The sequence below is a fragment of the Pteropus medius genome, unplaced genomic scaffold, assembly GCF_902729225.1.
Source record: "Pteropus medius unplaced genomic scaffold, Ma_sr-lr_union100, whole genome shotgun sequence".
In the NCBI taxonomy this organism is placed as follows: domain Eukaryota; kingdom Metazoa; phylum Chordata; class Mammalia; order Chiroptera; family Pteropodidae; genus Pteropus; species Pteropus medius.
Genome location: NW_024343732.1, coordinates 985,618 through 1,097,373, shown reverse-complemented (window position 1 = coordinate 1,097,373; position 111,756 = coordinate 985,618). Strand labels below are relative to the sequence as shown.

The 111,756-nt window shown below is 47.0% G+C and overlaps 3 protein-coding genes across 4 annotated transcripts in view; all 3 read right to left on the bottom strand.

Moving 5' to 3' along the window:
• Positions 1-2,701: 2,701 nt before the first annotated feature.
• On the bottom strand, positions 2,702-39,728 carry SIN3B (SIN3 transcription regulator family member B). Its single transcript, XM_039867738.1, has 19 exons — positions 39,592-39,728; positions 39,240-39,346; positions 38,131-38,284; positions 31,796-31,996; positions 27,368-27,511; positions 21,012-21,134; positions 19,748-19,837; positions 19,160-19,278; positions 17,163-17,370; positions 16,259-16,375; positions 14,864-15,102; positions 13,965-14,148; positions 11,326-11,944; positions 10,627-10,796; positions 7,626-7,799; positions 7,175-7,267; positions 5,597-5,691; positions 4,724-4,928; positions 2,702-4,574 (listed from the first exon to the last, which is right to left on the bottom strand). The coding sequence occupies exons 1-19, from the start codon at positions 39,691-39,693 to the stop codon at positions 4,344-4,346; spliced, it is 3,375 nt and encodes a 1,124-aa protein (XP_039723672.1). The 5' UTR covers positions 39,694-39,728; the 3' UTR covers positions 2,702-4,343.
• A 7,244-nt stretch (positions 39,729-46,972) lies between these two features.
• Positions 46,973-85,498, bottom strand: NWD1 (NACHT and WD repeat domain containing 1). Its single transcript, XM_039867631.1, has 16 exons — positions 85,261-85,498; positions 82,095-83,367; positions 76,842-77,045; positions 75,655-75,814; positions 74,201-74,318; positions 72,980-73,138; positions 68,962-69,159; positions 67,229-67,351; positions 61,282-61,490; positions 59,954-60,226; positions 57,314-57,404; positions 54,211-54,365; positions 52,659-52,935; positions 50,592-51,142; positions 48,751-48,856; positions 46,973-47,274 (listed from the first exon to the last, which is right to left on the bottom strand). Exons 2-16 carry the CDS (start codon positions 83,243-83,245, stop codon positions 46,973-46,975), a joined length of 4,077 nt encoding a protein of 1,358 aa, XP_039723565.1. The 5' UTR covers positions 83,246-83,367; positions 85,261-85,498.
• A 25,354-nt stretch (positions 85,499-110,852) lies between these two features.
• TMEM38A (transmembrane protein 38A) overlaps positions 110,853-111,756 on the bottom strand; it is a 14,583-nt gene continuing 13,679 nt past the window's right edge. For both annotated transcript variants that reach the window (XM_039867736.1, XM_039867735.1), the window contains one exon: positions 110,853-111,756. This exon is cut by the window's right edge and continues 652 nt beyond it. The gene's annotated coding sequence lies outside the window, so the exon portion shown is untranslated.

Below are 111,756 nucleotides of genomic sequence, written 5' to 3'. Positions count from 1 at the left end.
ATTTATGTCAGACACACGTGCAGGAAGGTGTCCATACAGGGATGTCCCCAGCAACACAGGGCTGGGGGGCCGGGGGCCCATCAACAGTCTCCCCACCCCATGGACACAACCCTGTGCCCGCAGGAGGAAGGGACTCCACATAGGGCAGGTGGAGGCATAGGCTGCTGTCCTGTCTCAACTGGGCAACAAGCTGTGCAGGGGCACCTCCCGGGGACCCCTGGGGCAACTGCCTTTGGGAAGTGGGACTTGGGCCTTTAACTTCTCTCTGTGCTGCTTTGAACTGTTGGAATTCTCTGTACATTTGTCATTTTCTATAAAAAAAGGCAGAAAGGTAGCTTTAAAAAAGAAGGGAATTCTGACACATGCTACATGGATGAGCCTTGAGGACATCATGCTGACTGAAACAGCAGACACAGCTTTTCTTAAATGGTGAAAAAAATGGCAAACAGACCCAACTCAGTGGCTAGCCCTGGATTTTGTCACCGTCCAGGCCACTAGGAACCCTGGAAGTCCTGGAAGCTGGTCTTCCCCGGCTGCCCCTCTCCCACCTGTCTGCAGTAGAAGATGGGGTTCTGCAGATGGACCCCTCAAGTCCTTCCAAAGTAACTCTTCTCAGGGCAGCCATCTTTGTGGAATTCGTGTCTGCTGTATTTTGAAGCCCGATGGGCACCCGCGTGTGCCTCCACCTCCCCTCATGTCTAGCCTGGGCCTTGGCCTGGGAGCAGGGATGTTAACCCGCTGGATCGGCCCAAGAGGAGGAGGCTGTGACCCTATCTTTCTGGGTGGCAGTGTTTGAAGTCCAGCTCTCCCAACCCTAGATGTCCAGTTCTTCCTCCCTAAGACCCCCCAAATCCAAGGCTGCTCAACCGTGCCATGGCCTGGAGCTCCTGCCCTCAGGGTGCCACTCAGGGCAGCAGGGTGATGCTGGAGGACCTCAGGCAGGGCAGAGTTGGGATTCCTAAGGCCCATACTCATGAGGGCCTCACCCCACACCCAGTCCCTGCAGGCTCCTACCAGGCATGTCTTAAACCCACCTCAGGCCTCCTGAGACTGACTCCACGTCAGCTTGCTTTCTAGAACAATCAGCCTCATTCTCAGCCAGGAAGTCATGTGTAAAGCGCTAGTTGTACCTTGCAGATAGCCAGCAAGGCTGACACCCCTCTAGTAACGGAGTAATGTTCATCGGGTCCTGTCTAAACTCCTCACCTACTCCCATGCCTCACACACTGCCCTCTGTACCACTCTCGGACAGGAGGGCAGAGCAGCCCGCGCAGTTCTGCAACTCCTCTCCACACTTGAAGGATGCGGTGGGAGGCGCGGGGTGGTGAGGGAGGGCCGCTGCATGAATTTGGGCTGTCTTTTCACTGTGGCTTAATCCACTGCAGAGGAAGCAACAGGCCTTTATGATCTGGCACCTTCCTTGGTGAGGAGTCCGGGCAATGAGCTTGTCCTTTGCTTAGGACCTCACCGGGCTGCAGTCTAGATGTCCCTGGTTCTGGTCCTCATTTGCATGGTTTTGTCCCCTCCCCAACATGGAGCTGCCATTTTCCAGGAGAGCAGATCCTCTCTTCAGTCACTGTCCAAGAACCTCATCATAGTCACAGACCATTCAAGGCATTCAAGGGCAGGGACTAATGGGGTGTCCACTGGGGCAGGAATCCTGGGACCGTCTCAGAATTTTGCCCACTACAATGGGACCCGCTCCAGTCTGTTCTCCTGGGATCGGCTGCCCTTCATGGGAGCTGCAGCGGCCACCATTTGCACCCCAAGGCCTCTGCCCAGCACTTCCCACCAAGGAAGGCCGGTCCGTGGGCACAGAGGGTCCCTGAGATCCCTCCAGGCAGGAGCACGAGCTTCCTTTTCCAAGCTGCCCACCGCCCCTGACCCCCTGGAGGGGCAGGCAGGTACCACCACGGATAGTGCGTGGGGGCCGGGGGGCTGCACATGGGCAGAGAGGGTCCCTGGGAGGCAGCATGGCCACTTCAGGTCAAGACAACTCCTGGGAAGAGGACTGGCCAGGTGGGCATGGTGGTGCCAACTATACTCAAGAATCTGATAGGTGAGTCCTGGCAGTGGGCACTGGGTGGGGCTGGGGGAGGTACAAGGGTGTGCTGAAGGGACACCAACTAAGGGCCCCTGAGCAGAGCCGCCCTGCATGGGAGGGCGGTGGAGAGGAGGGGTAGAGGCAGGCCAGGTGGAAGGGGGTCCTGGAGATGTTCAGGGGACAGTGACGGGGAAGACAGGTAGGAGGACGGGGGAGGCCCCCAGGGAGAGCACAGAGGGTGGTTTTGTGGGGCTGGGGGAGCAAAGGCACCCTGCCCGCCTGTCCCTGGGTTTGAGACCTGGCAGGTGCACGAGTAGGGAGAGCTCAGCGCAAACACCTCTTGAAGTTCGGTTTTGTACGCACAACACTAGAAGGAAACATCTCACACTCCCACTGAATATAAAAACTGAATTGTGAATGAATATTCTAGAAAACGTTCCCATATGGGGACAGGGCACTGCCCTATGGGAAATGTGACACCCCCCCACCCCGCCGCAAACACACACACACAGGCGCAACCTGCGAGGATCCTGCACGCGGGGGTTGGGAACTGTCGGGTGCACAGGTGCAGACACTCCCTGTGGGTCCCAGACTCACCAGCCGGGAGAAGCTGCCCTGGGATTTGCCCACAGGAAATGATGGATGGAACTTCCCAGCTTTAGGTCAATATTTTTAACTTTAATGTGCAAATAAATAGAAAAGGAAACTACATTCAAAACAGCTGCAAAGGAAGTCCAAGCCCCAGAACAGAAATTCTTCAAAAACAGAAGAGAGCTCCCTAGAAGCATGCAGGGTGGGGGCTCAGGGGTCTGGCCCACAGCCCAGGCCCCTTCAGAGGCACAGAGGGGTGGTAGGCTCCCCAGGGGGCCGCTGGGTGGGGCTGGTTCAGGAATTCTGAAGATGAGTTCCTTTCTTACAAAACAAGGATGAGGACAAAGTGCCTGGATTACACTCAGAGAAAACATGGGTGGGGGGACCCCGGGAAGGACATGTCAGCTTTGGCCCAGGCCTAAAGTCAAAGGCTTCACAAACCTTGAGTTCCACAGGTAACTTCTAGAGTGTTCTAGAAAGAAGTCTCTACTTCCGGGGACCGTGGGTTTGGCACAGCTCAGCTGCAGGAGGGCGAGGGCTGCAGTTAGCAGAGAGGAGGCTGCACAGGACGGTTCTAGGCCCACTGCCCATGGATCCCAGTCTGATGGCGCCAGAGGCTCGACAGGGTTTCTCATGGTGCAGTAAGTTTAAAGAGCTGGTCTCCAGCCCGATGTGCTTGGCGTTCTTGGCACAGAAAGCCTTTGATGCCTCGGCCCCACATGCTCACACCCTTCCCAGGTGGCAGCTGCAGAAACAGCAGTGTCAGGGCGGGTGTGGGGAGGGCTCTCACCCCCTAAGAAGCCGAGTACCTGGCTGTTGCAGAACTTATAACCGCTTAGAGAACGTAAAGGAATAAATACGTGTGCGCATTTACGTATTTCTAGAATGCCCATCTTAGGTACACGACCCCAGCCCAGAGCCCTCCCCGCATGGGCCACTCAAGCATGGTGGGAGTGTCAGGCCAACCCCTGTCCCCTCACAGACCAGTCTGGCTACCAGATCAACATAGGATTTGGCGTCTCTTTTCGAGAGCAGGGTCTGCTGGGCCATTCTAGTACAACCTGCCAAGCCCACATCTTGACAGTGGGAGCCTAACAGTCTGGCTGAAAGGCTCTTCCCACCGTCAGAGCTACAAGCCTGCAGGCCCAGGCCGTCCACTGGCAGACATGGGCGTTGCCCAGCTTGGGAAATGTTTCTGGAAGCTCCCAGAACCGCCTGGGAAGGACATGCTTTTCAAGCAGGTCCACCATCCCGACACCTTCCATGCTAGAGGCCCTTGAACACTGACCCCTCCCAAGGCTTGTTGCCAACTTTTCCAGCCACCTGTGCACCAAATGACCATCATGGCCCCGCCCAGGGATTTGGCACCGACGACGTCAGTGCCCAGCAGGTGGGTGAACGCAACTGCTTGCTCCTTGGCAAGCGTGTGAATCCTTCCCTTTCTGGTAGGGGCTGAGGCCCCAGAGTTCAAGTGCAGGGGGTTCAGGTATGGCACAAGATGGGCGCAAAGGAAGCTGGGGAGCTGAGGGGAATGGCAGCATGGGGCTGCAACCAACACGACTCCCTTCTCTGGAGCTGGCTGCCTGTAGCAGCAAGGCTGGGGGATGCTCCGCTTCCCTTAGGTGGTTCATGAAAACGCCCCTGAGGGACACCCAGGCTGAGGAAGCGACTGCACCAAGGTGCATGTCGTGGAGGCCGCGAGGGCGCATCAGGGCGAGGCGGGGCGGCGGCTGTACTGCACACGGTAGCGGGTCACGGGCAGGCCATGCACATGAGCCGTCTCGCAGAGTGTCTTGCAGGGAACCATGTCCTCGTCCTCCTCTCCCATCAGCCAGTCCTGCACCAGGCTGGCTGCCTCCACTGTCACGTTGTCCTCCAGCCAGCGGCCGTGCCACTCCTCAAAGTGCTGGTGGTGCCGAAGCAGGACCAGGGGCTGCACCTGTAGGGGGAGGGCGGGGTGGAGAGCCAGGAGGCCCAAGCACCCCAGAGAGCTGTATGTTGGACCCAGGTCCTCAGGATGGGGGCCCAGGCACCTCCAGCCGGCTGTGGGCTGGACCCAGGTCCCTAAGATAGAGAAAGGAGGAGTACCTGCTTGGCCCGGCAGAGGGTCCCCCGGCGGTACATGTAGTCCTCGGAGTTCACGATGAACATCATCTTATGGGAGCTGAGCTTGAAGCGGCAGTCCACGTTGCAGGCGCTCTCCACACCCACCAGCCTCTTCCAGGAGCCCTTGGCCTCACCGCGCAGAGCCCGCACTTGCTCGCACTGCCACCTACGAAACTTCTTGAGGTTCCTGGGGGCCAGAGGAAGATTTGCAGACCAGGAAATCCTCGGCCAGACTTCCCAGGGGTCAGAAAGATGCAAATCGAAGCAAAACACCACCACCTAAACCCTTAAATCCAGTGAAAACCAAACCCAGTCACACCCTGCTGGCTCCTCCCACTTGCTTTCTTGGTCCATCCAACAGAGGAACCTCTTTGCCCAGGATCTCCTTCTCTGTCTCCACTCTCCCCGGATCTGGTCTACTTTCCTTCCTCAGTCCCAGCCACATCCCTCCCTCCTTGCTGAGACACTGTCTTAAGGATCCCTCCTCCAGGTTAGCCCCCACCTGGCAAATGGTCCCCACTTGAATCTAACACCCACCAACAGCCTCCACTGATCTTAAAGTCCACTGTCTGAACCTAACCTGAGATGAGATCTGGTTCTTCCTGGTCCCAGTATGGGGTCCCACGAAGCCACCACTCCTGCCTCTGGCCTGATCCCTGCATTTCCGGTAGCTTCTCCCTCGGGGGCCCTCACCCCCTCCTCATGGCCCTGAAATTACTACTCTCCTCACCCGAGACCTCAGGAAGACAGGGCCCCACTCGCACATATCAGGCTCCCAAGAAATGATCCCAGATGGAGGAAACACTGTCACTCAACCCCATTCAAGATGGGGGTCTTCCCGGAGGGCCCTCTCACCTCTGTAGGAACACAGGCTTCAGGAGGAAGCCCTCTGTGGGTGAGTTGGATGCACCCTCAGTTCCCACGTACTGTTCCACGTACCGAGCCAGGTGCTGCGGGGACAGAGGGAGACAGCCATGACTCCCCTGAAAATCAGGCCTCATGGCCAGGACCGAGCTCAGGGCTCCCTGGGATGTCATCCACACTCCTTCTAAAGCTTTAGGGGGATGGCAGCTGTTGAAGACCCTGACATGTAAAGGAAACCACCAGACTGCAGCTAGGGCAGGACGTGTTTAGGAGAATTCTCTGCTGTGTAATGACTTTTCTGTATTTGTCGAACGGGAAGTTCACATGGGGGATGGAGGCCCCCACGAGGAAGACAGCGGAGTCCACGAATGGATGTCAGAATACCAACAATAGTAGGAAGAGGGCAAGACCAGGTTGAAGGTGGGGGCAAGCAGAAGGTGGGGCCACCCGAGTCCCGAGTGGGCATGGCTGGTGGTGTCTAAGGGACCCTTCACTGCTCACCACCCCGTTAAAGCCAGAGGTTGACAAAATCATACGTGCTGGAAACTTCCAAAAGCGGCAGGCTACGCAGGCCTCCACCCTCGCTTGTCTTAAAAAAGATTTCCTGCGTGAAGCAGGCAAGGAAGACTGCTGGGAGGAGAGGTCCCTTGGCTGTGGTGGGTGGCGGGGCAGGCCCTGCTCCCAGGTGCGCGAGGACAGCACTGTCACTGCACCTTCGTGCTTGTCCAGAAAGAGCCCGGAGCAAACACGGCGCCTTGGCTCCCGGTCCGCAGAGCTTAGCTGCTTGACTCAAGGCCAAAAAGGCAGCAACAGAAATCATATTTTTGATGTCTTTACTTGGTTACACACTGACTCCAGAAAATGTTCTGATGTAGTCAAGTGTGAGGGGACTGTTGTATTTTGTCTGGGACAAAACAGTTCCTGGTATGTGAGATTTTTGGTGATAAAATCAGGAATATCTCAGGTAAATTGGGACGAGCTGTTCACTACTGTGGGTTGGACTGTGTCCCCCAAAAAGACCTGGTACCTGTGAATGTGACCTTATTTGGAAAGACTGTCTTTGAAGATGTAACCGAAGTAAGTTAAGGTCACACTAGAGTAAGGTGGCCCCTAAATGCCTGGTGTCCTTATGAGAAAACAGAGACCAAGGGGAAACGTCTACTCTAGTGGAATATGCGACTCAGAGTGTGGGCCAGGAGGATGTTCTGGTGATTACGGCAAGGGACCTGGAGCCCGGAGCTTCACGCATGGGGAGTGCAAAGGTCACACAACTGAGTGACCATGCTGGCCACGGGCTTGATGGGGATGTCATAGTGTCTGCAGCAGGCGGGAAGAGCCAGGGTTTGGGGGAGGGCAGCCTGGCTCTCACACAGCCCTCCTGCTCTGGGACACACGTTTAACCCCTGAGGGCTTGTCTGCAATTCCTGCCCAATCTCAGGCTCGCATGGAGAGTGTGTGGCCTGTGTTCATGTACGCGGCTCTTGGGGTAGGAGCCCCACGATGCTGCTCATGGCTGCCCCCAGCCCCTCAGCATGCACACGGCAAAGAACCTAGTGCTATGGTCCTCACCTGAACCTCCACAGGGTCCTCTGTCTGGGCCTCCTCAGTGTCCAAGAGCTCAATTGTCATGATCACTTGCCCTTTACGCTGGAGGAACATCACCTAAGGAAAGAGGCGGGGCCAAAGCCTGAAGACAAGAGAACAGCCCAGCCCAGACTGACACAGAAGAGGTCGAGAGGTCATCAATAATCCAATTTCACCAGCCTCCAGGACTAGATCCTTCCTCTGGGAACCATGTGCTGGGCGCCCGCCTCACAGGCCCTGTGGTGCCCTCTGAGGTGGGGGCCAGTATTAAGAGGCCCAGTTAAGGACGTGCTGGGTATGGGAACAGCTGCAGCAGAATCACGATCTAGCCCAAACATGCACTCCGGGACCCAAAACAACGGCTGGCCTCTTCCTATTGTGGGCGACCCCCTTGCTCCCCACCATCACATGGCACCAAGCATGGCTGGCCTCTCACCTTAAAGCAGTTCTCGTCAGCCATGCACCGCTCGGCCTTCCACTGGTAGCTGGTCTCCCTGGCGGCGCGGACACAGCGGGAGGACAGGTTCCCGCCAGCAGCGCCCCGCTTCTTCTCGTTCAGGTAGAGCTCCACCACCTTCAGACAGATGTCGTCGCTCACGAGGTGGTGCAGCTGGTTGGAAGAAAGAGCTGGTGGGTGCCCTGGCTGTGCGCCCCCCAACCCCAGGGGCGAGTGCAGCTGCCGCTCGTATTTCCTGCTGGGGCTCCTGCCTCACCCAAAGAGGACAGGGTAAGGTCCACGATGTGAGGTGAAGGTCAGGAACCGACAGTCTACATAGGGTGACTTCAGCACAAGGTACAGAGTAGAGCAGACGAGAGCGAACCAGATCAGATCAGACTAAACTAGACCAGACCAGAAAACATGGACTAAAGCAGAGCAAACCGGCTCAGAGCAGAGCGGAGCAAACTGGACTGGACCAGCGAACCCTGTCTGGGTGTGAGAAACACGACTAAAGGAAGAAAGCGAAATCGTTCTGAAACAGGCAATGATTAACTGTCTGAGAGTAGTGGGAGGGCACTTGGTTATTTTCCCTAAACGTTCAGCTATAAACGCAATGAATCCCTTTAATTCCTACAAAGACATTTAAAACCCTTAGGTTTAAGAAGAACAAGCAACAGAAATGGCCTGGGTGCAGGCTCAGACGGCGCCACTGTGAGTGGGCCCCACCTGTAGCCAGACTCACTACTAGCCTCGGGGACCTGGGCTTTTCCTGGAGCGTCGCTTTGCTGAATGAATACAGTAACATGTGGCCGCACGCGAGTCTCATAGAGTGCCTGGCACACGGCAGGTTCCCAATAAATGTTGGCTTCTGTTATTGAAAACAAATAACACTAATAAAAATAAAAAAAGCAAGGAGCATGAATACAGCCCCTCCAAGGCAAACTACAGTGTCGGCGTGGAGGGGCCCTGTGAGTATCTGGTCCAGGGCATGTCCAGCGGGCTCCAGTGGAGCCGCGGCTGGGTCCCCAGAGCTGTGGCCCCTTGTGGGCAGACATGACCCCAGCCCGGGGGGTACAGCACTCAGCCCTGAGGTGTCTTGAGTCACTACTTCCAAAAGTTGTATGCAGGGCCCCATGCCTGCTACCCCATCAGCAGGCCGTGGTGGCCACGACTGTGGATGGTGACAGGGAGGGACAGAGACCCAGCCCAGCATGTAGAATGAAACAAGAAGGTTGATGAAGATAAAAGTGTTAAGTATCAGAATAGACCTGTCATTTTTGACGTGTCTTTGTAGCCAGAAGACTCGAAGCTTCCCATTCATCAATGAGAAATACTGGCAAACGGCGTGGACAGGCTCTGCACAAGCCAGGACGTCCAAACAGCCAGAGAGGGACGAAAAGGTGCCAACCCCATAAGCCATGAGGGAAATGCAATGTAAACCACCACCCCTCGGCCCAGGACAGACGAGACAGATGAGAGAGACTGCCAATCCCCAGACCTGGGAAGGATGCAGAGCACCTACCAGGAAACCAGAAGCTTCTACCCCAATGGGCAGGCCTGCCTACACATCACCTGGGGGAGAGGAGGAAACGCCCAGATGGCCACCAGGAGATGTGCAGTGCTGCTGCTCCAAGGGCCCAAATGGGAGCTTGTTCCCTAGAACCTTTTGAAGGCCAGGATAAAGGAGCCATGGGCATCTCAACAAACAGGAATGTCGCATAGTCATGCTACCTGACACAGCCAGCTGGGTGGTGTGCTTCCATTTACACACAGTTCAAGACCAGGGACGCAGTCTCAGTGTGAGAAATTAGGGCGGTGGGTGCCCGTGACGGGGAGTGGCTGGGAGGGGTTGTGGGTGAGGTGTCTGTATGTGAAGACCCACCCGACCTCACACTTTGCGATTTGGGACTTTTCTGTATGTGTGTTCTAAATCAATAAAAAGTTTCTCAAACCTGGAAGGAAAAGCCTCTTCTAGCATGTTCCCAGTGACTGTATCTGGCTGGGAGATTAATGACGTTTTGCTTTTCCTGGCTTCTCTTCCCCTTTACAGTGAACAGCCTTACTTGATAATACGGAAACAAAAGTCGAGTTGAAGAAAAACAACTCCAGCGGTTATTTGAGCAGGACCCATGCCCCAGGACCACGACCCATGTCCCAGGACCACATCCGACCTGTCTGGGGCTTTGCTATTTATATTTACATAACTGGTTTCTTCTCTTTGACATTTGGCTCTTTGACATTTGGCTGTGAGCAATGTTTTGCTACTATAAATGATGCTAATGAATGGCACTGATATTCCCCCCACCCCCTGCGGAGTGGGCTAAGACTATACATTGCCAAATTACCATCACAAAAGGTTTGTCAGCAGGGACTCAAATCCCAGTAAGCCATATTCACAGCAGCCTTATCCAAATCACCCACACGTCCACCCACGGACAAATGGATGAACACAATGTGGTCCACCCACAGTGGAATACTACTCGGCTGTAAAGAGGAATGAAGCACAGACACACACTATGACATGGATAAATCTTGAAAACAGCATGCTGAGTGAGAGAAGCCAGACACAGAAGACCACAGAGTGTATAATTCTGTGTATGTGAAATGTGTAGAACAGGCAAATCCATGAGGACAGAAAGCAGATTGGTGGCTGTCAGTGGCTAGCGGAAAGGGATAGGGAGTGACCGCTAATGGGGATGGGGTCTCCTTTAGGGGTGATGAAAACGTGCTGAAACTAGACAGAGGTGGTAGTTGTACAACACTGTGAATGTATTAAATACCACTAAATTATTCACTTTAAAACGGTTAATATTACATTAACTGAATTCTATCTTGATTTAAAAAGAAGCTACTGACACAAGGCCAACTATACAGCATGGAAGTGACACAAGGGCCAGTTTTCAAAGTCGGAGATAGGTAGAGAGTTAAGGGGAGGGGCTGCTGCCCCATGTGCCAGGCCTCCTGCTGCCCTGCCGGCTGCCGTCCCTGGCCTGCTCACCTGGCGTGCGATGCTCTGCACCAGCTTGTCCATGGTGAAGCCGACGTAGGCGTGAATGGTGAACATCTCACGCAAGGTGTCCTCGTACTGCGCTGGGTCGATGCTGCCGTCCAGCAGGCTGCGCACCATGTCCAGGAAGGCTGGGTAGTACTCCTCCAACTCCACCTCACCTGGGGACGAGCAAGAGCCAGGTCACTCAGGGTCACGGCCATGAGGCCCCCACCAGGATGAATGCAGAATCTCCAAGGAACTGGGTAGCCCATGTTCCCCACCATCCGCTACAGATTTCCTAATGTCGGCCTGTGGCGCCAGGACAGAAGCTTGGCTGGGCGGTGGTTCCAGCATCCAGGCTCAGAGGAAAGTACCCAGAGCTGTGTGCCCAGGGAGGGCAGGCAATAAGGACTAAGGCTGTGGTCTGGCGATGCCAGTTTCTTGGTCCTGCCATGGCACTACAGCCAGTGGTATCACTACTGGGGGAGACTGGGGAAGGGTGTTCAAGGCTACTATTTTCGTGACTTCTCATTTGAAATTTCTCATTGCAGACAACGTAATTATTTCAAAATGGAAAATCAGAAAAAATGCAAGGGACATTTCTGATGAGAAGCTATGAACTGAAACCTCTGAGGCCCGTGCAGGCAGCCGCCCATCTGCTAGCACCGCGCGTTACCCCCGGGCTCTGGCAGGGTCTGGGGGGCTCACTAGGCTGCTTCAGCCGCAGCTCCATGGCGGGGTCGTTGCCCTTTTCCCGACGGCCCTCGCAGAGCAGCTTCTCCCTCTCTTTCTCAGTCCGATACTCCAGGAGCTGCTTCTGTGCCTGGCGGTAGATCTTCAGGAGCCGGGAGCACAAGGTCTGGTGGAGGCGCAGGAAGAAGTACCAGTTGTTGTTGGCGAAGAAGAGGCTGTAGACGTCGTCCAGGGGCTTGTGCGGTGGTGGTGGTGGCGGCGGCAGCTGCTGCTCGGCGGCAGGACCCTCGCCTGCAGCCCCCTTCTCCTCTGGGGGGCTGCTCTGTGGCCCAGGCGCCAGCTTCTTCGGGTCACTGGGATCCACGCTCTGCCCTTGGGGGCTCCCCCGGCCCTCGTCAGCAGAGTCCTCCGATGCCCCCAAGTCCAGTTGCTGGGAGAAGAAGAGGCTGGGCACGAACTGGTGCACCAGCTGGTGGATGGTACCCTGGTCCTCCTTCTGGATGGCTGGCTGCCGCTTCACGTAGTAGCTTATGAGCGCAGCTGCATCCTCCAGGATCTGCCTGTCCTCGTACACGAAGATAAGGTGCGGCTCGCTGGAAGGGGCGCTGCGGCCTTCCGAGTGCTGCTCCTGGTGCTGGGGACAGGGTGGTTATCAGGCAGGAATCAACCCACTGGGAGAACACAAGATGGGGACCCAGGACTAAGGGGCTCTAATGGTGTCACACTGCCCAGGACCAGAATGAGGCCAACTTCCCTCCCACAACCTGGAGCAACATCTAGAGACTGAGGGATATGAGGGGAGCAGAGCCCCAGTTACCCAATTCTGGCTGACCCGGGCTGCCCACTGCAAGCTCTCCATGGGGATGAGGAAGGTTCAGGGTAGACCCTGGGCCTCATTCGGAGCCGCTTACACTTACACACAACTGAGGACCAGGGGCTTCATCTCTGTTAGATATCAGGGCGGTGGGTAATGCCTACCTCAGCCCTTCACGCCTGCCGCCAGCCCCTCTACGGTCCTCCTGTCGCCCACCACAGGCCTCCCACCTGCCTGCTCCCACCAGTCTCCTCACTGAGTCCTGACCAACCAGACCAATTTGGTCAATAGGAGCACAGCCAGCTCTACTACACCCCTCCAGGCCCTCCCACACTGCTCAGCAGGAGACCCCAGCGCCTGGTATGCCACCCTGCAGCCTCAGTGCTTCACAGACCTGGTATTCTTCCTCTGATGCTTCAGGGGCACTGAGTTCTGTCCTGCCATGTGCAGGATCTTTGTAAAAACCTGTCTGCTTTTTCTCCCTAGAGAACGTGTCTCTGGATTCGCCCTTCCCCTTAGTCTTTACCTAGCTTAGTGATTTTTTTTTTCTTGAAAACCTGAAGATAATCCCTACTTCCTCCAGACTACCTTGAGTTTCTGACACTGTACATCTCGGGCCCCCCCCCCCCCCTTCCCCATTATGGAGGGCTGCCTAGGCTCTTGAGAAAAGTGAGATGGATGCCATCCCTGCAGGTGAGACCTCCTGAGGGTAGCGCTTGGGCCTCCCATGCTGTGCCTTGCCCCTCATCAGCCAAATGCTTCTTTCTCCTTTGCACCCAGGGGAAGAGCCAAGGAACTCAGTGGTCTTTTGGGCCATATCACCACCCCCAATTTAAGGATGTACTGCAGACCCCAAGACCTTGAGGATGGAGTCAGGGGCCAAGGGGTAAGCATGCCCTAGGGGTATCTCAGGGGTGTGTCTCAGGGGCCCCTAGCTGTGCTGCTTAAGAGGCTAGAGGCTTGGGCTAGTGGCCTGGCTCCTCTGCCTTCAATTTCCACACCGTAAGAGGAGGTAAAAGGAGGTAAGAGGAGGTACAACCGTTGGCTGCTGACATGAAGGATAAAAGAAAATAAGTGACCCTGCTAATGCAGGTGTTTGGTCATTGATGCTGTCCCGTCTCTGTGACCTGGGCATGGCCCAGGAGTAGTGCCCCTCCCTCGCCACTCCTTGGAGCTCCGGCTGACCTCCCTAATGGCCACATCCAGTGGCCTTCACTGCCCAGCCAGACCTCCCACCGCAGGCTCTTGTTAGTAACTTTCTCCGTGTATTTTTTTCCCCTGCATGCATTTTTCAAAGGCCCAGATACTTAGAGCCCAAGAGATGGGCTCTGCCTGTTTTGTGGTTTGGGACTTGTGAGCCTGGACATTCCAAGACTGGCAAGAGGGCACGGTGCGGGGGCTGGAGGCAGAGCCCTGATCTCCTGCAACTAGCCTTGGCAAGTGGCCACCTCTTGTGTCTCGATTTTCTCATTGCTAAAATCTGGATAACGGTACAGCATAGGATGGTCTGTGGGCAAGGGTTATATGGGATGCTCCTCCTGGGGGTTCTAACGCTGCCTGGCACATACTGGAGCTGGAGAAAGCTGGAAGCGTCACACACCTAAAGGAAGGTCCGGCAAGGCCCATGGGGTGAGAGGGAGACCTCGCTGACAACAGCAGAGCTACTGTAGTCCTCCCACAGCCACTCCTAGTCTGGGTGCCACGGAAACATCCATCCTCACCCCTGGGCAGCCCTGTGAGGTCAATGCCACTAACCCTGCCTAACCACTGAGAAACAGGTAGAGAACTGTCACTGCCCGAGGCTGGGGTCTGCTCAGACATGGGCAGAGGAGGGCCTCACCTCGTCGTAGACACTCTCGATCTCATTGAGCAAGCTCTTGGAGCGAAGGGCCTTGGTGTCGTTCTGCTTGAAGTTCACGGCCTGGTGGTCCAGGGACTTGAGGTAAGCCTTCTCATACTGCTCCCGCCAGATCTTGTTGAAACCCTGCTGGGCCTCCCGCCACTCCTCTTCCTTGGCCTTCAGCCTGTGGGGACCAGAGGGGCTCAGCACAGGGACAGTCTGGGATGCCCGCCTGAGTCACCCATGCATAGGACCAGCCTGTCCTACACCCAGACCAGCCATCACCTTCCGAACTTGGGACAGCCAGCTCCCCACCTGTCTAGGCACAGGATTCTGTGTTGAATACAGGAGAGAGGAAGACAGGGAAGGAGGAATCAAAGGATCAAGAGAACCAATGTGGCTGGTTTTATGGTTTTGCAAAAACATTGCTGCCTCGGAACTAACCTCCTCCCAGTCCTGACTCCCACCACGAACCACACTCACTGTAGCTGTGAGCCTCATGAGGGAAGGGGCCGTGTGGGCGCCGCTCAGCTCTGCAACCCCAGGACTGTGCACGGCACCTGAGGGCGGCCACTTAACTGATACCTGTTCACCAGCATGGAAAGGCTCCTAAGACATATTACTAAATAAAAAGCAAGCTGTGGTGTAAGTCCTACTCTTCATATTTAGATCTGATTTACGTGTATGGAAGAATGAGCTAGAAGGACATGGACGACCATTAACTGTACTTTCTTCTCAGGAGAAGAACAGGGAGATGAAGGAAGACTGGAAAACCCAGTAAGCCAGCCTGAGGCCCTAGGGACCACCCCCTTGTGATGATGCCCATGGCAAACAGCACGAGATTAGTGAGATCCCAGGGGGCCCCTGTGGTGGGCGGGGCAGCCAGAAGCTGAGGACACCTTTTGAGGACAACAGGGACAGCGGTGACGGGGTTTTTCTTGAGGCTCTCGATGATCTCCGGAGCCTTGTCACCATAGATGCGATGGATGGCACGGCGCTGGATCACCTCCGACGTGCCCCCCAGACAGTCATCCAATCGGAACTTCTCCTGGTCCTCTGGTGCCATCCGAGAAAGCTTCTTCTGTACGCTTTCCAACACCCGGATCGTGGCCAGGTTGGTCTCCAAGACTACGTCTAACTACAGAGAGGGAGACGAGAACAGGTTGGCAGTCAGGGAGGGGGTCAGCGGGGCCCTGGGGAGGGGTTTGGGCCAGCAGAAGGGGTTCTCAGAGCTAACAAACGCCATGTCTGAGCAGGGATGACAGGCATTAGAAAGCAGGGCCCTCACGAGGGTCTAGGGGCCTGACCAAGTGTGGCTGATTACAGGGCTGGAGTCTAGCCAGAGAAGGCAAAAATGCAGGACTCAGTGCTCAGGGCCTGAGACCGTGGGCTGATCACCACTGGCTGACCCCCTTCACAGGCACCAAGAGCATGTTTTGTTCAGCAATAAAAAGGAAGGAACCTGGGGCACACTTAGCCCCTGGATGGCTCTCAGGGCATGTGCTGCGAGAGCCAGTCCCCAAAGGGTACATACCATGTGATTCCATTTATGACAGTGAGAAAGACAGAGGACAGGTCAGTGCTGCCAGGGGTCAGGGCTGGGGTGGGGCCAGGAAGGAAGTGTTCGGCTATAAAGGGCAGAACGAGGGATCCCAGTGGTGGGCAGCTGTTCACTATCTTGGCCGTGGTGGTGGCCGTGGTAGTGGCCGTGGTAGTGGATACATGAAACCCCACAGATGGGAGAATTGCACAGAGCTGAATATACACACATGCCACACATGCAAACAGGCACCCACACACGAAACAGTCCAACTGGGCAGATGTGTCAATGTCACTGCCCCAGCTGTGATACAATGACATAGATTTACAACTGTTATCGCTGGAGGAAGGGAACCCCAATTGCTGTGTTATTTATTATGCTGCATGTGAACTTTCAATGACATTAGTAAAAACTTCAAAAAATTAACTTAAGCTAACTTAATTTTAAGTAATTAAATTCAAATACACTTCTTTTTTTTTTTTAAAGAACAAAAGTACCATTGCCTGGCCAGCCTGGAGGAAAGCAAGGCAGAAAAGGACTTGTCAGGGAAACTGCTGGAAATCCCTGGTACTCGAAGGGAGACTCGGGGTTTAAGCAGGGGCAGGATACATTCCAGGGTAGAGAGGGAGATGAGCAGGAGAGAGTGAGAAGGCAGTCCCTTGGAGGAGTGGGGACAGGCACGCATCCTGGGTCACTCCCATCCTGGCTAGGACCCAGGGCTGCTGGGAAGGCCCCGCAGCGCCAACACACATACCTCAAAACGCTCATCCTCACAGCGGTGCAGCTGCTCCTCGTAGGGCGTCTTCTTGGAGCTGACGAAGGTGGAATCCTCTGACCAGGAGGGGAAGGAGACCCAGGTGTCATTCAGCACCTGCACCAAGGAAATGCAGTTACCAGTATGACAGACTCCAAGGGCTGGAATTGCTTACTGTGCTGTCCAATGTAGAAGACAGAAATAATACCATGCTGATTTTACAAATAGTAAATCGTACAAATAGTAAATTTAATTTTAAAATGGTCTTAAGAAAAAACATGACTTTGGTCAAGTGAATAAATCATACTCTTCCAGGGACAAACTTTGTAAAGAGCCGGATAAATACTTCAGGTCTGGTGGGCCATGTGGCCTGTCAGGACTACTCAGCTCTGCCTTGGTCCTGGTAAAGCAGCCACAGGCGACATATACAGTAATGCAAAATTTAACTGATAAACACTACCAGTGGGCTGGATTTGGCCCACAGGCCATAGCTTGCTAACTTCCGGACCATACCCTGGAATCCAACAGGCACCCTTGAATTCTGGAAATGCAATTGTCCACTAATCCTGAAGAAGTGTTCAGTAGTCAAGCTAAAAGGAAACACACTGAGGGCAGTGAACCCAGGACGGAGAAGGCTCATGGCAGAAATAAAGTTAAGTCAAAATGATGGAGGAGCATCCAAACCCTATGCTGGTGCTGTGGGCTCTGTGGCTTACCCAAATTGCCAGCAGGATAAGAAACTGTCATCTATGATCAAGTATTTTCTTTTGCCACATCCTAGCGCCACCTATTATTCAACATTTGGGGAGGTTAACACTCAGTCTTTCATCTGACACATGGGGGTGAGGAGTGTTTCTGCGGGAGGCACTCATGACACAAGCTGATGTGAGCCCTGGGGTGCTACCTCCTTGCAGATGGCCGTCCTCCCGCTGCACTTGGGCTGCTGATAGGTTTTAGGGAGTGCTCGGTAGCTGGATCCAATGCGCTTGCAAGACGCGTAGTCAATTTCCCGGCTTATTCCGTCCCCAGATCTGTCACTCATGGGTGGGGCGAATGACAGCTCTTTCACCCCAAGAAAGGACTTGAATTGTGCGAAGAGTTCTGGAAATTTCCTTCAGAAATAAAGACAAATGAATGGTAAGTCAGCACCCCTGGGGCTTTCGGGAAGTGATCTAGGGATTTCAGAATGGCTGTGTAGGTGCCTGCAGGTAAAGATGGCCAGATGTAAGGTCAGAGAGAGGCAAGGGGTGGGACCCAGTATCAGATGTTCATAAAGTCCCCACTTGGGAGTGAATCCGACCCCCCAATGCTCTGTCACCAACCAGGCCCCACCACTTGCAGGACAGCCTTGAAACATACTGGAAAAGACAACCTAGACTGGCAGAAGCGGGTCAGTGATGTTCCCTGACTGAAAGAGGGAGGGGGTTGATCAACTATGGCCAACCGGCCCAACCCTGTCTTTGTAAATAAAGTTTTATTGGCTCAGTGAGGTCCATTCCTGAATCACTGTTTGTGTCTTTTTTGCACAATGTCAGAGTTGGGCAGTCCTGATCCTTGGCCCTTGACAGATAAAGTCTGCCAAGCTCTGCTCCAGAGCCCTCTGCCCCCATGGGAGACTCCTCCTAGAACCACCCACATGGATACATTCTCATGAGTCATAATGTATGTTGATGAGAAGTTTTTCAAGTAATTCGCCCCAATGTCACCTGGATTCAGGTTTAAATAAATATCAAATCCTACTGAAAGGGTATAGTTACTATGACAGCTGGCATGGTGATCCTGCTGTGACAGAGCAAGGCAGTCTCCCCTGGGGTGTCTTTGGGGCCAGAGGTCACACATGGTCGTGTATAATGCGTGCTTGCCATGTTTCAGATTCTATTTTAAGGGTTTTACATACAGAGCCCACGTGGAGCTTTCTGAAACTTGAGGTCAGACTGGCTAAGGAACTTGCCCAAGGTGACAGTCCTGGTGAGGGGAAGGCAACGCTGGGACCCGGCCAACCTCCCCACCCAAAGTGCACTGTGTATGAACTGCGTGTGCGCGTTCACCTCCCAGAATGCCCCTGCCTTCCCAGCGGCTGCCTGCCCCCACATTGCAGCAGGACATGCTGGAAGCTGGCTGCTGACCTGCTGACAGGGTTTCTCTCTGGGCAGCTGAGATGCTAGGCAGAGATGTTCATTCTTCCTGAAATTTGACTGTTAGATAAATTTTAAAAGCCTATATTAAGAGAACCTCCAGGGTAGAATTTTAAAAGCCTATATTAAGAGAATCTCCAGGGTAAAATTTTAAAAGCCTGTATTAAGAGAACCTCCAGGGTTTTACGCCGAGTGGAAAAAGCTGATCCCAAAAAGGTTACATACTGTATTATTCCATTTATGTAACACTTTTGTCATAGAAGTGTTAGAGACAGAGTGCAGCTGAGTGGTTGCCAGGGGCTGGGGGCTAGGCCTGGGACAGGGAGAGGGAGGGACACAGGCGTTGAGTATCAAAGGTCAGCACGACAATCCTTGTGGTTCCATAGCTGTTGAGTATCTTGACTGTGGTGGTGGACACATGACCCTTCCAGGAGATACAGCTACACACACACAGGTACGCATGCACACACATACACACACAGGTACCAGAAACAGAGAAACCTGCAAAAATGGGTGGGTTGCCCAAATGCTACCATCCTGATTGTGGTGCTGACCTCAGGTGTTTCCGTGGAGGCGGGGGAGAGAGAGGGGAATGAGTCCTACAATCTGTTTTCTTATAACTGCAGGTGAATCTATAACAATCTCCATAACAACTTTCATTTAAAGACCACATTGAATAACGCACCTATCCAAAGCAGTGGCTTAAAGAAGGGTGGACAGAGTTTACAAAAACAAATCCCACGTGGGGAGCCCGAGTACTGCTCACCCTAGAAAAGGGCTGACGAGTTGGAGGAGCTCTGAGCCTGACACGAGCTCCTGGTTGAAGAGTGCGATGCAGCGGAGAAAGTTCTCGTAGACCTCCTGGCTCTTTAGGACCCTGCGCACCTGTGGAGAGAGTGAGTGAGGGGCCTTGAGGACAGGCCCAACCCCCACTTCCTCACCCAATTGGTTCAGACATCACTAGGTGCATGCAGAGTTACCAACATGGGCGTGCTCTAAAGTGACTGGCTGTGGTCTGCAGGGCAAGGCTCTCCATGCAGCAATTCGCAGTTCAGACAGCATGTGCACAGGCCATCTTGCTGGCTTGGCCCACTGACCCTGGGTGGGAGTCCCAGGACCATCCCTACTTTAGAAAAGCCACACAGCTGAGGAGCAGCAGACATGTGTCCTCAAACCAGGCTTGGGTCCTGAGCTCTGCTGCCTCCTGCCCACCAGTGGCCCACAATCCCTTCCACTGTGAAAACTAGTGCCAGCCCCTCCTCTCACACCTACCCAAGGGCTCTCCTTCCCTCCTGCTCCCTTCCCAGGAGCTCCTGCCCTGAACATCTGAGCCCATCTGAGCCCCGACAGTCACCTTGTCAAAGAAGGAGAACTCCTGTAGAGTCCCATACTTCCCCACAGCAGCGATTGACAGGTCTTTGGTACCACGTAGTTTCATTTTCTTCTGCAGAGAGAAGTGTGTGCCATCAGTGCCCTGTGCACCCCATGAGCAGCCCCTCTGCCCACCTTTGTCAGAGTAGAACCACTACCAGTACTGAGCTCTCCCAATGTGAAGTTTCATGGGGGTGCTGGATGAGGTCTACCCTGGACCCCTGTGGATGAATTTCTGAGGACCACCCACCCTGCATCTGAGACCTAGTAAAGGGTGAAGCTCGCATGACCACCCTGCCCGAACTCTGGGATCTAAATCTTAGCAGTTAAGGGCTTTTGTTAACAAGTGGGAGCAACAAAGTTGGAATAGCAAGGGAGCTGTGTCCCTGGATACAATATCAGAAATCTCTTTCCTGCCTGTTTTGTCCTGTGATGGTGATGAGAAGGGCACGAGAAAGGGACAGAAGGACAGCACCAGTGGGATCCTGAAGAAGTCCAGGTTTTAAATCTCTGTGAAGACTTCTGTCTCTAAGCTGGACTAGGACATGAACTTGGCTGCACTCCTGAGGCATCAAGGATGCTATAAAACCATCTCCCAAGTGCCTGAAGAATGATGAGGATGTGTCAAGAGAACATAGGAGCCAGCCAGAAGGGCTCCACTGGCCAAATCTGGGATAGTCTGGGCATCGAGATAAATTGAGTCATGGATTACAACCCAGAGTCCATGTTGATACAGGGAACTAAATAAGTGGGGATAAAGAGAAAGCTCATCCTTACAGTAGAAAGTCACCTACTAAATGCATAAGGAGTGATGAGATTAGAAAATCACTATAATAGATGATGAATGCAACAAGAGCTGGATCTCAGCCCCTCTCATCCCTCAGAAGGGCACCTTGTGCAGTGACCAGCCTGTAGAACAGTACATGGGGCCCTGCTGGGAAAGAGTCGTTCGTGATGGTGAAAAGGAGCAGATGGAGCATTACATTCTGTTTCTGCAGGAGGAGGTAACACTCCTTACAACAATTTTCTGAGTCAGGGGAACAGATGAACAGCCACCTTAGAGGTGAGCCAAATTCCCAAGATCCCACAGCTGGTGCATTTCAACCATACCAGGGTCCAGACTCAGGTCCTTGCCCCAGGCCAGCTGCCTGGGGTCTCCTCGTGTTGTTCCCCAGGTCATCTACAGAGAGGGCCAGGCTTCTGGGTGTCCACACACACGGACATCTAGACACACAGCTGATGGTTACCTTGGCCGGTGCTGATACTGGCCGGAGGAGTGAGGGCCGGGAGCGCTTTTTGCTGTGTTCCAGGTTCTTTTCGTGATCACTCTTCTGGACACTGTTCATTTCACAGGGCCCGTTTCCTGTGAACTAAAGACACAAACACAGGAGGTGGTTAGCACTGGAGAGACATAGCCAGGTCCACAGTGCTGATACTCCATTTGTCTGAGTGCACAGAACCGCCTTTAGTTCAGCCCACAGCCCCAGTGATCACTGTTTGCTACAGACCAGAGGCTCTGTCCACACATGTGAGGTGACCCCAGCTCTGGAGATGCTCAGATTTACTGGGGGAGAGACCAGTGTCATCACAGTGATATGCTATGTGGCTGGGAGAAAGCTCACAGAAGGCTGAGATGGAGGATGGGTCCCAACAGGCAAGGGAGGACTCAGGGTAAAACACTGAAGTTGGGCCTTGGTGTGTGGGGCTCATCCAGCGAACTACTGATAATTGGGGTCTCGTGTTCAAGTGCACCACAAAAAGGAAAAGTATTTCAGACAAGGGTACTGGCATATGCAAAGCTGCAGCAGCAAGAGGAAGCAGCTGAAGGCTGCTTCCTTTTTAGGAATGAGAAAACCCATCCTGGGGGTAGTGTCCTCATTCAGTGGGGGCTGTTTGCTGGTCCTCTCAGGCTCTATGCCCGCCACTGATGAACAAGTCAGAGATGCTTGTCCCAAGCAGGGTACCTACAGGGTGTCAGCAATATTTACAAAGAATAGTTCTGGAAAACTCTAAATAGGATTCGCATCAATGTGAACGTGCCAGTAAGCTGGAACAGGCGTGGGAAGGTGGACAGACCGCAGCTTTTCTGCAGGCTGTGGACAGGGCTAAGGAGGCACATAAAATCACCCCACCAAGGGACCTAGACATGGAGACACCATATGAAGGATATGCTATCGCCCCAAGCATGGGCTGGGTGAGCAAGTCATGCAGCATCCAAACAAAACAGCAGCATCTATCGGATTAGAGTGGGACCTATGTCTCCGTGTCACTGCCAGGGACTGCGTACCTGATACACTGTTACGTGAAAACAGAAAAAAAGAAACCCTAGGGCAGAACAAACAAGATGCCATTGTTTTTTAAAGAATAAACATTTGTTTGCACATGCAGAGGAAATTTCTAGAGGACACATAAGATACCTGTGGGTGCTTAACTCTGAGGAGAGTAACTGGAAAACTGAAGATAGGAAGGGAAATTTACTTTTCATACTTAATACTCTTACCAATACTTCATTTTTTCATGAGCACATACTATTTTATAATAATCGAAATAACAACAATAATGTCCTATTGTTAACTATAGGCCAAACTTATCCATTAGGGGATAAAATTCTTTGAACGACAGTTATCTGAAAATTCAAAGTTACTCCAAGAACCTTAAGTAGAAAAATTCTCTCATCTTTTTATAGGTGTCAGAACAGGTGGAACCACCAATTCCTAAGGGAGGTGGGTGGGTGACACCAAGACACACACTGAGTGAAATGGGAAGCTAAAGGGGAAACCCACTGCTTGCCCAGCCAAGCTTGCCCAGCTGGAAGGACAACATAAGTTAAATATCCCAATTTGCGAATGCTTGAGATAGACCCCAAAGCCCATTTAGTTGGAGGCTAGAACAGTCACCATGCTTGGCCTGTTTCTGTAAATAAAGTTTTATTGGCACACAGCCACACCTACTCATTGATATGGTCCAAGGCTGCTTTCACACTAGGATAGAAGAACTGAATCTTTGTGACAGAGGCTGCCTGGCCTGCAAAGCCTAAGATACTTGTTATCTGGCCCTTCATAGGAAAATATCTGCCAACTCTGACCTATGACAAGCAATCAAGTTTAATTGGGACAATATGAAATTTCATCTTTGGTTTCTTTTCCCTACGGTTTTAACAGAAATCTAAAAATCAATATAAAGGACCATGACCATAAAGATCACTTTATAAAACATTGTATGTGGGTGTTTTTAATAATTTTAAAATAGATCAATCTTTTAAAATGTATATGATAGCTCTAGTCATCCAATATACACTAAAAATACTTTGCTGGACTGACAACAAATGCCATTTAAAGAAACTGTGTGGGAAGGCAGTTTTCTGAGGAAAATGCTCATTGTTTTTTTTTTTAGGGCAGGCTTTGTCCATGTTCAACTTTGTAAAGTCCTAGTTGTGTCCACTAGAGGGCGCTGTGACTACAGCAATCAGAGGACAAGCAGCTCCACTAACCTGCCAGGGACCATGAGCTTAAAGAATCACCACCAAGATGAAAATTAAGGGAACTAAGACCGCTCTTGCCAAAAAAAAAAAATGCTAAGAATTGGGGCGAGCAGGGTGGACTGACAGTTTTATCAGTTACCTAAGTGTCTGCTGTGCACTGCCCTCACGACCCCAGCGGATGGGTCTCCCTACCCTCTATACCATCTCCCAGGGTGGTTCCGCTCTCAGCTCAGCAAAGGCAAGGCCCCTAGCGCAGTCCCGGGCTCACCCTGGCCAGGCACTTCCCTAAGGAATCTTCCAACCAGCCTAGAGGGAGATGTCCCCATGGCCACTTCCTAGATGAAAGAGCTGAGGCTCAGGGAGTGACTTGCCAGGCTTCCATAGCAAGAAGGTGGCAAAACGAGACATGAACCAGGTGTTCAATCATGAGCCCTTGTTCCAGGCGTTGCACCCACCACCTCCTGTCAAGGCAGGGCTGCTCTCTTGAGCTTCCCTGCAGTGTGGAGAAAGGGCATGTCTCTGGACCACTCTGCGCTAATGGCAAGGACTCTGGGAAGGCTGGCCAGGGATGTCACCGTGTACTCAGCACCCTGCGTGGATGGAGTTCAGAGAAAGAGCTGCCAAGGTCGTGGTCAGAGCTGAGAGGGGAGACCCAGATCCAAGAGGATGAGACCCAAAGACGATCTACCAAGTGTATAAGAAGGCAAGACAGGCTTCACAGAGTATGATGGGATGTAGCCTGAGTTACCAGGGATGCAGAGGGAGGCAAAGAGACCTCTGACAAGCAGAGGAGGAAGATGGAGCACTGAGCACAAGCTGGGCCTTGCATGAGGCACTCAAATGACAACAGTTTGCTGAGTTCCCATCTGAGCAGGAGGGCCAGGTATCTGTGTGAGAGAAGAGAATGAGGCCTGGGAGGTGATGCAGCAGGCTCAAGCCTGCCTGCAGCACTGATGAAGCCGAGCAAGTGCTGTGGCCTAGGCTACGTGCTCGAGGGCTCTGCCCAGGCCTCCAGTCCCCTGAGGACGCCCGAGGCTCTGGGCAGGTCAGAAGGACTGGCTACAGCTCTAGGACTTATGTCAGCCTCACTAACAGACAACTTCTCTGACCTGCAGTCAGGCACTGTTTCATGGCAGCATCCCCGCTTAGGGACAGTGCTCAGTGTCCAGGAGACAGTGATGCCTGGCCTGGGACAAGCCCTAGTCCATGCACTGGAAGTTCACCTGACTGAACCAAGAGTCTTCAAGGAATCCAAACCCAGACTTCTTTTGCCTCTGATCTCCTCCCTTTGAGACCTGCTGACCCCCAGCCCTGTCCCCACTGCATCTTCATTCAGAAGCAGGACCTAGGAGAAGTGGTGGTACCACATGAAGGGAGGACCACTCGTGTGGTCACGCTCCAAGTTGTTGTCATCAAGGGCAGAGAGGAAGGAGGAGGAAAACAGAAATTGGAAGTCAACGAAGTACGAAAAGAAGGAAACTTCCTCAATCTGATAAAGGGCATTTATGAAAAGTCCACAGCTCACAGGACACTCAAGGTGAAAGACTGAAAGCTTTTCTTCTACGATCAGGATCAAGACAAGGATGCCTGTCCTTACTGCTTCTATTCAACACGGTACTGGGGGTTCCACCAGAGCAATTAGGTAAAAGAACAAAAAAGAAAGAAAAGAAAGAGGAAAAAAAGAAAAAGGAAGAAACAAGAAAAAAAGAAGGAAGGAAAGAGAAAGAAAAGAAAGGAAAGAAAGAAAAAGAAATAAAAAGGAAAGGCATCTAAATTGGAAAGGAAAACTCTTAAGTAGCAGGTGGCATGATCTGATATATAGAAAATCCTAGTGAATCCACAAAAACTATTAATAAGCTAATGAATGGATTTAGCAAAACTGTAGAATACAAACTCAACATACAGAAAGCAGTAGTTTCTATATGCTAACAATGAACAACCGAAAAATGAAATTAACAATTCCATTACTAATAGCATCAAAAAGAATAAAATACTTATGAATAAATTTAACCAAGGCGGTACAAGACATGTATACTGAAAACTAAAAAAGATTGCTGAAAGAAATTAAAAAAGATTTAAGTAAATGGAAAGATGCTGCATGTTCATAAATGGGAAGGCTTAGTACTGTTAAGATGGCAATATTCCCCCAGTTGACAGATGCCATTCAATCTCTTTTAAGATCCCTAAGGCCTTTCTCACAGAAATGGAAAAACTGATCTTCAAATTCACATGGAAATGCAAGGTGCCCTGAATAGCCAAAACAATCTTGGAAAACAAGAACAAAATTGGAAGACTCGCACTTCCTTATTCCAAACTTACTATAAAGCTACAATAATCAACAGTCTGGTGCTGGCATAAGACAGACATGGAGATCAATAGATTAGAATGGAGAGCCCAGAAATAAACCCATACAACTATGGACAATTGATTGTCAACAGGGTGCCACAACCATTTAATGAGTACAGAAGAACAGTTTCTTCAACAAGTGGTGCTGGGACAACTGGATCTCCACATGCAAAAGAATGAAGTTAGACCCTTAGCTCACATCATACACAAATACTAACTCAAAATGGATAAACGACCTCAATATAAAAGCTAAACCTATAAAACTATTAGAAGAAAACACAGACGGAAATCTTCCTGACCTCAGAAGATTTGGTAAAAAATTCTTAAATCTGACACTAGAAGCATGAAAAACAAAAGAAAAAAATAGGTAATTGGAATTGATCAAAATTTAAAACATATATGCATCAAAGGACACTAACAAGAAAGTGAAAAGATGAACTACAAAATGAAGGAAAATATCTGATGAGGGTCTAGTGTCCAGAAACATAAGGAACTCTTACAACTCAACGACAGAGAGACAAACTAAAAAATGAGCAAAGGACTTGAATGGCTATTTCTCCGAAGAAGATATAAGAATGGCGTTGTGGAGAAACTGAAACCCTAGAATACTGCTAGTGAGAACATAAAATGATGCAGCCATCATGGAAAAAAGTTGGGCAGTTCCTCAAAATTTAAACATAGAATTATGATATGACACAGCAATTCCAATCCTGGGTGTAGACACCAAGGAACTGAAAACAGAGACTCAAGCAAATACTGTACGCATATGTGCACAGCAGCACTACTCACAACTGTCAAAAAGTGGAAATGACCCAAATGTCTGCTAGTGAATGAGTGGATAAACAGAATGTGCTCCATCCACACAAGGGAATATTCCTCAGTCACAAAAAGGAATGAAGCATTGACACATGCTCCGACGTGAATGAAACTTAAAACGTGAAGAAAAGCCAGACACACAAAAAACACATTGTATAATTCCATTTATATGAAATGTCCAGAACAGACAAATCCATAGAGACAGAAAACAGATTGGTGGTTGTCAGGGGCTGGGGGAGGGGGCTGGGGAGCAACTGTTCATGGGGACGGGGTTTCCTTCTGGGGTGAGGGCAATGTTCCAGAACTAGACAGAGGTGGTGGTTGTACAACACTGTGAATGCATTACAAGGCACTAAATTATATACTTTAAAATGGTACATTTTATGTTACATAAATTTCACTTCAATTAGAAAAAACCCTTATGTTCGTGGAAAAGAAAAAGAGGAAACAGAAAAGGGCAGCCTAACAGGCCTCAGGCCACAGCACGGGGAGAAAGACCGACAGAGCAGTCTGCACTCTCACTGTCCCTGTCCCAGGGCCCTCCTCTGCTCTCTGCCCACTCCCCCCCGCCCTGCCACTGCCAAGTCCCAGCCCACCCCCACCTGGTCCCTCCAGAGTGGGAGGTGGTGGGCCCTCCCCTCCTTCTCAGAGCCCTGGTTACAGGCAGGTGGCTCTGCAGTCCTGGAGGAATATGAGGTGCCCTTGCCTTTCCTCCCAAGCCAGCCCTCACCATCTGGCATTGTCAGTAGAGAAGCCCTCTTCAGGACCTCCTCCAGCTTGACATGAAGGTGGAGCCTGTGACAGGAACCTGCACTGGGGGCCTGTGGGTGTCTGTACCTGTGTGGCTCCTGGGGGAACCCAGCATGTCCTGGGGGTCGGACTATCCTGGCCTGGCCCTGCACTGAGGCATGGGGTCCCGGCTGAGGTGGCCCGCAGGCCAGGTGGGCACTCTGTACTCACCAGGGACCGCTTAGCTTCGGGCAGGAACTGTCCGAACTCGGAGAGCAGGTCCTCCTGGCCCCGGAAGAGGTTGGCCACCTCGGTGAACACCTCCTCTTCAGACATGCCCCGAAAGGGCCGGCCCTTCGTGCTCAGCTGCTCCTTCTGCCGATTGTTGGGAAAGGGAAAACAAGTCGTTAGTCAAGGCACCAGGCACCGGGCTGTGACATTTAGGCATCCCTCTGTGGAGGAGAGAGGGGCCCAGCCCCATCGCCCTGCCAACAACTCGGGGTGCCCTACAGCGAACACCTTTGTCTGGAGAACAGTCCTCTGTGCTTACGTCCCAACCCTGCTCCACCACACGACCTGAGCCCTGGCCACGGACGAGGCCTGACCTAGGAGGTGGAAGGAACATGGGCAGGGGCACAGTCATGGAAGGACCTGGTCCCAGCCCTCCCATGGACAAGGGGGCATGTTCTGCTGGGCAGAGGAGCACAGAGCTAGCACTAGGCCTTGAAGAGAAGTGGGCGAAGAGAAAAGGAAGTGACTTCCATGCCAAGGGACCTGTTTATCCTGTCCCTGAGGGCTGAAGGAAGACAACCTGACCTGGAGCTCAAAGCAACAAGATGAGGACCGGAGGGGACCTGGGTCGGAAGCCACAAGCAAAACTCAAGTTGGACATTAAAAATAAGTCCCTGTCAACTTTATACCTGAGGATGTGACCGAGCAAGAGGCATCAAGGCTGGGACTCTCCCGGAACGCAGGACACGCCCACCCCCAGCTACAAAGGGGAAAGCGCCAACCTCGGTGTGTCCCCAACTCCTGGCCCCAGCACACTGAGGGCAGCTGGTTTTCAACCCTACACCCGTAGCACCTACTTAGGAGGGGAAAAAGGATAAGTGCCTCCCCAACCACCAAAGTTACTGGGACACTTGAAAGCCAAAGAAAAAATAGATGAAGACCACTCAGTTCAGAGAATAAACACAAGTTATATCTATACACATGAATACAATGACTGAACTGAATGATGTTTAAAGAAATACAACTTAAAATAGCACCACTTCGCTCATCAGATTGACAAAGATGAAAGGAATGTGGTTTCCAGTAAGGTGGAAAGGAGACAGGTGCAACCTAGCAGAGGGAAACATGGCTCTACCTACGACCACGTGACAGGTGCGCACCCTGACTTAGGGCCGCGCTTTCTGGGAATGTTCCCTCAGAGACTGTCAGTTCTGCTCTAATGCTTGTTTTGAACATGCGAATCTGTAGCATTTGATATGTGTACTAAGGAATGATCTCAGTGCAGTGTGAATTTTGTGACTGCTTATGTGGGAGAAATCCTGGGTGAGTGTAGAAAATCACAGCAGGCTGACTTGAGCAGTGTGGGAAAACACCCCCCCACCCATGACCCTTCAACATCTGTTAAGAGCCACCTGCCTGGGCCATCAGGGGTTACTACGACCCGTCCCATTTCAGGATCCCTCCTCCCAGCACCTCGCAGTGACCCATAGGCTGCAACCTTCCCACACCCACACGTGAGCCTCAGGTCTTTCCAGAATTAAGTGCCACAGGTGCTCTAGTATTTGTGTCATTCTTAGCCTTTTAATGTGTACAATGGCGCTACCATTTTTAGTAGGTGCCTATCTTTTTTAAATGTGCACTGACAGATTCCCAGTGTTGTGCCCTGACTCTGTTTTCTCATAAGTTCTGTGATTGTGCAAACCTGCATAGCGAAATCACTTTAATGAATGTCACGAGTCACACCAGGGCAGAACTGGCTGTGCCTATCTAAACACATACTGGACATATGTATTAAGTTGGATAATGGCTGACCGGAGGCGGGCACTGTGAGTGGATGACCTCTGTTTACCACATTTAACCCATGGGTCAGCACCACCAGCGTTACAGTCATTTTACGGATTAGAACCTGGGTTCAGGGAGCTGAGGGAAAGGACTCTGAAGGGGCAGGTGGCAGAGCTAAGGTCTGAACCAAAGCCCAACAGAGATAAAAACACAGAAACACAGGGCCAAATTTACCTAGAGCTGCTGACTTTGGGCCTCATGGTCTTTTAAAGTCCAAGCCAATGTTCTAAAACCAGGATAATTCACACGAAAATTTATATTTCTAGCTCCTCTGAAGAAACGGACGACCTGCGGTCAGCGTTGCCAGGGAGCTTGTTTAAAATGCAGATGCTGGGCTGGCCCTGAGGAGTTGCAACTCTGGGGTGAAGCCCAGGCACCTGTGTTTCCACCAAACTCCCAGAGGCTCTTGGAGGATGCCAAGCTTTACCCTCCCCGATGAGCCTTCTCTGACTGAGTTTGTGGCTCATCACTCTGCCCTTGAATGAGTCTAACATCTCTGCCCCGATTCCCATTGCAGAACAGATACCACGCAGGCTTCTTGCTGATGATCCCTCCAGCCCCTAAGCTGTGATGACCCCATGGAATCTGTGAAGGTCCCATAAACCCCTATGATCCCACATATCACCTCCCCACACAGATCAGATGTTCACATCTGCCACTGCAACCGCTCATCTGTGAGAAGCAAGTCTCACTGCCGTACAGTACCATGCACTTGTTGGACTGGTCCGATGGGGCCACGCACGTTGCCAGCATTGCCGAAGGCAAGTTTGTGTCAAAACAGCTCCACTGGGTTTGCAGGAAGCAAAAGCTATCAACCTGATATTAAACATTTATGCTAAAAAAATCCCAGTTCTTTATTTTACTTATCAAGGTTGTACAGTAGGCTTGTTTTTAAAAGTGGATGCTGCTTATGACCAAAAAGGGGAACTGTGGACAAAAAAATGGGTTCTAGGGAAAGTAACCTCACAGAGTGATCTGATCATAAATTCCTAACTCAGCGGGTCACAGTGGGTCATCACGCCCCAGGCCTATAATTTCTTTTGTGAAAGGTTTAAAGCCAGCCCTGTCCATTCTTCTTGTGCACATTGGTTAACACACCTTTGAAATGCCAGAATACCCCTCGAAGGAGGTACTAACCCTCAAGAGAGCCCATAATCTTGTTACCTATCCTGTAATCCAATTCCTCCTTGCTTTCTCCAGTCTTCCCTAGTCTCCTCCTTAATTTCAAAAGCATAAAAGCTACAAAACTGTTATTTTCCAGAGCATTTGAGATCTTGCTCCCTGGCATATGTTGTCAGTTTGGCTCAAAAAAATTCTTATAGAAATGCAGAAAATAAAAGTGGGTTCTGCTTAGAAAAATAAAAGGCATCAGAAACTCCATGTCTGGAAGAGGATGACATCCAAGCTCCTTACATGACACAGATGTCCCTTGCCACTGGCCTGCCCACACTTCCTGTCAATTCACTTGAAGCCAGCTATCTGCTCTGATCCCTGGACCTTTGCAGGCCGTTCCTAACACTGAGCATCTACCTTTCATCTGTACTTGTCTTCCTGATGGTTCTGACCCATTTGTCAAGATTTGACCTAAACATTCTCTCCCTGGACCCCTGCGCGGTTGGCAAGTTAACCCTGACATACTTCTATGCACTTCCCTTCTTTTCTGCCCCAATCATCTCTAAGTTTCTCCCACCTCTAGACTGAACTCCCAAGCAGTAGCAACCATTCATCTCTGTCACCCCAGTACCTGGCACAGGGCCCAGCTGTAATCAGCAAAAATAAAAGAAGCTGTGTGGCCTAAACAACAACGAAATTATCTTATAAAAAGAGTGTCCCTTAGGTTCTTTTAAAATCCTTCTGATGTGTGTTTCCTAGTACTTCTTCAGTGCCAAGGTATAAATTTACTCAAGGAGTAAATTAAAATAAAAACTAAACGGAACTCCAACAGGTATTTGTACACTCATGTTGAGAGCAGCCTAAATGTGGAAGCAACCCAAGAGTCCATCAACAAATGAATGAATAAACAAAATGTGGTCCATGCACACAATGGAATATCATTCAGCCTTAAAAAAGGAAGGACATTCTGACACATGCTACGATATGGATGAACCTTAAAGACATTATGCTGAGTGAAATAAACCAAGTTACAAAAGGATAAATACTGTATGATCCCACTTATGTGAGATCCCTGGAGGAGTCAAATTCATGGAGACAGAAAGCAGAATGGTGGGTGCCAGGGGCTAGGGGAAAGGGATGGGGAGTTCATTTTTAATGGGGAGAGAGTTTCAGTTTTGCAAGATGAAGAGTTCGGGAGATGGATGGTAATGATGGCTGCATGACAATGTGGATGTACTTAATGCCCATGAATTGTATACTTCTTAATGGTTAAAATGGTAAGTTTTATGTTATGTACATTTTGTCGTAGTAAAAAAAATTAATGCAAAAAAAGCTTATCAGATTTTTACAGGATTCCATGAATTCAAAAAAGAAAATCTGAAAGCTTCTAATGCACTGGACATTTGATGATCGCCTGCCTCTCTCTACCACTGGCCACGAACAGCCAGAGAAGTATGACCCGAGGCCTCTTACCTGGTAAGTGTGCAGTATCTCCAAGAATGACCTGTAGATCTCAGGGTGGTCCAGAAAGCGGGTCTTAATTTTGTTCACGTAGCTGATGGCGTTGTTGAACTCCACAGAATCCGACTCCAAGGGCACCTGGGCTTTGTCCTCCTTGTACAGCAGCTGTTGCTTGAAGTTCTCAGCACAGTCACTGTGGTTGTGCGAATTCTCCTGACAACATGACAGAGAGTTACTGTCAGCCCAACACCAGGAACAGACTGTGACAAACGCCAGACCCAGCCACCGTCTGTACAAGAACAAGCAATACCTAACATAGAGCCAAGTGTTTTAATTAGATGTAGAAAAAGGTTACTTCTGGGGGCCTGGAGGGAGGAATGGGGGGGCGGGCACAGAACATGCAGACAGCTCCTCCTCGGCCTTCTGTGGGCCGACATGCTCCTGGGAGAGTCTCCTGGACTCGCCTCCACCAGACCTTTCCCAATCGATTCAGAGAACATGAAGGTCTGACACACTCTACACTTTGAAAAATTAATGTTCGGGAGAAAAGTATAAAATGTGGATTGTTTAATCCTTTCTGGAGTGGAGTTTGGGGCTCTTTATAAAATAAGTCTTTTGCCAGCCCATTTCAGGTATAAAAGAACCTGCTTTCAGTAGGTATAAAACTGAGACCCTGGAGGTGAGGGGGGCCAGCTGTCTAGGCTGCCCATGTCTGCAGGACATTTGGTGCTAAGCCCAGGGCAAGTCACTTGAGATGGGCCCTGACCAGTCATCAAGCATGCCCTCTATTTGCGTGCTTTTTTTATCAATACAAATAAAAGTAAAAAATAGGCACATGCGTCTCTTTCCTGTGCACTCAGAATCCTAATTCGTGGTAGGACAGGACCACTCCCCAGAAGAGGTGATGTTTGTTTCTAAACTGGAATTTTGCATGTGGTTTTGATGACCGCTTCTCTCTACCATTGACCATGGCTGGGCCATCAGGAGTGACCCTCGGTATCCTGCAGGCCCCCAGCATGTGGGGGCTGGTTCTCGAGAAGTCTTCTGGAATCATCCTATGCCAAACTAAAATGCCATCGTCTCCCAGCACTCCGAGCCTCTTCCTTGTTTTACTCCATGGCACGCATCACCTTCCTACACGTACTTATTCTGTTGTCTGTCCACCCTGACCAGATGGCAAACACTATGAGGGCAGAGATTCTTACTTTGTTCGTGGCTGTGTCCCTGTTGCCTGCAAAAGAGCTTGGAACAGAGTGGGCTTTCTCCAATGTTGGGGATGAGCAGGTGACCAATGAAGGAACAAACTGAGTCTACTGTTTCCATTGTCCAAGTGCCCAGCACTTCTCCTACAGCAACTGCTGACCGGAAGGCTCCAGCAAGGTGGGGACAGCCAGGTGCACTGGCCATAGTTAGGGTGGGTATATTAGCCAGCTTGGGCTGCCACGACAAAAGAAGATTGGCCAGGTGGCTTCAACAACATAAACTTATTTCCTCACAGTTCAGGAGCCTGGAGTCCAAGATCAAGGTGTTGGCAAGGTTGGTTTCTCCCAGATGGCCGCCTTCTTGCGGTGTCCTCACACGGTCATCCATGTACACACATCCCTGGGTCTGTGTGTCCAAATTTCCTCTTCTTATAAGGACACCAGTTAGACTAAATTAGGGGTTACTCTGAGGGCCTTATTTTACCTTAATTACCTCTGTAAAGACCCTATCTCCAAATACAGTCACATTCTAATACAATGAGAGTTAGGACATAAATGTAAGAATTTGAGGGGGACAAGTTCAATCCATAACAGTAGCTGTAGAGGCAATCTAGAAGTCTGAGCTGAGGAAAGTAGAGAGACAGCAGATCCAGAGCAGTCACAATTCTAAATGCCATTTCTCCCTGGCAGTGGAATTCATTCTAAGATACTCTAGAGATGCTCTTCCTGATTGCCTGGAAGGGTGGAAAGAGCTAGAAGGAGCAGGGGGAGGAAGTAGCCCTGGGGTTAGAGTTTGCTTCAGAGGAGGATGTGCTCACAATCACTCTAACGGGCCATTTTCAGGCACCACATGCCTGTTACAAACCCCTGGAGTGAGTCACTGTAACAAGACAGAGAACCATCCCTAGAGACCAGGGCTTCACAAAATGGGTCAGACCATAATGGCGCATCCCCTATGAAACACAGTCTGGTGGGTCTTTAATAAGTTAAACAGTTATCATGTGAACCAGCAATTCTACTCCCAGATATCGACCCCAAATAACTGAAAACAGATGTTCAAACAAATCCTTGTACACACATGTTCATTGTGGCACTAGTCACAATTGCCAAACGGTGGAAACCACCCAAGTGTCCATCGGCCGATGAATGGATGCACAAAATGTGGTCCATCCACACAGTGGAATACTTTTGGCCATAAAGAAGAATGGTATTCTGATTCATGGAAGCTCTGATACAATATAAATGAACCTCAAAAACATCATGCTGACTGAAGAAAGCCAGACACAAAAGGTTATATAGTGTATGATTCCACTTACATGAAATGTCCAGAAGAGGCAACTCTACAGAGACAGAATATGAATAGCGGCCGTCAGGGGAGAATCAGGGGTACAGTTTCTTTTTGGGGTGATAGACACGTTCTGGAATTGGTGGCAGTTGTGTGATACTGTGAATATACTAAAAACCCCTGAATTGGACACCATAAAATGGTTATGACGATGAATTTTATACGAAAATTACAATTAAAAATTTTTACTGTATCTTAGGGAAATGTTAAAAACACAAGCCATACAAAAACAAGCTGGCTTTGGCCCATAGACCATAGTTTGCCAAATCTCTGCTCTGAACCTTCTAGAACATTTGGTCTTTTTCTTCTTTGCTTGCCCTAGTCCAGGAAGTTAGAAATGTTTCCTAGATGCTGATAAGCCACCCCTCATGGCTGACTCGTCCATCTGACTGTCTACACACAGCCCCGCCTTAATATTTAAGATGCTTCATCAAAAATCACATTCCAAGGACGGAGCAGCACCCCCCACACTCCTCTTTAGACTTGTCATCTCTGCGGGACAGCAACCTTCACCCAGAGGCGCAGGCATCCTGGATCACCCGGACTTCTCACTGTCACGGACATCCCAACCCCAGTGTGAACCATCATCGTACTGTCTGGATCACAGGGAGCCCCTCCCTGCCTCACAGATCCTCTCTGCCTCTCAGTCTACAGCCGTCACAGCAGCCAGAGTGGCCTTTCCAGAACTCTCCAACTTCCCACACTCCTGGTTCTCTTTCTCACCCTCTCCTCTTCATGTCCTGACTCCACTAGCTGTTCCTCAAGCACACCCACTCATTCCCACCTCAGGCCTTTACTCCCACCACCAGGAAGACCCCTTCCCCCTAGACACAGGCATGGCTCCCATTCCCCTCAAGCCCTGCCCCTGCTGTCTTTTGCTTGCAGTGCTGAACTCCCTCGAATATTTCATAGCTGTTCATCTGCATCTCACGAGTCCCTACCTAGACCGTGTAAGCACTCCGAGGGCCTGGTGCAGAGGAGGTGGTCTACACCTGCTCCATGGATGACTTAGGCACAAACTGAGAGACAACCTGCCAGGAACTGACTGAACTTCCAAATGACCCTCCCCAGAGAGAAGACAGCAGGCCTCCCTTTGAATACAACAGGGCTACTTATCGGACGAGCTGTGCCTAAAGGTAATTTTTTTATCTCTGTCCAAGCTGGCTGTTTTCCCAAACAGAAAAGGGATGGCTCCTAGGAGGCAGGGTTTGCCCTCAATGGGACCCACTGACGTCCAGTGTCTTGCCCCATCATGTGCCTGGCACCATGCTGAAATGGTGACAGTTATGACCCAGGCAGATGAGGGTCTTGCCTGATCTGGAGGACTCCCAGTTTGCCAAGGAAGATAAATCAACAAGGAATGGTGGATTTTTAATTTATTTTCCTGACTTTCCTATTTTGAAATATATAAAACAGCACAATGTAAAGACTTAGGGGAGAGAGTGGGGAGCTTTCTGAGGAGGTGTCGTAACAACTCAGGCCTGGATGACCACATCCAAATGGCACTGACTCTGGAGACTGCGGCTCCAGCCAAGAACATTCTTCTCACCATAGTCCCCTGGCTCTCCTGTGGCCATGTTCCCCACGTCATGGCACACATCTGTCTGTCTTCCTTTTTAGACTAGTGTTCTCAACTGGGGTGATTCTGCCCCACAGGGGCCACATGGCAACATCTGCAGACATTCTTAAGTTGTCGCACTGGAGGAGGGTATGCTACTTGTGCCATGTGGAGAAGTGTTGCCCCTCAGCCTCCTCCAGCACAGAGGACACCTCGATGAGAATGATCCAGCCCCAATGGCAATGGTGCCAAGGCTCAGAAACTCTGCACCAAGGGCTCCCCAAAGGCTGGGATGCCCTTATTTCTCTTCCTCGGCACCTAGGAGCTACTTCCTCCTTATCTGTAGTTGACTAGATCCATGACGAGGTGAAAAATGAAAAAAAAAGACAAAGCTGTGCTTCAAAATAGTGAGGCTACAAAAACCAATTAAAAAGAAATCACCAGGGCATTGGCACGTGGGGAGCCCTGTAAAGATCTCTGACTATTGTGCCCTCTGCAAGGACTCCAAGAAGCCAGAAGGACATCTCACTTATGTCAGGAATGGAGAACTGCTGAGAAGCAGGGCTGGAAACCCTGCAGGTCCTCAGCATTGACTGAAACTGAGTGGGCTGGTATGTTCCCGAATGCACCTCTCCAGCTGATGGAGGGGGCCCTAGATGTGGCTGCAGTGAGATTATAAAGCCCTGATAAGTGGCTGTTAAGTAAGTCCTCTCATGTCTTTCCTCAAGTTAATGGACCTTTGTCACCTAAGCCACCCAGGGGAAGAAAAGACTGGTCTGGTCTGTTATCTCCACCACAGTCCTCTCTGGAGTGTGTGGAACAGCAGGGGCCCCACGGCTATCTGGGGGGTGTGAGGAGGAAGGGCCCCCTCTGTGCAGTTTAGCTCCAGCACCCTGGAGAGTGGAGTGACTCCACTCTCTGCTCTCAGCTAATCAGGGATTGAGACAGGCCATTTCCACATGGGGAGCGCAATTCAGGTCTTGGATTGTGCTCTTTCATAGCAAGCAATGGGAACGACACCCCGCATTTATAGGGTGCTTCAAACACACACAAAGTGCCCCGTGCACAATGCTGCCAACGAGGCTGGTTTTCTCCCCCAGCAGTGATTGTTCTGGAGGTTAATCCTGCCGAGGCTTTTATCCCTTGAGGCAGGAGCCCCACATCTGGATCCTGGGGCTCCATTCACAAATGTGAAATGGAGGTTGTTTGGAATTCAGCGGCTGCAGGCTTCCAAGTTCCTTTTTTAAAACTGAGAAGTACTCTTTGGCTTTAACAAGACAAGACGCTGAAGGCGGAGCTTGCTTGCATAGGCCTCTTGCTGTTCTCCTTCTGGATCTAACTAACTCCCTCAGTGACAGGGCACTCCTCCAACAGAGAAACCTGCAAAATGCTTTCTGTGGCAGATTTTTACCTTTCTCACTAAAACCCCTAGGGCAGAGATGGAGGACACTGAGAGCTAGTTCACGCAGACCAGTGGTTCTCAATGGGGATAATTTTGCTTCCAGGAGACATGTGGTAATGGTGACATTTTTGACTGTCTTCACTGGTGGAGGGCGTGGTGGATAGAGTCAAGGACGCTGCTAAACATCCTCCAAAGCTCTGGCCAACTCCCCCGCACCAAAGCTTATACTTTGAACGGCAAAAGGGTTGAGGTGGAGAAAACAATGGTGACTTTATAAAAGTAAAGCTCAAACAGGCTTTCAGATTGCAGACAGAGGAGGGAGCAAGCTGTCACCAAGAAAGGGACCCAAGCCACAAGCCTGAGCTGAGCCAATGACCTGGCTGGCAATTAAATGCAGCACAGCAACAATAAAAATGGCCATTGACACCCGCGCTCCAACCGCTTCACTTTGTGGGTGGCATCAGAGCGACCACATGCCCAAGTACAAGTGTCGCCTATCCAGTGAGTTCCCAGGAAGCCTCAGGCCAAGACCATGGTCACCAAGGATGCAGTTATTTTGACTGGACATAAAACTATGTTAGGAGAATGGCTCCCTGACATGCACTAACACATCCAGTCTTTATTTAAATCCTCCAAATGGATCAATTTGGGAAGCTGAGACTGACTGTGTAGGTGTTTCGATCTATTTTGATTTGTGCTAGGAACGATTAGCATGTCTAGAAAAAGACCAGATTGTCACTGGCTTTCTGGCAATGCAGTACACGAGATGCGCTGCCCAACCTGAGTACCAGGGCAGGCCGTGTTATGGCTGGGATCACTCAGACCAGTGCAGTGGCATACCTGGCTAGACAGAGGCGACTGTATGTTTAACTTGCCATTCTTGGGAATGTCGATTCTGTACCCGAGGGGAAGGAAAGCATTGAATCCAACAATGAGGTCAGGGTGTTCGTGGAACAGCTGTGAGACTCGTCGGATGACTCCAGGAGTATCAATGCTGAAACAAAGAATACAAGTAGGCAAAACTGTCTCAAGGAGCAAACCAAAAACGAAATCTACTCCTAACTCCCATAACAGTGCCATGTAACCAGCTTCTCAATGATAGTGAAGCACTCTAAAATGTGACAGGAGTGATTCTGCCGACTGTGTTCTACTTCCAAAGCAGCCAGGGCTGGGCTCCCTGTGCCCTCCTGGAGAGAACCACAGAGGGATGGGGTCTCTCACGGCTGCAGTCAAGGCCAAACCCTTATCATCATGCTTGTGGAAGGAAACCAGGCTAGCTAGCCCTGCCATATTTCTTCAGAGGGAGAAGCAGCATGGTGGGGCTGTGACAATGGAGAACCTAATAGTCAGAGGACCCAAGTTCTAGTCCTGTCTCTGCCCCTGGCCCACTCTAAGCCTCAGTAAGCCTCCTGGCAAACATGGGCATGATTGCAAGGTCCTCTATGGATCTCTAACCCTCCTGATTCTATGCCTACGAAAACAGTTAATGTGTTTTAAGTGCCTTCAAAAGAGCCAGGTCCCTTACTAAGCATTTTATGTGCATAACTTCCTAGCAGGCCTGAGACTAGTGCAGCACTCACCTTGGGGACAAGATTTAAGGGAGAGAGGGTGCCAAACAATTAAGATAAATAACATTTTAATGCAGAGCTTGGAGGAAAATAATTTTTAAAAGCCCTGGATGAACAAAATTCATTTAAAAATCAACATTCTGAAGAAAGACAGGCTCCGACTCTGCTGGTCAGATTAGCTTCTCTCGCCTCACCCTGATACCTGGCCCTCCTTCCAGGAATTCAGCTCTGCAAGGGAGGACTCTCCACTCTCGTTTTTCAGAGGAAGGAACTGAGGCTCTGAGAGGTTCGACGACCTGTGCAAGGTCACCCAGCTGGGGGGCTCCCACCCCCCTCAGCCCGGAGGCGGCCCCCCGGGGTGGGGAGGGTCCCCATGGGTACCTCTGGCTTTTGAATTCCTTCATGATCTCCAGGAAGCCGTTGTAAGTGGCAGGGTCGCTGCCGAAGCGGATTTTCACTTGGTCTAGGTAGGTGAGGGCGTCCTCCACCTGCGGGAAGGGAGGTGGGGGGGTGTCCCGGTGCGCCGGGGTCAGCGGAGGGGACGAGGGGCAGAGGTCCCTGGCAGGGAGAGGGACCTCCAAGAGGTCCTCCGAGGAGCCTGGGTGAGGGGTCGGGGGTCCCGGGCCGCGCAGAGGGGAGGCTGAGGAGGGGCCGGGTGGGGCCCGGGTGGGGGTCGCAGGCCTGCAGGGCCCGGACGACGGGGTCCCCGAGAGAGGGCTGGGGCGCCACTCACGTGCACTGGCAGCTTCTCGTGGCCCCCGGAGCCCGAGCGACCCCAGCGGGCGCCGCTCAGCCCCCTGCCCGCGGGACCGCCGCCACCGCCAGCGTGCGCCATGTTGGAAGTCCGAGCCGCTGCCTGCCCCGCCCCCGCCTGCTGGGTGGCCGCGCATGCGCTGGCTCCGCCCTGGGGGCGAGGCCTGATGAAGTCAAGAAGGGCGGCTCCTTGAGGACCTCGCTGTGGGCTCTTGCTCCTAAAACTGAAGCACTATTAAGAAACGCCTTGTATGACACGGGTGGGCAAACCAGGCCTGCTGCCTGCTTTTGTCCGGCTTCACGAGCAAGTTAAGAATGGTTTTTATATTTTGTAAAAGTTGGGAAAAATCCCAAAGCGAAGACTTTCGTGACACGTGAAAATTCAGAAATTCAAATTTCAGTGTCTGTAAATAAAGTTTTATTGGAACAAACACATGGACGCCCACTCTTAACCTATCATCTCTGCTTTTGCGCTACAGCAGCAGGGGAGTAGATGAGACAGATCCTGAAGTCTGCAGAGCCTGATATATTTATTAAAAAATGTTGGTGGACCCCTGCTTTCTAGGGTTGATGCGATAAAGGAATATGGGCACACAGCAGCCTAAACACAGCCCTATGTGTCCTTCAAAACACACCCGAACTGCCCCTTCCTCTGCCCTCCCACGGTCCCCTGTACATCGTCTTTTTCGTGCTTCGTCTCTAACACAAATTTTGGACACAGCCACACCAGTGAGCATTTATCAAATGAATGAACATTCCATCAATGACCAAATATCATCTCTTTTTATTTGTGAAGAGGTACAGAAGAGCTGAGGACACATTGGCAGTGAGTTTATCATTTACCAGGCACTGTGCTAGGTGTCAGGAATGGAACAGTGAACAAAACTGACAAGGCTTTCGTCCTCCTGGAGCTTTCTAGAAGGATAGGAATCAAATTATCAGTGTAAAGTTTCAACCAGTGTAAAGTTTCAACTATAACAGTTCAAAGAGAAGGTACAGGTGTTAACAGTTACTATGTTCCAGATATTTGGCTGTGTAACAACCCAACCCCCACCCCCAAGAGTTAGAGACTTAGAATAACATCAACATTTATTTTGTTCTCCAATCTGCAGTTTGGGCAGGCTTGGCAGAAATAGTTCATATCTGGCCCCGTGGTGTCAGCTGAAAGGCTGGATCCAGATTCCTCTGAAATTTTACTAACCTGTTTGTCACTTGCCGCTGGCTATAGGCTGAGACCCATGCTGGGGCCTCCTAATGCAGCCATAGCTTCCTCACAACAGGACAGCTGGGTTCCAAGCACCATCGTTCTGAGAGGAACACGAGCCAGGTGGAAGCCATATGTCACCGATTCTGATCCAGTCTTGGAAGTCACAGGGAATCATTTCCATTGCAGTCTTTCCATAGTGGCCAGATGAAGTCTTTCTCAATTGAAGAGGAGGGCAAACAGACTCCAGAAGCTGGGGAGTGGCCAGGGTCTGGAATAGCGTGGGGGACAAAATTGTGCCATGACCATTATGGGGAAATACACCCTACCACTTCAGGACATAACCCAGTCTAGCAGGGGATGAGGAAGGCTTCCTGGAGGAGGTGGCATTCTAGCTGAGTTCTGAAGGAGGTGTAGACATTCACCATGAAAGTCAGAGGGAACAGCCGTGCAAAGGCCCTGCCATGGGAAGGAATGTAGTACATCTGAACTAAAAAAAAAAAAAAGACCAGTGTTTTCAAACTGCAAGGGAGTGTGGGAGTGGGAAGAGGGTGCAGGATAAGTGTGGAGAGGCCAGAGGGGGCAGTCCACTCATCTTAATGGGATGAGTTAAGAATTTTGGTCTTGGCATTTCACACTCGAGTAGAAATTGTGGATAGGTTTTATGCAAGGAGCTACTTGAGCAGCTTGGAATTGGGAAGCAAATGCTCTGACTGCCCTGCAGGGAAGTGATTGGAGGGAAGCCCGGTAAGGTGCAGGGAGGCTGTTCCATTGTTTAAGCAAAGGATGATGGTAGCTTAGATTAGGGTGGGAGCAATTAAAGTGGAGAGAAAGGGGTGGAAAGTGGTGATATTTAGAAGGTAAAGCAGAAAGTATATGGTGTTGGGTGGATGTGGAGGTGAGAATGAAGGAAGCAATGAGGATTCATGGCTCCCAGCCTAGAAAGGAATTCTGCTTGGTTTGAGCACATTCCTGTAGGAAAAGCAGCTAAGGCAGACTAAGCTCTTTGGGGCCACTAGATGTCTGGACAGTCCTTGTCACACCAATGCCGCCTGGCAACCTATTAGGCACTGTCCTGGAGGACTAACATCTGTAGGCTTCTGACATGCCAACACGGTCATCAAACAATACCCCTTGCACCAAAGAAGTGAGATTCTATTCAAATTTTAGGAATCACTTTTGTTTTCCGTTCTTTTCATACATCTCATATGCTCAAAGAAAACCCTCACTCATTTGGAGAATAGGCAACCACAATTCAATTCTCCTGTGTGTATGTGTGTCTGCATGTGTGCATTCTTCAGAACTCAGCTAGAATGGCACCTCCTCCAGAAAGTCTTCCTCATTCCCTGATAGACTGGGTTAAGTGTCCTGGATGGTAGGGTGTATTTTCCCAGAATGGTCATGGCAATCTTTTGTCCCCTATGCTGTCATAGAACCTGTACGTGTATTTTCGTATGCATGTGTCCACATGTGGACAATAGTACACGTACATCTTTTCATTCTTATTTTTATAAAGCATAAGACATTTCTAAGTTACATTTTTTTCTTTACTGTTTTCATCTACACAGATTAAGTTGAAAACCTTAGAGTTGACAGTTCAGATAGACCAGCTTTGGAACACAAATTTCCTTACCATTTATCAAATTTAACATTAAGGTAAGGTTCTTAGGTAGTTCTTTTGTTGGACAGTGTTTTGGTGAGGTTAAGAAGACAAGATGAAAAGATCTTATTTTGAACTAATCTAAGTTTTCCCAGGTGGCAGATTTTATGACCAAAATCTCTAAAGTTTAGAATCATGTTGTGGCAAAATTCCAACATGGACCCCAGAGATTCTCGCCCCTGGCATGTGTGCCCCACCTAACCCTCCATCTTGGAGTGCGGGTGGGACCTGGGAGTATAATGGATGTCACTCCTGAGACTAGGTGACACCACACGGCAAAGGTAAAGGGATTTTGCAGGTGTATTTAGGGTCCCAAATGAGTCAATGGTGAGTTCATCAAAAGGGAGATTATTCTGGGCGGGCCTGACCTAATCAGGACATCCTTTTAAAGACAGTGTGGAGGTCAAAGCCTCGAAGCATCAGACAGATGCAATCCTTCTGGCCTTAAGGGAGGAACCAGTGCTGTCATGGACAGCCTCTAGGAGCTGAGGTCCTCAATTCCAGAGCTACGAGAGCTTAATTCAGCCAATAACCTGAATGAGCATGGAAGAGGGCCCTGGGCCTCTCAATGAGCTCCCAGCCCAGCTGACACCTTATGAGGCCCTGCACAGAGAACCCAGCCATAGTGCATCTGGATTCCTGACCCACAGAAACTGTGAAATAAAAATTGGCTATGAGTTTTAGCTACAAAGTTTATGGTAATTTGTTATGCAGCAATAGATAATAAATACTCCTATCAAGTAGCCTTGTCAAAAATGTTTACCCTGTGATAGTGATGTGTCCATGTAGGTTCATTAATTGTAACAAATGTACCATTCTGGTGGGGAATGTTGGTAATGGGGGAGGTTATGCATGTATGGGGGCGGAGGGTATATGGGAAGTCTCTGTACCTTCCATTCAGTTTTGTTGTGAACCTAAAACTGCTCTAAAAATTAAAGTCTAGTAAAAAAAAAGTTTTAAAAAAAATGTTTACACTGAATCTAATCAAGCCTTAATACCAGGGTCGGCACACTTCTTTAAAGGGCCAGATGGCAAATATTTTTGGCACTGGGGCCATAATTCTCTGTCACTGTAGCATGAAAGCAGCTACAGGCAATGTGTAAGCGATGCATGTGTCCATGTCCCAGTAAAACTTTCTTTACAGAAACAAGCAACAGTCTCACAGGCCATGGTTTACTGAATCCTGCTCTAGAATAAAAGGAACTAAAGAGACAAAACAACTAAATGCAATGCATAAATAAATCTTGATTGGGTTCCAGTTGGAAAGAAATGCTATAAAAGATGTTTTAGGGCTAATTAGGGAAACCAGGGATGCCTTTTAAGATATTAAATAACAATTATTAGTTTTCATAGATGTGTGTGGTTATTAAGGAGAATGACCTTATTCCTAAAAGACTTGTCCTGACGTATTTATAGATAAGGTGTCTTGATATCAACAGCTCTGGAATTAGGGTGAGATGAATGAGGCAGTTTTGTGCAAATGCAGGGGCAGATTCCATTTTTATTTAAAATGTTGATATTTTGTTCATCATGTACTTTTTATTCATTTTATTTTAAAAAAATATGGTAACAAAATATTATTTATCTTGATTGCTAAGTTTTTTGGTGCCTCCTTAAACTTTGAAATGGTTTTCACAGAAGATGGAAGGTAATAATTGTTGGATCCCAGTGGTAAGTAAATGAATGGTCGTTGTCCTCACAATGCAAGTCTCCTGTAAGTTTGAACATTTTCAAGTTGAAATAAGTAGTCTTTAGACTATTAAAATAAAGTAAATTTTAAAATTAAAAATAAAAACTGAACCCATTCATAGATACAAAGAACAGACTGATGGTTGCCAGAGGAGGGGGTGAGGGGTGGGTTTTAAAATGGGTGAACGTGAGCATAAGCTTCCAATTATAAAATAAGTTAGTTCTGGGGATATAATGTCCAACATGATGGTTGTAGTTAACAAGACCGATTATATGTTTGAAAGCTACTAAGAGAATAGATCTTAAAATTTCTCATCACAAGAAAAAACTTTTTGTAACTTTGAGCGGCAATGGATGCTAACTAGACTCATTGTGGTGATAATTTTGTAATATATACAAATATTAAATTATTATGTTGTATACCTGAAACTAATATAATGTTATAGGTCAATTATACCTTAATAAACAAACAAAACCAATTAAGACAGAATAGCAACCAAGAAACAGATAAACAAAAAAGTAATTGTAATTATGTGGTGATAGATATTCACTAGACTTATTATGATGATCATTTTGCGATGTGTACGTTTATCAAATGATTATGTTGTACACTTGAAACTAATATAATGTTATATGTCATTTATATCTCTATCTTAAAAAGTCTCTACAATATAACATAAATTTATTCCTGCTATAGCTAGAAGGACTATTAATTTCAGTTGTCTTGGGATAGCCCAGTCTATTTCTGTAGTCTGGGAGTAATTGTTAAAAGCATCCCTTTTTACGCTTAAAAAGTGTCCCAGTTTGGATGATTGGCCCTGCTTAGCGTAAGAGAGCAAGGTGGGGATTTTGATAACCACACTCTCATCCGGGCTTCTCCATGGCTGGAAGATCTCAGGTAAGTCATTTCTCCAAACACAGGGCTTATCAAACATTCATAGCAACCAACTCTTTCTTGAGTGAAAACTCACTGCAAAGTCACCAATATAAGCAATAATATGGAGTAGCATTTTATTAGTAAAAATTCTTTTCAGATGTTCAATTTAGTTTTTACGTACAAACCAATTGACTCTCACTAAGGCCATTGAGATGCACACACACATTTTAAACCAGATGTTGTAGCTGAAATCTTACTTTGTCACAACGTCCACTTTGTTCCTTGATTCACAGAGAACTGGTGGCAAAGAGTAGCTATGTTTTCAAGGGCTCCCCTTGAAATCTAAGTTAAATGGAGATGGCAGGAGAATCTCAGGTTAATTATCTTCAACACCTTAAAACCTGTTGCCCAATGCACCTGAGCATACAGTTTAAAATATTTTTAATGGAATCTGGTGCTAATTTGCAGAACTGCCAAAGCCCTCCTTGGTTCAGGTTGAACCAAGACCGTCAGTAGGGTCATGTCCAGCTCAAAAGCTTCTGTTTCTAAGGTTACTTTTTCTGAAACTCTGAATCCCACAGAAGGGAGAAGGAATAGCACCTGGAAGATCTGGACTCTCCTGTTCTTACAGCAAAAGCCCCAGAAGCCAGTGGGGCTATTAGAAGGCTATGGGCAAAGATGAAAGCTCTATTTCAGTGGAATGGAAACACCTGGACTGTTGAACTTGCATAGGGCAGAGATGGTCTAAAAGCATGGCAGGGAGATGTCTGCAGTTCTTTCCACCTGCTTCCAAGAGCCTCCAGTTTTTAAGATAAAAAAACACCTCTATCCTCCAAGTTTAGGAGTAGAGCTGGAAGATTCTAACAGGTTTACTGTTTCAATGCCAATTTGGGTCATGAAGTCAGCTCACAAACTAGAGACACACATGCCAAATGTGCCTAGAGATGTAAATTTGAGCCAATTACCAACTTTTAAAAATGGGAACATTTTGCATTCAAGTCTGGATTTTTCACAAAAGTGGGATGCTTTCCCCATGGAGTTTCTAGTAAAGTCAGGATTTCCATGCCCACCTGAGACAGAGCACGTGCCCTTCACATTCCCACCACCTCCATCAGGCTTGTCTCCTCACCCAGGTGCACGACAATCATCTGGATTTCTCATTGGCCCCTGTGGACATTTGAGTGTGCCACTAATGGAATAGATGGTCGTGCTTGCGAGATTAAATTGGAGTGAGGTGAGCCAAGAATTGGAACAGGACGGCTCCTGGCTCTCGTTTTGCAGAGCTCTTGCATCTAGGACTATGACCTTGAGCAAATCACAGCTACCTCTGTAAGGCTCAGTTACCTCGTCTGTAAAATGGATGCAGAAACTCCTGCCCCGCTAAAGTATGGGTTATGTTAAGAATCAGACCATAACACCTGGTGCTTTATAAATCGAAAAGCTCTATGGTCCACATCTGTGGTTTGGTCAGTCACATCCACCATCCCCACTTTGCCTGGTACCAGCACTCCAATTTTCCTCCTAGAAATAGCCTCTCTCATTCTCAGTCCACATAGTTAAGTGGTGTTGACTCCAGCTTCAACCCAGGTAGGCATTGGGTCAAGCTGGCCAATCATAGTGCTGCATTCTCCCAGAGACAGAGATTGGTTCCAGGATGGGCATATGAACCAATTGAGACCAATAGAATCAAGGCTGGGACTTTAGTTTGAACTGTTGGAAACAGGAATTTCTCTTTTCTACTGAACTTGGCCACCATGTTGCCAACCTGGGAGTGGCGGACCTGCAAATGGAGTTGACATGGAGGAGAGAGGAATGGAAAAATGGTAAGAAGCAATGTCTGGGTCCACATATACAGCAACACATGCATTCTCTTTGCTTCAGCCAGACTGCATGGAGCTAACTCATGGAGCTCCATGTCCCTGTGGGTGGCTCTACACTATCAGGCAGACTTGTGAGCGTTTGTTTGATTTGCATTCATTTCCCTGGGCACTCCTTGATTCTGCATCCTGCAGAGCCCCTGCAGTAGCAGCCAGTTCGTCTCTCTTCCTTGATTTGATCATCCATCCCGCCTTCCTGAAGTTCTTGAGAGGTTCTTGCTGTGAGGCTCTTGACGAGGGACACTGGAATCGTTCACGGATCAGATAGCCATGTCTGGTGGGGGCAATGAAGCCATTGTCGGTTGGGATGATTCTGTTTACCAGGGCATGGACAAACTGGACAGCCAGCAGGGTACCTGTAGCAGGTAGAGGGCAGGGCCACACAAATGAGAAAGCTGGGGCCACAGAGGTCTGATCTCACGCATTCGAGAGTTGGCGGCATGGAGTCAAATCCGTGCAGCTGGCTCAGGTATGATATCGAAACTCTAGGAGTCCCTCTTGCTTCATCTTCATTATGGGAATGATAACTGAACATACGTACCTGCTGAGGGGAATTCTGAAGATTCAAAGACGTCATGCATGTCAGTATCAGTTTTTAGCCCAGAATGAGTCCAGTAAACATTATCATTGGAGGAGGAGTAGGAAGAGAAGTTGTGAACCTGCTTAGGATGGGCTTTTAAGGCCACTATCTACATACCTCTGTTTCTGAGCCAACTGTGACTTTTTGTTAGGCATTGTTGCTGTACTGTATTAAACTACAATATATTCAATTACGATATATTCGATTATGATGTATTCAGCACTACCTGATATTCATTCAGCCTCTTACTTGCTTTGTGATCTTGGGCAAGTCCCTTAACCTCTCTGAACTTCAGCTTCTTCATGTCAAACAGGGATAGCAATGACTTCTACCTTCCTGACAGTGTCATATGGATTCCCTTTTTATAGGAGACAGTGTAGGAAGATGACAAAGGTAATATGGGGACCAAGCATACCAGCTTCAAACAAGTCACCCCATTTCGCAGAGCCTCAGTTTTTGTTCTGTAAAATGGGGGTGGCTGTTGAGAGAATTAAATGGGTTGGTAAGAGTACCCAGCACACCCAGCAAACAAGAAATGTTAACTCTTGTTAGTGTGCCTTTAGTGTAATACGGAATTGACCAAGAGATGTGGGGTTTTCAAAGTGGTTAGTCTTAAACAAGTCACCCCTGACATTTATGGGACCAGGGGCAAGAGAATGAATCAAGGCTCATATGTAAATGTTACAAATCTAGCTAATAAACTACTAAATGAAATACGCTCTACCCTCCTACATTGATAAATGTGCCTTCTAAACCACCTGGAAGGTCAGGTTTGGGTTGAAAATTCTCAGGCTTCTCAGCTCCACGTTGGAATGTAGCTGTTTGTGGCTTGGCCCCCTTATTTTCCCATACCCAGTTCCACCCTACACCCTTAGGGACCTCACACAAATACATGTAAACCCTCCACCAAGCTCATATCTCCAGACTCCATGTACACCACTCCATGGCCACCCTGAGCCTAGGGGTGTGCACCGTAGGGGTGTAGTCTGTCTTCATAAGGATGCACCTGGGGAAGAGGCCTGCACAGGCCCTAAAGAGGGCCCCAGGCCAAGTGGGCAAGGTGTCTTGGAGTTCCAGGTACCTAGAACTTAGGTATAGAGGAGAGCTGTAGCTCCAAGTGGGCCTGTCCCCTTGACCTGCAGAAGACTGGGAGGGAACCAGCTAGAGGAGGTCGGAGAAGGCCCTCTAATGCCCGGGGCAGGGCCTTCTCCAGATCTAAGCTTAGCTCTGCCCTCAAAGCAAAATGACTCACCGTCCAGCACACTTAAGACGATTATGGAGCGATCCTTCAAGCCCGCATATACATACTTGTCATTCTTGGAAAAGCAAGCACATTGGACTCCTCGGCAGAAAGAGTTCTGTTGAAAAAGACAATGTGATCTTGATTTCAGACTGAAAGACACCCAAGAGACCAGCCCCAAAGCATGTGTGTAGGAAGCCAGGCTTGTAAGCACCCTAAGGGGGATGATGGATCCACTGAAAACCTGGAGAGATAGGTGGCATCAATATTCATAGGATCAAAACACACCTTCACTGAAATTGGGTTGAGAGGTTTAGCAATATGTTGCATTGGAAAACAGGAATTATAGGATTTAATTCTTAAATAACCTCGGATATGCAAGAATTAGACATACTTGTCTTTAATTAAAAGCTCTGTGCTAAATGTAATATGGGATCCTAGATTAGATCTTAGAATAGAAAAAAGGAATCTGTCAAATAACGTACAATCCCAATGAAGTCATTATAGTTTAGTTAATAATATTGTTCCCATATTTTCTTTGTTTTGACAAACACTCTCTCATTACATAAGATATTAACATCAGGGGAAGCTGGGTGAGAGGTGGGTGGATGGAACCTTCGTACCATCTGTAAATCTAAAATTATTCCAAAACTGAGTTTATTTAAAAACAAAAACAGAAAGCTAGGTGTATTTAACTGCTGCGGTGACATTTCCCATCTCAACAAGAAAAAAAAATCACTTACATCCCAGCCTTATAGTGGCTCCATAAAAATAAATAAATCAGGTGAAACAAAGGCCTTTTAAGATGAAACCACACATACTCTGTTCTCTTAGTTACAAGATCATCTCCTTGTGTTTATTAACAATTTTTATTCCTTGCAACCTAAGATATGGCCTTGGTTCCCATCTGAAAAACTAGAATAATAACACCAACCTTATGATTGTCGTGAGGATTAAAATATAAAATTATATTTTAACATGTATATTTTATGTAATGCATATGTAATATGAATATGTAAATATATAACATAGCCCTTAATAATATTGATACAAAAATTATAATACCTCTGTATGAGATGGGCAGTGCAGACTCTTAATGTATGTAAAGGAGTTATCAGTTTCCCTCCTCAGAGTCTTCGTGGCTGCTGTTCCTTCTGTCTAGAATGCTGTTCCACCAAACTTAAATAGCATCCCTTGCCCCTCTTTACCCCCTTGACCTTGCCCCTTTTTTTCAAAGCCTTTGTTGCTCCCCAACTCATAACATATTTGCTACTATATTTTTATTTCAAGAGCATTTATTGAATCCTGAGGATATATAGGGAGCTATCCTAAGGATGGGATGATCTAAGTGAGTAAAACCCAAAAGATCCTGCCCTTCCAGAGCTCACAGTCTCCCCCACTAGAATGTGGCTCCAGGAGGCGGGACTTTCAGCGTCTGCCTTGGTCACAGACGCTTCCTCACTGCTGGAAAGGGGCCTGGCATAGGTTACGCAGTTAAAACTAGTGGCTGAAAGAATGACATAATTAGGAGTAGGGTGAGGAAAGAGAGGCAGGGCTGTGCCAGTGCAGGGTTTGATCCTGTCTTTATTTAAAATGTTGATAATTTTGTTCTTCGCAGATCTTTTGCATTGGTCGTGATTTTTTGAAACATTGTATCAAAATATTTCTCTTGATTGATTGCCGAGTTTTGGGGCACCCCCTTAAACTCTGCTCCTGAGACTAGTGCCTCACTTACCTTACCATAGTCCTGACCCTGGTTGATGGCACACTGTGTATTCACTTAATAAATGACACCTGTCATCAGTTTTCTAACACATGGACCTAGCATGCATGTGGTGTGGCCGGCCACGTACCATGTAACTCATCTCGAATCTCTCCTTGCATGCCTGCAGGTCCCAGAGACAGAGTAGGGCTTCCTCCGACCCGCTGACTGCCAGCTGCTCCTTGTGGCTGACCTCCACACAGGTGACCAGGCTCCTGTGGGCCTCCAGAGGGAACACTTTGGAATTCGCACAGTCATAAAGGAAGAGATCACCGTTGGTCATGCCGTAGATCACACGGTAATCGGCCAGAATGGCCACGCTGGATATGGTCTCTGGCAGCTGGGTATAGAAGGTGTAGGTTGGCCCATCGATGACCGGACAGGGGTCCCCGGGGCTGATGTCCAGCACCAAGACGATGCTGTCATAGGCAATGGCCAAGTGCTCTTCGCCCTTACTCAGGGCCATGCAATTGATGGCTTTTCGGGCCTCTGGAGGGGGGATGCACAGGACATCCTGCCTGGAATTCAGGGGGAACACCAGGACGATGCCGGAAATGAGGCCAGTGAAAAGGAGCTTGGCCTGCTCAGCGACCTCCAGACATTTGACCTCATTGGAGGTGTCCAGGGCATCTTGCTCCTCACCTGCCATGACAGGGAGAAGATTGCATCAAGAATAGATCATAGAAATGCTCGTTCCACAGTTTTCCCAATTTTTTCAATACTTTTATTATTCATAATCTTCAACTCGGCTACTGCAAGGTTCCCTGCTTCCACTCCTCCCCCCCAAACTAGGCAAAGTTTTAAAAATGAAACTCGCGTCATCTCACTTTCCTGCCTAACAGCCTCCAGTGACCTCCCACTCCTGTCACATGACCTCTCAGACCTCTTCCCAAACATTTCCTTTATAAATTTCCGTAAAGGCCGAAGAGTAAATACTTTTTGCCTTGCAGATTGCATGCTTTCTGTTGCAACCATTGAACCCTTCCTTTGTAGCCCAAAAGCAGCCACAGACAATATATAAACAGATAAGCCTGGCTGGATTTGGCCCGTGAGCCAGAGTTCGCAGACTGCTATCTCAGCCCCATACTCCGCTGCTTTGTGTCTGCTTTGCCCCCACCACTAGCAGGTAAGCACCCTGAGAATCTGTCTTGCTCACCCTCCACAGCCTGGCACTAAACAAATGTCTGTCAAATCCACGAATGTATGGACTTGAGAGTGAATTTATTTTCTCTTATTATTTTATCATAAACAAGGAATTTCTATATATCCATTTGCCCAGTGGGGATTGTAGCAGATACTGTTGGTGACATGCCCAGACCCCCTTTACTGGCCAGTTCACCCATCCCAAGGCTGCCCACTGCCCTCGGATGAAGAGAACCCTCGTCTGGAAATTCCCAGGGGCTGTGCCCGGCCCCATCCAAGGATGTCACCAAGCCAATGACTGCCTTGTCTAGAGATGGGACAACACTGAGGTGCAATTTATGGTCTGGAGCTCCCCATGGGATCAGGCCGAGCCTACTTCTTTGCTTGGTCCTTCCCCAGCCCCAGCCTGCTTCCTTGCCCCTTCTCAGGCTCCTCCTGGGAGCTGTCCCTCTATGTACCACCTGTGCAAGTTTCCCCATCACATGCTTCTGGGCAACCTGAACTGAAATAGACTGACAACCAATATTCAATTGCCTTATGCTAGAAATTTATAAAATCAAATCCTGTTTTCTATTAGCCATTTCCAACTTGACTGGAATTATGGGAGTGATATGGACTGAATATTTGTGTCCCCTTCAAATTCATATGTCGAAATCCTAACTCCTAATGTGATGGTATTTGGTGGTGGGGCCACTGGGAGATGATTAGATCGTGGAGTTGGAGCCCTCAGAATGGGATGAGTGCCTTGTAAGAGGAGACGTGAGAGCTTGCTCTCTCTCTGCTTTCTGCCATGTGAGGATACAATGAGAAGATGGCTATCTGCAAGCCATGAAGAGAACCCTCACTAGATACCAGATCTGCTGGCATCTTGATCTTGGACTCCCAGCCTCCTATGAGAACTGTGAGAAATAAATTATGTTGTTTAATCCCTGAGGTGACGCAGCCTGAGTAGACCAAGACAGGGGCTTCAATGCTTGCTTGCCCATACAAACAACCATGCTTATCTCATACAAACCTTCTGCCAAGTCCCAAACAGTGACTTTGTTTTTGTCCCCAATTTTGGGGAAGTAAACATAGCTTCCGTTGTGTGACACAGCTGTGAGGCCGGTGCGGTCCAGGAATGGGGCAGAGGCCCGTGGCTTCTGAGCATAAGTGAGATCCCAGACTTTAAAAGATGAGGACTGCTGGGAAGCAGATGCTACCAAGGCTCCACCCCGGGCCAGCAGGCTCACGGGGGCCCCAACACCTTCCAGGATGTCCAGCAGGGTCCCTTGCTCGGATAGACTCCATATCTGAGGATAGAGAGCAGAGGGACAGAGCTGACTTTTTCCTTACGCTGCCGTTGTTTGGAAATATGCTTGAGTCTATCTGTCCATCGAAGGTGAATCCTTAGGCTGAGGTTCAAGGGCCTTCACATCTCTCCACCTTCTCACACTTCCCCACATCTCATCAGACTATGATCATGGGAGTTCTCAAAGTGTGTTCTGGGGAACCCCTGGAGGGAACCCCCATATTTTCTGTAAAAGCAAAACTATTTTCATAATAATTCTAAGATATTATTTGCCTTTTTCACTCTCTTCCTCTCACAAGTGAACAGTGGAGTTTTTCAGAAGTTATGGGACACGCGAAACTACAACAGATAAGAGAATGCAGAATCACACAGGGGTGTCCAATTAATTGTCTTCAATTAAGCCAGACTTGAAAGAGATTTGCCAAAATGTGAACCATTGATAATCTTCTCATGAGTTTTTTTGGTTTGTTTCAGGAAATAGAGTTATTTTCATAAAAGTATCTTATTATGTTGACATGTCATGTTGATGAATTAATGGATAAGTATTTTTGGATTTCCTCATTTTTAACTTTTAATATGATAATTATCAATAGATACTAAATGCAATGTGGGATCTGGATTGGATCCTAGAATCACAAAGAAGGACATTTGTGGGAAAGCTGGTAAAAATCAGATCAAAATCTACAGATCAGTTAAGAGTATTGTCTCAGTGTTAATTTCTTGGTTTTGACAAAGGGCTCAGGGTAATATGAGATGTGAATGTTGGGGACTCTCTTGGCAATTCTGTAAATTCTAAAATTAATCCAAAATAAATCACTTGTTAAAAATATATAAATCAAATTGATATAACCCACATAAATGAAAGCGCTCGAGGAGTCTTCAATAATCCTTAAGACCGTAAAGATGTGCTGAGACCAGACCATTGGAGAAACACTACTCAGTCACCTGCCTTTCTCACCAGCCTTGAGAACTTTGAGCTTAACGGGAATTTTTCTCCCTTCTCCTCTGATCTTGCTCCACTCTGAAGGTCAAAATCTGCCTAGTACATCAAATTCAGTGGGAATGCCATCTCCTTCATTGAATATTTTGATAATTCCCCCCAGGTCTGTCGCTGGATCCCAGAAAACTCCCTCATATGCTCCCAATGACCTGCCTGGTTTTGCCTGCACCAGTTTCTGTGTTTTTCTGTATTTCGAAGTCCAAAGATCCCTAGAAAAATCATTCTTTTGATTCCAGAGGCAGAGGCGAGGTGACAGGCCCTGGGTCTCCCCCTCACCTGAATGAGTGTATCTCGGGACCCAGTGACAATCAGATTGTTCTCAGGACCAAAAACAGCCGTCTCCACTATGTCCTCATGTTCAAGATCGGTGGCCATGAAGTGATGAAACCCCTGTGAGTCGGCCAAGAATATCCGCACAGATCTGCCAAAGCCTGAAACGGCAGGGACCTGGGTTACTCCTTTCATTCCTGGAGGACCTTGAGAGTAAATCAGTTCAGTCGACAGAGATTTTTTTTTGAATACCTACTATGTGCTAGTGCAAGAAATAAAGTGGTAGGCAAGACAGACATGGCCCCCCTCTGCACAGAGCCTACAGTTGGGGAGGGGTGATGACAGTGATCAATAATCTCACAGAAGAATAGTAGTGTTATTTATTATCACAAGACTATGAGTTTTCAGAGCACTGGGACTGCCAATTTGGGCTACTCACGGTATCTTAGAACCTAGCGCAGAGCTGGACACAGTAAACATGCTTCGAAGATGGAAGGAAGGAAAGAAAGAGGGAAAAGAGGAAGGGAAGACAGGAGAGAAGAAGGAGGGAAGAAACTGGAGGGAGGGAAGGGATGGGGGAGAGAGGGAGGGAGGAAGGAAAATAAAATGGTTATAATTTGTGATAAAGGCAATCAAGTTAGGGGACTGCAGACCGAGAGAAAAAGGCACAGAGACACACATGGCAGGGAAGGCATTGTAAAGATGGAGGCAGAGACTGGAGAGATGTGGCCACAAGTCAAGGAGTCACAAGGCAGAAGCTGAAAGAGGCAAAGAAGGACCCTCCTCTAGAGCCTGTGGAGGGAGCCAGGCCTGCCAACCCTCCGACCTCAGACTCCTGGCCTCTAGAACTGTGAGAGAAGAAATTCCTGTTGCTTTAAACCGCCACATTTGTGTGGGAGTTTGTTATGGCAGCCCCAGGACATGAGAGCTGACTTTAGAGGGATGAGGAGGTGACAGACACTGGAAGGGTAGGAACCGTATGGGACAACCAGGAGGTGGGTCTGAGGGGCAGCACGGAGGCCAGTGTTGCTGGAGCTGAGTGAAGGAGGGGAACATGAGGGAGAGAAGAGGTTGCCAGATTTAGCAAAATAGCAACAACAACAACAATAACAACAACAACACATCCAGCTAAATTTGAATTTCAGATGAATGATATAAATTTTTATTAGTATAAGTATAGCCCAAATATTGGGTGGGATATACTTATACTAAAAACTTGACTCCTTTATCTGAAATTTGACTGCCCATTCTGTGTTTTACCTGGCAACCCTACCCAAGGGGACGTGCTCACTTGCGTTCCAAACATGTTCTGGGTGAATGTCATGTTGAGAGGACCCCTAGCAGGAAGGTGGGCAAATAAGGACTGCATCTCCCAAACAACAGGCTGGTTCCCTGCGTTGTGGATTGGGAAACTGTTCAGGCTCCTTCTTCTCATTGGCTGTTGGAAAGAGCCACACCTGAAACCCAACTGTAACAAGTTTCTAGGTCACCGAGATCCTCAATGCCTGGGGCCTCGGTTCTGATTCTATTTTGCATCCCTACCCTTGTTTTTCTTTCTTCTTTTGTACCATTTTCCATGCTATATTTTGCATATACTTAAGCCACCTGAAATTCTTTTGGAAACAGGATAAAGAGTATATATATCAATCCATCATCCATCAGTCAATCTTGGAAGATAAGCATTTATCTACCAGCTCTACATTCTCCAATCAGGTCATCACAAGCCACACGTGGCTATTATTGTGGCTGATCTGAATCGGAATGAGCTATAAATATACAGGACCCACCAGATTTCAAGAACCTCACACAAGAATTTAAAAAATAATGTGAAATATACCACTAATAATTTTTATATTGATTTTATGTTGAAGTTTAGATGTAAGGGGTTAAATAAGATATATTATTAACATAATGCTACCTGTTTCTTTTTACCTTTTAAAATCGGGTCATGAGAATATTCACAGTTTTAATGTGGCTCATATTTGTGTTTTGCATTATTGGACAGCACTTGTCTAGAGTGTCTTTGACCCCTGGAAATGGTTTTGCAAACATCAGGCTGATTTTAGGACAGTAAAAATTCTCTGTCTGAGACTATCATGATGGATACCTGTCATTACACATTTGTCCAAACCCATAGAATATGCAATACCAAGAGTGAAACCTAATATAAACCGTGGACTTTGGGTGATGATGATGTGTCAAGGAAGGATCATTGGTTAGAAATACTTACCAATCTAGTGAGAGATGTCGATAATGGGGGAGGCTATGCATGTGTGGGAGCAGGGGGTGTATGGGAAGACCCTGTACTTTCCGCTCAGTTTGGCTGTGAACCTAAAACTGATCTGAAAAAAAATAGCCCATTAAAAAAAAAAAAATCAGGCTGTGGAGCATCTGTTGGTCACCTTCACTAGGAAGCCTTTCCTGACTGCTTCAGACTAAATAAGAGAACCCTGTCACATGCTCCCATGGCCTCTGATTCTTGTCTTTCTTGTGCCTACCCTACTTTTCCATCTTTCTTGTTAGCCTGGAAGTCCATAAAAGCAGGGGTTGTAGGGGCTGGCTTGCCCGCTAGGTACTCCACCCTCTCACCCAGAAAGGACTCATCTTCAGAGACCACCAGGACTCCCCACCATCCCTGTGACTATCCAGCGGAGATAATCACTCCCATTTCAAATATAATGAACCAGAAGCCCAGAAAGGTTAGGAGATTTGTCCAGAACAGGGATTGGCAAACCACAGCCTGTGGGCCAAAACTAGCCAGCCACCTATTTTAGTATGGCCCACAAGCTAAGAATAGTTTTTACATTTTTTAATGGTTAGAAAAACTCAAAATAACTATTTCATGACACATGAAAATATGAAATTCAAACTTCAGCATCCATAAAGAAAGTTTTATTAGTACACTGCCACACCCCCTTGAAATACTGTCTGAGTGGCTTTCGTATTATAAGGGCAGAGTTCAATAGCTGTGGCAGAATGTGGCCCTTTGTGGAAAAAGTTTGCTGGATGCTGGTCTAGGACTCCTCCCTTTCCCCAAGGCCTGCTCCACTTCCAAACAAATCCGGAGCTGTCTCCTCAGCACTCCCCAGTGAGTGAAATTAAATGCTACCTGCGGCCAGAAGGGATTCATCTTCAGAGACCACCAAGAACCCCACAGCTTCCGGAAGCTTCTCCAGCAGACTGTCTCCTTTGGAAGAAACCTGTGCAAAGTCAAAGACGCCCATCGAACATTTCCACAACAGTAAGGGTTCAGGGTCAAAAGTTTGGATCCGAAGCAGGGCTTTGCCACTCACCAGCGATGTGATCCTAAGCAAATCTCTTTATCCCTGGGTGCCTCGGTTTTCTCATCTGTTAAATGGGTAATGATACCAGGACCACCTCACAGGACTATCATGGGCTAAGAAGTGTGTTAGAATTATCCTCCACCACCACCCCCGCCAGGCGCATAGTCAGCCCTCCCAAAGTGGCAAATATTATTACTACTGTTGTTGCTGTCACCAACTCAGGGACCCAGAGAACATTCCAGCCCCCAAAAGAGGTCTGGAGATCTCAAATAAGATCAAAACATAGGTTGGAGCCAGAGGAAGGCAGCACCATTCTTCCTATTTCTGAGTTGAAGAAATGAACCAATTTTATCCAAGTCTAAGAGGAAAATTCATTCATTAATCCTGATTCTGAAGCCTCAATCCAGCTAGTGAGTTTTGAGGCCCTGACTGTCACAAGACCGTGTGCCTAAAGCTTTATGTTCATTATTTCAGGGGGCGGGGGGACGTGTGGCAGCTCAGGAAAGTGAGCCCTTTGCACCAATTCAAGTCAATATTTAAAAAATATTTGTTCAACATTTATTTAGCAGGCATAGGAGAAAGTGAATTTCTTCATGGATGTTGCTATTTTTTTAAACACGTGATTCTTTAAAAACTTAAACAGATTAAACAATAATACTGTATAAGATTTTTTAAAAATGCCATTTTTAAAAAAAGTGTACACCATAAACTTCTTTGCACCTTTTCTGTTATCCTTCCTTCTCCCCAGAAGAACCTTTGTCTACATTTGGTGAGCATCCGTTTGCATAGACAAACGTTTACAGGAGCATCTTCTGTTGTACGATCCATCATAGATATTGTTTGCAAGTTGCTTTTTCTCTTAATGTGTTTGGGGCAGTGGTTCTCAACTGGGGTGCGATTTTGCCTCCCCAAAGGACATTGGGCAATGTCTGGAGACATTTTTGGTGGTTAACATTGGGAGGACACTTTGTATCTAGTGGGTGGAGTTGTTGGGTCTTTGACCTGATGTCTTATATAAATTTTGGAAAACGCTCAACCATTATCTCTTCAAATATTTCTTTTGCAGCACTCGCATTCTCTCCTTTACTGCAGAGACTCTAATTGTCCTTTAGACATTTGGCATTGTTTCTCAAGTCTCAGATGCTGCGTTCATTTCCCCCTTGTTTATCTCTTTACACTTATGATGGATAATTTCCATTAACTTGGCTTTAATTCACTGGTATTTCTCTGCTGTGACTAGTCTGCTATTAAGCCTGTATATGTTCTTCATTTCTGACAGTCTTTTTTATTTTTTGAATTCCCAATTGGTCTTTTTTTCTAGTTTTGATTTAAAGTTTTCGAAATTCCCCATCTGTTCACACATGTTATTCACCTTTTCCATTATTTATCATACATATTTTAAAGTTCTTTATCCGATCATTTAAACATCCGAGTCAGTTACGTGTCAGCTTCTATTAATTATTTTTGCTCTTGATTATGGTTCCAGTTTGCTCTTAATTATAGTCCCATTTTCTTGCTTGTAATAATTTTTGAATTATAATGGGTATTGTACATAAAAGGACAGTAGAGCCTAAAGTAAATAATATTTACCCTGAGCAAAGGATATGCTTCTTTGGTTGGGGTTTTAGTATGGAGGGGCCTGAATCAATCTAATCTGTACATCGGCTCAGTCTGGACTTGATTGCATTTTTAGTTACATGTATTGACCACAGTCCCAAATGTTTTGAGGGTGATATCAAGACTTTCCCTCCACCGGGCTGGGGTCTGAGCACTGATAAGACTCTACAGACCCCCTATTTCTCAACCCCCTCCATCAGTTTTCCAAATCATGGGATAGTTCTCTCTTCTTTTTATAGCCTGACCACCAGCTTTTGGGGGGTGGTAGAGGTTACTTTCCAGTGGGAATCTGGTTTGGGTTGTCCCAGAAGCAGACACTGAGAATAGTATTTATGTGCAAGTAGTTTATTTGGGAATTGACCCCAGGAAACACTGGTAGAGAGTAGAGAATTGAGACTGGAAAGGGAAGGCAGCCAATGAATGTGGCTCATCAAGCTAGTTACTAATGTGGGCAAATGGAGCTCAGTCTCTCCTGTCCCCATCCTGCCAGCACCCTTGGCCTCTGTGTTAATGCTCCTGGGAGCAGCCCTCACCCAATCACTGATGGAGCTGGCGGATAATGCCCCAGCTCCTGGCTTCTCGGTGGGGAGAGCTCTGACACAGTTCTTATACTATCTCCCAGAGTATCCCCAACAGGACTGAGAGCCGACCATGGCCCACATTAGCCACCCCCCGGAAGACACCAATTGATGTTTCCTGAACTGTGCTGAACGGTGAATCCCTAGAATTAGGAAGCCAAATGTCATTTATTAAAAGATCAAAGGTGAGCTATTTTCTCCCAACTTTAGGACATCTGAGCACTTTGGACCTGAGTGAATGCTGGCATCGTATTTAATAAAGCTGCTTACCAAAGAAATGGAACCCTTGCTGCACCCAATAACCATCTTTCCCGGTTTCTGGACTGAGACCGCACAGGTAGGAGTTTCTTCTTTGATGCTGGACAAGTGTTGCTTCCCCTGCGCTTTTCCTGTGGCTGAGCTCCACAGAGTGACCACACCACCCTTGGACACCGTCAGCAGCGTGGCCCAGGAAGCCAATGCTGCCATACACATCCAAGGGTCGGAGGCATCTCCCGGGATACGGAAAACCATCTCTGCAGTTTCCAGATTCCAAGCGCTGACCTAACGGGAGGATGAAAAGGAAGAGAAAACTCAGCAGGAGACCTAGGCTGCTTGTTCTCCAGAGTCGAACACAAGACCTGTTCTTTTTTTATAGTTCACTCATTTTATTTTCAATACTCTACCTGTTCAAAAATAAAAAGGCGTGGGGAAAGGTATCCTGGAATAGCAAGAGGACATTTGTAGAAAAATTAAGGAAATCCAAATAAAGGCCGGAGTTAGATTGATAGAAATAATGAGTATTAATGTCTTAGTTTTGACAAATGTAGTTATGTAAGATGTTGACATTCGTTAAGGCTGGATCAAAGGCACATGGGAACTCTTTATAATATCTTTATAACTTTTGCATAAATCTAAAATTGCTCCAAAATAAGAAGTTTTAAAAAATAGAGAAAAAGCCAGCCATACTATATGCATCAACATCTATGTCCATTACAAGTAATTATTGATTAAAACAGGCTTCCTGTTTAGACTCACACACATACACAAAAAGTATATTTTTTATCAACAGTGACCATTTAGTAAACATTATCCCATTAATTCCACTTCTGCAGTTTATAGTAAAGGAATAAGGAGAGATACACACAAAGATACATGCATAAGAAAATTTATCCCAGTTATTTGAAATTGCAAAGAACTGGACACAACGTCTGTGTTCAACAATAAGGAATTTAAAGTTAAATAAGCTATAGTGGAGTCATGCAATAAAATCTTATGAAATCACTAAGCATGCTGTTTTTGAAGAATATTTAAGGTTATGGACAAATGAAAATAGCTTTATAAAACTGCATATATAGTTTTATCCCAATTTTGTTTTACACACGCACGTCACATAAAATCATGTAAATGTTAACAATGGTTATCTTTGGGATTATCTATTATTACTTATTATATCTTTACTTTCTTTTCTAAACTTTTGCTGATAATGAAGATGATTTCTATAATCAGTGTTAAATCAACCAACACTTTTCTAATATTTAAGCCTGTACTGCCCAATAAAAACATAATGCAAGATGCAAGCCACATGTGACCAAATTTGTATTAGCCACTTTTGTTACCTTTGATCTAGATGCTGAATACACAACCTTCTTTGCTTCGTCAACATGAAGGCTCCAGATCTGAGGTTCAGTGGGATCTTTTGAGCCTCCGTCCCAAATGGTGAATTTCTCCTGGCCAGAGAGTAAGTTCCACAAGCGCAGCGTGTGATCCTTGGAGGCAGAGATGGCGAGTGTCCCTTGGGCAAATACTTTCACACACTTCACCTCTCCTGCAGCAGGTGGGGAGAGGGGAGGCGGGGAGTGGGGAGGAGAATATATTAGCTGAGAACATTTTGATCTTCCAACTACCAAAACACCTGTTGGCTTGGAAATTCTCTGGTTTACCAATGAAAAAAATGGATAGGTTCGAACATAACCAAAACACAAATAATGGAATGTGGCAAAGCTAAAGTCAGGGTGTAACAACTGGTTGAGATTAAATCAACTGCCCTAATGTTACATCTGTGAAACACAGGGATTATTGAAATTAACAAGATTTCAGCATCTCCCAGGGAATGTAAGATAAGCAAGGTAAAATTATAGAAGATCGTATAATTTTGGAGAGATATTTTCTAAGCAAAACATGAAATTTGGAAGACATAAAAAGGAAAAACTGAACAATTGGATTAAATAAAAATGTAAAACTTGAAGAGGGTAAAATGGAACTGAAAGGCATATGACAGGGAGAAAATATTTGCAGTATATGACAGATACATGGAGACTTTCCTTGATAAATAAAACATTCAAATAAAAAATGCAAATAACTTACAAACTGGACAAAGAGTATAAACAGGAAATTAACAGACAGTACAGTAGACAATAAGCATTAGAAAATGGTGCTCGACCTCATTAGTCATCACAAAAATGCAAGATGAAATACCAATACTGTTTTACCCATCATATTGGCAAAGGTTTTATAGATTGCTTGCTGAAGTGCTGGCAAAGATATAGGAAATAAATTACTCTCCTACCTTGCTATTGGGAGTTTAAGTTGATGTAAATTTGTAAGAGGATAATTTGGTACCATTTATTAAAAGTTAAAATGTATGGTCTCTTGGTTTTGATAATGTACTATAATTGTGTAACATGTTGTCACCCAGGAAAAGTGAATAAGGGTGCACAGGGACTCTAAACTATTTCAGTGACTTTTTGTGAGTCTACATAATTATTTCAAAATAAAAAGCTAAGAAAAAGAAGAATAAAGGAAAAGTGTGCATTTGACTCAGAAATCCCACTTCTAAGAATGCTTTCTCACAGAAATAATAGCCTAAGTGTGTGAAGGTGTGGAAGGACTTTAATTGCAGTATTGTTTGTGTAAAAGGAAAATTGCAAACAACCTGTCTATGAAAAGGGAATTGTTTATATAATATGCTACATCTAAATAAAGAATGTTAGGCAGACATTAAAAATTATATGATGGATGCATATATACGATGACCTGACCATGATAATTGTGATTATTATAACAGCCAATACTTACTGAGTGCTTTCTATGTGCCAAGCATAGTTGTAAGTGGTTTACATGCATTAAACTCCTTTAATCCTCATAACGACTCTGTGAGATACGATTAGTATCCCATTATACAGATGTGGAAACTGAGGCTCAGCAGAACACAGTAACTTATTCAAAGCCACAAACTATGAAGCCAAGAATTGAGCCCAGAGCCCAAGCTCTCAACTACTACAAAATATTGTCACAATATATTGTGACAAAAGCAAGTTGCAGCCCAGTATGTAAAATAGCATGATCTGATTTTTCACTAAAACTCAAAGTACATGAGCCTATATAGAGCAATATATGTATAAGCCTAGAGAAAGTTTGCTATTGGCATAAACCAAACTGTGAACATTGATCACTTCCAGGGGAGAGACTGAAAAGGGGAGACAAAAAGAAGTGAGTTTTCTTTCTTTATAATTCAAATGCCATCAAGATAGTGAGTGATTTTTATTTGTTGCAATTTGGGTATTTTCAAGCAAAATTTTTATAAATAGTAATGCTTTACAACATATCCACATACAGAGAATATTATATTACTCTTAAAATGAATTAAAGATATATACGTGATAAGGAAAGAGGCAAAATATGTAATGTTAACTGAAAAAAAACAGGTTGCAAAAGCTTATGTGACTATATAACCATGTATATATGTATACATATACATATACACATATATATGCACAATTAAGTGCCATATAATGACATCTTGGTCAATTACAGGCTACATATACAATGGTAGTCTCATAAGATTATAATGGAACTGAAAAATTTCTATCTCCTAGTGACACTATAGCCATTGTAATGCAACCCATTACTCATGTGTTTGTGATGATACTGGTGTAAACAAACCTACTGCACTGCCAGTTATATAAAAGTAGAACACTGTGTTATAATCACCTACAGTATTCTGTATAATAATGTCCTATGCAGGCTTGTAGCCTAGGAGCGATGGGTTGCACTATAGAGCCTAGGCGTGTAGTAGACTAGACCACCTAGTTTGTGTTAGTACACTCCTTGACGTTTGCACAAGGAATAAATTGCCTAATGAGGCACTTCTCAGAACAGATCCCTGTCATTAACTGGCACAAGACTATAAAACCAAACACCTCCCGGGGAAGGGATTAGAACAACAATAAGCTGGCGAGTGTTTAACAACTGGTTCTATAAGGTGCTGAGAGAGCTCTGATTTGTGATGTTTGCCAATTTCTATAGTGTAAATCCTCCCACTGTGGCTGATTTCAAGCCACTAACATGATGCCATTGAACGTGGCACCGGGAAGAGATGCTCGGAAGCATACCACTTCCACCACGTGGCCAAAAATATAGGGAATAGTTGAGCATGGTAAAATAATTAGAAAGCAACATGTTTTGAGTATTTATTACCTCGTGTTGATATAATTGATTAAACTGTAAGTTTCTATAATGTAGTGTTTAATAATGGCTGTGTTTGACGACCACCTCACAGCAGTCCTGAAAACTTCACAGTCGACTCTCACAAGCCAGCACAAACCACCTACAGTACACTACCTTGTGATCAGAAACGTTCACTTTCCATATTATAATATGTCTATTATGTTTTCAGTTTTTCAATGAATTGATTACTGAGTCTTTCTGATTATAAATAATAAGAGTTTGATGACTTAAAAAAATAAATCACCATTAAAAAAAAAAGTCACCATTGGTAAATGGGCACAGGTCTTGGACTGACGGCTCACACACACACACACACAATACAAATACTGAATGGATCAACAGGAAAATAGGCATCCTGGTGATAACAAAACAAATGGAGCCTTATTTGACAGACACTGTTGGTACCGCCCCACTCCCACCCCCCCAGGGAGAAAAAGAGTAAAATGAAAACAACTAGTGCTGGGAGTGTTGGGGTTGGGAGTGTTGCATATACAGCCCGTTTAGAAAGCAATAAGATGACACGTCAAAACCCAGAGAAATGTGCAGACCCTCCAATTTAGGAGGAAATATTCAACAGAATGAAAAAAAAATATTGATGAGAATAATAAGAGATTCATCCCAGAGTTCTCCTAATAGCAGATAATTAGAAATAGCTTAAATATAAAAAATTTTAAAAATCGTTTATTTAATTCTGGAACATGATCTGTTGACAAAAATGAAATACTTTTGCTGCATTTAAACATTATAAATATGAAAATTAGATGGATCATAGCAGCATTACTCATCATAGCCCCAAATTGGAAACAGTGTAAACGGCCTTAAACTGATGAATGGATATACAAATGCCGGTCCTTCCATCTAATAATGGAACATGACTCAGCAATGCAAAGGAACAAACTATCGATACCCGCAGCAATACGAATGAACTTCAAATACATTATGCTGAGTGAAGGAAGCCAGATGCAAAAGGTCATAGAGTGTGCAATTCTGTTTGTATGAAATGTCCAGAAAGCAAATCTATAGACTTAGAAAGCACATCAGTGGTTGCCATGGGGATGGAGTGGGCATAGTGAAGATGGACTGCAAAGCGGGCAGAAGGGATCTTCTAGGGGTGATTAAAAGTTCCAGGATTGTGGTGATGGCTGCACAACTCAGTAAATTTACTAAAATTCATTGAATCGTACATTTAAAACAGGTGACTTTTACGGTATGCAAATTTCACCTCAACGAATTTGTTTTTAAAAGATTTAACAGAAACAAATGTTTGAAGCAAAATGTTGAGAAAAATACATAAATGATGTATATACTTAGGTAGCAATGATATAATAGTCATTGATGTTTCTGTGTGTTCGTAGAATTGTGCGACCATCCCCACGGGCTGAGTTTAGAACACTTTCATAACCTCACAAAGCTGTCGTTCTCTCCCTTTCCTCTCCTTATCATTTTAGCCATTTTAAAGTGTCTAATTCAGTGACATCCAGCACATTCACAATGTCGTGCGAACATCACCTCTGATGGCAGAACATTCCATCACTCCGAAGGGAGGCCCCGTCCCCATGAGTCGTCACTCCCCATCCCCCTCCCCTAGCCCCTGGCAATCGCCAATCTGTTTTCTGTCTCCGTGGATTTGCCTGCTCTGGACGTGTCATACAGATGGAATCATACACCATGTGGCCTTTTGTGTCTGGCTTCTTTCATTTGATATGATGTCCCAAGCTCCAGCCTCATAGTTCCTTTGCTGTTCTGTAAGTGTGCCAGCTTCTTCGCCCCTCTCAGGGCTTTTGTGCTAGCTGTGTCCCATGCCTCGATGCTCTTCCCACACCCCCGCCCTTTGTACCTCTTCCTTCATACCCTTTGCGTCTTGGCCGAAATGTCCCTGATCAGGAGAATGCCTTCCCTAACGCCCTACGTTGGTCACTTTGGTTAGTGTAGCTCATGACGCCCTGTTGACCTCATTATACTTATTATAATCTGTACCTGCTCACCTTCCCAAATACATGAATGTGACTCCGGAAAGCATTAGAATGAGGTCAGTGAGGCACTCTCCTCACATGCAGAATTTAAGGAGGCACCAAATCACCAAGTTCTCTTTTGCCTCTGGTTCTAATACGTCTCGCCACGGCACTATTGCTGATCCTGTCTTTACTTAAGGCAGATTGATATTTATTTATCGTGGATATTTTTGCATTAATTTCAATTTTTTAAAACATCGTGTTGAAATATTATTTATCTTGATGACTGAATTTTTTTTTTTAACTTTGGGGGTGCCCCTTTAAATTTCGTACCTACAGTGTGCGCTTTGTTCCCCTCACCCTAGTCTTGGCCCTGATCTGTCTCTCTTCTGCCTCTAGCACAGGGCCTGGTCCACAGTAGACTCTCAAAAATTGATCCAAGAAATAGACCATAGTGTCAATGAGATTATGTTGGAATGAAAACTTTACTGTGCTAGACAAATTGCATAAATGACCACAACTCTTCGCCCTCCCTGATCTACACCTGTTGCGGTGTGACTCTGCTCCTCCCACCAGGGGATGAAGCCTATTTCCCTGCTGGCTGATTCTGGACTGTTCTTGTCACTTCCTTTGGCCAACAGAACTTGACAGGGTGCCAGTTTCAAGGATAGTTCCAGGCTTTAAGAGACATCGTGCATTTCTGCTTTCCCTCTAGAGACCCTGCCTCTTCCCCAACTAGCCTGCTGGAATATGGGAGACCACATGGAGCAGAGCTGAGTTGTCTCAGTTAAAAACATCCTGGACCAGCCAGATCCCAGATGCCCCACTAATTGACCACAGATGCATGAGCGAGCCCAGAAAAGCTGCCCAGCTCAGTCCAACCTGAATTGCCAACCCACAGAAGGTGAGCTAAATAAACAGCTTTTATTCGAAGCTGCTAGGTTTTGGGGTGTTTTGTTACATGGCGATAACTAACTGATGCAAAAACAAAGCCAGAGTTTTGATATAGAGAAGTGAATTGGTGGTGAAGAGGCTCTGGGGACTGACCGATTGACATGGAACACCAGAAAGAAGGTGATCATAAAGCCCACTTCCCAAGCCTCACCTGTGTGTCCAGTTAGGATGTGAATCACCTGCTTCTCTTCCATGTCCCACACAGCCAAGATGCCATCCTGGGTGCCGACTACCAGCAGCTTCTCTTCCAGGCTCCACGCCATGGCGGTGATGCCTGCAGCCCCCAAAAGACAAAAGTGATGACATCAGCTCCTGTGTCTGAGTGCTCAGCCATGATGTCCTGTAATGGGCCCCCACTTCACAGAAAGGGAAACCGAGGCATGGACAGATTCCGTCCCTTGTCCAGAGCCACACACCTAGGAAGTGGCAGAGCCAGGATTTTGAAGCCAGAGCTGTCAGACGCCAGATTCATAACTTGGCTGTAATGTTTATGTTGCTCTTAGGGATTAAACCACAGCTTGGTCAGAAGTTCTCCCTAGTTCATCAGTCTCCCCCACAGGTGATTCTGCCCCCCATGGGACAATAGATTATTATGTGAGGGAAAAATGGACTTCTATTTAAGCTGCTTCTATTTTGGCCACTGTTAAGGCATCTGAACCTGTATCCTAACAGATATACACTCTTTCCCATGAAACCAGATTCAGTCACAGAATCCTTCTCAACACAGCATTCTAGTGGCTGTCCCTAAATCAATTCCTCCGTGCATTGTATTTAGTGTCTCTTAGCATTTCTATTTTGGAAGCACTGTGCCTTGGGAGTATAGCTTTCCCTATAAGGCAATGTGGCAGAAAAATGTCCTGAGTCACAATAACTGACATTGAAATCACAAGCTAATTGTAGTCAGTGGCCTCCCAATTCATGAGAGAGATTGTGGGTGGGCAGAAAGGGATGGATGAATGGAGGTGCATTGGTGGTTAAGTGGACAGATAGATGGCTGGTTAGATGAGAGGGTGAGTGAATGAATAGGTATTAGACGGGTAGATGGATTAATCAATTGACAGATGGGTGGGTGAGTTGATGAATGGCTGAGTGTGTAAGGATGAGTGGAGGGGTAAGTGAGTGGATGAGGATGGAAGGAAGAATAATTAATGGAAGTATGGAAGACTGATGGATGGATGAATGGAAGGAAAGAAAGAAGGTAGAAAGGGATGGTGGGTGGATGGATGGATGGCTAAATGGATGGACGGATAGATGGATGGATGGATGGATGGATGGATGGATGGATGGATGGCTAGCTGGATACACGGATAGATCGATGCATGAATGACTGACAGAAGGATGGATAGATAGAACAGACAGATGAATGTATGGGTGGAAGAAAGCAAGGGATGGATGGATGGACAGGTAGATAGACAAATGGATGGAAGGAAAGAAGGATAAATGGATAAAAAGGTGGGTGACAAGTGAATAGAGAGAACTAAATCGTCTCGTTCCTCTGACATTCTGGTGTCCCTGGGGAGATTTTACACATTTCATCAGCCTCTCGGGGGCCAATCAGGCACCAGTCCTTAGCTTCCAGACTTACTAGCATCAACCAGTAAATTGCAGAAACTCTCTGTAAGATGGGTGCTGAACTCTTAGAGACAAGACCCCAAAGGCAATTGATATCCCCTTGCCCCAGACTCATTAGCAGTGTTTACACCGATAACCCTGAGGATCAGGGAGAGCTGAGTCAGCGTGAGACAGTAGGGCAGCCCTCGTGACACCCATGGCCTCCCGACTGGCAGAGGGGAGCCCCAGAGAGTAGCCCAAAACGTCTGTCATCCGCTGCCCCCAGGAAAGAGGGGGGCCTGACAGGATTTTTGCTACGCTGGGGAGACCCACCTTTGTGACAGCCAGTGAGGGTCGCCTGGAGAGGCCCTCCTGGGGGCTGGAGGAATCCTCCAAGGGGCACCAGCACAGGATGCGGGCACACCAGGAACCAGCTCTGGGCCTGTTGGCACAGCTGTCCCACAAGTGCTGGATGTGAAGTGGCGAAGAAATGGAGTCTGGCCAGGAGTTCTGTATACAGGATGCTCTTCTCTGCAACAAAGGGGCCTCGAGTTAAGGGAGCGGCACTGCTTTCTTGGTCAAGCCCCCCTGTCATACTCTTCTATCTCCTTTTCTGTTCTGCAGACACACTTGCCTCTACTTCAAGTGCACGAGGTGGTCTCCAGCCTCTGTGCCTTGGCCCGTGCTGTTCCCTCTGCCTGGAAAGCTTCCTCCTCCTCCCCCTCCACTTTCTCATGCCAATCATCTCCTCATCCTCCTCTTAGCTCAAAGGTCACTTAGGCAAAAAGCATTCTCCAATGCAACCCTCCAATTCTCACAGCCCCTAAGTTCAGGTCTTATTGCAGTTGGAATCTTACATTTCTTCATTTGTTTATTAGATGGCCTGGCCACCCTCACTATCCTAGACTGGAATTTCCTGAGAAGAGGGATGATGTCTTATTCACTGCTGTGTTCTTAGTGCCTAGACTCTCAAAAATACCCAACAAGTATCTGCTAGAGAAATACTGATCATTTTCCCAGCGCTTCACAGTTACAGAGTGTATTAGTTTCCTGTGGTTACTATAACAAATGGCTATAAACTTGGTGGCTTAAAACAGCAGAACTTTATCCTATCCCAGTTTTGGAGGTAGGAAGTCTGAAATCAAGGTAGCAGTAGGGCTGCGCTCCCTCTGAAGACTCTAGGGGAGGATCCTTCCTTATTTCTTCCAGCTCCTGAGGGCTCCAGGTGTCCTTTGCTTGTGGCTGCATCATCCCAATTTTTGCCTCCACTTCACACAGCCTTCTCATCTGTGTGTCTCTGTGTTTTCTCCTTTTCAGTTTCAAATCTCTCTCTGTTTCTCTCTCATAAGGATACTTGTGATTACTTGAGAGTCCACCTACATAATCTGGCATGAACTCTCCATTTTAAGATTGTTAACTTAATTACACCTTTTGCCATATAAAGTGATAGTCACAGAGTCCAGGGATTAGAAAGTGAATATATTTTTTGGAGGGGAGGCAGCTTTTTCTGCTTACCTCACAGAGATATCATCATCTCAAGTTTATAAAGGGGAAAATTGAGGCACAGAGAGGTCAAGCAACTTGCACAAAGTCACACAGTAAGAGGCAGGAATCTGACCCAAAAAGTTTGATTCCAAAGTCGAGTAAAGATCAGGGACATTGAAGGCGGACAGTTCATTTTGTCTCTGTTGGCGCATCCTGACTGTGGGACCTGGGGCAATGACAGCAATGCCCTGTGCCTGTTTGCTGGTGGGTGAAATGGGTCAAAACTAGGACCCGGGGCAAGTGCCTCACTGGCCACGGGTGCAAAATTTAAGGTGGTGGTGCCTAAAAGCTCAATCATCAAGATAAATACTATTTAAATGCAATATTTTTAAAATAAAAATTAATATACCTAAAACCCATGATGAACAAAATATCAGTCTTTTAAATAAAAACAGAGTCCAAAATGGCACCACATCAAGTCATTCTGGAGCCTGAGGCAGTAGGAGAAGTCAGGAATATCCGGCCATTTTTAAGAGCCGGCTGGAAATGCTGGAATGTCCTGAGAGCGCACAGTAGCCCAGCTGCGCCCTCTGGTGGCGATAGTCATTTCTATGCCTCCTGTGCTGGGGAAGCCACTGGTTGTCAATCAAGGATGCTGCAAAGAACATGCTGTGATTTGGGCTTTTAATTCTTCCTTTAAACCAGGCAACTGTGCCCAAGGTTGTTTTCCTGAGAAATCACTCCCTTGGAGGTTTGCAACTCCCACGAGCATGAATATGTGAGAAAGGCATGACTGATGGTGGACATCAGCACCTTCCTCTTCAGTGGGACCCTGGCCACGCTTTAGTTCAGTTTCACAATTTGCAGATGACAGAAGCTGAGGCTTGTCCAAGGCCATTCACATCAACAAGTTGATGATGTCATGTGACAGTAACAGGACCCTCGATGGTACCATGGGTACAGGCTCTGCATGAACTGACTCACATACAGTTCTAGGCGGCCCTAAGTAGGAGGGTCTATAAGCATCTCATTTTGTAAATGAGGAAACTGAAGACTGCAAGGCGGGGGTGAGGTGGGGAGGGTAAGGAACTTGCAAGGTCACACTAAGTAGCAGAGCCTAGATTTGAATCAACACAGCGGGGCTCAAAATCCATGCTTTTGGCCAGAACTGGTCTATGTGTAGGGGTGCAAATTTGGCAGAGAGCAAGTGGGTGATGCCCCTACACTCACGGAGCTCATTCTGGTGGGGCAGACACATGGCGCAAAAGAAAACTAGCCAAAATAATAACTAAGAGTTAAGAAAGATGGAAAGAGGGTGCAGTAATGGTAAATGCAGGGGTTGGGGGACTTGGAGTGTCCAGTTTCAGCAGTGATTGGGCAGGCTTCTTGGAGGGGCAGCATTTGGCTGATTTTTAAGGGAGCCATGGAAGGGACATAGGAATTCAGCATCTTTATAAAATTCTCATACATCCCTCAGATTAAAACTAGGTAGAAATTGTATGATAAAAGCCATCCTGGCCATGTTACACTCATTAGAATGCTTTCTGTTTAAATTAGAAAATAAATGTTGGTGAGGATGTGGAGAAACTGGAATGCTTGGGCACAGTTGGTGGGAATTCAGAATGGTGCAGCTACTGTGGAAAACGGTATGGAAGTTCCTCAAAAAGTTAAACATGGAATTACTTTATGACTCAGAAACCCTACTTCCAGATATACACCCAAAAGAATTGAAAGCAGTCTTGAAAAGATATTTGTACACCCATGTTCATAGCTGCATTATTCACAACAACCAAAAGGTAGAGACAACCTAACTCGTGTCTATTGATGCGTGAACAAATAAGCAAATGTGGTCTATCCATACAGTGGAATATTATTCAGCCTTAAAAAGGAAGGAAATTCTGACACATACTACAACATGGATAAACCTTGAGGACATGATGCTGTGTGAAATGAGCTAGTCACAAAAGGACAAATACTGTATGATCCCACTTACATGACATCCCTGGTGGAGTCAGATTCATGGAGACGGAAAGTAGAAGGGTGGGTGCCAGTGTCTGGGGGAGGGGGATGGGGAGTTATTGTTCAATGGGGACAGAGTTCCAGTTGGGGAAGATGAGGAAGCTCTGGAGATGGATGGTGGGGATCGTTGCACAACAGTGTGAAAGTGCTTAATGCCATTGAACTGTGCCCTTAAAAATGGTTAAGATGGTAATTTTTATATTACATGTATTTTACCACAACTTTAAAAAACAGAAACAAACAAACGAAATACTACCTTGGCAGAGTCTACCAACTGAAGACTCAGAGATTCTTCAAGTTCTAGGGAAGCCCAATGACTTGTCCAGAGAGCGAAGAACGGCTTTTACAGATCAACATTTGCAATTGATAAGATAACAAGATACACTGACTTTAAGCCCCCAATTAAGCAAAATGTTAGTCCCCAGAACAAGAATTCCCCTTTGTCTTTCTCATTAGTAGATCTGAGTTACCAAAAAGTCATGGTCAATTATTATCATTACATTTTGAATTTCATCAATTAAAAAAATCTGTGGGAATATGTTTTCTCTCTTGCTATATTAAGTATTGACGCCATTTCCATGATTTTGCCTGAAATGTCTCCTTTCGGGTTCTTTCTAGAAACAGGTGCTGGGATGGGGCAAGGGGACAGGAACTGATTTAGTAGTTTTTACTCCAAAGCTCTCACAGATTCAATTCAAAATTCTAGAGGCTGGACTGGGAGAAACCCTACAGGTGTAGACAGAAAAGGTGTGTGGGTTAATGAAAATCCAGCTGGCAGCTTGGTGAGGAGCATGGGCTTCTCATGGTCAGTGCAGAGAGGACCCCTGGCCAGGCCAGCCTGACTCACCCATGCCTTGGAGCTCCACGGCCAGGCGGCACAGCTGGAGGGCTTCTCGAACCAGGCCCACCTCAGGACAGTCCACATGAGGGCCACACAGGTCGAAGTCATCCAACAGGCTCTCGATGCCCCCGGAGATGCTCCGGCAGGAAATCCAGTTCATGCTGCCTGCGGGGAGGAGAGGGTCTGTGGGGAGCACATGCCTCCCTCCAGTTCATCCTGGGAGGTGGGCTCTCATCTCTCCAACTGTCCCAGGAGTTCTCACTCTCAGCACTGCTGCATTGGGACCAGATCATTTTCTGCGGTGGGCCGTCCTGTGCACTGCAGGGTGTTGAGCAGGATCCCTGGTCTCCACCCACCAGGTGCCAGTAGCATCGCGCCCCTGCCCCACACAAGTCATGGTAATCAAAAACATACACGTTGCCAAGTGTCCCCTGGGGGGCAGGATTACCCCTGGTTGAGAATCACAAGGATAAATAATAGACAGATGGACAGACAGATAGATAAGATAGACAAATAGATGAATAGACAGATAGCAAGGTGGATGAATAGATAGATAAAGATGGATGGATAGACATAAAGATGATAGATATAGATGATAGAGAGAGAAATGATAGATAGATAGATAGATAGATAGATAGATAGATAGATAGACAGACAGACAGACAGACAGACATAGATGGTAGGTAGAGATAGAAGTGACAGATAGATATATGGATAGATAATAGACAAGTAGAAAGATGGATAGATGGATGGATGGATGGATGGATGCATGGATGCATGGATGCATGGATAAACGATGGGTGGATGGACATAAAGATGATAGATATAGAGGGTAGAGAAAGAAAGAAATGCTAGATAGACAGAAAGAAAGACAGACATAATAGGTGAATACGATTGATAGACAGACATACATGGTAGATAAATAGAGATAGAGATGACAGATGACATATTGATAGACAGACAGGATCTCTCTCATTCTAAGGCTGACTATCTCACCCTCTGCACTTGATGCCACTACCACCTCTTCCCCGAGTCATGACAACCAAAATATTCCAGATGTCTCAGACAAGTGCCCCCAGGGTAGAGTGGGGTATACAGAATTACCCCAGGTAAGATCCAGTATGCTAAGAAGAGCTGAGGATTTTGACTTTCACTCTTCGCTCTTCCCAGGCTTGGAAAGAAGGGAGCAGGACTTGCTCTCCTCCAAGATGGGGGGTGGTACCTTACCCAGCACCTCCTGCTTCAGCTCCTCGATGCGGCCTGAGTGGAGCAGGTGATGGGGTAACTCTTTCAGCTTCCTCAGGTTTGCAACTGTGTCCGAGAACCACAGGGGCTGGGGGGCCACCTGCAGAGTAGGAGGGGCTGGCAACCAGGCCTCTATGAAATGAGCTCATTTATTCACTCCACCAACACAAGCCAGGCCAGGCACCATGCATTGCTGGAAGGGACGGAGACACAATTCCAGAGACACCCCATACCTGCCACTAGCTGGGCGGGGACTGAGGGGGAGGCGGATGTTGGACTCAGGAAATCCAAGGGACCTTGGAGGATAAGTAGGAGTCTGTCTGGTGAAAAGTGTCAGAAAACAATGGGATTCTTGGGCAGGGGAACAGCACGTGCAAAGGCTCAGAGGTAGGAGAGAACAGGATGAGTTTTGGAAGGGCTTGATTATAAGGCAAAGTGGGCAATCATGGTGGGGAATGAGACTAGGGAGTTTGTAGGCAGCAGATCATGAATATCAGGCTGGGGAGGTTGGACAGGAGGCTGAGGGCACTGGGGAGCCTTAGGAGGTGTTAGAGGAAAGACTCGATCAGATTGTATTGTCAGAAGTATTCCTTGGGAGAATGGCCTGAAGCAGGAGGTCCTGAGGCTAGGAGGCCAGGAAGGAGAACAGACCACGTCTTGGAAGGAAAAGGATGAGACTGATCCTGCAGGGGTTCTGAGTATAAGGGACAGGATCTGCGAGTCACCGGAGAAGAGGAAGGACAGCACCGAGAAACAATCAGGCCTGGCCCTGCCTCTGGCCTCCCTTGTCCATCAGAAAAAAGAAAATATGAATGACAACAGAAATCTTATGAGTGTATTTCCTAGTTGCAGTCACTGTGCTACAGTTATGGAAGATGTCAACATCAGGTGAAACTGATGGGAATGTCCATTGGAACTCTGTACGTCATTTGCAACTCTTCTATGAATCTAAAATGATTCTGAAACTGAGAGTTTTTAAAAACTTATAAGTTCTGCCTCCAAATGAAGGGAGCACGGAGTAAAGAACAAGTAACCGAGGAGGGAGGAAATCTTGGAAGGCTTCCTGAAGGAAGAGGCATTTGAACTGGGCCTTGATGTTCAAGGCAAAAAATGGGGAGCAGCATGGCAGCGAAAGACATCAAGTCTTAGAGCTGCTGAGCATAAAAGAAGAAAGATTGGAAGGAAATGTGCGAACTGGGTCTGGGGGGATGGGAGTGTGGGAGTGAGTCTTCCTGTGCTCCCCCCTCTAAACGATGCTCTGGGCTGAGAGGACATCTCATCGCCCACCCCGGGAAGGGAAGGGGAGGAGATCCAGAGGGTGTTTTAGGTGAAAATGTGGGAAGGGAGGAGCTGGGTGGTCCTGCCAGGCAGCCTCGGTCTTGCCTGCACAACAGAGTGCAGGGTGCAGGTGGGGAACAGGGGTGCGGACCACTCACCTTGCGGTCCAGGTTCAGGGGCTTCCCCACCAGCGGCAGAGTGATGAGTTTCTTGGTGCCCTGGCTCCAGGCCCCCAAGAAGAAGTCAGCCAAGGCTCCATGCCTCTTGGCTTTCTCAGGTCCCGACAAGTAGCGCTCTCGGACCACCTCGGCCAGCTGTCTGTGGAGAGGGGATATGAGCTCATGGGCCGTGAGGACCAGATGAGCTCGGAGGTGGCCACCGGCCTTCCAGGAGGCAGTTCACAAATGCAGGTCCATCTTAAACCATCTTCTGATGCTAAGTGCTAACCACCTGTCCTATTCGTCAGGCGAATGTGATAACCACTACACTACGGAAACACCATCTTTCCTATTTGTTACCTAACATTTATCTCTAAATCAGCCTATCTTTCTTCCTATTCTTAAATAAATCCACCTTAAAAAGGAAACTTTGGGCTCATTTTAAACACAAAGGAAGCTGCTGCTGATCTAACAATTCCCCTCCTGGAATTATATACAGTGTATATTCACTCCTGGGTATACACCAAAAAGAACTGAAAAACAAAAACTTGTACACGCATGTTCATAGCAGCACTATTCACACTCGCCAAAAGGTGGGAAGAGTCCAAATGTCCATCAGCAGATGAATGGATAAATAAATAGTGATACATCCATACTGTGGAATATTATTTAGTCATTAAAAGGAATGAAGTTTTGACACATGCTACGATGTGGATGAACCTTGAAAACATGATGCTGAGAGAAGCCAAACACAAAAGGCCACACATTATATGACTCCATTCATGTGAAATGTCCAGAACAGGCAGATCCATCATCACAGAAAGCAGATTAGTGGGTGTCAGGGGCTGGGGACGGGGGAGGGAGAGTGACTGCTCATGGGGATGGGGTCTCCTTTGTGGGGAAGAAAATGTTCTGAACTACTTAGAGGTGATGGTTGCACATTGTGAGTGTACTAAATGCTACTGAATGGTACTCTTTAAAATGAACTTTATGTTATGTGAATTTCTCCTCCATTTGAAAAAAAAAGTCGTGTTAGAATCAGCGCATGGAGACTCTTGAGTGCTGTGCTAAGCAGATTTGATTCCTTGGGAATGAGGAGAGAAGAAGGATCTGGAACAAGGAGGAGCCTGATTGGGGAGTTCTTGCTCTCAGACACCCAGACAGCGTCACCTCCACACTGAACCTACCTGTGGGTGATGGCCAGGAGCGTGAAGCCATCCACGGGCCGCCTGGCCAAGCAGTTTCCCAGATCTCGACGAAGCCTCACCCACAGCAGGGGCGGAAAACGCAGCAGTTCCTTGCTGGGTGGGGTCCAGTCCTGGTACACAGCCTGCAGGACATCGTCATCCAAGGACAGGACGTCCTTCAGCTCAGCCTCTGAGAGCCCATACCTGTGGGGAGGAAGAAAGGGGAACACACCTGGGTCTCCTGCATTTGGAAGATGCAGACACAGAGGGAGGGAGAGATGCAGTCAGCTGCACAGTGTCCTGCATGTCACCAAAGGGTTTACCCTGAGGATCTGGACAATGCCCATGCCCAGCAAGAACCAACGCCCAGTTCTAGCTATACCCATCATGCAAGACCCTTCCTTCTGCACACATGCAGCTACAGAACCACGGACAACTCCTTCTCCAACCTCAGACAACTCAGGCAGCATAGAGAGGGAGAGAAGAGGTAGCTTAGGAAAATAATGCAGAAACCAGCTGTGCCCACCCAGCCCACCCCATGTTTCCTGGCCTGAGGAAGGGCTGAGGTAGAGAGAAAGGGAGTGGCTTTAAAAAGGATGAGTCACTGAAATTTTGGTGCTGGACTGGAATGGACTTTTTAACACTTGTGAGTATGACACTGTAAAAACTGCAGATTCGCCTGCACTGGAGAACATCAGAGTTCATTTCAGAGCAGAGGAGAGAGGGAGGCTGGCTTCTGTTTGAGCCTCACAGGGTAGAAACTCCTCGTGTGGTTTTTTGAATTCTCTGATGTTGAGCAAAGTCCTCATTTTGATGAAGACGCTGACCACATTTTTTTACATATACAGAATACTTGCTTACTTAGAATTTTCTGATGAATGACAAGGTGGGTATCCAATCAGAGGAGAGAGCACAGACAGAGTTTCTCAGGCTCAGGCAGACTTTCTCACACTCAGCACTACTGACATTTGGGGGCTCCATCATTCTCTGTGGGGGGCGGGTGTCCTGTGCACTGCAGGGTGGTAAGAGGCATCTCTGGTCTCCACACATTAGATGTCATTAGCACCCCCTTCCCGAGTTATGACAATCACAATATCTCCAGACATCCCTGGGGGACAGAATCTCCCCAGGTGAAAACCACTGGCCTGGAACTCAGATCTGCTCCAACAGCCATGACATAGTGGCTCCGTGTGTAAACATGACATATTTTCATGGAATTGGAGGCAACGAAATCATCTCCCCTATAGTCAGCTTCCTTAACTGACCACAGCCCTGCCAGGGGGAGGGGTGGTCCTACTCTCCACGAAGCCCCTGGCTTGACTAATTGGACCAGACATGGGGCCAAAAAGTCCAATCGATTTCTGTCTCCCCGGATTTTGCAATCAGGACTCAGGAAGGAGCCAGTATAATGGCATCAGGTCCCTGAGATGGGATCTCATCATGCCAACTGAAGCTTGAGGCAAGCTGAACTTCCGGGGAGGAGAAAGGAAGAGTCTAGAATAAGAACCCAAGTGCAGAGAGGATCCGAAGGGAGAGAGGATGAGCTGGTTCTCATGACTTGCCAGTTTCCATGACAACTCTGCTTCCTCCATGTAGACAGCATCAGAGTGGCTTAATGGCCCAACTCCTTTATTCTGGAACATTCCCCGGGCCTGTCTTTGTAGAATTCAGGCCAGTCCCCCCCCATTCTGGGGGCACCAGTCACAAAATCTGGGGCATGCGCCCTTGGAGTTGGCTACAGAATGGCCCTGGATTCCCCAAGCTCTTCCTGTGGTCTTGGCATGAAGCCCTATTTCTTTGGTGTTAGCATGAGTGGGATTCTGTTCCTGGCAAACCAATCAAGCAACCAACCAACAAAATGCCCCCCTCACTGATGGCTGCCCGTCTTGCCTGATTTATGGCAAAAGGTGAAATTTGGAAAGAGGAAAAGTGCCCCCCAAAGTGAAAAGAGGCAAAATTGCATGATCCAGCATTTTTGATGATGGGCTCAAACGTTCCCGATGGCGCTTTTGCATTAAGGCAAAGCTCTGCCGCCTGTCATGTCTGCTAATTTGCCTCTGTCTCACCTACCTGGGGGCGGGAGCGAGACTGCTAGGTGAGTCTGATGAACACACTCCTCTCTCCTGCTTATTATTTCTGACTCACCATCCACACCTGGCATCTCTGAGCAATCATTCCCGACCATCCTGACACAGGTTCCTAGGAGTTCACAGCCCCGAGATTTTCTCTGGGCTGAGCAACCCCATTTAAGCCTTCATTCCTTTAAACTCTATAAACACACTGGAATTGGATTTTTCTGTTAGATATTTGCTGACTCTTATGCTACAGGCCGGGATTTAGAGATAGACACAGGCTTAGGGTCGAGTTTTCAGAGAAGTTTGCTTTAAGAAGATTTTTCTGAGATCTCCCCACACGTCGCTTGTTCATTACAAAGGAGAACATTGCAGGTTTTCGGTGGAGAAAGTCTCCGTGCCCGAGACTCCGTGCCATCACACAGGTTTAACCTGGATGTGATCGTGAGGAAACATCAGACCAACCCACGGAAGGCGATCTGTCCCTCCCCAGCTGTTCCTCCCCAGGACCTGTCCCCTCCTCCCCCCAGCTGTTCTCCCTCCCAGACCGGCAGCATCGTTTGGGAGAAACAAGAAACACAGGATTCCAGACTCTCCTGCCCCCACCCCCACGCCCGCCAGGACCTGCTGAACCAAAGTCTTTACTCAAAAACAGCTCTAAGTTCATTGAAAACTGAAAAAGGTTAATCTACAAAACAACTGGCCCATACCCTTGCAAAAGACAAAGACAGATGGAGGAATGTTCCAGATCATAGGAGACCAAAGAGACTTGACAACTAAATGCAATGTGTGATCCTGGATTGGCAGCTCTAAAGGACATTTTAGAGACAGCTGGCAAGTTTTGACCATAAACCGTGTATTGAATAATGTGATTGTGTCTATGATACATTTCCTGAGATCTATAATTGTCCTGCGGTGATGTGGGGCTCTGATTGTCCTTGTTCTTAGAAAATATGCGACACATTGAAGGGTAAAGGGGAATGACACCTGTAATGAATTCTCAAATGGTTCAGGGAAAAATCATGTGTGTGTGCATGTGTGTGCAAGTAGATAGAAAAATAGGTACAAGATAGATGGACAGATAGAAAAATATATAGAAAGAAGGATAGGTAGAAAAATAGAAAGATAGAAAGAAAGATGATAGATAGGAAAATAGAAGACGGGCTAAAGGAAAAGATTGATAGATCAGAGAGAGAAGGAGGGCGAGAGGGAGAGACAAAGCTAATGTGGGAAATCGGTGATTCTGGAGGAAGGGCACAAGGCAGCAGTTCTCCATTGGAGCCTCGTCTGCCTGCAGGGGACACTTGGCAATGTCCTGAGACATTCTTCGTTGTCATAACTAAGGATGGGTGCTACTAGCATTTTGTGGGTGGAGGCCAGGGATGCCCTCACACAGTACAAAGAGTGATCGGGCCCCAAACATCAGTAGGGCTGAGGCTGAGAAACCCTGATAGACGGGACTTCTTTGCACTGTTTTTTTTGCACTATGGGAGTTCTTCCACTAGTCTATCATTTGAAAGTAAAAATTTTACAAAAGAAATATTATAGGCAAATCCACAGAAACAGAAAGCAGATTAGCGGGTGCCAGGGGCTGAGGCGGGGCCGGGGGGTGGTGGGCGGGAAGGGGAGGGACTGCTCATGTGGACAGGATCTCCTTTGGGGGAATAGAATATTTCGAGAGATGGACAGTGGTCGCACAACACTAGGAATGTATAAAAGGCCACAGAACTGTATACTTTAAGAGAGTGAACTTTATGATACATGAATTATTGTGGGTTGAATAGTGTTCCTCCAAATTAACGTCTACCTGGAACCCGCGGATGGGACCTTATTTGGAAACAGTCTTTGGGGAATTAGTCAAGTTAAAATGAGGTCATCCCAGATTAAGGCAGGCCCTAATGCAGTGAGCAGTGTCCTTATAAAAAGAGGGAAATTCAGACAGAGACACACACAGGGAGAGGCCAGGAAGCGATGGAGACAGAAATCGAAGTGATGCGTCTATAAGCTAAGAAATGCCAAGGGTTGCTGGCGACACCAGAAACTAAGAGAAAGGCCTAGAACAGGTTCTCTCCTAGCACCTGAGTATGGCCCTGCTGACACCTTGATTTCAGACTTCTGGCCTCCAGCACTGTGAGAGAATAAATTTCTCTTGTTCTAAGCCACCCAGCGTGTGATTTGTCACAGTGGCGCTAAGAGATGAATGCATACCTCATAGTTCAATTTTAAAGAAGAGTTTAAAGTGAAGAAAAGGGAACCCTAATGCGCTGTTGGTGGGATTGTAAATTGGTATAGCCACAATGGAAAATGGTATGGAGATTCCTCAAAAAATTAAAAATAGAGCTGCCATATGACCCAGCAATCCCACATCTGGGTATTTACCCGAAGAAATCCAAAACAAATCCAAAATCCATGCTCATTGCTACATTATTTACAATAGCCAAGATATGGAAACAACCTCAATGTCCATCAGTGGATGAATGGATAAAGAAGATGTGGTATAGATAACCAATGGAATATTACTTAGCCATAAAAAAGAACAAAATCTTGCCATTCATGACAACATGGATGGACCTAAAGGGTATCATGCTGAGTGAAATAAGTCAGACAGAGAAAGACAAATACCGTATGATTTCACATATATGTAGAATCTAAAAAACAAAAGTGAATAAGCAAAATAAAACAGAAAGAGATGAACAGATACAGAGAACAAGCTGATAGCTGCCAAAAGGGACAGGTTGGATGGTTGGCGGATAAGAAAAAAAGAAAAGGGATTTAGAGCAAGGCGATCTGGAAACTCTATCACTAATAATAATAATAAAGGTCAGATTCATAATATCAACTGTTATCAGACCCCCTCGGGTCTATAAAAGGTTTTCTGTTGAGGTTTCCTGAGACTTTCCTTGTTTTCAAAAAGCAAAAAATAATTTTATGTATGTATTACAAAAGTCAGAAAGCACCTTTCAAAAAAAATGCATTGCAACTAATGCTTCTCAGTAATACTTATTAAATGTATGAGTCGTATATTCGATTCCCATTCAGGACATTAAATCATGTTAATTTTTTTAAGAGAGATTTTTGTGTAACAGGTTTTATATTTTTCTTGTACATGAGCTGTGTTTACTAGCATAAAAAATAAAATTAATTCAGAATTTTGAAAAAGAGTGAAAAAACAGAGACTTACCGGGAAGACACAATGTAGCCCAACACTCGGGCCACCAGGAGTTGCCCGTGGGTCTGCTCCAGGCGGGCACACAGCTGGTGCATCGCTTCCTTAGCAGTGGAGGCCAGAGGGGCAGGCATGGTGAAGGAGGCCCATTTCCGGGCCTCCTCGAAGGCCAGCCTCAGCCGCCCAGGGTGCCCGCACTCTGGGAGGCTGGCCCAGAGCAGGTCCCTCTGCCCTGGGCTCAGTGTTCTCTTGGAGGCCGCCAGGAGCAGCTGGATCATCTCTTGCCCTTGGTTACTGGAGAGGGGTTTCACCTCCCAGTAGGACTCTGGGTCCGTGATCATCTGCTTCACGGTGTCTAAAACTCCCCGCTGCCCTGAGCAGGCTGAGAGGATGAAGTGGACCCTTGAGGGACACTTGGGAGGCAGCCAGGGGACTCTCCGAGCTCGGTGAATGGAGTCCACATCATCCACAGAATCTAGTAGGATCACAAGGGACTCAAAGTTTCGGCAGGAGACGGTGTGCAGGAGGGTGTGGAAAAACTGGACCACCCTGGCGTGGGCTTCTAGGACCTGGGCAGGGGGCAAGGGCAGCCCGTAGGCCAGGCACACCTGGAAGCAGATGGTCTGGAGCAGGCTGCGGGCGTCGCAGCTCATCTGTGATGTCCCTAGGAGCCGCAAGATGGTCACCGTCTTGCAGCCCAGCAGCCTTGGCATTTGCTCAGCCAGCTTGCACATCAGAGCTGTCTTTCCGATGCCTGGGGGTCCAAAAAGCACTAGGGGCATGTGGGGGTGGCCGTCATTCTTCCGGAGTCGCTGCCCCACCTGGGTCAGGAGCTCCTCGCGCCCACAGAAGGTCCTGGTGGCCTCAGCACTCAGCCCCAAGTGGTGGTGGATTTCCTGGTAGAGCCATGTCAACTCCTGCCTGCCTGCCTCTAGCTCCCGGAGGCGCTCAAGGACCTGGTAGTTAGCCCTGGCCACAAACTGCTCCCCCAGCTCCTTCAGATACCGGGCGTGAGCCTTGTTTTTGGGGTTCACTAGGTCTCGGCTCCATGGCAGATGGTGGGCCTTGAGGACTCCAGGCTGCGTGTCAGCAATGCGCCCCTTGAGGCTGCTGAGAAGGTTCTGGGCATCTGTGTCCAGGCAGCCGTCTGCGAGCCGGTCCACCATCTTTAGGGCACAGTCTTCCAGGATGTGTTTGTTGAGGTCTTGGATCTCTCTCAGGAAGACAGTGGCTCCTTGGTCCCCATCTGTCAAGCTCAGCAGGCCCCGTTCTATCTCCCACTCAATGACTGCAAAGGTGGAGGATATGAAAAGAGAGTGTGGTCGTCATTGTCATCAGATGGCCTGAGTGGGGACACTTGAGAGATATATTTAGGAGGTAAGGACATTGGTTCTCAAGCTCAACATGCACCTGAGTGACCTGGCATAAATATAGACAACATGCAAACGAATGCTCTCCAGCATGTTCCAAAAAAAGTTTATTTATAAAATCAAGTAGCTGGCTGGATTTGGCCCTCAGGCCATCCTTTGCCAAACCCTGTCCCAAGCCATGCAGCAATTGTCCCAAGGACCCATATTTTGCAGGGTGAAGGGCACACACTGACTTCTCCTTGGAGGCTATTATTTGGAAGTATTTAGACCTGGGGAGTTATTTTTGAAGCCACCCTACGCTCAGCAGAGGCTCCCAGCTCTCTGTGGCCGAGCGAGTCAGGGCCTTGGAGATAGGATTCAGTCTCTGCAAGCCAAAGACAAGAGCCACTCACAAGTCCTCCTTGGAGTGACCCCACACCCACCTCAGCCCCTGGCCCGTACTCCTCAAATGGTCAAGGTCATGAAAAACAAGGAAAGACTGAGAAGCTGTCACAGACCAGAGGAGCTTAAGGAGACCAGTCCTCTAAACGCAACGTGGGATCCTGGATGGTGCCCTGGGGCAGAAAGGGGATGTTAATGGGAAAACTGAGGCAATCTGAATAAAGTCTGGAGTCTAGTTAATCATCATGTAATGATGTTAATTTCTCAGTTTCAGCAAATGTACTGTGGTCACATGTTAACTTATCTGAGCGAAAAACATACGGGAACTCTGTATTATCTTTTTAGCTTCATAGCCTTGAAATTTTCCTGTTAATCTAAAATGATCCCAACAACAAAAGTGAATATGTCCGTCATTAGTAGAATTGATAAATAATAGATCTAATAGATAATAGATAATAATAGATATATTTTAATAAAATTAAAATACTATTAATATAAATTACTACATTAACTATCCTTAAATAAATCAATATAGTTAATATGTTTATAATATAACATAAATCCACATATTTAACATGTTCATAATGTAAATTCATATATTCAATATATTGATAAACATTCATATATTTATTATTTTTAATAATATAAAGTTACATATTTAATAGTTTTGGTAATGTAAATTTCTATATTTAATATGTTTGGTAATATTAACTGACATACTAATAACCCACAAACTGACATGTTACTAACCCATGAACAATAACAACCCATTTCTTGCTGGCAGCAAGCAGTGGGGAAATGGATTGGTCACGCCGCATTTTTAGAAAACTCTTTCTGGTATCCGAAGTAGAGGATCGTGGGAGCCAAGGGTACGGTGAGAGGTAGGGGACCAGGTGGGAAGTGGGTGAGGAACTTAACCGTCACGGGGCGGAAATCCCTACTCTCATCCTGGGGCAGACGAGACTCTTCCTTCCTGTGCCTCGGTTTCTACCTCTGAGGCAGGCGCGGCAAAGCCAGATTACTCAGAGTCCTCAGCATGGGCTGACTCATGCTAACGGGGGGATCTAGTCCAGTTTTCCCAGGACTGTCCTGCGTTTGGCCCTAACAGTCCTGCATCCCGGGAGTCTCTCGGTCCAGGCAAACGGGGATGGTGGTCATCCGAGAGCACGACCCCCAAAACCAGGAGCCTCCCCAGGAAGGGAAGGAGCCCCGGGGAAGGGGGAGGATCCTAGGAGACTGAGATTTATCTGGGACAGGACCGAATTCTCTTGGACCATCCATAAAATGCTCTTTCTCAGAACACGGGGTCTGGGAGCTGGGTTGGCGTGGCATTTACAGAAACACGAGCCATGGCATTTAGACGACATGTGATGTGTATTCTGAATGCATGGGCATTTCCCATGGACCCTGAGAGGAATTCCGCATCTCACCTGACCAATGGTAGCGATGCCACTGCTCTGGGAGATAAGGCCCAGCCTCCTGGCCTCCTGGGCTCCATAGCGAAGCGCAGAGGTCAGGGTGGTGTCCTCGGGCCCATGGGTCTCCCTGGTGCCTGAGGCCCGCAGCACATAGGTGGGGGGCACCGTGTTCTCGTCCCTCTGGAAACGGTGAGCCACCAGCTCCAGGTCACCTGGCCGAGAGGTCAGCTGGGCCTTCAGAGCCTCCCACTCCTCCTCCTCGATGAGTGTGGGGGCCAGACAGGGACCGTACTGGTCACCTAGGAGGGCCTGGCAGAGGGACAATAGAGAGAGGGACACAGTTTCAAATCTCGGCTCTGCACTTAGCTCTGTAACCCTGGGTGAGGCACGCCAAGCCCCTCAAAATGAGTCTGGCCATAGCACCGTGGTGATCACTACAGTAAGGCATGCAGGCAGAGACTTACAGAACCTGCGTGTGGAGGTACCTGAGAGCATGGGACATGGAACCGGTAAATTTGGAATCTGGTTGAGCATCAAGTATCACAGAATCTTTTGCTTGGGAAACTCTTTCTGGTAGCTGAGTATTGGCCTCCCAGAGATACCGGTCCTAATCCCTGGACCCTGTGAATGTACCTTATATGGAAAAAGGCTCATGATGGTTAATTTTATGTATCAATTTGACTGGGTTAAGGGACACCCAGATATAGCTGGTCGAACATGAATTCTGGGTGTGCCTGGGAGGGTATCTCTGGAAGAGGTTAGAATTTGAATTGTGGATTGAATTAAGAAGCTGGCCCTCCCCAATGCAGGTGGGCCTCATCGAATCCGTCAAGGGCCCAACAGAACAAAGAGAAGGAGGGGCAAATTCCCTCTCTGCTTGAACTGTGACATCTGTCTTTTCCTGTCTTTGGACATCGGTGCTCAGATATTCAGACTCAGATCAGGATTTACACTATCAGCCCCCAATTCCCAGGGCTCAGGGCTCAGACTGAATTATACCACTGGTTTTCCTGGGTGTCCAGCTTGAAGACAGCAGATGGTGGGACTTCTCAACCTCCATAACCACGGGAGTCAATTCCTATAATAAATGTCCTCTCCATATCTCTATCTCTATATCTATCTCTATCTTCATCTAATCTATACTTATATCATATCTGTCTCTTTATTTCTATCTGTCTCTCTATCTATTATCTATCTATCTATCTATCAATCTATCTATCTATCTATCTATCTATCTACCATCTATCTATCTGTCATCCTATTGGTTCTATTTCTCTGGAGACCCTTGACTAATACAAGGGTCTTTGCCGATATGATTAAGTTAAGGAATTCGAGCTGGGGAAATTATCCTGGATTATCCAGATGGGGCCCTACATGCAATCCTAAGAGTCTTTAATAAGAGAGAGGGAGAGAGAAATTTGACACAAACGGAAGAGAAGATGATATGACAACGGAGCCAGAGATTGGAGTGATGCAGCTACAAGCCAAGGATGCCTGGAACCCCCAGAAGCTGGCAGAGACAAGGAAAAATTCTCCCTGGGAGATTTGGGGAAGAGCACACCCCTGCTCACACCCTGATTTCAGATTTCTGGCCTCCAGACCACGCGAGAATAAATTCTGTTATTTTAAGCCAATCGGTTTGTGGTCATTTGTTATAGCAGTCTGGGGACCCCCCATACTCCCTCCCCTTGTACGAAAGAAAAACCTGTAGCTTCTCGTATGTCGGCATTGGCTTGTTCTAGGAATAGAGCTGTGACAAGAGCTGTGACCTCCGCTGGCTCTGCCCAGATCTCACACTATGATGTGGCTCTGGGGACAAAATTCTCCCCATTGGCAGCCGGGAGCAGGGCCCAGTGAGAGAGAGGTGAAGGTGGGTTTCGAAAGCGCAGGAAGGACCCCGTTTTTATTTAGACTTTTGCTATTTTGTTCTCTATGGATTTTTTGGATTAACTTTGATATTTTTTTTTGAAACATTGCATTAAAATATTTATCTCAATGACTAAGGTTTTTGGTGCCTCCTTACATTTCGTGCTGGAAGCGAATGTCTCATTGTCTTCACCCTAATCCCAGCCCCTCTGGGGAGAATTAGAGCTGCAGCAGGCTTCAGAAAACCCAAAGCCCTGCTCCCTCTTTGTTAGATCTGGAAACTGAGGCCCTGGGGATGGTGCCAAATTGCAATGAGTCTGAGGTCACGGGTTTAAAAAGGTCAACTGGGGGAAAGGGCGGGGTCAGGTCCAAGGGCGGAACCTCAGAGTTCTGAACACAATCATCCCCTAAATATTTGACAGCTGTTCAAGACGGTCATGGTCCCTGACTACCTCGACCTCAGACCCCTTACAGGAGAGGCAGCCATCAGTCCAAGAATGGCATCAATGTCAAGGTGTGGCTGACCTCGTGCTGGGAAGAAAAGGTAAACGTGGGTCACATGTGGAGTCAGGGAGATTCCCCTGAGGAAGTTAAGGATCAAGCCGCGGAATAAGATATGAGAAGAGTCCCCTGAGAAGAGTGCCTGGCAAGCAGTGGAAGCAGCATGTGCAAAGGCCCTGTGGCTGGAAGTACAGGCGTGTGTGAGCAGCAGAAACAGCATGTTCCAGTGCAGGAAAGTCAGGAGGATGATGCACCAACAAGGAGGGAGCAGAGGAAGGAGGTAAGGCTGTCCCATGGGCAGGATTTTGTAGGGTGTGGTGAGACCCTGAGATTGTGGTCCTAGTGCTGAGAACAAACACTAGGAGGCCCTCTCTCTGCCCTGACATGCTTAGAGAAAGTACAAACTGGAACGCAAGAGAATTAGGCCTAGGATATTGGCCCCGGAATCTCGAGTTTCCTCATTATAAAATGGAAGCAAGCAGCCCTCCTCTCTTCACTGGATTGTTCCAGAACATTCCAGAGGCGTGTACCTGGAAAACCTGGATAAGTGGAATCTGAGATGATGGGATGTTGAAGAGGATGCTGTTATCCTTCCCGGGGCCATCCCAGCAGTGACAAACAACCTCAGAAGAAGAAGAGAAGTAGGGAAAGGTGTCGCCAGCCGACCACAAACCAGATATCGTAGGAAGGAAACACATGGAAAAAAAAATCTGCACCAGAACAACGGGAGCAGAAAGAGTTGGAAAGAAGATCGAGGAGCCATCAGGAGCAACTCTCTGGAGACGCTGGAGCTTCTGGTGTCCCAAGAGACCCAGGGCCTCGAGAAGGAAGTGCCTGGGGATCAGTCCCCTGCCATGCTGCCTAATGACTTATTTACCAGAGAGAAGGCTCTCCAAGGGCCCTCAGTGCAGCTCTGATTTTCATGGAAAGTCCCCCAAATCGGAGCCACTGGAGGAGAATGAAGCTGTGACTCAGGTAACAGAGGGGAGATGCCTGGCTCAGGAGAAACATAGGAAGTGGGTAGAGGTCACCTGGCTGCCCAAAGAGCCCTTCTGGAAGGACTCGCAAGGTCTCTGGGCCGGTGAGGCCTGGGGGAAGCCCAGAGATCATCCTCCTGTCCCCCACGTCACCTGAAAGCTGCGTTGTGCTTTTCGCTGCCTGCAATTTGGGTTGCAAAATCAAATTCCCCCTGGAGTTATTTTTCTCCCCATCTCCCTTTTTTCTTTAAGAATTTTCTTTCTTTTCTTTTTTTTTCTTTGAAACTTAACAAAACGATCAATCATCAGGAAAAGTAGGTGAAAAGATGGAGGGAAAAATTGTGAGAGAGATATGGAAGCAAGAGTGTAGAACCTTCCAAATGTTAGAATGCATTTTAAAGCAATGATAATTAAAACAGTGTGGTTTAAAATACACACATTTCCAGTTACAACATAAATAAATAGTGAACACTGCTGTATGGGACATTTGAAAGTTGCTAAGAGACTAGATCCTGAGAGTTCACATCCCAAGGAAAAAACATTCTTTTTCTTTCTCTTTTATTTTGTATCTGTACGAGATGATGGATGTTAACTAAACTTATTGTAGTAATCATTTTACGGTATATGGAAGTCAAGTCATTTTGCCTGACACCTTAAACTATACAGTGCTGTATGTCAGTTGTAGCTCAACAAAGCTGGGGGTGGTGGGGAAGAGTGATGCCAACATACCAAGGGAAATAGAGAGCAAAAGAATGAAAACGCAAGGCCGATTGTGGAGATAAAACTTGTTTCTTTTAGGGAGACCTAATGTCTCAGGAATCACTAGAACTTTCCACACCTCTGGATGTGTTCTCATCTGTGCTTTCCATTATGATGGCCCCTTGCTATTGCAATGTGGCTAACAGGACCGAGAAACTGAAATTTTAATTCTACTTGATTTTAATTAAGTTAAATCACCACACGTGGTCCGCAGCTACCGTGCTGGCCAGTGCAATTCTAAGGCCAAACGGGTCTCACCTAGTTCTCTTTATTTCCCTAGAAAAGAGCTTTTAAAATGGGGCCATCTTCTCCTATATGCTACATCCTTATCTCCAGGAGAGGGTTAGAGAATTTTTCTTTTGATTGGTTGCTGCTCAAAGGTTCTTTGTGATTAAGGTGTATTGGGGCAGAGATACTTTAATGGCTTTTCCCTCTTTACTTTCCAGGACAGAAGTCAGAAAACTTTTTCTGTCAAGGGCCAGGTAGCCAACATTTTCAGCTCTGTAAGCCAGACGGCCTCTGTCCCAGCTGCTCAGCTCTGCAGTTACATGTAGCTGGAAAGCAGTCATGGACCATATGTAAAGAGGCACGGCTACGTGACAATAAAGTTTTATTTATGAAAATAGGAGCGGGCCGGATTTGCCCCATGGGCTATCATTTGCTGATTCCTGCCCTGGCATTTCTGAGCTAAAATGTCATCGTTCTTAGATGTAACTGGAATTTGGTGGTGTAATAAATAAAAACTCTGGAATGTTATTTGTCCATCAGAGCCCAAACAGTTCATCATGAACTGGGGGTTGTTTTGGCCACAAAGCGGGGCAGTTAGCTGAGAGGAGAGGAGAGAAGACCCTGTAAGGATGGGTCTCATCTAAGGTTAGAGAAAGTTTTCCCCTGAGGCAGGATCCAGATAAGGCTACAGATGGGAGGAAAAGAGTACCAATACCCTGTGAGTTTCCACTTTTACCTTGGATTTCCAGGCTCTCAAAGCTCCAGGGATAAAGTAGATGAGGTGAGAAAGTTGGGGGGAACACTCTGCTGCTCTCCACCTCACTCGCCGCTATACTTGACTGCTAATGTCTGGATCTCAGCTAGCTCTACAGAAAAAGTTCTGCCAACGATGAGCAATGTCCGCCATGGGCAGGCTATGGAGATTGGGTACAAGAGCAGAACTGACACTCATATCCCACTGGGGGGATATGAGAAGCAGGGCCCATAACCTGGTGCCAGAAGGAGAAGTAAGAGCGACCCCATCCATCTGAGAGACTCACAACAAACGCTGGCCCTAGGGATGTTTTCCGACACCGGTCAAGCTCTTCCAAGCAGAGTTCCGTGGTCATGTGGTCAGTGGCCTCGGTGTCCCGAATACCCCACCTCAGATCAACGACCTGGAGACGACAGGCGTGGGATTGTCAGGGAGGAGGCAGAAGAGGTGATATTTTCAATTCCCTTTGGCAAAGGCATAGAGTTTCTTTCGATAATTTTTGACAGCCTCTCCCCAAAGGGGGATGTCTGAATGAAAAGAGCTTGAATAAAACTCATAACCCCAGTATAATTGTGAGAAAAATATCAGGCAGACTCAGATCGGGGGCATCCTGTAGGACGCCAGGCCAATCCTCCCTAAAACTGCCAAGGTCATGAGCAATAAGACCAAGGAGCTGTTCCAGACTGGCAGAGACTGGGGAGACGTGACAACTAAAGGCAATGGGGTTCCCTGGATGGGGTCCTAGACCAGACAGAACTGGTGACATCCCAGGTAACATCAGGAGATTGGTTAATAACAACATACCAGTGTCAATTTCTTAGTTGTACAAATGCACCCTAATAATGTGAAATGTTCACATTCGGGAAAAAACTTGTTGCGGAGTATATGGAAACTCTGTACCATATGCAACTTTCCTGTAAATCTAAACTCCAAAACCAGAGTTTACTTAAAAAACATTTTTAAAAGTTTTTTTTAAGACCTTGGGCATTTTCAAACTGTTTCTTTTAAAGCGAGGACATGTCCACACTTGTTCTCAGAGCTTTCTTTGCAAAGGAGGGTATTTAGTTTGCCCAGAATCAGATGCGGCAAAGTTTCCTTGGCAACCACACGCTTGCAGTCCATTTTTGTCTGCTAGCTGGAGCGGGGCCGGGCAGGATGGCTGAATTCAAGTAGCGAAGCTGACCCTGTGGAAGGCTGGGACGAGGAAGGGGGCCGGTATAGGACTCAGAACAGAACAGACTTTACCTCCCTAAATCAGAACAGAATTTGCCTCCCTAAATTCTTTTGCCCAGAGGGAAAGACACATCGATTCCTAATGAATTACAGCATAAGATAGATGGTCCATTACTGAACGTGACTGGAGGAAGAAAGAGAGAAGGAAAAAGGGTCCACCACCAGATTCAGGCAAGAACCTTCCTCTTTCTGGGCCCCGTCTTCAAGGTGAGGCTGTTTACAGTTATTACCTAGCTGGCACCACGTGACCATTAAGGGATGGGCACAGGCATTTCATCGGTTCTCTGCAGGTAGGTTTGCATTTTTAGTGCCTCTGCCATTGAGCTGTGTTTCATGCTCCATGGCAGGCAGAGTTGAATTTCCAGCACTGTTTTTTTCTTAGTAATATATCAGTGATGGTGTGTCTTATAATCCAGGGGCCTTTGATGTGCTGAATTGTTGTTATAGATGGTAAAGAGGCAGTTTCTATTGTAGCTGAGACTCCAAAGATGGTTTTTCAGTTTCTGCATCAAAACTTGCAGGCAGTGACGTCCCCACCGAGGGTAGGGTTGGTGTGAGAATCGTAGGAGAAGCAGGAGACTCTGTTTGGGGCCGTGATGACTGTGCCCAGCAGCTACACCATCAGCATTCCAGAAAAAGGCGCATGCCACCTCAAGGCCTACCCTGCATATCCCACAGCTATCTTAGACTTCCCTGAGGCTGCCCCAGGGCAGGGAAAGCCAAGAAAGCAGGGGAAAAAAAAAACACAAAAAAGTAACATGCCCAAGGAGAAGTCTGCTCATAGCACTGTACCATGAGGCCTGTGCTGACCGCAGTGCCTACGGCCATAATCCCTCTACCTGCCTTTTCAAAGGACTTTTATCTCCTCAGCCCAGGATCAGCTACAGAACTTAAAGGGTCCACTGCAAAAAGAAAACGTGGCTCCGTTGTTGAAAAATCATCATGAATTTTAAGACTCAACAGGAAAACATTTAATGGAACACAGAGCCCCCGCTGAGCTAGGGCCCCGTGTGACTGCCTGGGCGCCACAGCCTTGTTCCCTAATTTCCGAGCAGAGAAAACTGGGGCATTGAGGAGTGGGCAGGCAATTACCTCAAACATGAGGCCGTGCTTCTGGCAGAAGGTCTGCACTGCAGGGTACGCGGTGCTTTGCAGGGCTTCTCTCTCTGCGTCCATATCTGCAAGGCATGGCGTGGAGGGTGTCAGATGGCAGAACCCAGAACTCTTCCCCGGCCCATGACTCTGCTTTTGGTTTCCTCTGCCCCCACCCAGGCTGGACCCCTTTGAGGCAAATCAAAAGATACAAAAACATGAGATAAACCCAAGGAGACCAACCACTTCGATTGCCTGGGACTTTCCTGGTGTTGGCACAAAAAATCCCACATCTCAAGAAACCCTTCATTCCCAGCTAACCAGGCAGTTGGTTGCCCTGGGTTAGGGTTTCCAGATAAAATACAGGCTGCTCATTAGAATTTATGTTTCAGATAAACAACAAATAACTTGATGGTATAAGTATATCCCACACCATGCACTATTTGGATAAATTTGCATTTCTGTTAAACCCTGTTCAATTTGCACTTCAGATAAGCAACAAATAATTTGTTGGTATAAGTATGTCCCGTTTCATGCAATATTTGGTTGCATTTGTGTATCTGATAAATCTAGTTCAATCTGCATGTGAAATAAACAAATCATTTGTTAGCATAAGTATGTTCCTTCTGTACACTATCTGGGGTATATTTATAGAAAAGGATTATTTATTATTTATCTGAAATTTAACTGGATGTCCTCGTTTTGTTGTTGTTTTTGTTTTTGTTTTTTTGCTAAATCTGGCAATCCTACCCAGGGTAAACCTGGATTCTAAGATCTTCTCCACCACTGACTTCACCGTGTGGCCTTGTGCCAAGTGCCAAGCTAGCCTCAGCTTCCCCCTCCATAAAATGGGGTGATGCCTCTGCCCTGAAGGGCTGCAAGCTCCCCCAAGTCAAGAACCTCTTCATGCCTCGGCCATTGCTGACTTCTCGGCATTCCGCATGGGTGCTCAATAAATGTTGATTGAACCATTGAATCGTACAAGTAAAAACGCCGAGGTGTTAAAGAATTTGTTTTCTCCACGTGGCCAGGGGAAGGCTTCGTTAGTGTCCTTAAAAGACTCCCAAAGCCAATGGTACAAGGAAACTGTCTAGGTCCTGCCATGGTTGCTGACTTGGACACCAATCTTGGATCTGTCCCTATCCTCCTCCCGTCCTATGCCCAGCTTATAAATCTCACAGGTTATTTACATTTGTCCATAAAATATCTACTGGAAAGTTTCTTTAGATGTAGACACTATTAAGATCAAAGGCACAATGGCAAATGAGACATATAGAAATAATGCAGTATGCCAGAGCTGGCCCCCACTGGCTTGAGAGAGCTGATGCCTAAGTCTTCAGGAACTCTGTGAGCCAGTTATTGATATGGCTATCATGAAACATTAAATGATAGGAACATACCATGGAATACATTATAGTAAAAGCAGAGATCGCAAATGCTCAAAACTCACAACTTCCAAATTATTTTACTAGATTGGGCCATAAGCTCTGCTCTTGAGTTTGTTTATTGCTATTGTTTTTGTAGCAGAAAAATATAAGAGAGTAGTGGGCTACCACACAGCTCTGCCCCACTCATGTTTATGAAGTCACATTGGCACCTTGAAATTGACCATGGTGGGGGAATTTATACCATAGAAATTGGCAGACAGTACAAATCAGGTGTTTTATGGGTTTTTGTTTGTTTGTTTTCGAAGAATAGGTTATTAAACACTTGCTAGCAGACTACTCTATGTAGTTTTCACCCTCATGGAGCCTGCAGCCTGGTGGGAGGACCCAGGCATTAAACAAATACATAAATAACTACTTTGGGGCTCTGGGGCTTCAGGGTTCCAGGACCTGCCAGAACCCAGTGTGACTACAACACGTGGGTAAGGAGAGGATCTTATGCAAAAAAGTTAGGGAGATGAGTAGAGTCCAGTCGTACAAGGCCCTATAGCCATGAGAAGACTCTGGCAGCTTTTACACCTAATGGGTAGTGTGTTCGTCACAAATTTTAGTTGCAATATCATTTGCCATTTACAGCAACTCTATCAAGTCAGGCTCTCAGCCTGGATTATTGAAGAAGAAACAAAGGGTCTGGGAGGCTCGCCCTCACTTGTTCCCATGTGGGTCACTGGCTGGACTGCATTCACATCCAGGTCTCTTCAAGGACCCTGTGAGTCATGTCCATTGCCTTGGCATCTCCCAAGAGTGCTCACTTGCATCTAAAACCCAATCCCTGCCCTGCCCCTTACCTGAGACCGTGGAGCTGATGAAGATGGCCACACTGCTGGATGGAAGTGCTGGGAGGGGGCTTGCCTGACCCTCGAGAAGCCGCCGGCGGGTGCCCGGGCTGAGGGGCCCCACATTCATGCTGGACAATCCTTCCCCAGGAAAGGGCATGAGTCTCAGACACCTCACATCAGTGGCTGGGTGGCCTTCCTGGGAGGCCACCTGGGCAGGGCCATCTGGAGTGGGGTGCCTGTCTCACCTTCCAAGGCCCCCTCGGTGACCTGCAGCCCTGTCACCTCCAGAGCCCCAGGGGAGCTGAACCAACTGCTCTTACTGCTCTGCTTGGTCTGCAAACACTAATGGGGGGACGTTAGACAGTGGCCTCCCAGCCAACGCCCCTGGATGTTGGCTACTCCAGGAACCGGAGCCTTTTGCCCCTCAACCAACCAGCTCCTCGCCCTAAGAGCTCAGCGGTCGCCACAGCAACTGTGGTTTCTTGGTGCTCAGTGTTGGGGCCCAGGGACTAGCCAGCCTCTCGAACACCTGGGTCCCTTGGGGCTCCATGAAAGTTGAGCCTGGGCCCAGGTGTGCAGAGGGAGGCTACGGGATGCTGGGAGCCGTGCCCAGCCCTGGCAGGGCGGGCCAGAATAATGAACACTTAGCAGAACTCTTCACCCAATCCTGTGCTCACCGACCCCTCCAGTGAGATGTGGGCATTTTGTGTGCTATTTAAACCAGCAGTTCTCAACTGGGGGGCGCCATTCTGCTCCCCATGGAACACTTGCAATGTCTGGAGACATTTTGGTTGTCACAGCTGGGGAAGGGGGAGTTATTGGCATCCAGTGGGTGGAGCCCAGGGATACTGCTCGACACCCCACAGTGCACAGGATGCCCCACTGAAGAGTATTTTCTGTCTTCAAATGTCACCAGTGCTGGGGAAACTGAGAAACCAGCTTTTAATCAACTCTAGCCAGATTTCCTTTCCTGCAGGAGGCCTGGAGCCCCAGGCCGACTCTCTTTGATAACAAGGGAGATTAGCAAGTCTCCAGTGGCAGTTAGGAGCCTACCCACATCCAATTGAGATGGGCTGTTGGAAATCATCAAGAGATACCACTTGCAACAACATGAATGGACCTTGAGGACATTGTGCTAAGTGAAATAAGTCAGAAGGAAAAAAGACAAATACTGTATGATCTCACTTATGAGTGGAATCTAAAAAAGCCAAACTCATAGAAACAGAGAGTAGAATGGTGATTATCAGAGGCTGGAGGGTGGGGAGCGGAGAGAAACGTGGAGATGACGTTGAAGGTTATGAACTTCCAATGATAAGATGAATAAGTTTTGGGGATCTAATGTACAGCACGGGGATTACAGTAAACAATACTGTACATACTTGACAGTTGCAAAGAGGATAGATCTTAAATGTTCTTACCCCAAAAGAAGAAATGGTAATTATATGACTCCACAGAGGTATGAGTTAGCCTAAGGTGGTAGCCATTTTGTAACACATAAGTACATCAAATCAACATGTTGCGCACCTTAAACTTACTCAGTGTTATATGTTGATTATATCACAATAAAGCTAGAGAAAAAATAATAAAAAACATGGGCTGTCTGACCAAGGAAAGACCTTCTCACGATTAGACCTTACAGAAAATGCCCTGGTAATCTGAATCCTGCCTACCCACCTGTCGATATCAACAAACCACAGACAGAAGGAAGGTGTACCTCGGCGTCCATGGGCTTGGTGGGAATGCCGGCTCCTCCATGGACTGCCTTTCTGGAGGATTCAAGCAAGCGGCCTCTCTCCCGGGACATCAGCTGCATTTCTGTGAAATGGGAGTGAGAACCAGTCAGGGCTACGCTAGGGGAGGGACAGCCAGGCACTCACCTCGGGGACAACACATAAGGCAGTGCAATGTGCCCGAAAATCAAGGTGAATGTCAAAACGTCCATGATGAACAAAATATGCACAAGGCATTTGGGAGACAGGTATGTGAAGTCCCCACTTTACATGCAGGCACTCAATAAATAGTGGTATCAGTTTAACCGAACAGTTGAGCTTTTCCGGATCTTTTCCTGCTCTGCTTCAACTTACTTCCTTGCCACGTCTACCCAGGAAAGATCCTGATGTTCAGGGGTCCCCAAGACCACACTCAGTTTCAAGAATTCACTTAGAAGGACTCGCAGGATTCAAAAAGGCTGTTCTACTCACAGTTTGTCACAGCGAAAGGATACAGATTAACCGTAGTTGGCTTTGGGTGGAGAGTTTAGAGGTCTTGATTGTAAGGGAAACTTACTTTTCATCATACAGGTGTTCCTCGACTTTCAATGGGGTTAATTCCTGATAAACCCATTGTAAGTTGAAAATATTTTTAGTGAAAAATGCACTTAATATCACACCATAGAGTATCTGTTGTCTACCCTCATAATCGCATGGCTGATGGTGGCTGTGGCTCCCTGTCGCTGCCCAGCATCACGAGAGAATATGGTAACACAAATCGCTATCCCAGGAAAAGATTAAAATTCAAAATACGAAGTACTGTTTCTACTGAATGCATATCACTTTTGCACCACTGTAAAGTCAAAAAATTGTTAAGTCAAACCATTGTAAGTCAGAGACTGTGTAAGTTTTTATAAAGCTTAATGCTACCAGTTTAAAATACTTTCAATTTTAAATACTAGTAAATAACAAAAAGAATGCATCCTGCTAGTCTTTCAGAGCTCCGAATGCCTCTTCTAAATAAAACATCTACACTCGAGGTCTGTGATGTCCCTTTCCTTTTGTAAATAAAATGGATGAGGAAACAGGCTCAGAGTGAGAACTTTCTCACTAGCCTAGGAGCACAGAGTCGGGGAGTGAGTGTTAGTCTGGCCCCCTCTCCTGCAGGGACCCCCAAAGCCAGCCTGGCCATCCGGCCACCTTCCCACAACCCGCCCAGACCTTCTGGTTTTGCTGTACCCTGCTGATCTCACTTAGGCCCCAGCTCTGGGCTCCAGCCTTGGTCTAGGCTTTATCTTAGCCTCTTCTCATCAGTCTCCTGACCTCGAATTTGCTCTCCCCCAAACCTCTGTTTCTTTCCTGATGTCTCTGAATCTCCAGTACCTCCTTTGGATGTGACCCTACTTCAGTGCATGGTCATGTCTCCTTGATTACAACCCTCTGAAGTTCGTAGGAGGAACAGAAGGTTTTGACCTTAACATTCACACTAGGCTTTCTTTCTCTTCCTCTAGCTCAAACTTTTCCAATCGCAGCATGACTGGCATTTGGGACTGGTTCATTCTTTGCATTTCTGTGCACTGTAGGATGTTGAGGAGCATCCTGGTTTTGACTCACTGGATTCCAGTGGCAGATCCCCCCACTCCACGTTGTAACAATCAAAAATATCTCCAGACAATTCCAATGTTTACTGGGGGAAGGCAGAATAATGTCTGGTTGAGAACCCCTCGTCTAACATAACCAATTTATTTTAGCCTCAGGGCCTTTGCGCATGCCACAAAAGCTCTATCCTCCATCCTTTCACGTCTTTCACATTTCAGCATATGTGCCACCTCCTGAGAGGCTCTCCTTGACCATCTCATTCCTCAACGACCTCCCAAGTCATTCTGACGCCATCACCCTACTTTAATTCTCTGCACAGTACTCACCACCAGCTGATGACTCGTCGTTTATTTACTGCTGTCTCTCCTGAGAAAATGTGAGGTCTTCCACAAGTGCGAGGACCTTGTATGCCATGGTCAGCATACCTGGCACAAAGTAGGTGCTCAGTAAATAACTGTCACATCAACTGGTTCACCCACAACCATCCATCTTTCTCAACTCCTGCTTACCACTGCAGATAACTAAGCAGGACTGGACTTCCCCAGGAACGACAGAGGACCCTTTCAGCAATGGCCTTTTGGTTTTCCTTGGGAGCTCCAGCCTCCCTCTCACTCCCGCTGCTGGCGGAAGAGCCAATTTAGAATCCTCTGGGAAAGTAGGTTGGAGAAGAATGTTTTTTTGGGTTCGGCGCTGGCTGGAAGGCAAGCCCCCGGCAATCCTAGTAACTTTTGTCTTAGGTACTTCACAGGTCTCTCCTGCCAATTCTCCCAGCGACTAGAATAATGAAAGAAATTGTGTGGCTCTCAGGCCCCAGCTTAGCTGGGCACTTAGCCAGACTTGGCGGTTAACTGTTGTGTGCCAGGCTAATCCGGCCGACATAGCAGATGCCATTTGTTGAGGGTCTGTGAGGTGCCATCTGGTTGGTGTTTGACATTGGCGGTCCTCACAACCACCCAAGCGGCGGATATTGTGATCCTGTCCCATGGATGAAGAAATGAGGTCCAGAGAGATGAGACCCCCTTGTGTGGGCCAGTTGACCTCCTTGAATTCAAGTTTTCTCAACAACCTCCTGGGTTGGTAAGAGAATGAAATGCACGTTTATAGTGAGCCTAGCACCATGTGTGGGTCATGTGAAAGGCCCACAAAATGTTGGCCATGATTGATTACTCTTATTATCAGGCTTACTCAACAAGTGGCAGAGTCAGGAATCATTAACAAAATGTAAATCCCTAGAGCAGGGTTTCCTAGCCTCAGCACTACACTTGGAGACACTTGAGACACTTGGAGCTGTATCATCCTTTGGAGTGTCCTATGCACTGTAGGAGCACCCCTGGCCTCCACTCACTAGATGCTAGTAGCACCTTCACTCCTAACATTGTCCACTGTCCCCTGGAGAGCAGAATCCCCACCTCCACCTGGTTTGGAACCGCTGCTCTATCATGTTACATATTCATGTTACTGTACTCATGTTGCTATATATTGAGTAACTCTTAAGATTCATTTGCTAATATACATACTGTCTCCAGTACTTCCAGCGACCTGGGGACTTCAGTTTGCTACCCTAGTTTACTGATGATGAAAATCAGCTTCAGAGGAATTCAACAATTTGCCCAAACCGAGCTGTGAGTCAAACCCATTTGTCAGCCACTTTGGAATCTGTGAGTATTAAAGAATTGGCAAAGTTTTTAAAGTGTGATGATGGTACTGTGGTTAGGTTTTTTAAGAGTTTTTATCTTTTGTAGACATAAAATAAAATATTTACAGAATGGTTAGATATGAAGAATGACTGGGATTCACTTAGACATAATAATCCCAGATGGCAAGGTGAATGGGCTGGGGTTGGCCAGGGGTTGATAGCGGCGGGGGCTAGGGCTGGAGATTCATTATACGTTTCTGTCTACTTTTGTGAGTATTGAAATTCTCTACAGTAAAAATGTAAAATATTCTTCCATCTGTGCTCTTAGGAAATAGTCATGATTAATTTGTGTTGAATAGTGCTGAGCCCAAGGCCCGGAGATTTCCATACCTCCTCTGCCATCCCCGCAAGCCTAACGTTATCACTCTCACCTTGAGGAAGAGAAATCCAGGCTGAGAGGTTAATAAATAGAATTACACGCTCAGCCTGGAAGGCGGCTCCTGGGCAGGGCATGAGCCAGGAAGCAGCGCCCCCTGGAGGCCAGTGCTGTGGCTGCAGCGTGATGGGCAGAAGCGGGGGGAACACAGGGCAGGGTGGGAGGAGGAGGCAGCTGAGACATTGTCCTGTGGCACAACATTTAGAGGGCACGGCCCAAAAAAACAAAAACAAAAACAAAAAAACGGCAATAAAGATGGATAATATATTTCAATTTTTAAGTTGTGGTGAAAGGATAAATATTTTAATGCAATATTTTTAAAAATAAAAATCTGTGCTGAAAAATTCGCAATGAATGACATATCACAATTTAAAATACAGTGAGGCAAGTGAGGGGAATATGCAAATCAGGGCCGGACCTTATTTTATTAAGATTTTGATATTTTGTTCACGGATTTTTTGCATTGGTTTTGATTTTTTAAAAATATTACTTTGAAATATTATTTACCTATGAATTAAAATCGCAATGCATTACCACCTCAGGCCCACTAGGATAGGTATAATTTTAAAAGTAGAAAAAAACAAGCAGTGAGGACGTGGGGAATGGGAACCCTCGTGCATTGCTGTTGGAAATGTAAAATGTTGCAGCCACTGTAGAAAATAGTCTGGCAGAGCCTGAAAAAGCTAAACAGAATTACCATATGATCCAGCAATTCTGCTCCTAGGTAGTGTCAACCAATGGTTGTTGACACCTATTCAATGCCAACAAGAGTTCCCAATTTGGGGTGTGATGAAGAAGGACAATTCACTCAGTGCAAACTGCTCAATTATGAAACAACAGGGCTATGAAGCAACCCCTCTCAACCCCCACCCCCCACCCAAGGAGGCCCTCTCCTGGTCCCTGATTGGTCCATCCTCATGCAAATGAGGACTCCAAATCCTCACAGCTCCAAAGGTTCAAAAAGCACTGTCCTGATTGTTTAGAATGGAGCCACTCTGGTCAGTGAAGATGCTAATGGAGAATAAAGGTGCATAGCTCCAGTTAGATGGGGAAAGTCTTAGTCCTATGGTTTAAAATATGATTCCAGGAACTACTTTGTAAAGGTTGGCTCAGGTGGCAGGAACACAGTGCAGGCAGTTCAGTGCAGGTGCAGGCAGCTTAGTGCAGGCTTCTCCCTGAAGGGCGGCTTTCATGAGAGGCCCCTGTTCAGAAATGGCTGCGAGGCTGTTTTGAAATTTGAGCCCAGTTAGCCACCAGGAGCCTTTCTTAGTAGGTATCTTCTTTCTCAGGGCCAAAATTTACACTCAAGAGAATTGAAAACTGGTGTTCAAACAAATCCTTGTACATACATGTACATAGCAGCACTATTCACAATAGCCAAAAGGTGGCAACAACCCAGGTATCCATTGATTGATGAATGAATAAACAAAATGGGGTCCATCCTCACAAGGGAATATTATCCACCCATGAAAAGGAATGAAGTACTGACATAAGCAACAACTTGGAGACCCTCGAAAACATCAAGCTGAGAGAAGCCAGACACAAAAGGCCACATACTGTGTGATTCCATATATATGAAGTGTCCAGAACAGGCCTGTCTATAGAGACGGAAAGCGTATTAGTGGTTGCCGGGGGCTTTGGGAGAGGGAGGGGAGATGGGGAGTGACTGCGAATGGGGATGGGGTCTCCTTTGGGGTGATGAAATGTTCTGGCACTAGATAGAGGTGATAGTTGCACACATTGTGAATGTACTAAGTGTCACTGAATTGCACACTTGAAAATGATTCATCTTATGTAAATTTAACCTCAATTAAAAAAATAGATTTAAATAGTAAAAAAATTACCTCGATCACTAGTTTTTTTTTTTGCACCCCTAAGTGTCTTGCCCAAGGTGAGTGCCTCTCCCCAATCCTGGCCCTGCCCCCACTTCCCTCTGGGTATGGCCGCTGTTACCACAGGGAAACATTGTTGTCTATATTTCAAATTAATCACGAAGTGGTTTGTTTAATTTAAGCCTCACGCCAACCCTTCCTGGTGACCGCATTTAGCCACCTGATCCCCAGCCTGGAAGTTCCTGGTTCATTTCCTCTCCTGGCACCTCTCACTCAACCTAGCCTGGCCAGCTTCAGAATGACTGTCCACTGGAAATCAACTGTCGGCCTCACTTTTACTCCGTGGTTCCTAAGTTTTGGGGGATCACAGATCACAGTTTAACCTCCTCAATAAAAACTTTGGACCTTTTCCTAGAAAATGACGTGTGCACACAATTTTGCCCATAGTCTCAGGCGCTCCACGGTACCTCTAATTCCTGCACTGGGATGCGGGAAGGGCCAAGGAAGCCCAGGTTAAGATGCTCGAAGTCAGTCAAATACTTAGATTCAACCATTTAAGGAAGAACCAATGGCATAATTTGTATATCTTTTCCCCCCTCATTCACCTTCTCATATTATTTTATAATTTACATACAGTAAAGTTGACTTTTCCTTTCAGTGGGAGTTTAAGCTGAGTTTTAGGGCATGCACTGATTTGTGTAACCACCACCATAATCAGGATACTGATCTGAATAGCTCTACCATCCCAAAAAGCCCCCTCACACTGTCCCCTTTTGTCTTCATACCCCTGCCCACCCATTGGCAACCTCTGATGTGTTCTCTGATTTGATATGTCCGTCTGCTGGAGAAAGTCACATGAATGGAATCAGACAGTGTGCAACTTTTTCAGACAGGCTTATTTCACTCAGAATAATGCTTTTCAGATCCATCCAGATTGTCCCGTATATCAGCAATTCTCTCTTTTTCATGGCTGAGCAGTACTCCACTGGAAGGATGTGCCAGTTGCTATCCATTCAGGATACTCGGATGATGAATTCGTTTCCTGGGCGTGCTACAACAAAGTACCAAACTTTGGGGGCTTAAAGCAACACAGATTTATTCTCTCTTGGTTCTGGAGGAAAGAAGCCTAAAATCAAAGTGTCAGCAGGTTCATGCTCCCTCTGAAGGCTCTAGGGGAAGATACTCCCTTGCCTCTTCTGGCTTCAGGTAATAGCTGTCAACCCTTGGTGTTCCTTGGCCTATAGGTGTTCCAAGGATCCCCTGGAGCCTCCAGGGGATCCTTGACTAGTGACCACATCACTCCAATCTTTGCCTCTGTCATCACATGGCCTTCCCCTCTTTATATATAAGTTCAACTATCCTCTTCTTATAAGGACACCAGTCACATTGGATTAGGGCCCCACCTGGTGGCCTCATCTTAACTTGATGACATCTGCAAAGATCCTCTTTCTATAGAAGATCACATTCATAGGTGCTGGAGGTTAGGACTTCAGCATCTTTCGGGGAGACACAGTTCATCCCATAACAGGTGACTCCATGTCTTTTTAATATTTTTCATGACAAAATAGGAAGTACATGTAAAGCCCTCCTACTGAACGTTAAGTTCAATGGCCATCTCTAGGAAGGTACTTGAACAAACACTAGAGTCCAACTGGCCTTTTTTTCAGGAATCATCATTTTTCTTGAAACCTCTGACAAACAATGGTTCAGATTATGCTGTTTTGCAGATATTTTGTCAAAAATGAATAAAATGAGCCTGCCATTTCAAGGAAAATAACTGTCAGTTATTGTCACCAAGGATAAAATTCAAGCTTTCAAGGGAAAATCAGAACTTTGGAAAACCTGTGTGCCCCACTGTGAACTTGACTGCTTTCTGATACTTAAAGGCTCGTCTGATTAGATGGGTGGTGATATTAAAGACTTTCTGATATTGAATAATGAAATCTGACAACCTCTGCATAACTTGGTGAACTAATATTTTCCATATGACCAATGGATGATGTTACAATCATTGTCGGGGGTCCATTCAGGGTGCAAGACAGACCAATAGCTTTTAATATAACCAAGCGTTATTGAATGGGGCTGATAAAATGATATGTCCAAGTCCTAACCCCCAAAATCTGTGAATGTGACCTTATTTGGAAAAAGAATCTTTGTAGATGTAATTAGTTTAGGGATCTCAATGTGAGATCATCCTGGATGACCCGAATGGGCCCTAAATTCAATGACAAGTGTCCTTATAAGAAGAGAGGGGAAATCATTGACACAGAAGAGGAGGCTATGTGACAATGGAGGCAGAGACTGGAGTGATGTGGTCACCAGTCAAGGATCCCCTGGAGCCACCAGAAGCTGGAAGAGACCAGGAATAATCCTCCCCTAGAAAAGATGACATATGCAAATGCCTAGGGATGAGAAAGAACATCACATGTTCTAGAGGCTGCAAATCATTTGGAGAGGCTCCCTACTAAAGATGTAAAATTTAGATACAAACTATAAGAGAGAACGAAATGGACACCATATACTCACCATCCAGCACACTTCTTTTGTAAAGAAGCAGAGGGTAAATATTTTCAGCTTTACAGATCAGAGTCTGACTCAATTATTCGGCTCTCTCATTATAGCTCAAAAGCAACCATAGATGATATACAAACGCATGGATGTGAATGAGTGCCAGTAACACTTTTTATTTCTGGACACTGACATTTGAATTTCATATAATTTTTGCACGTCATGAAACAGGCTTCCTCTTTTGATTTTCCCCCAACCACTAAAAAAATGTAAAATCCATTCTTGGCTTGTGGGTCATACAGAATCAGGTGAGTCGGATCTAGCTTAAGAAATAGAACATTTCCAATATTTGAAAGCTCCCTGCACTCTACCAAGTTACGTCTTACCCCTTCTTTCCACAAAGGGCAGCCATGATCTTGCATTTTGTGTTCATCATTCTTTTGATTTGTGTGATGGTTTTACTGTATAAATGTGTATCCCAAAACAATACATTGTTAGAGTTTCATGTTTGGGGCTTTTATATAAAGGGGAACCATGCTGTAAGTATTTCGACACAACTTGCTTTTTATACTCAAACGTTTTTGAGATTTGTCCATGCTATAGTTGGTTCAGTTTCAATGCTGCATGGTATCCTATTGCATAGCTGTAGAGTAATTGATTCATCCTCCTGTCGATGGACATTTGCATTGTTTCCAATGTTTTTCCATTAGAATACTTGGGAACATTCTGACGGTATTTGAAGCTAAAGTTGAAGGTGGTCAGACTGATGGATTAGAAAAGGAACCAACCCCCAGCTATTTGTCAGGCAGTCCTCAGTTATAACAAGAAGAGGTCTATTGTGGCTTAGATGGGAGCACAGATGAGGAAACTGAGACTGAGAGCAGTTAGGTACTCAGCCACACAGTAGTCATAGATGTGGTAGGCAGCCTATAAGATGACCTCCGATGATCCCTACTTCCTGTTTTCCAAATATTCACACATCCCAGCTCATGTCCACGCTGTGGTCTCTATCTAAAATATACTCCAAGACATCTTCTAATCCTCCCTGGGTATTTCAAGGCCCCAGACAAATCTCTCTCTTCCAGGAAGTCCTCCTTGACCTCCCTTGAGCACTCTGAGTCCCCATGGCACTTCCTTCCCTCTCTGAGGGAACTCCTTGAGAGCAAGGATAGGCCTTTGCTTCAGCAAATGTTTGTTGAATTAATTCACATCTACTCCAATGTTGTACACTCGATATTTGTGCCCACCCCCCAATTCATATGCCAAAATCCTAACTCCCAGCATGATGATAATTGGAAGCGGGGCCTTTGGGAGGTGATTAGTGTTAGATTAGATCATGATGATGGGTGCCCTTATAAAACGAGGAGATGATGAGGGATCGCTCTCCCTCTGCTCTCCATTCTGTGACTTACAAGGAGAAGACGGCCATTTGCAAATCAGGAAGAGAATCCTCACCAGATATCAGATCTACTAGCTCTTTGATCTTGAACTTCCCAGCCTCCAGAACTATGAGAAATATCTGTTGTTTAAGCCATACGGTCTATGGTCATTTGCTATAGCCTGAATGGACTAAGATATCTGATTATGGTCTGTTTTTATAGAGGACACCTGGGGGATGATGAGCTGCCTGTCTGTGATACAGAGTCAGATGTAATTCTCTCGGCTTTACCTCGTTAAGTATACTGCTCATGTCTTCTGTGAATTATCAGATATTTGGAGTTAGAGAGTCTTAAAAATCATTCAGTCCAGGGGTTGGCAAACTTTTTCTACAAAAAGCCCGTCAATATTTTCATCTGTGTAGGTCAGATAGTCTCTGTTTCGATGACTCAACTCTGCTGTTGTAGGTCGAGAAAGGTATAGACAATATGTAAACATATGAATGTGGCTGTATGCCAATAAAACTTTATTTACGAACACACAGATGATGGGCCAGATTTGGCCCTTGGGCCATAGATGACCTACCTTGACCTAGTCCAACATTTTCATTTAACAAGGAAGGGTTCAACCAGGGTCACACAGCATATTAGGAGCAGAATCAGAATTCACTCTCAGGCCTGCCAACATCCTGCCTTTGTGCCTTCACTTTGAACTCTCTGCTGGATTCTAAAGGCTCAGTTAGGTGTTAATTTCCTCCACTAATTGAGCTGGGACTTGATCCAGAAGCCTCCAGGCAGGTACTAACCAGAAAGTACAAAGTAAAAAGCAGTTACAGCCGCCTACATCTGCGGTAACTGTGGGACGGTAGCCTTACCTTTGCTGAGCACCTGCTCGGTGTCAGACTCTGCTAACCGCTTCCTATGTGTGCATCTTACGCTTCCCCAAAGAGACTCCGAGAAGTGAAGTGTAAAGAAAAAAGCATTGGCTTTGGAATAAGATAGGCCTAGATTTTAATTCCACCCCCAACGTTAGCTCTTCAAGTTGCTTCGCCACTGAGCCAAAATTTGTTTCCATAAAATAACCCACTTCAAAGGCATACTGTTTGTAAAATACCTGCTTATGTGCTTGGCATGTACAAGCACTTAATAGAAATTTCTAGGTGCAGTTATGGCCTAGATTTGCTTATGAGGAGCAGTGGGCACCTTCTACAGTGTCCCCTGTGGGTCCCCTACCCTGGTACGTCTTTGTGTAATACCCTTGAATGTAGGGGACCTGGGCTTTGCTTCAGATGAGCAGAAGACAACAAAAATGATGGGATGTGGGTCTTCCAAAAGTTAAAGAATTACCATATGATCCAGAAATTTTACTTCTCAGTATATATCCAAAAGAATTGTAAGCAGGGTCTTGAACAGATACTTGTACACCCATATTTATAACAGTAGTAGTCGCAACAGCTGAAAAGTAGAAGCAACCAAGTGTCCATTGATAAGTGAATAGATGAACAAAATGTGGTCCATCCACACAATGGAATACTATTCAGTCTTAGAAAGGCAGGAAATTCTGACACCTGCTACAACAGGAATGAACCTTGGGGACATTATACTCAGTGAAATAAGCCAGACACAAAAGGACAAATACTGTGTGATTCTACTTATATGGAGTCTCTAGAGGAGTCAGAGTCATAGAGACAGGAAGTAGAATGGTGGGTACCAGGGGCCAGGGGAAGGGAAAGAGGAATTTGTTTATAATGTATGGAGTTTTCATTTTGCAGGATGACAAGGGTTCTGGAAATGGGCGGTGGGAATGGCTCTGCAACCATGTGAATGCATTTAATACCGCTGAACCACTCAGAAATGGTTAAGATGGTAAATTTTATGTCATGTATTAAAAACAACTAATAATAATAATTATAATAGTAATAATAATAGTAATAATAATAATAAAAGAACCTTTCTCTCAGCCCATGACCAAAGAAGCTACTGAGTATGACTCCTGGAGCTAAAATTATGCAGGAACTTGAGAAATGGCCTTCAGAGTTCTCGCATCTACACAGGACGGCAGGGGCGGCCTCCCCTGCCAGTCATCCCCAACCAGCTGGCCGGTGGCTTGCCCACCCCCTTCCAAAAATAGGCTGGGAGGCTATTTTGGTATGGTCTGTCCTCTCATAAAATGAGATCTCAGAACATTTGTGCTGGAAGGCAAGGAGCCAGCTTGTTGCCAACACCCACCAGGTGCTAGATGAGCCTCCACAGAAGTGCTGCAGGCACTCACAGAGCTGGCTTCTGCAATCAAGCCAGACCTCCCCTCAGGCCAAGGGCTTTCCACACGCTCCCTAGAGTCAACCTAAGAGGAAACTGAGACTCAGAGAAGGGGCATTACCTGCCCAACACCACACACGTCGCAGGTAAAAAGCCAGGATGCAAACAGGTCTGAGAAGCTTCGAAGCCTAATCTGTTTCCCTCTTCTTTTTAGACTCAGGTAAATTTCTCAGCCTATATTTCTGTGAGTTTTGACAAAGACATAAAATTGTGGGTTCCCCTCAGAATCTAGATACAGAACAGTTCTGTCACCCTCCCCTGGCCTCTTTGCAGACAATCTCTCCTCCCACCCCCAGCCCCTGGCATCTATTGATCGGCTTTCTGCACCTATAATTTTGCCTTTCCTAAAACACCGGGTAATGGGAGCTCACTGAACATAGAGTCTGGCTTCCTTCACTTAGCAAATGCACTTGAGATTCACCCATGTTGCTGTATCAGAAGTTTGTTCCTTTTCATCACTGAGTAGTATTCCACAGTATAATGGGATCATTGTATGATGTTCATCCACTCACCAGCTGCTGGCCATTTAGGATGTTTTCCATTTTGGGCAATTATCAAAATCAGCTTGCTTTAAACGTTTCTTGTGTGATATATGAGTTTGTATTTCACTTAGGAATGGGATTGCTGCATTATGTGGTAAGTGATGTTTAATTTTATAAGAAACTGCCCAGCTGTTTGCCATTAACACTATGTGAGCATTCCAGTTGCTTCGAATACTTACCGACACCTGGCATTGTTAGTTTTTTATTTTATCCATTCTGAGCAGTATTGTATTAGTTTGCTAGGGCTGCCATAAAAAAAAAAAAAAGCAACCCACGGGGTGGCTTAAACCACAGAAATTTATTTTCTTACTGTTCTGGAGATTTAGATGTCCGAGATCAAGATGTCAGCAGGCTTGGTTTCTTCTGAGGCCTCTCTCCCTGTGTCTTCCCATGGTCATCCCTCTGTACATCTGTGTCCTAATCTCCTCTTCTTACAAGGACACCTAATCATATTGAATTAAGATCCACCCTAAAGACCTCATTTTAACCTAATCACTTCTTTAAATCCACTATTTCCAAATATGGTTACATTCTGGGGTACTAGGGGTTGGGATTTCAACATATAAATTTTGAGGGTAACACAATTCAGCCTATGACAGATATGCAGTAGTATTTCATTGTGGTTTTAATGTGTATTTTGTGTGGTTACTTGCCATCTATATATTTTCTTTGGTGAACTGTCTGTTCGAATCTTTTGCCTAATTTTTTTTCTTTACTGGTTTTTTTTTTTTACAGCTTTATTGATGTACCATAGACATATAACAAACTGTATATTAAAGTATAAAACTTGATATGCGTGACATGTATATAGACTCTTGAAGCCATTGCCACAATCAGGATAGTGAAGATATCCATCACCCGGTTCCCTTGTGCTTTTTTGCCATCCCTCCCACCTGCCCCTCTCCATTCTCCTCTCCCTAAGCACCCACTGATCAGCTTTCTGTTACTAGAGATGAATTTGCCTTTTCTAGAATTTATATAAAGGGACTCAGACAGTATGCATTTGCTTTTGTGTAGCTTTCTTCACTCATCATGATGCATTTGAGTCTCATTCATGCTGTCGCATTTGGTTCTTTTTCATTACTGAGTAGTATTCCTTTTGATAGGGCAGTTGTTCATCCATTCATCTTTGATGGGCATTTGTTTGTTTCCAGTTTGGGGCTATTGCAAAGCTGCTATGAACATTCCTGTGCATGTCTTTGTGTGGAGATATACGGTTATTTCTCTTGGGCAAATACCCAAGAGTGGAATGGCTGTGTCATATGGCAAGTGCACATTTAACTTATAAACTGACAATTGTCTTCTAAAGTGGCTGTGCCACTTTATATTCCTGCCCGCAGTGTATGAGAGTTCTGGTTGCTCCACATCCTCGTTGGCACTTAGTATGGTCAGTCTTTTTAATTTTAGCCATACTTATGGATGTGAAGTGGTACTTCCCACTCATTTTCCTGATGGCCAAGGATGTTGAGCGTCTTTGTGATTTCTACGCCATTGGTATATACTCTATAACAGAGTGTCCATTCAAATCCTTTGCTCATTTTTAAATTGGGCTGTATATTTTATTATTGAGTTTTGAGAATTCTTTATGTATTCCAGATACAATTTTTTATCAGATATAATTTTTCATTAATTTTCAAAGATTTTCTCCCAGTCTGTGGCTTGACTTTTATTCTGTTAAAAGGATCTGGCACAGACTCTTAGCTGCAAATCCTAACCACACCATTAATCTTCCCCCCATCTTTGAAGGGCAGTAATAGTCATCACCTCCTTTCCCCTCCAAACAGGCTTGGAAAAGAAGAGGCTCCCTGACCTGTCAGTGGCAGAGTAAGGATTCAAACTCAGGTCTGCTTAATTCCAAATCCTGCAGACCTCACACACAGCCACCATCTCCCACTGGCAATTGGGCTGCCGCGAGCCTCATTCCCCTAGAAACTTTGAGCATCTCTGAGGACACAGATCCCCACTGTGTCCTGAGGCCGAAAAAGCAGAAATGAATCAGACAAGCCAACAGGGTTCTCTCACAACAGATTTATTCGCTGAACCTTCATGCTTAGCCTTGATGGACATGCAAGAGGATGAATTCCAGGCCTTACAGCCTCAGGACCCACCCAGCTCCCAGGTGTTACCAAATCAAGGCACTTTCCCAATACTTGGGACGCCACCAACCCCACGCTGATCTCAACACAGCTGCAGACTAATGCCCTGAGCACCCATGTACAGAAGGCAGCCTCAAGCTGGCCCGGCGTGGGCCCTAACCCCACACACCCCTCTCAGAAGTCCTGGCGACCTAGGATGAGCTGAAGGTGGCTGGGAGGGACCCTCAGATACCATCCCCCTTGCTCACCCTGAAGCAAGTTCCCAGGCTGCCCAGCAGCAGCATAAGACTTGACACAGAGTAGATGACAGCATGTTTGTTGAGCGACTGCATGAGCAGCAATGAAGGACGTTAGCATAAGGAAGGCCAGGTGCTTCCAGGACCCAAGAGCGAGTGTTCGGAGCCCCTGGATAAAGCTGAATCTTGGCACCCTCACCCAGCCAGCTACATTTCTTTGGTTTGGGGCAGCCCGAAGCCAAGGATCAGGACAAGCCTTTCCCACCCTCCAAGCTTTCAAGCCTGGCCTCCTTCATGCCAGGTAACTTGCGTGGTTCTGTGATCCACGAACACACATGATCTAAAATGCAAAGCTGTTCTCAAGCACAGTGAACACCTGTCACAGCCTCTCCTCCTGACCACATGGTGCTTCTGAGCTTAAAGGGCTGGTTCACGTCCAGCCTCACATCAGCCCTTGTGTACAGAGGAAGGCCAGGGGTCCCCACTATACAGATGGGGAATATAAGACTCAGAGAAGGAGGCACCCTGCCTAGGGATGCCTAGGAGGAGTTGGCAGGAAGACGTGGAAATCACAGCAGCTGCCTC

Coding starts and splice junctions, on each gene's coding strand:
- SIN3B (XM_039867738.1), bottom strand. CDS start 39,693: ATGGCGCACGCTGGCGGTGGCGGCGGTCCCGCGGGCAGGGGGCTGAGC. Junction 17,371..19,159: donor CTCGTCAGCCCTTTTCTAGG/GTGAGCAGTACT, acceptor TTATTTCTGAAG/GAAATTTCCAGAACTCTTCG. Junction 4,929..5,596: donor AAGCCTGTGTTCCTACAGAG/GTGAGAGGGCCC, acceptor TCTGGCCCCCAG/GAACCTCAAGAAGTTTCGTA.
- NWD1 (XM_039867631.1), bottom strand. CDS start 83,245: ATGGTGGACCGGCTCGCAGACGGCTGCCTGGACACAGATGCCCAGAAC. Junction 73,139..74,200: donor GCTGAAGCAGGAGGTGCTGG/GTAAGGTACCAC, acceptor TCCTCCCCGCAG/GCAGCATGAACTGGATTTCC. Junction 52,936..54,210: donor CCCGAGATACACTCATTCAG/GTGAGGGGGAGA, acceptor CTCTATCCTCAG/ATATGGAGTCTATCCGAGCA.